The sequence below is a fragment of the Bidens hawaiensis genome, unplaced genomic scaffold (assembly GCF_021521415.1).
Source record: "Bidens hawaiensis isolate Kalapana, Puna unplaced genomic scaffold, B.hawaiensis_p1.1 tig00016943_1, whole genome shotgun sequence".
NCBI lineage: Eukaryota > Viridiplantae > Streptophyta > Magnoliopsida > Asterales > Asteraceae > Bidens > Bidens hawaiensis.
In genome coordinates, this window is record NW_027492567.1 from 251,806 (window position 1) to 395,984 (window position 144,179).

General features: G+C 36.7%; 5 protein-coding genes, 1 long non-coding RNA gene and 4 pseudogenes across 6 annotated transcripts; 5 read left to right on the forward strand and 5 right to left on the reverse strand.

Moving 5' to 3' along the window:
- Positions 1–9,102: 9,102 nt before the first annotated feature.
- Positions 9,103–11,467, reverse strand: LOC143552530 (uncharacterized). Its single transcript, XR_013138672.1, has 6 exons — positions 11,329–11,467; positions 10,486–11,234; positions 10,335–10,391; positions 10,160–10,227; positions 9,828–9,950; positions 9,103–9,756 (listed from the first exon to the last, which is right to left on the reverse strand). It is a non-coding gene; the product is annotated as an uncharacterized LOC143552530 (long non-coding RNA).
- A 44,785-nt stretch (positions 11,468–56,252) lies between these two features.
- LOC143552538 (protein ACTIVITY OF BC1 COMPLEX KINASE 8, chloroplastic-like) lies at positions 56,253–71,591 on the forward strand. The gene is made up of 14 exons (XM_077042728.1): positions 56,253–56,802; positions 57,137–57,272; positions 68,553–68,719; positions 69,197–69,317; positions 69,407–69,507; positions 69,575–69,673; positions 69,773–69,883; positions 69,972–70,051; positions 70,282–70,351; positions 70,450–70,523; positions 70,851–70,920; positions 71,038–71,126; positions 71,208–71,332; positions 71,497–71,591. Exons 1-14 carry the CDS (start codon positions 56,356–56,358, stop codon positions 71,589–71,591), a joined length of 1,785 nt encoding a protein of 594 aa, XP_076898843.1. The 5' UTR covers positions 56,253–56,355.
- A 5,791-nt stretch (positions 71,592–77,382) lies between these two features.
- Positions 77,383–80,176, forward strand: LOC143552539 (protein CPR-5-like). The gene is made up of 5 exons (XM_077042729.1): positions 77,383–77,583; positions 78,360–78,416; positions 78,704–78,739; positions 78,828–79,520; positions 79,616–80,176. The coding sequence occupies exons 1-5, from the start codon at positions 77,383–77,385 to the stop codon at positions 80,138–80,140; spliced, it is 1,512 nt and encodes a 503-aa protein (XP_076898844.1). The 3' UTR covers positions 80,141–80,176.
- Positions 80,177–80,618: 442 nt separating this feature from the next.
- On the reverse strand, positions 80,619–81,427 carry LOC143552531 (nuclear transcription factor Y subunit B-1 pseudogene; annotated as a pseudogene).
- A 10,651-nt stretch (positions 81,428–92,078) lies between these two features.
- Positions 92,079–96,588, forward strand: LOC143552540 (protein CPR-5-like). Its single transcript, XM_077042730.1, has 5 exons — positions 92,079–92,279; positions 94,773–94,829; positions 95,116–95,151; positions 95,240–95,932; positions 96,028–96,588. The coding sequence occupies exons 1-5, from the start codon at positions 92,079–92,081 to the stop codon at positions 96,550–96,552; spliced, it is 1,512 nt and encodes a 503-aa protein (XP_076898845.1). The 3' UTR covers positions 96,553–96,588.
- Positions 96,589–97,039: 451 nt separating this feature from the next.
- On the reverse strand, positions 97,040–97,848 carry LOC143552532 (nuclear transcription factor Y subunit B-1 pseudogene; annotated as a pseudogene).
- A 10,649-nt stretch (positions 97,849–108,497) lies between these two features.
- LOC143552541 (protein CPR-5-like) lies at positions 108,498–113,038 on the forward strand. The gene is made up of 5 exons (XM_077042731.1): positions 108,498–108,698; positions 111,223–111,279; positions 111,566–111,601; positions 111,690–112,382; positions 112,478–113,038. Exons 1-5 carry the CDS (start codon positions 108,498–108,500, stop codon positions 113,000–113,002), a joined length of 1,512 nt encoding a protein of 503 aa, XP_076898846.1. The 3' UTR covers positions 113,003–113,038.
- A 476-nt stretch (positions 113,039–113,514) lies between these two features.
- On the reverse strand, positions 113,515–114,298 carry LOC143552533 (nuclear transcription factor Y subunit B-1 pseudogene; annotated as a pseudogene).
- Positions 114,299–124,935: 10,637 nt separating this feature from the next.
- LOC143552542 (protein CPR-5-like) lies at positions 124,936–127,732 on the forward strand. The gene is made up of 5 exons (XM_077042732.1): positions 124,936–125,136; positions 125,913–125,969; positions 126,257–126,292; positions 126,381–127,073; positions 127,169–127,732. Exons 1-5 carry the CDS (start codon positions 124,936–124,938, stop codon positions 127,691–127,693), a joined length of 1,512 nt encoding a protein of 503 aa, XP_076898847.1. The 3' UTR covers positions 127,694–127,732.
- Positions 127,733–128,221: 489 nt separating this feature from the next.
- On the reverse strand, positions 128,222–128,983 carry LOC143552534 (nuclear transcription factor Y subunit B-1 pseudogene; annotated as a pseudogene).
- Between the last annotated feature and the right edge of the window lie 15,196 nt (positions 128,984–144,179).

Consider the following 144,179-nt stretch of genomic DNA (forward strand, 5'->3'; position numbering starts at 1 on the left):
AGGCAAATAGCAGATTTCTCTAATAATAATAATAATAAGTTGTTGTTGTTGTTATTATTATTATTATTATTATTATAGTAAAGTAGGTTTGCGTGTGCATGTGTGCTTGTTTGTATAACAATAAAGGATTGTATGTATTCAATTACTCTATTCTAATAAAAACGGGATGGTTGTGGTTTTTAGTTAATCATTCACACACTTACATTAAGTTTTAAGACGAAATAACAAACTAATAAAAGTATAGGGTTAAATGTAAATTATTTGAGGCTTTGTTTTAGGCAATGCATGTTACAAATAATTGATGTTTGTTAACTTCAACTTATCTCTACTCAAACCAAGTGATAAACAACCATAACTAAGTGGTGCTTTCTTATTTAAATAAATTATATTCTATAAAAAAAATGTAAGACGCCCTTAACCAAATATTGAAAAGCTCCAATTCACTTCTTTATAAATACATGTGTGTTAAGATCATTCTATATCATTTGTAGTTGTTCTTCTCTTGTATTACTCTTCTTCTTCTTCACTTCATTAAGAATTCATTAAGTTAATTATGTACTTTTCTTATACTTTTATCTTTGTTCTTTTTCTTCTCTTTCCTTTTCTTTTTTCTTCTCTTTTGTTTTTCCTTTCTTATTCCTCCTCCTTCTGCTTCAACAAATGATAAACGTCCATCCAATTAAACATGTATTCTTCTTAAATAATTGTTTGTAGTCATATATGTATGCATGGTTTAGATATCAATTAACTAGTCCATTTAATATAAACATATATGTTATGTTTGGAATGTTTATGATTGAATGATGTTTTTTTCTTTTTTGTTTCTTTGTTTTTATGTTTAAGTGTTTACATAAGAGATTATATCCTCCCCGAAGGCTTCTGATCTAATATTAACAAAAATTATTGAAAAACAAAAGGAGTTGTATTGATAAATTTCATAAAGAACCGAAAATTGTGTTGCTTGTAACAAAGACACAACAATGTAGTTTCGAATATTGTTTGTTAAACGTTGCGTTGCTTGTGGAGAAAGACTCATTGTAGTTTCGAATATTGTTTGTTAAAGGTTGTGTTCCTTGTCAAAAAGAGACAATAATGTTGTTTCGAATCTTGTTTTTTAATTGTTGCGTTGTTAGTATAATAACAAATAATTTTGTTTCGTTAAACTTCGCATGAATTGCGCATATATGTAATTACAATATTGTGTTGTAGTAGTATATCCTTGCTTTGTTACTAGCTAGTTTGTAGGTAGCATGCTTTGTTTTCTTACTTACCATGTAAGCCTATAGTTATATTATATTTATTTATTTGAGTGAAAACTAATTTTAGTATTTTCTTCATCTTATTTAGGAAAACAACAATGGGCTCTTCAAGTGACAAAACAAGACGCAATGCCCCCCTAAGGGACACTTATATGAGAACGGGGTGTGCACGTATAAGATGATCAGGGAGATCACAAGAGACGACCATGTGAAGCTCACAATGGTGGCCAATTACGCGGCACATAAGTCTTAGTTATAAAAGGATGTCAGGATTAAAACTTGTCTTCTGAAATAGTAATTAAAATAACTAGTTAATCAAGTTTGATGGTTGTATTAGTAGTAGTAATAATAATTTGTTGTTGTTATTATTATTATTATTATTATCTATATATATCTATATAAATGAAAAGTGATGGGCACAAATGTCATATTATAATTGCATGACAAGGACAAAAAGTACATTTCATAATTCATGGTTTATGAAATTACTCTTTTATCCCTTTGCTTAGGTCATTTCATAATTGCATAACAAGGATAAAAAAGACATTCCATAATTCATATGACAAATTTATTTGTTTCTCTTTAATATATAGTTTTAGATAATTAATCTAATGTTTTTCACATTACCCGCATTAAAAGCAGTTTATAGTTAACTGAAAACCTACTGTAACTAACACTAACGGTACTTGTAGCTTAAATGTTGGACCGCCTTTTGGCCCTGAGACAACCTTTTCATTTAGCTCCTCTATGGCACTATCAAGGTGCTATATATAGAAGCCAAGTTAGAAATTATAATTAACTGAGTGCTAAAGTAAGTTTTGTCACTTACTGATCTTTCAGCAAAATGAACAAATCCAACTAATGAAGAGCCTTTGTTATGCACCACCACTTTTTCTATCTGAAAGACAACATGCAAACAGTCAAAATTTACAATTAATGTAATGAAAAGTTAGATATAATTATATGAACTGCAGTATATGTATTTCTGGCCGTTTCAAAGGAACCAAAAAGTAACTTCAAGTAGCTTTCATCAGTATTGGAGAGTAAGTTTACGACAAATGCTATTTTTATCTGGAAATACAAAAATGAAAGTACAAATATGTGTACAACAAACAATGCATGCTAACAAAATGAAATAAATTAACACCTTAGCAAGTTCGTCTTAATCAACTCTAGCATCTTCCTCAGCCCATTTAACAGAAGGATGCACTGAATCACCGAGAACAAAACCTGGCTTAGAACCAAGCCTAAATGCACATGAATACGTGATGCGGCCTATGATATCACATTAGTCTAAACTGAACTTTGACCGGTCGACAAGATGAAGAGATAAGTAAACAGATAACTTACAGCATGAGATGAAAACTTCACAAAAGCAAAACCACGGTTATTGACCTTTTTGTTAGCAGCAGCTTCATTTGGGGGCTGTGAAAGATCAATGGAAACATCTGGGAAAACCTATACCACCAAAAACAGTTGGTTACATGAAATTATGACCAACAAAAACAAATATAACCAAGAAAATATGTATTTACCTGCCGAATAACCTTATTAAAATCATCAGCACTACACCATGCACACAAAAAAAAATTACCATTTTTTTGTTACAGTTACAGTAAAGTTGTATTTGACACTTTTTGGCTAAAAAATACAAAATAACCAAATAATGCTTCAAACAATGTTTTGCAGTTTGGTTTGTTAAAATCTTTTCAATTTGGTTCAAAAGGTGAACCGTTCAACTTTGTATGTATTTAAATTCATGCTTTAAAGTCATATTAATATAAATAACTCATCAATCATCATTTTATATTCATGAAATGAAACCCACACTCTATGAAACGAACCCAATCCGCCCACGATACCGAAGGTCCCTTCAATCTATTTATAAACATATTAATTACCAGAAACTTTATATATGCTCTTTCAATGAAGAATTTTTAATATCCTTTTGATTTACCATGATTTATTTTTCATTTTCAAAGTCTTTCCGGATAAAATATTTTCACTTTACCAAAGTCCCACCCACTGCTCCAATAGTCCCCGCTATGTGAATTAAGTATACTTAAATCATAATTAATGAAGAATATATCCAGTTAACACCCATTAAACCCTAAAGTCAATGATAATTTCAGTTACCCCGGATATATAAACACACATTTACCCTCATTCTAAGAAATTATAACCACTATTAAACACATATTAATTATAATAATATATTCCTACATACATATTCAAAAAAATGAAACTCACACTCCATGTACTCACAACTTAATATCTATATTGATACACTAGTGGGAGTGCCCGCGCATTGCGGCGGGGACACAATTGGAGTTCGACGGTTCATTATGGTATCGGCATCTGCTGTAGCAAACTTTATATATATTCAGTATCTAGTTGACGCCAAAAATACAAAATTCATAAAACATTAAACAAAAAACTAAATTAAGCACAATTACGTGTTTAAGTTATTTTTTTAACTTAATGAACACACCTGATGTATACAAGGTACTTGTTGCTCGAAATATTTAGACACGAAAGATTGTGTTGATGAATCAGTATACAAAGGTGTTCATCCGGGTCAACCCAACTATGATCCGTATAAAAAGTTGTCATTTTTAACTCATAACTCGAATCTTACCTAGTTAGTCCAACTGATACACTTCTTTAATCTTGTAAAGCCCGTTGTATAACTAATTTATAAAAAGTCATAAATGTCTAAAAATATCCTTCCTTTTCAAGATTGGAAAATCTTTATAACGGTTTTTGAAAGCTGAAAAATGTTGAAAGTTAAAAAATGAAAGTAAGAATCTGTTGTTCATTGTAAATTCCCCTTGGTATAATTCTAAATATGAACGTGAATTCTGGCACAAATAAATCTTGAGATGATCCAAGAAGGCACAGAACGAATACAAAAGAAGGAAAAAATGTATTTAACATTTTATAAATGATTACTTGTTGCCCATTAATGAGGCGGGGAATTACTCGTCGAGAATCATGTCATTAAGAAAATGAGAAAATTTCAGAATCTTGTCCTTGATATTGGTGCTTTGTCTTCCCATTTCCTTGAACATAACCAAACTCATTTTCAAAGTCGTTGTCATCACCATTAACACGCGAGCTGCCTAAAACATTCAATTTCAAGAATTAAACAAATTCATCTTAAATTATTAATAATATCATTTAGCATAAAGTAAGTGGACTGTGAAGGCAACCCAATTAAGTTAACCCATGCAATGGAACTCTTCTATATAGGCCACCAAAGTATGTATGTGGGTTCATTTAAACGTATTATGAAAGAAAAAAAATTATGTTTGAATGACAAAAATGTGCTTAACTGTGAGCCATAACAACCTTGATGAACATAAGCTAACCTTTGTGTCTTTTATATCGACTCTTGCATTGAGGGCAGGCTTGGTTTCCATCTCTTCTTTCGTACTCAGCACGGACAACGAACTGGAAAAGCATAGTCATTACAAGCAACAAATATGTCACCAAGAGACCAGCTGACCAAGTGTGTCACCCCACCACATGTTTGACATATTTGCCCATTTGTATTCTTCAACAGGTTGGGCTGCAAACTCAAAATTCAACAAATATAAGCGTTTTAGACTTGAAATAATATGATTTAATTCACTATAATGGAAGAAGTCGTCATTTATTTAAGCCTAACTGATGCAGTTTCACTCATGATTAATCAAAGATGATAAATGGAACCGAAGTTCCAAGAACAATGTTCTTTATATTAAAACCTAATCAAAAACTGAATAACAAAGAAACCCTAGCACCCTAGTTATACTAAAAGAAAATGAGATAAACATGGAAACGAGATAAACGTAAAATAATAAAAGATAAACTAATAATAAAAAAGATTCTCGATGCTCCTGCATCATACTCCCACTCTTCAAAAAAAACTCGACCTCGAGTTTTGTCTACGAAACAAAGCCACCCGGATCATAAGGAACATCAACTCGATGCTTATTTATCAACACCATTACCCACCCAATTTGTTCGACTTTACGGGTCGTCTCACCCGACTGTAAACTCGTACCACTTGGGTCTATCGGGTTGTCGGTTCTCTCCACCTCCTCCCCGTCTTCGGAAAAGACTCGTCCTCGAGTCTTGAGAACGTCGAAGAAATCATTGACAACCCGAGATAAAAGACAAGCTCCTTTGTTCTTGTTACTAGATAACTTGAAAATCTTTAAAAATAAACTTGAAAACTTCGAAGGCAAGCCACCGGGTTCAAATGGAATATTAACTCCTCTCTTGCACATAATAAAGTCATACTGGGATTCTTGATTAACCAAACTTAAAATATAATCAATATCATAATTAAATTTAGATGCTAGACTTGTATCTTTTGAAATTTGCTTGGAAGTAACAGTAGGTACAACAGTAGGTACCTCACCCATACCAGAAATTGTTTCTTTAATTTCTTTGTCAGCCACCAATGGAATATTCTAAACATGTTTTGAACCTAGGAGCCCATCTACTTTATCCCAATTTAATTCATTACCCTCACAAGCATCTGCTGACTTATTTTTAAACATGGTAATCTTTTCTATTTGAATAAGAGATCCCATAGAATAATTATCAGATTTCATCTCATTATTCAAATCACATGTGACCTCTTGCATGAATGGTGGGCTTTCCAAACAAGTGGGATTACCACTGGTTGTATCTTGGCAACCATGAACCACCAATGTACCACCAGTTTCTATGATTGAGTCATCTCCTCCAGCAAAAGCTACGCCATGATTAGCCACCCTTGCACCAACAGATGCTACCGTATAACCACCGAAATCTCCGCTGAGAATATTTTGCACAAACAAACATTCTTCTTCATCGAAATTAACGCCATCTTCATCGAATATGGGTTTTTCTTCCGATAAACACTCTTGATAGATCGGTTCATCGAACCGGTTTGAATGACAGCTAAACGGCTGCTGCTCTCCGTCGCCACCTTCGTCCCAGACGACGGTGCTCGACTCGGTTTCCGCCTTGCGCATCTCCCGTTGTAACTCAAGATCGCGGACTCGTTGAATCTCTTCAAGATCGCGGACTCGTTGTCGGAGTCGTTTGATCTTAAGATCTCGTGGGTCGGAATAAATTCCACCGCTGCCTCGGTCGGCGACTCTGGGAGTAGGATATTGATCTTCTCCACGAGCACATGAATAGAAACTCCTCCTTTCGTTGCCTCTGTCGGCGAATCTACGAGCAAGAAAATATTCATCTCCATGTCGAGCCATTTGAGAACCAAAAGCTCTTATACCAACTGATGCAGTTTCGGAAGCATTCAATGGCTCGAGAGACTCATGATTAATCAAAGACGATAAATCGAACCGAAGTTCCAAGAACAATGTTCTTTATATTGAAACTTAATCAAAAACTGAATAACAAAGAAACCCTAGCACCCTAGTTATACTAAGAAAATGAGATAAACATGAAAACGAGATAAACGTAAAATAATAAAAGATAAACTAATAATAAAAAAGATTCTCGATGCTCCCGCATCACTAACCTTAGCACATTATCATTGTGGAATAAAAAAACACTCACATTGTTTATGCAGTAAACATCGACTGTAAAACAAGATCTAATTTTGACTTATTTATTCATTTGGTAGTGAAGGATGAAGATGAAAAATTAAAAAGTTATCTCAAAATGTAAAATCTCAACATCAAAGCCAAGACAAATAAGTTAAAACTATAACCAAAGAGTCACACTTATAACTAAACAAAAACACACTAAACAGAACAAAAAGTAATAGTTTTGGATTAAATAAAAGAAACCTAGTGTTAATAGGTCACTTCAGCACACTAATAACCGACCTTGTATGTTATTTCACTTTTTCGTCAATAACCATTTGGATTTTGAGCATTATGAACTTAGTTTTAAGTGGTTTTTGACATACCCCTCCATCAAAATCATGTCTTATTCTCACTAACTCATTTCTAATATGAGATCCAGCCACCAACCCTGTGTTTTCCTAATTGCCTGCATATTTTTGGAGTAAAGAAGATATATAATGCTCAAATTTATATATGTAATAAACAATTTAGCTCAAATCATCTGGTTCGTGTCAGAGCAAGCCAATTTTAGGAAAATGTTGTTTTCTTTGGGTAAGGACGTTCTAGACCAATATAATTGCAGGTTAAAACGGGCCACATAAAAACATAATTAAAGTATATTGTGAAGACTAAATCTTTAGTGTATATATCTAGAACCTTTATAAATTCATGTCATTAATATTTAAATAAATACAAACTAATATAATAGTAATAAATTACCAAATCATGTGCACGAACCAAACAAAAAAAAATAGAGCTTTTATATATTGTTAAAAAGAATGATAGATCTAGACTGCATAATAATAGACTAATTAATCAAGTAATTAGCATATGCCTAAAACACAACACTAATATTGTTAATAGTATCACGAAATAAATCATCAAGTGATAGATATGGACCAGATAACTCGAATTAAAAGATCATCCAAATATTATACTGAAGGAATATTAATTAATCAATTACATAAGCATGTAGAGGATGTATACCTTGTAGAAAATGACAATTATCGGCTTCATTCCCAACAAAATCAACAACTAAACGCCTTCAGTATAACGTCCTTTCACCCAACTGTCACCAACACCAAACGGACCAAACACAAAGTTATCCAGCTTGAAGATTTGGCATAGTCAAACCATATTGCAGTCGGCTTAATCATAAATATGAACCCAATTAATCACATAAACAAAATTGAAAAGTAGAAACAAACCGAAATCCAAGTGTGATACCCAATTCGAGACCAAGAGACAGCCATAATCAATTGAGCAATACAACCATAATAAAGAAAAAAAGTTAATCTACCAAACCTGGCAAAAATATTCAATTGATCTTTGCAAGCGCTTCCATTGCAGAGGTTTTAAACCATCGTTAATGTGACGAAGTAGAATTAGGGTTGGAGGAATAACGGACGCTTTAATTGTTGAAACCGATGGGCTGTTAATGAAAGAGAGGAACCGGAGAGTTAACGGGCATTGAATATAACAGTAAACCTAAACCAAAACAAATGGTTGGAATTCGGCGACGCAGTAATAAAGGATTAATGGAGAATATCAATTGATGATGAAACCGAAAACTATCATTGATTCAACACTAAATTGAAGGGGGGCGGTTGGGATGCTCCGGCTAGGTTTGCGTTTTATCCGTCGACCTTTCTCAATTAATATCAGGCGGAAGGTGGAAGGTTGCCTATCTCCATTATAATGTGGAAGGTGAGCGGAGACACAATGAGGATTTGATCCGTATAATGAAGTGTAGACTGTTTAACATAAAATTCGTTACAATTTACAAGCGTGCGCCACTCTTTTCGAGTGGTTATAATATTACAATAAACGATCCAACAATCTACTACTAACATGTCTTGACAACATCAGTGTAACACAAAACAAATGTTGTGTTACTTTCATTTACATATCATTCACCAATAAATCTGGAGGTCGAATGTTCGAAAGATGCCCAAAACATATATTTTCTCTCCAAACACCCTCATGCATACTTAACCTGATCAATTTTAATTTGCAAATAACCATAATTAAATCTTGATTAATTTCCTCAAATTTGAATATTTTAGTATGAAATCTAGAAATTGCAGCATATTAATGAATCATTAGAACAAGATAATTAAAATCACAAGCTTGCCTTTTTCTTATATAATAATGTATATACTATTTTTAGAGCTCTTGCAGGCTTGCAGCAGTAGCACCTATGCACGTTAAAATACCGAAAAGATGAAACTTTGGTCTACCTAATAATAATTTTGTACCAAATGCCCATAACAATCATGTGACTTTCAAAAGTCAACTATAATTTCTTGAAATGTTACTTACTTAACAATCTGGTTTGGCAAGTTTGGGCTCAAACCAAAATATTAATTGAAATAAAAGTACTTTTTAATACCGTTCAGTTTGGTTTCGCTTTCATTTTTTCGGTGTTTAATTTCATTTTGGCTTTGGTTCAGTTTTGTTTTGGTTTTAGTTTTACAGTTTTGGTTACTGTTCGATTTTAGTTCTTCTGGTTTTTAGTTTCGGTTGGGTTCGATTTTTTTAGTTATTTTTTTTTTCTGTTCCGGGTTTCAGTTTATACATGTTAAAATTAACAATACTATTAACAAACAAACATAAACGAACAGAACACGTTCATTTTCTCAACAAGCAAACTCAAACAAGAAAACGTTGTGTGTTGAACTGTTCACGTTCGATGGTTTGTTTGCTAAAAATTAAACCAACAAACACAAGCATGCTCTGTTCGTGTTAGCTCTGATTGTTTACCAGCCTAAACATACATTAGTAATAACAAAAAAGTAACGAGTCCTAAATAATGAGTGAAACATACTTTAGATCTCTTGAAAAGGGCATCATAGAAATCATGTTCGGCTTCTGATTGTTCACATTCAATAATTTGGATGTCAATTGGTGGCAGAACAAAAATTGGCCTGAATCACAAAAAAGAATTGGTACAAAATCATTGAACAGCTTAATGAAGTTTGCAATCTTGTATACACACCTTCCTTCTTTATCTTTTGTGTCTTTTGTTCTTCTCAACATGAGTGGTCTTAAGATGGCTTTTACAAGCTTTAGCCCTCGTTTATCACCATTCTCATAAGGTCTCTGAATTAGTTTGTTCCACCTAATAATCAAAAGTTCAAAAAATTACATAACAAAGATAATAAAAATATTCAAGATTTCTAATCAACATATGCACTTAAGCACAAGAATAGCACTTTTATTAGTTTTTTTTCCTGTTTTAGTCTACCATATAAAGTTGTAAAAACTAAAAGGTCGAAAACTTTACACATAATAATATACTTTATAGTGACAAAAATTCAAAGTACTGACCATGCCCAGTTACACCATGGCTCAACATGCAAGAAACACAAAATACTATACAAATCTTCCAAATTGTTCTGCAAAAATAAAATTCATATTAATGTTAATGAAATGAATTTAAAATATACATGTACATACATTCTTAAATAAATACACAACAACAAAAAATATAAGTTTAAGTTACTTGATTGTATGGGCTTCATCTAACACCACTCTATACCAATCCACTTTTTGAAAAATGCTGTTTTCGCCAAAGTGAATAATAATTTACATAAATAATTAGAAACAAAAAGTGATTTCCGAAAAACTATTTGATAAGTAAGACGGTGGCTTACACTTTTATAAGAAGCAGATAGAACACCATAAGTTGTTAATACAACAGTAGGTTCAGATATCACTTTTGGATCAGGGCTTCTATCCCCTCCATAGTGAACAAAACAGTTATACTGTTTGGTTCAGAATGGGTTTCAAGTTCATCCTACAATTAAGAAAAAATACAAGTTACAAGTGAAAATTTATAAAGAATAAAAAAGTTAAAAAAAGGTTTTAATCCTTGTGGTAGTATGGTTAGACCCAAATAACCTTTTTAGTCCATTAGTTTAAAAATGATTTTTTCAGTTCAGTAGTTTCATTTAGGTGTCAATTTAAGTCTAGCCAACTAACCCCATTTAAGTTTGTTAAACTTTTTATTAAACCACCAAATTACTTTTGGGCTTGCCGACAATGGTTTTGCTGAAAACTGAATACTTTTTAATAAAAAGGTAAAGAAAAAAAAGTTAAAAAAAGTCGTACGAGGTTAGTGGGCTGGACTTTAAATTAAACAAAAATGAAACTATTGGATTAAAACCATAATTAACTCAAATATATAAATATAAAAACAAATAACCAACCTTTTCCATTGGCTCAGCAAAGCCATAGGACACACAATTAAGGTTCCACCTTGTGGTCTTCTAGTTTCACAATGTTTTAACCTTTTTACTGACTCGTTTTCATCTTCAGTTTCACTGGTTCCTTTGTGTGGTCTTGCAAGGATTAAAGAGATGGTCATTACAGTTTTACCGAGTCCCATTGCATCTGCTAATATCTGCACAGTTCAACAGTTTAACACAGAAAATTAGTTATAACATATTTGATGCATAAAATATGATAACGCAATTTTATAAAAGATAGAAACTTACTACTCCTCTAGCCATTTGTGTTGCTTTTGGGAATTTGGTGGTTGCCTCACCAGAAAAAATATTGACATAAATTGCAATTGCCCTTCTGTTTATGTTCACAAAGGATAAAATGTTTATCAAAACATAAATTTTTTTTTAGTTTTTTTATCTTTAAAATGATTAAAATCAATTGCATACTCATCACATATACGACATGCTGCCCAACAAGGGTGAAGCCTTTCTTGTTCCTTTTCAACATCTATGCCTTTTTCTGATTCTGTCATCCAATAAAGAGCTGCAATTAACATAAATTTTGTTTAGAACATAAATACTTGTTTAGTTGCACTTGAAAAAAAAGTGCTGTCTTTATGCATTTCATCCACACAAACCTGCAATTCAAACCATAGTACAAAATAAGTTGAAAACAGTTAATAAGTTTAACAAAAACTCGTTAAACTGAAACAAAGACTATGTGAACACCGCTAACCAAATTATGTTTTTCAGTAAGAGTAGGCAGGTCAATATGAACTCACGAGGAATGGAGACTAACCAAGGACCCGACTAAAGTTGCAGAGTTCTTTATCTTGCAATCAACATCATTCCCAACCACTTTATCAATCTGCTCAAATCCAGTCATAAACAAATCATTTATGATTTCAAATTCTGATTTTGCATGTGTTTGCTTAAAATGGGATGTAGAGGTGTGAAAAACATATATTTTTCTAACTGCTATACACTTCAAAAGGAGTGAAAACAAAGAAATATCATACCTCGTGAAGAGGTAGGTTCCCGCAAAGCCCAGTTGGACCCGCAAGACACACCTTGAAAAGGTACGTCTGCGCAAAGACCAACTGGTTCCGCAGGACCCACCATGCTCAGAGATGAAGACCTTACACGCAGTAAGCCAGCTGTTCCCGCAGGAAAGCCTCCCTTGGTACAGTACCCTGCCTGTTCCCGCAGCTATGGGTACAAGCCAAGAAGGAAGGCTATCCGCACTAACAGTAAGGCTACACGCAAAAGGCACTAACTCTTATACTTCAGTAATGTCACCTGAAGAAGGAATGAGCAGGGTGGGAATATTCCCGCCCAAAAGAGCTAGTCCGTACACTTCTGGAAGATCTTTTGTACTATACCTGCCAAGGTATGGACAAAATAGACAAGATCTGACCAAAGCAGCCCATGAATCAATCACAGGGTGACAGCTCACCGACAACAGTACGAGGAGGAGCACGCTCCAGTACAAAATGTCACTATCAGCCGCTGTCTACCCACTAACTCCCATCGTGGCACGTACATAGCCCGTAGTTGGTGGAAAAGGAATATTATACAGCTGGCCGTACCTGCTTGGAAACCTACATTCGGCTATAAATACTCCAACACCTTGGAACGGTATGATCATCTCATATTATCTTATCTTCTCTCTAGCTATTTCTCTCAATATACACTTATATTCAGAGCAATCTAGTCTGATTCTCATGCCGGAGGGTGGTCACAAGGAGGAACCCCCCCCCCTTCTCAGTGACGAGCTCACGATGTCTGTTTTGCAGGTCAAGAAGAATAACCATCTTTGCCGGACCTAACCCTCGTGGGAAATATCTACTTAACCCTAAGATTATCCGTAATCTGCCGGGGTCATTTAGTGTTTATTCATTGGCGCCATCCGTGCATTAAGCTAAAACTAATTCTCTCTTAGTTTTTTCAAACTTCTGGGAAGATGGTTAATGTTACTCCGATGCCAAAGCCACCGGGTAACCAAGAAGCTCCGGTGACCACAACCCCAGCCACTGGGAGGAACACCGGCGAATACACGAATGTTACGAACACTACCCCGGTTACCCAAGCCGGGGCAAGTGCAGTAAACAATCCTCTCCTGGGATTCATTGATACCCAGGTGGGAAGACAACAGACGAGACTTCCCCAACAAACACTTGAACAAGTTAAAGCTTGGGCGGAAGCACGTCAGAAAGAATTCCAAGCTGAGTTGGACGAACGTTTACGTTCACTCCAACAGGCCAATGACGAATTCGGAAGTACTCGACAACAGCTCAACATGATCAATGAGTGCGATTATGATGATTGGGAAGAATCTGACAGTGACGCAAACCCTCGTCATAAGGCGAAAGGGAAGCGTAAAGAAGCAGACTTCCACCAGAGAAGAAATTTTGGAGAAACTTTCAAACCAAAAAACGCGGGTGGAAACCCACGGGACTTCTCCAAAACTTTCAGACCAACTGTTGCAAATGCGGGAACATCCAAATTTGCAAGAGACATTGCGGAAGCAATCGCTCCAAAGAGTGCCAAACAGATGTCCAACATAGGCACTTATGATGGCGTATCTGACCCGGACGATCACTTGAACAGATTTATAGCGGGGGCAACCGTCAGCAATTGGACGGAACCCACATGGTGCTACATGTTCCAGATGACGCTCGTCGGGGCAGCCAGAGCGTGGTTTGATCGTCTACCGGTCCACCACATCTATGATTGGGCAGACTTCCAGCACAAGTTCAGCCAGCACTTCAGTCAACAAAGAAAATATACTGAAGAGCAGTGGACGATCCTCAACTGCGTCAGAGAGGAAGATGAATCTTTGCTAGACTTCATCACTCGCTTCAACTCAAAGAAGCTAAGTCTGGGCACCATCAGTGAAGATCTTGTTCGCGCCGCTTTCATCCAGGGCGCTGAGTACCCAGAGCTTATCCGCACGTTGACGGGTAAAGATGGCATGCCATCCACGTGGGATGCCATCATGACGGCAGCTAAACGCTTTGCCGAGACAGAGAAGCAACTGGGTAGAAATCTTCCCCAGAGCACAAATCTCTACACGCAGAGGACCAGAGAAAATAACGTCCGTACCGCCCGACAAAATAAGAAGAGGAAGCTTGGTATTGGGCAGTCAAGGATAAACTTTGACACCTCATCCAGCTCTCGCCCTCTCTTAGGCGGAAGGGACAACACGCACTCATCAAACAGGAATCCCAGATGGACGCCACTCACCAAAAGCGTCACCGAGATATTTGCCACCGAGAAACTCCCATGGCCAAAGGCTCCAATAATCCGACAGCGTCATAACGCTGATCAGAGCAAATCCTGTGACTTCCACGGGACCAAAGGCCACACCACAGAGGAGTGTACGTCTTTGAAGGATATTGTCGAAACATTCGTCAAAGATGGAAAACTTACACACCTCGTGGCGTCGATTAAGAACGGAGGGAGAAATGACAATCGGTACAAGGGCAACGGACGAAAGCCCGTCGACATCAGCATCCACATGGTTCATGGCAACGTCAGAGGAAGAAAATGACGAATGACAGAGCCAAGTGCGTGGAAGGAAGCTGAAGTGCGCTTCCCGCGTGTACCAGGAGGGCCCAACAAAGAAGGCCCCATAGTGATCAAAAGCCAGCTGGGGCACTACATCACTTCCCGCACTCTTGCTGATAACGACGCTTCGTCAACGGTCATGTATAGGCAATTCTTCGACAAGCTAGACGACGAAGACAAAGAACGCCTAGAAACGGTCTACGCCTCAATGGAAGGGTTTGACGGCAGCACAAACACCCCCTTGGGGATCCTATCCTTCCCCGTCACTCTCACAGACGGGAAGTACTCCCGCACAGAAGACGTGGACTTCGTCGTAATGAGGAAGCCACACCACACGTACGACATTCTCTTCGGGAGAGATGGGATGGCAAGGTTCAATGCTGTGGTGTCGTCGGTCCATGGTATGATGGGATGGCCAACAGCTGAGGGCGTTGCTATGATCACGGGCATTCCCCAGGTATGCATCGCATCTGTCTCATCCAAACCTAAACCAAAGATGGCTAAACCAACAACCTCTGAGCCAGAAGAATGGGCCTTCAATGGCAAATACCCTGACCAGGCTGTTACTATTGGCCCAACGATCACTCATCCCACACGCACCCTGCTCAAACGCTTGTTGCAAAAAAATGCTGACATCTTCGCGTGGACACCAGCCGACATGACTGGTGTACCCCGAAGTAGGGCTGAGCATAAGCTCAAGTGTGACCCGGCGTTTACGCCAGTCATACAAAAGCGTCGCGTGATGGGGACTGAGCAGGCTAATGCGTGTAGAACCCAAGTTAAGGAACTCCTTGACGCAGGCATCGTACGCGTTAGTAAATATCAAACATGGGTTGCAAATCCCGTCATGGTACCGAAATCCAACAAACAATGGCGTGTGTGCATAGACTTCAAAGACCTAAACAAAGCATGCCCCAAGGATTGTTACCCGTTACCCGAAATTGACCTTAAGGTAGATTCGTTGGCACCATTTCGCCTTAAATGCTTCCTTGATGCGTGTAAAGGATACCATCAAATCCACATGGCCGTTGACGATCAAGACAAAACCGCATTTCGGACGCCCGATGGCACATTTTGTTATCAAATGATGCCATTCGGACTTAAGAATGTAGGGTCCACATACCAACGCCTGATGGACAAAGAGTTCCATGCCCAAATCGGGAGGAACTTGGAAGTTTACATGGATGACTTGGTCATCAAAAGCCTTGAGCCAGAAGCGATGTTGAAAGACATCGAAGAAACTTTCAACACGCTCAGACGGATAAACATGAAGCTCAACCCGATCAAGTGTTCTTTTGGGATGGAAGAAGGGAAGTTCTTAGGAGTCATCGTTACCAAAGATGGCTTCAGAGCAAACCCTGAAAAGGTCGAAGCCATTATCAAAATGGAATCACCTACTACCATCAAACAAGCTTAGACACTGAATGGACGACTAGTCGCACTTAACCGCTTTTTGGTAAACCATGCGGATAGGTCGTTCCCATTCGTGTCAACATTGAGAAATTGCTTAAAGAAAACGCACTTCCGCTGGACACCAGAAGCGGAAGCAGCTTTTCAAGAGATTCGGTCACGCTTGATCGAACTCCCAACACTCACAGCACCAGAAGTGGGGGAGGAATTAATCCTTTACCTCTCCGCCACAGACAGAGCAACCGGGGCAGTCCTACTAGTAGAACGAAAAGGCATCCAGATGCCCATTTACTATGTTAGCCGCGTCTTAACAGATGTAGAAACCCGGTACTCTACCCTGTAAAAATTAGTCTTAGCGCTTGTACAGGCTTCACGCAGGCTAAGACGGTATTTCCAAGGCCACCCAATCACCATTCTCACAAACTTCAAACTTGCAAACGTTCTAGGCAAACCCGAGTTGTCAGGGCGCCTAGCCAAATGGGCAATTGAATGGGGAGAATACGCGATAAAGTACAAGCCAAAACCAGCCATAAAAGGCCAGGTTTTGGCCGACTTTATTGCAGAAGTCCCTGCTTCGCGGGAAAAAGAGTGCCAGGAAGAGGCTCAACCCTCTCCAGCACAGGACATTGATGATGTCTGGCGACTCTATACTGATGGAGCAGCTAACAACGAGGGTTCAGGCGCAGGGTTGAAACTAACTAACCCAGCAGGCCAAGAGTACACTTACGCTATTCGGCTGGATTTCCCAAGTACGAATAACGAAGCGGAGTATGAAGCATTCTTGGCCGGATTAAGAATTGCGCGTAAAATGGGGGTGAAAAACTTGGAAGCCCACGTGGATTCCATGTTAATAGCCAACCAGATAAACGGGACGTACACAGCCGTGAACGACACAATGGCCCTGTACCCCGCACAAGCAAAAACCCTTATGCGCGATTTCAACGATTGCAAAGTTATGCACATCAAGCGAAGCGAAAATAAATCTGCGGATGCGTTAAGCAAGCTCGCATCGTTAGCCTTCACCCACTTGGGAAAGGACATCCGCGTTGAACTTCTTGGAGCACCATCAGTCCCGCACAAGGAAATTTGTGTCATCCAAACCGGCATGGAAACATGGATGACACCAATCATAAATTACCTTGCAGCGGGTATACTACCAGAGTCGAAGACACAAGCAAGAAAGATACGCTGTAAATCACTGAACTATCAACTTGTTGATGACATACTTTACAGGCGTAACTTTCTTGGCCCACTCCTCAGATGCGTGGACGACCAAGATGCCGACTACCTCCTAAGGGAAGTACACGAAGGTATCTGTGGAGTACACGCAGGTCCACGCGCAGTTGTAGCTAAGCTGAACAACGCGGGATACTTTTGGCCGGGGATGCACACGGATGCGCTGGCCTACATCAGAAAATGTAGATCCTGCCAGCTTTACGCACCCAACACGCATCGCCCGAAGAACGAACTTGTTCCAGTCACATCTTCATGGCCATTCCAGAAGTGGGCAATCGATGTGACAGGCCCATTTCCAATAGCAGCAGGGAACGTTCAGTTCCTAGTGGTAGCCATCGACTACTTCACCAAGTGGATAGAAGCAAAACCCTTAGCCCAAACAACCGCAAAACATATCAAAAAATTTATTTGGGAATTTATTATTTGTCGTTTTGGACTTCCACAGAATTTGGTGAGCGATAACGGCACCAACTTTGCTGACCAGAAGCTACAAAAGTGGTTGAAAGAGCTTCAAATCACCCACACCTTCACCTCAGTGGCACACCCGCAGGGTAATGGTGAGGTGGAAAGAGCAAACAAGATCATCGTCGACGGTATAAGGAAAAGACTCTTGGATCATAGATCCGGCTTGGTGGACGAAGTTCCACATGTCCTTTGGGCAAACAGAACGTTGAAAAAAGCAAGCACGGGCGAAACCCCGTTCAGCCTCACCTATGTCACTGAAGCCATGGTTCCAGTCGAGATCGGTCTACCCTCACCAAGAGTCATAACTCAACCAGAAGACAATGATGCGGAAAGACGGTTAGACCTTATGCTAACCGAAGAACGCAGAGACTTAGCCGCAGCGCGTGAAGAGAACTATAAGCGACAAATGCAAAAGTACTACAACACGCGGGTAAAACTCTGCAACTTCAATGTCGGAGACTACATACTGCGTAACAACGAGGCTTCGAACCAAGAGCGCCCAGGAAAGCTGGCCCCGGTCTGGGAAGGGCCATACATTATTAAAGAAGTTTTGGGAAAGGGCGCATACCGGCTCGAAAGGCTCGATGGCACCCCCATCCCAAGAACATGGAATGGAGCTCAATTACGCAAATGTTACATGTAGATCAATTCCAAACTTGTAAAGAAAAGGCCTGGAGTCACTTCTAATGGAAATGATTCTCCTTTTATCACATTGTGTTGATAGCCTTACCTTTATACTTATGAACTGACCACACTGATATGCCGGTATTCACCGCATAAATAAAAGTGGGAGGAAGTAAGTCGTTGCGTGTGGAAAGCGGCACAACCCGCATAAACACAAACTAGTAAATATTTCTAAGGGGAAGATGAGGAAAACCTTCACGCAGGTCAGATATAGGTAAAGTTTCGTCATCCTACTAAGTGAAAGTGACGGTTCTACCCGCACAATCATGATAGAGGAAACAGAACAGCAACCTATTATCCAACACGCGTCGAAAGGATAACTTATTCAAAACACTTAGAAAATTGCTAAGTTAAACTAAAATATGCATGAGCAATTCATATAATGTTTACAAGGCAAGGCGTTAACAAAATATTTATATTTACAATAACAATTCAAACATTACAAGAATGGCTAGGTATCTACCCGCCTACAAAAATACAAATCTATCCTAACGGTTGGAAGGGATCTCAAGGTTCAAGCTTCAGGACCACTCCATCCAAACCCACTCGAACCCGCACCATCAGTTGTCTGCGGCGGTTCGAGGAAAGCCTTGAGAACAGCTAGCCCGTCATCAGCAGCCGCAATTTCGTTCACCTTCTCCACAACCGGATGCGGAAAGGCATCATACTGGTTCACAGCTTGGTCGTAGGCAGCCTCAGTGTCTACATCGTGTAAAGGAAAGTTGGAAGGCGGGATGCCCTTCTCTGCAAATCCTAGACCAAGCAGGAAACCAGCCTTCTCCCCATCCTCATGAGAAGCGTTGAGGGTTGCACTCATGGCATCGTCATAAGATGTGTTCGCAAAAATCCGATGCACAACCTACAAAAAAAATATATATATATAAAACAATTTTTCTAAGTATAAAGAAAAGCGTAAAGAAATTATGGAGCTACGCGTACCTGCGGCAACGCTTCTCGTAGAAGCCACTCCTTAGTGATCAGAGCTTCTTGGAGGGTAGCTTGAGCTTGATCGCGGGCACGTTCGGCTTCATTTTTGTTGAGGTTGGCAAGCAACACATCCTTACCAGCAGCCTCTTCAACGCCCCTAAGCTTGCGCTCAGTGCGATCAAGCATACCCTTCTGATCCAAGAGCTCTTGGAGCTTCTTGGCATCTTCCAAAGCCAAAGCATCATGAGCCTGCTGAAGCTTCTCTAGTTTGGCTTTGAGCTCTTCGTTCTCAGTGCGCAGAGGCTCAGCAACGGCTTCAGCTTTGGTGGCCCTCTCGGTCGCATTACGCGCGGTTTCCTTGGCCAACCTAAGCTGTTCGTTAACAGCTTGGGTAGCCTTGGAACGGGCCTCATGCCTGGCCTGAATCTCGACCTCGAGGTCCTTGAAGGCCTTCTCCTTCTCCACAGCGGTGGCAGCGAGCCTCTTGTTCTCCTCCCGCAATGCTCGCGCCTGAGCCACTTCCAGGCTACGCGCCGTCTTTAACTTGTCGTTTTCACGACAAAGTAGCTCGACGCGCGGCTGCATCCGGGAAAGGAGGATTCGGAGCTCATTGGACAGCCTACCCTCCTGGTAGCTGGCCATTGCCTCCCCCAACGCACCGCTTGGGGCGGCGTGGCGCGCCCAGTCGACGCAGTCCACAGCCGTTCGGAGGGTCGTTCCCCGACGAATATTCCACCGTGGAGCGTACACCTCATTGGAATCCGAAACTGCAAAAACAAAAAACAGTTAGGAAAAAAATGACAAAAATGGATAATAGGTCAAAATAACCCCACGCACCTGTAGGGTCGATAACAGGCCGGTAGCCGCCGAACCCATCACCCGAACCTAAGGGATATCCATCCAAGAGGTCAAGGAGATGGGAAGGAGGCAAAGATTGGCTAGAGGTCCCAACCCCAAACATACCTGAAGAACCGGCCATGGACGAGGTAGTCGCTGACACCGGAGGAGGCATGGTAGAAGTCACAGTGGTAGAGACCATCGAAGGTGAACTCATTGGAGATGAACTCACAACCGTGGTCGCCGCTGCGGATGAGCTCGCGGAAAAAGTCACCGCCGGCCCAGTGAAGGATGTGGTAAAGATGGCACTGACGGCCGGCGGAGACGAAGTCATAACTGGAACAGTTGACTCAACAGTATGAGCAACTGAACCAACACCGGAAACAGGCGCAGCCGCCTGGGTCATCGCCTCGGATAGATTGACCAAACCTATCGTCGTGGGTCCTGAACTGCTTCTTCCCGCACCACTCTGGAAAGCGGATACATCCACTCCTGTGTGAAGACAACAAAAAATATTAAAAACAATGGCGAAAAGAAATGCGGGGAAGGTAAAAAATTATACTTACGGGTTTTCTTAATCTTGAAAGACCTGACGGGCGGAGACGAACCCGATGGAACTGGCCTCTTCACGCCAGTCACCGTCGCAACGCTTGGTTGCTCGGAGGTGACAGCCGTCTCAACCTCCGAGACAATGGTCTCGCCACCACCAAGGTCCCCCGCCGCCTCCTCACTCTCAGTCTCGGAATCAGACTGATTCCCCAGGTCGACGACGGAAGCAACCTTCGCCTTGCCCTTCCCGCCAGCAGCCTTCTTCTTCCTCGCAAAGAAGGGCCCATCTGCGGATTCCTCATCAGGAGATGACAAAATCAGAGGAATTCCGGCAGAAGTTTGAGCATGAAGAGGACGAGGGTTGAAGAACTTATTACCTGGCCGAGTGGCGCTTAGGATCTCATGACCTGCCGGATAGACTTCTACGAACCTATCCGCAGTTTGCTCCAAGATGGGCAACTCGTTCTCGTCAAGATCACGAGTACCCAACGGTGCGGGACCACCAGTCTCCCGCGGATACAGGAGCGATTGTAAGTCGTTCCCTTCTGAAATAAGAAAAGATAACAGTTAGTTGAAAAACCCTAAATCAACACAAAAAATGGAGCATACCGTAAGGAATAGAGCTCAAACCGTATTCAAGGACGATGGGTATTTGCGGCGTCCCAGACCCGGCATCCTTCCACACGCGGCTCATCCCGAGCATCACCATCCCAGACTCCGCGAAGCGATAAACCGAAGTCTGGATCTGGGAGATCATGGCGAACCATTCCGCCTCCTGGTAATTGGAGGCGTGAAGGTTAGGAAGCGCCCTCCCGTTCTTGAACGTCATCGCGATGGGGACGACGCGAGCGGAAATGAAGAAAAACTCCCGCTTCCAAGACCGAAGACTGCGCTCGGTAGCGCAGATCTTCAACCCCTTGATCCGAGTGACTAGGGTATACCAACCATGGATGCACCTCCAGGAGTAGAAGTTCATCAGGCGGTCGACGCGGGGCTCGATGCCCAGAATATGGCACACCCATTCAAAATGGCGAACCTTAGCAATCGCCATTTGGTGCACCTCCGTCAAGTGTACACCGTGTTTCTCCAAAACACGGTATACGGACTTCGTTAATGGGAATCGGAGATTCCCATATATAAAGAATGAGGCGTAGACCCCTATCTTGCCCTTAGGGGCATCGTACACCGTCTGGTGGGGCTCCGGAAACTCAGGCTCATAAGGCTCGAGCATGAACTTCTTGATGATATAGTGGTATAAATCGATAGAAAGAGTACACTGGCACTCGCCAGCAGTACTCTTATCGTCCTTATCAGACGTGGACGTCGGGTTCTCAAAGTATACATCGGACTCCTCGACAGTAACCTCGGGATCATGTGTAGAAGACGACATTTTTTAGATGTTAAAGAGAGCGATTTCAGGAGAATGCTCGATGGAAAAGTTAGAGTATTCGCCGGAAATCGCTTAGAAGAAGAAGAGTGAAGTGAAAGTATGGAATGGGATACACCCTCTCCCCCTTATATACTCATCGCAATGAATGCGATGAATTTAATGCGGAGGGGAGAGAAAGCGCAGGTGCAATGAAACGGCGACACGTGGATAAAGCAAGCTGGAAACAGCTGTCAAAAGGACGCGTGCCATAAAACTCGCGCCCACGCGCTTGAAAACTCGCGCCCACGCGCCTGAAAAAGCGTCCAGATTGACCACATACTGTCACGTCGTCATAACTTCCTGCACGTCCTGAAACCGTCAGGAGACGCCAACGTCACTTCAACCGTTTGGGCTGTCCTTATCCTTTCACCAACTCTTCGAATTTCAAAAAGATTCAAAAAGATTCAAAAATAAGAGGGAATATACCCCCTTACCTTGGGAAGCAAAAAACCGTAAGACAAGCGCGAGTACAGTGTCAAGGCGAAACCCTTCACATACTTAGCACTTGCAGGGAATTGAAGCCAAGAAGGATCATATGGGCCATGCTTGCAGAAAGGGAAATAACACCTCCGCATGGCGGGAACGTTGAGAACTAGATTGTTTGAAGCTTCAAGGTTGAATTGGTGGTTTAACATAACTGATCACTATGTCCAAAACTACCAAAACCTCGTGAAGAATCTGTACAAGTGAAACTTAACGCTCCCGACTTGCAAAGAGGTTAAACACCTACCCGCATCATAACAAAAGATCAGGCAGAAAAGTCGGGAATTTCTGCAAGTGACATTAGGAAAACTGCGGGAAGAATCCCCGCGGAAAACCTTAGAAAACAAAAACCCCTCTTTAAAACCCCTTGCTTAAAGTCCAAAAGTTCACCTCATTAACAATTCATGAGAGGAACAATGGACTGGGGGGACTTGAAGAGGTAGGTCCCCGCAAAGCCCAGTTGGACCCGCAAGACACACCTTGAAGAGGTACGTCTGCGCAAAGACCAACTGGTTCCGCAGGACCCACCATGCTCAGAGATGAAGACCTTACACGCAGTAAGCCAGCTGTTCCCGCAGGAAAGCCTCCCTTGGTACAGTACCCTGCCTGTTCCCGCAGCTATGGGTACAAGCCAAGAAGGAAGGCTACCCGCACTAACAGTAAGGCTACACGCAAAAGGCACTAACTCTTATACTTCAGTAATGTCACCTGAAGAAGGAATGAGCAGGGCGGGAATATTCCCGCCCAAAAGAGCTAGTCCGTACGTTTCTGGAAGATCTTTTGTACTATACCTGCCAAGGTATGGACAAAATAGACAAGATCTGACCAAAGCAGCCCATGAATCAATCACAGGGTGACAGCTCACCGACAACAGTACGAGGAGGAGCACGCTCCAGTACAAAATGTCACTATCAGCCGCTGCCTACCCACCAACTCCCATCGTGGCACGTACATAGCCCTTAGTTGGTGGAAAAGGAATATTATACAGCTGGTCGTACCTACTTGGAAACCTACCTTCGGCTATAAATACTCCAACACCTTGGAACGGTATGATCATCTCATATTATCTTATCTTCTCTCTAGCTATTTCTCTCAATATAAGCTTATATTCAGAGCAATCTAGTCTGATTCTCACGCCGGAGGGTTGTCACAAGGAGGAAACCCCCCCCCCCTCAGTGACGAGCTCACGGTGTCTGTTTTGCAGGTCAAGAAGAATAACCATCTTTGCCGGACCTAACCCTCGTGGGAAACATCTACTTAACCCTAAGATTATCCGTAATCTGCCGGGGTCATTTAGTGTTTCTTCACCTCCCGTCAAACCGACGGGGTATCACTTCCGGTGAACAAGCATTGACCAACAAAAAAATGGTGTCACCCTTCTTCACAACCTGTAAAAACAACATAAATAGTTTCATAAGCATATAAAGCACACTAACGGGTCAGAATTAAACATGAAAACATATATGTTTATGGATCGTATAGAGACCAGATTGCAAAATCTGAAGAAATTTTGTTGGTTTGATGGATCGGATGAGCAGTTACTTGAGTTAAAAGCAATATAGATGATGATAAATTATGGAATTTAGATTATCTTGGATGAAAACACTGGCCATGGTATTCAATCTATGCTGAGAACTACCCCTCAAAAATCGATCCACAGCTTTAATTTAGCACTAACGGTGAGACCAGGTGTAGTGGTCACGTTGTTGGCCACGTTATGTTGAAAACGCGGGGGTACGCGGCCATTTGCGGGTCATACATTTGCGGGACGGGTACGGTTGGCGTCGGGGCGGTAGATTGGTTCGGTTGTGGATTTTGGTTGGCTTGACGGACGTATTGACCGAAACCGAGAATATTTTGGTTGTTGTTTGGAAACATGATGGTAGAAATATTAGTGTAAAAGATATAAATATTTGTGTAAATTGGTAGATTGGAAGGAATGTGTTAAAAAATATGAGTTTGGTTTGTTTATACAGTATAAATATAATTAATTAATTTTTTTTTAAAAACCCCCAACGGCTCCAAGACCAACGGTATTTTTTTTGGATCTGCGTGCCATTCTCGCGTTGTATCTAAAACGCACAAAAAAAAATTCAACATAACGCAGGGGGGGCGGTGTACCCCCCGCGTTTTCAACATAACGTGGCCAACAACGTAACCACTACACCTGGTCTTATAAGGGAGGATCAAAACTGACATTGACGATCCAGTTGTGATTTGTGAAACGTAACATGAAGCAGGTGGTTGATTCAATTGATTAGGTATTATGATGATTGCACCATAACTATTCAATTCAATTGATTACATATTGATTGCAATTGAAGTTTGTAATTATCATATAATAAACGATGGTGGGTTGCAATAAATGGAGACCGGAGTGAATTGATGATGGTCTGAAACTGAAGTTTGAAATCGCCGCCGGTGAACACCGTAATAAATATTACGGGTCTCAGGGGAGAGAGTAAGGAATGTGGAAGGTTTCCTGTATCTATTATAATGTAATATAGAATAGATATAGATATAGATATGCATTCAATGACAACTTCATATTCACCAACACCCCTACATAGTCCCACTCCTCATAACCAAACTTCTCACTCTGTGCTGAAAACATTGCATCTACAATTCGATGTCGATTACAGAAATCGCTTGTGCTGCATTTCAAGAAGAGAACAGGTACATGACAGAAACACAATTCTCTCTTCTACAATGACTTACTTCTATATATCATGTTACTATAAAATATAAATACATCACAACGTTTCAGGAAAGGGATGTTGCGGGTTCCGGACCAGGAAACAAAACAAGAAACTAATCCCTCAGAAAATGGTAAGTATAAATCTCCAATACCCACATTCATGTTAGATATATATGCACACCATTTTGATTCACATATTTAACAAGGTACCAATGAAAAAAAAATGCGACACCAGCAAAGCACTATGAGAAAAGGAAATTATCTCATGCCCCCCGGTCAACACAAACACGGGTTCTACTCCAACAAAGGCTTCAACAACAAAACGTGTAAAACAACAAATCACGGGTACACTCATAACCTATTTCACTACTCATATGATTTAACTATAAATTATACCGATGGTTTTTATTAAAAAATAACATTGTTGGTTCTCAGCAGCACCGACACCCAACAACAACATACCTAACAAAGAAGACAATAACATTGCATGCATTGACCCACCACCCACACCTTGTACCCGTCATACCGATATGCCAAACTACCAACACTGACTCGGATGATGCATGGTGGGTCGCTAATCTGGATGCCGCCATCGAGGCTTGTAAACCTTATGACATTAACTGATCCTCTTTAGAGATGCTTATGGAATTACTAATAATTACTATCTACTTTTCCATTACAATTGTAATAATAATCATAATATAAATTCTAACGTATAATAAGTCATTATATTTTGTTAAGGGTAACATGTTGAAGAATTGTTAAACCTAATATAGAACGAACACAAATTTACTACCTAATAAGCTTTTTACAACTATCGAATTTGTATTTATATAGCAAACAAAACCCGTTGACGGCCGTCACAATAATATCATCTACCTTGTAATTACATTTACCCCTAAAATTCGGATAAGGTATTACTTTTGTTACACTACAATAACATTCAATGGTTCACAAAATGAAATCTATAATAACAAGAGGCAAGTTATATTACCAATCTTGCAATCTAAAGAGTTTTTGTCACTTAAACTCAATTATTTATATCATATATCATAATAATTGCGAAGAGCATTCTAACAAATACATATGTAATAAGATGAACATTGATCACTACATCATAGACACTGTAATGGGACTTCTAGCAATATGCATCCCATCACTCCAAGCGAGATACCTGAATGAATACACACCTTTCTGCACCATTGAACTTCCTTCAACCGTTAACTCAAAATCCTTCGTCTCACCAACATGTTTAATATGCAAAACCGGAGGAGAAACCTTAACTGTAATCCCCATTGGTGACCCTACACTAGGAAAGTAAATACTCCCTTTACCGCTATTTTATCATGCGTTGTTGCATTACTTAATACTAACCTTCTCGATTTGTCGTGAACCCAATGGTGAGTTCGATGGATTGATTGTGTTGTTGAAACGATGGGTCTAACATTCCTATGTGGTTAATACGATTTTGTATGCTTAGGTCATTGAACCTTGGCGGACGTCCTGGTCGACGAAGTTGTGGCGATGCCGTAACGATGAGATCGACGTCATGAACTTTTTGTGTTGTTTGATCATTACTGCAATGACGTCGGCGCCCTCGTGGTGCATTGCCACCTAAGTTTTCTGTCACAATCTAAGAGTCACATTCACTATACTTGGTTTCTTAACTATCATTCAACTTCAAACATGAATTATTAAAAAAACTGTTTGAATTATTTGTGGTCTAAGTTACAAATGAAAGCAGCATATGTCACAAGATGGCTAAGAAACAGCCAAATTTGATTGCATCATATCTTTAATATTATCTTAAAAGCCCATTTTAAGATGCGTATCAACTGTAACTTATCAATTGAATGTTATTAACTGGCTCCCGGCACACATCATTGTGTAATCAAAGGTTGTAATCAATCTCCATGTTCCAATCCATTCAATGTTATTATTGAACACTCATTCAATAATATTAACTATCATGACGAGCCGTTACAATGTTTCTCCTATATTAACTATGACCAAAGTTTGCAGTCATAGCTTCCAACACCACAAAAGCAGGTATCTTTTTCATTTACGCATACTCTTTTTATCCTTTAAATATGTTACTTGTATAGTTATACTACTTCATACATGTTATCCTCACTTGCTCACTACTTATTTCTACAAGTTACTAACTTACCATTACTGATAAATCTTGCATTCCATATCACATGCTAGTTTAAAAATAGAATGATACGAATATTGGTGACTTGGTTCCATTTATCAACTGTAGGTGCCACACTCTACTTAAGCAGACCCAAAGAAATGAAAATATTAGATCACCATCTTTGCAAATTTAGTGGCAATGGAATGACCAATGATTTGTCTGATATGTGTTAATAATATTCATTGTTGTTTTATATTCTATTATTTCACACAACTTTTTTTTAACATACAACACCTTCTAATGTAGATACAAAACTCCATGGAAAGCATGCATAAAAAGTGCAAAAACATGTACCAAATCTACGGACGGACCCCATCCGACTTCGATTGAAGATGCCCATACAGATATATCTGTATACTGGTGTACAACATATTAATAAGGCTCCAACCTAAGTGTGTAGCCCAGTGTAAGACCGTATGCAAACAATGGTGCTCATTACTTTCAAAAGAGAAATTTACTACAACATATTGTCGCTACTTTCAAAGAAGCTACAACCAAAAAATTATAGTGCTCATGCCATGGCACACCACAATCTACTACCTTACGTCAGCATGCCCAGATCCAATGTCAAATATTGTCGTACCACTGTCAGGCGAGTTGATCCTCTTGAAGTCAGCATTCTTACAACTCTTAATGGCCCCATATGTTTATGTTGTCTCAATACTAATAACTTAGTCATCTGGAACTCTCTAACAAGCACATATAAAACTCTACCTACCACAACCACTAGAGGCATTTTCAACACACGATCTGACACTGTTGGATTGTACTTACAACATTCAAATGAATATGCCCTCCGACATGTAAAAACTGACCGTGAGAACACAAAATTATATAAGTACTCGCCAAAATCAGGGGCTGGAAAAAAGTTGGGACCGTAAACGAATACTAGCTGGGAACAAAGGACCATCAATGGAAAACCAAATTATTCAACAACGGAGTTTTGTACTGTTTTGTGGAACCCACAGATTTAACGCGGCATGTTCTATTGTTGGCTTTGATACTCACGCAAAGAAACTCGGTAACACAACCTTCCCAAAACTTCCAATAAAACCCTCGGATGTTCATTTGGTTGTCGTTCACAACGACCTCCACATATTTGTTACTCACGGTTTACCAAATTAGACCGTAGATCTATGGAAGATGATGTTTCATACATGGACAAAAGTATGGGTATTTCCCCCAGTCATTCCTATACTAATAGGGATGACCATAACATACATCACCACAACTGGCAAGTTTATGGCCGTATCAGATGATGGATTTACTAATGAGATTGATACAACTAAGGATGGCGAAGACTCGTACTATTCTTTGCGATACTATAAAGGAAAACAAGCCATTATTTATACAGAGACTGATGTGCTAAAAACAGTCAATTAAATATTAACTAAATTAAACAAGTAATAAAAACTAGACCTAAGACTCAACTACACAAAACATCGGCAAGTGAACCGATTTGTACTAAAGCTAAGTAAGTCCGGATATCGAACCCACATGACTATATAAATTACGTAAATTAACTAATTAGATTCGACTTACGAGACGACTATTTATTATTAATGTTTTAAGGGGGTTTTTAAACTAATATTAAACTAAGAAATTAAATAAACAAGTAAACTAGAAACAAGCAATAAATCACAAGATCGAAACCAATAAGAGAAGGAATCTACCTAGGTAAGAATCCCATGCATCAACAATCAACAAGAAATGGAAAACTAACATGATATGGAAACTGATTTCTAAACATATTCATCTAACAAACCCTAGAGGACCCTTGACACAATCAAACGAAATCCTAAAAAATAATTATTAGATTATTAAGCAAACAGTTGGATTGATTTCCTCAAAGTCATCAATTAGGGTTAATTAATAGTATAATAGGCAAGCAATCTCACGAAACACTAATCCCTAGATAACTTGATAATCTAAACACGACATCATGAACAAGGATCAACACAATAACCAAGCAAGAATACTGTCACCAATCTAACCTAGAATGCAATTGACCAAGACACATGAACAACTCCTCACCTCACAGCTATTGGAATTTAACAGAACATTCAAAATCCTAATCAACGATCAACAAGCTTCTATGATCTAATAGGCCTATTCAATCACAATAATCAAAACACCAAGTAATTGATTAAACATGAACCCTAATATCTAAATAACATAATCAATAGAAAACAAGATCCATGTTAAGCAATAGTTAATAATCAACTAAGATAATAAACACTAATAGGCATCATGAAATTAAAAATCAAGTCTTTACTATTAATATAACGAAACCATAATCAAAACAATAGTCCAAAGCAAGAATCAAGCGTCAAACATGTTTATCAAACCTAGGTAGACATGAAGTCTAGCCTAGAATCATTATTAAAAACAATCCCAAAAAGTATTAAAAACAAAGAAGAAAGACATGATAGAAACAATGAACAAGGAATGAAAGTTAGAGCGATAAAACCCTTGGTGATTGATCCTTGAACACCTCCTTGAAAGACTTCTTGATCCTCTTTGATTCCTAGCTTCAAAACACCTTCAAACCCTTGGTTTCTCTCTCAAAATAGGCTGGAACAACTTGTCTCCCCGTTTAGGTTTATAATAATATGTATTTATAATGCGAGCTGGGCCTTAACTTGTGAAAAATACTGAACAGAAGCCCTAGGCGCTGCGTGACCAGGCTTGGCCTCCTTGGCCGCGCGGCGCGACGTGTACCAGGGAGAGGCAACGAATTTTCTTCTATTTTATTGATAGAACTTGTCAAATCTTGATTAATTCTTCTTCTTGAACTCCAAGCAATGATGAGAAACATCTAGAACTTGTTTACCTTACTTCTCTAAGCCATAAATCTATAAAGAACATAACAAAACATTAGTGATGTAATCATGTAACCATTGACGAGCAAAAACTAACATAGACTTCACATGAAATGATAGAAAGAATTAGAGTTTAACATGCAAGACACCAAAAGATTTAAAACACGATAAATATCTAATAAACTTGACTCAAAACCTCAATTAATAAAAGATAAACAAAACACGAACTAAACCGAACTCAAAACATTAAATATACACAACTTTACAAGGGATTCGATATATATAAATAGATGTATATCAAATATCCCCACACTTAATCTTTTTTCGTCCCTGAAAAAGTCTGAAAAAGTCTGATGTAGTTGGATCAGAATCGGATAATACAGTCTTAAAAACATATAGGTTAATTTTTAAAGCTTAGAAGAACGCAAAAACCGTGATCACCGATATTGTTGTACACTTAAACCCATGCATTAATCTTTACCGGGACAAATAAGATCCGACAATAATATTACTCAGTGGTTTACACAATTAAGACCCGCTTATTTTCAGCTTTTACTGGACTAGACCACCCCAACTTGACTTAAACCTCAAAATTAGCAAATTTAAAACTTTTGTTGCTCTATTTTTTTTATGAATAGTTAAGACGATCAAGGGTATTGTTTATCCACCTAAGCTTAAGCATCAAAGTCTACCAAGCCGCCATTAGATATGATTAAGGTACAATTAATTAATAGCTAGTGTTCCCCACAACATGACATACCCCCGTTATCAAGCAATACACCGAACCATCACCATAGGTGAGTATGCAAAATTTCATCTGTAGGGCTTACATGTGGCGTCTCCCTTGTGGTCCGTTTCTTAATGGTAATGAGACGCGAGCAAGGGACCCCACATGGCTAATAGCGTGGATAATCAAGTCTGTAGTGTATTTGTACTTTTGTGATCATGTTTAAAGACTTATGTGGCAGGAATCTGTGGGTTTGCTCTTTTCTTAGCTTTATTTTAAATATTCACAACCCCATTTGGAATTATGAATAGTCATGAATAGACTACATACAGACCCATAGTCTCCGGACCCGGGGCATCCCATCAATACAAGATTTAAGGTTATAAAACCATACGCCAATGATGTGTAAAACACAAAAACTAGCAGCTTAAAATTTATATCACAGGCTACACGGCATACTCTAACGTTAAACCTACCCAAACATCATATGATAACGTATTCAAAATTTTTTTTTAAACTTTTATAATATTTCCACTTTTCATACCAAGAATTGAGGCTTGAGTATGGCCCGACCTTTCATTACTTATCTTCCACAGACAAAACGCTTTACCCACAAGTGATTTCCGTTTTAACCATTTAATCAAATTGCCCTTTCATTTTCAAGGCTGAACCTACCGATACATCCCAAGTTAAGTGCGCTTTCTTTCATTTATCTCATATTATTAGTAGTTTGAAAAACCAATTTCCGATAAGTACCATCATATCCCACTTTCACACAAAAAATCGTATTCAATGGACATTTTTAAAACATTTTTCAATTTTTTTAACATAAACTCAATTTAAACTACGACTCAAATATCTTATCCCCACACTTAAATTTGCATTGTCCTCAATGCAAGGATAAGGACGACTTAAAATAAAAATAAAATTAAAAATAAAGTCAGACTACAAAAAACTAAAAATCTAAAAATTAAAAAAAAACAAAAGAAAAATAAAAAGTTAACAAGCTAGATAAATGGAAAAGACTTAGCTGGTAATTTGTGCATGAAACATAGCCAAAGTCTTTTTCCATGAATGCCTTCCAACTACGAACGTGCTCAGCAAATGGTAACTCCTTCTCTAACACACGAACGTAAGCGGCCAAACAAAACAAATATATCTACAAATGTATCTTATCATACTGATAGATATTATGCAATTAAAGTACTTCAATCACCCAAAAATATATAAAACATGAATAATGAGCAGCAAATCAATAAATATAAAGTATACAGCTTCACTGCTACTCCATCCCCACACTTATCTTTTTCAATATACCCTTCCTTGGGGATCGTCTCTCTAGCTCGTTCAATCTCTCTTTTACCTAGCAAAACTCAAAAATGCAAAAACAAAGACAAACTACAAAAATTTCGTTATCGACTCGATTAATTATACAAGACTAAGAAAACTAGACTTTAAAACATGACTCAAAATACAAAACTAAACATAAAGAATCACACTTGAATGATAGCACTAGGAATAACAAGAAATATTAAATAAAAAAAATATGGACTGTGCATAGAAGGCCGCACAGCGCGGCCGGTTTTCTCTATGGCGTCGCGTAGCGCGGCGCCTCTGCTCCCATCCATCTCGTCTCCGCGTCGCGCGGAGTGTAACACACACCCCCGTCGCGCGGCGCGACGGGGCCTTTTAACAGAAAGTTTATAAGTATTTTGCCTCTTTTTGCCTTAAAAAATTTCAAGAAAATTACCAAGTCTTTTGATTTTCATTTTAACCTGATTTTTAACGTGCAAAAATTACCTGGCTTCTCTTGAATTCTCGTAAATTCCTCTATCCATGATGGTGATGATTCCTTGAGACGACTCGACGACGCAAACAAAAACTACAAAGACTAGTGTTAGTGACTCAAAAAAAATAAAAATAAAATAAAGGAAAATCTACAAACTCTACACTTCAGTTTTCACTCAAGAGCCCATGTTACGCGAATCACGTAGCGGACCGAGTGGAGCTTCCTCCACCTCGGTAGAACTCTAATTCCCTCAAAGATATCGAATCATGATCCGACCATTCATCAATATTGGTCTTCTTCTTTCTAACTCCACGAACCTTCTCAAACTTTCGCTTACCACCACCTCTTTCTCCAACACACTTCACCATTTCTTGAGAACTCGAAACCTCTCGCTCCTTCCCCACACTAAATCTCACCGAACGGGAATGGTCAAGATGTGGACCCATGCTCGAGATAATGATTCTATTGAGTAAACTGGATGACATGGATCGATAAGACCGTCTTGACCACTCGAATGTCTCATGGACTTAGCCAAATAAGTAGCACTATCATCACCGGCTCGAAGAGTGATCTTACCTTCAAACACGTCAAATTACCGCCCTAGCAGTACGTAAGAATGGACGACCCAAAATGATAGGAACTTTCTCGCCGGCCTCCATATCTAAAACAACAAAATCTACGAGAAAAACCAAATTATCTACATTAACGAGCAAATTCTCCACGACACCCCTCGGATATTAACGGAACGATCGGCTAAAGACAACGTCATACGAGTAGGGGTGAGCTCTCCTAGGCCTAGTTTTCATATAAAGAATATGGCATGAGGTTTATGCTAGCTCTAAGATCGGCCAATGCTTGACACGTCGTGTCACTTCCTTAAAGGCATGGAATGGTAAAAACGCCGGGGTCGGGTAATTTCTCCGGTACTGATGTGCGTAAAGTGGTATATAAAATTTTAGCAAATAATGACCAAGCACAACGAGTAATAAAAACCTAGAATACCCTAAACCAAACCACTAGCAACATGCAAGTGAACCTATCGGGTGTAGAATAATTATGGGAAGACCGGGAATATCGAACCCTAGAGACACTTATTAAATTAACGAAACTATACAAGCTAATTTAAAGTAATAATTAAGAAAATATAGATTTTTGGATTTTTATTTATTTTATTTTAAAAAACTAATAATTAATTAAACTGATTACTTAATTAAATTAAAGTAAACTAAAAAATTAAATTACCGAATAAGATTTTAGCAAATTCAAATGAGAGCAAGAGTTACCTAGGCAAGGAATCCGAATTGTGACGACTTGGCTTTTATCGGTTACGAGAAAATGCTATGGGAACCGGGAATCTAAAGATATGAAGCTCTAGGAAACTTAATGGATCCTTAATCACTCTCAAGGTGTCACCTAAAAAGAAATCTTAGAGATCATGTAAAAACACCGGCTTATTAGTTCACCTGTCAGTTCACCAACCATGATTAATTACCCTAGAAAACAGCTAACCCGTCGGTTTCACTATCTCAATGCACCTAAGTACACAGGGTGGTTTATGAACAGTCTAAAGGACACGAGTAGACAATGAAATTAAGGCAAAAATAGGCAAACCTCCTGTCAGATAATTTAACCTAAAACCCTAACAACGCATATAAACCCGACAACTTATCACCCGTCGGATATTTAAGCTAGTAAGAATATAAACTTCTAATAATATACCAAAAATCAGTTTCTATGGTAAATGAGCTCAATAAACCATAAACAAGTTGCAAACACACAGTAAACAACCCTAACATGCAACCTATAATCGAAAGACAATCAATCAAGTAACAAGTGAAACATTCATTCAAGCACAAATCAAAAGTAAATACGCACGTGACACATCCAATAAAACTAATCAAAACTTTTAATTAATCAAATTCCCAAAAACAAAACCCGAAAAAACGATAAGTCCAAAGCAATCAACAAAACATCATCACAAGCCTAGATAACTAAAAAGGTTTAGCCAATAATCATGTTCAAAACAAAACAATAAAATAAATAAATATACAAGAGTCATCACCAAATTTTGCTTTTTGCTTGCTGCGTCAGATGATGTCTCTCGTCCTCCAAAGCCACCTCAAACAAATTACTAGTAATAATAATTATATGGGACTAATAATATTCTGCCAAATCTGCTGTCCATCCAAACGAAAACAATAATAGTAATTCTGCTGTTGTCCGTATCTTTCACCAAACCCACATGTATTATATAATAATGATAATAATATTGCACCCTAGAAATAATAAGGATAATGCATATATGGCGGCTGATGATGTCTACAACTTGTAGAGCATGTAGGGTTCAAAAGCAATCATCACTTTATATAATTATTCTTGTCGGTTAGGAATCTTCATATGGGTTTTTTTTTAATATTTTTCAATGGTCTCTTGTATTTTTACTAGGCCATTTAACGACCGAGTAAAATTTATAACTTAAGGATGCCCTTTAAATAATCTTCACTCATGTAGCCATTCACTTTATTTGACAACTAAATCTCGTGGCAATCAACGAAAACATTCAAACTCAATTATTGCAATTCAAAATATTGAATGTAATCTTATTATTATTAGACGATTTTTTTATACTAATGAACATAGAAATAGTTTAAATTTTATAACATTATTATTGGTCTCAAGTTTAGTAAAACAAATACTCGAGTTTAGCTCATTGTCTCTCGAAAACTTTAAACATTAAATATGAGCCAAATATGAGAAATATTCGATAAAAAAACATGGCTCAAAAGTAACTAAAAGTATAGGAAATATGCATAATAATATGTGTATAATTTAGCTAATATCAGGTACTTTATTAAGAACTACCGCAGAACACTCTCCCTTTAGAGGAACAGTCGAAAGCTCCTCCAACTTATCCTTTCTTTTAAGAAGATCTTTCAAAAACTTGGCGTACTTAGGCATATGTTGGAGGACTTCGATGAACGGGAGGTTAATATTCAATTGGCTAAATATATTGACAAAATGGTCGTAATCTTTCGTATACTTTTGATGCTTTAGATGGGCGGGATACGGGACATAGGCAAGGTCAATGATGTGTGGTGATGGCCGGACTTCAACCAGCTTCTTTTCCATCTCTTTCTCCTCATCCACCAACTCGTCTTTCCCATCTTTCTCAACTTCCCTACTAACTTTCTCCGGACCAAAAACCTTACCACTACGAGTGGAGATGGCTTTCAATTGAGCAGCCGGATTAGTTTTAGGAATACCCGAAAACTGACCTGGGGTCTCTCTTCTAAACAACGAGCAATATCACCAACAGTCCTTTGAATATCAAGAATAGCAAATTGTTGATTTTTGAAGAGTAAGTCATGTTCGGCGAACTTTTTCTGTGTTTCTTGATCTCTCTCCAGGATTTGCTACATCATATCTTCCAATCGACCTATTCCACCACTCGAATCCTGCACATTATTTTGAACATTAGTACCATTGGCATTATTATCATTAAAATACTTACATTGTCCTGGAGTAAAAGAATTTTGAAAACCGGGTGGTGCGCCTGACGGACGCCAATTAAAATTATTCTTATTTGGGTTCTTGTAGGTGTTCCAACTCTGATTGTTGTTGTTATAGTTGTTGGGAAACCTACTCTGACCATCAACAAAATCGACCTGCTGATTCATCACTGGGCACTCCAACGTACCATGTCCACCTCTACAAAGCTCACACCTTTCCACATTGGCCTTCAGCTCCTTAACTTCTCTAGTTAGTGATTCCAAAGAAGCAACCACACTAGTATCCAGATTAACCTGGTGTACACCTCGAGCAGATGAGGATGTAATGCTGACGGGAGTGGAATTCCCGCGTTATGGCCTTTTGGCGAGGTCCGATTGAGCGAAGCTTTCAAACATCTCGTTACATTCAGTGACATTCTTCCTTGCCATAAAGTTACCTCCAGCGGCAGTGTCAAAACGAACTTGGGTTTCATATGTCAGCCCGTTTGACGATTGCGTTGTTAGCTTTACTTGGACTTGATTGTTTTTATCACATCAAGTTTTTGGCGCTGTTGCCTGGGACTCTTGGTGATTGCGTTGTTAGATTTACTTGGACTTATTTGCTACATACGTGCTATTTATTTTATTTTCGTTTGAGTCCTGTGAGTCTAATTAAATTTTAGTTTATTTTTGTTTTAGTTTTTATTTTTAGTCTAATCACTTGGTCCGTTGCGTTTTCAGATTTATGCCACATCTTCCTTCGCAAGGACTACCACTGGAGGATCTAGAATTTTCTCCGTTAAAGACTTAGGCTAGTTCGTCAGCAGAGAAACCACCGTCGGAAGCTACTTCTACATCAAAATCGTCACCACCCAGTTCACCACCAGAAAGTCCGAGAAGCCAACCAGAAGTTCAAATGGCCGACGATAGAACAGTTGCTTCTCAAGCCTTCGATGGCTTAACCGGAATCCAGTTATGCATTGTTGTTCCCCAGATCGACAATCCCAACTCGTGGCAGATTTCGTCATACGTCATGAACAACATCGTTCAAACTAATCAGTTTCATGGGCGTGATGACGAAGATACACCCGCACACATTAACCGTCTCTACCGCGTATTGAAAACTTTTAATTTACAAGGTGCTACTGAAGATGCTATTTTCTTACATCTTTTTCTATTTTCACTTGCAGGTAAAGCAGCTATTTGGCTCGACACTCAGCCGCCTGACACATTCACCACTTGGGAAGCACTACGTTATGCTTTTATCAAGAGATATTTTACACCGGCTAAAGCGGCTATTCTTCGTGATCAGATTCACTCGTTTCACATGGAGCCAGACGAACAATATTGCCATGCTTGGGAGCGTTTTTAGAATTTGCTTGCCCATTATTCACAGAATGGTCTTACACCATGGGTTCTCTTAGTTTCTCTCTCAAAATCGGCTGGAACAACTTGTCTCCCCGTTTAGGTTTATAATAATATGTATTTATAATGCGAGCTGGGCCTTAACTTGTGAAAAATACTGAACAGAAGCCCTAGGCGCCGCGCGACCAGGCTTGGCCTCCCTGCCGCGCGGCGCGGCATGTACCAGGGAGAGGCAACGAATTTTCTTCTATTTTATTGATAGAACTTGTCAAATCTTGATTAATTCTTCTTCTTGAACTCCAAGCAATGATGAGAAACTTCTAGAACTTGTTTACCTTACTTCTCTAAGCCATAAATCTATAAAGAACATAACAAAACATTAGTGATGTAATCATGTAACCATTGACGAGCAAAAACGAACATAGACTTCACATGAAATGATAGAAAGAATTAAAGTTTAACATGCAAGACACTAAAAGATTTAAAACACGATAAATATCTAATAAACTTGACTCAAAACCTAAATTAATAAAAGATAAACGGAACATGAACTAAACCGAACTCAAAACATTAAATATACACAACTTTACAAGGGATTCGAGATGTATAAATAGATGTATATCAGAGACTCTAGCAACTCCAAAATTGTCCTTATTTTTTTAGTTCGTTTTGGTTTTATATGTTTTACTTGGTTTAATGAAGCATGCAATTCGATTGTCGTTTCTTGATCCTATTGTTGACCCTTTTGGTCAAACTAACCATTTGGATAACCCATGGTCATTAACTTTGACTTATGTTGGGTATGCTAAGATGGCGTTAAAGTCACTGATTATTATGTTTTTGATTGAAAATATGTTGAGCAACATGTGAATGATAAAGGAGTTAACTTTAAAGAATTTTGCATGAACCCACAACAAATACTTCATAGGGCTACAAAATATTCGTTGACCCTTAGGTTTAAAAACTAAAACTACTTTAGATAATTATAAATATGCATGTGCTTTAAGTTTGAAGGTAATCAACAAAAAAAAAACAACCCAACAGATTTATTTTAATATTAAAAATATGTATGTTTATAAGTTTATTATTGGATATCATACTATCCACTCCATTATCCATTTATTGTCATAAAAGCCTACAATTAATTGAATGTTATTAAAAACCCATTAAAGCTTATTAACTGCTATGACGAGTCGTTACAATGTTTCTCCTATAATAACTATCATCAACGCTTCCAATCATAGGTTCCAACACCACGAAAGCATGTATGTTTTAATTCCATCCGCTTTTCTTTACGCATACTATTTTTATCATGTAACTATATATGTTACTTTTATAGTTCTACTACTTCATACTTCATGACATATTAATTATTGTTGATATTTTTACATTATGAATTTTTGTTATGAGAAACTCATAAGCCAATTGATGTGTCATGTCACCTAATATGGAATTTACATGTTACATCCTTATTATTAACTTGATGATTATAAGTTAATTATTCTTTTAGGTGATAATCTTGGTTTTTTTCAAAAAAATTGACTCATGTATTTCATTCAATTATGCAACACAAAGTTTGTTTTAACAAATATTATTTATTGTTTGACTAATTTGCATGACCTTTCTTTACCCAATTTCACTCATATAACTTGTAGCATACCACTCCAAAAATAACAAATTGGTTTCTTATCCTACTTAGATATGTCGGTTCAAGGCTCCACAAAAGCCTCCCACCTCGTGTTTACGATGTATCAAGACGCAGTTGTTCTTGAGATACTCACATATACAGTTGCTTTGTTCAAGGACCATTTGAATGACTACAAAGTCATGCACGTGATCCGAAAATCAAATGCCTTCGAAGCCCATGTATACTCCCGTTTAATAGCATCTTGGACGGAAATACCATTCCCAGCAAAAGCAGAGTACCTAGACCGCAAATTTTGTTGGTCCATCGGGACTCAATGTGGTATGACCATGTCCTACACGACTACCCAACCCTTGATACAAGGTAAAAATGTCGTCATTGCATTCGATGCCTTCTCTGGGCATGTGACAGGGCTATGGTTAACCAGTCCAAGCAAATGGTGTTCTCGAAACCAACATGCTTACTTTTCAAGATGATCTTTACATGATTGTTACAAATGGCCTACAGAATCGGACGCTCCATCTATGGATCCTAAGACAAGACCATGGGATCAATCTCTTCACCCCTCCTCCCATCCCTCCTATACCAGAGCGTTTATGGTGCTCAATCACACACTACATGACAAATGGGAAGTGGTTTGTCATGAGTAACTCACAAGAACTTTATGAAATCGATACTAATATGAGACCCCTTCAATATTTCCACATCGTCAACTCACTTGATGGTGGTATAGGTGCCGTATACTTGGAAACCGTTGTTGCACCGGCTATATGATGTCACTTTCTTCTCATGTTTAATGTACGCCGGGTGGTTTATGTTAAGACTGAAAACAAAATATGCACGAATTGTTTGGTAAGTTATTTTGCATTATTTGCACGTTATATAATATTTTTCTATCATTGGACTTCTGACCTCATGTATATTGTTTTGGACGGCTTTTCAACCTCATATTAGTTCTAACATTGTTAAACATGAATGGATTAATGGCACAACATTATATGAGATTGTGGTCGTCACCAACCCGTTAGGACGCATTCAATCATGTACGTTCCTTAATAATCACTAAACCCATAAAACCTACTTCATTAACAAATATTTCACAAAACACGATACATCCGATATATATATATATATATATATATATATATATATATATTTATATATAAGCATATATCAATATTTTAGTGCGCACCCCCACATAAAATAATCCAACAAACCATATGCACATGCGGCAACACGTTCTCACTGATAACCCATTACGCAACACACCAGACACTGCAAACCAATACGAGGGGATAATTTGTGCGAACCCGCAGCAACGCGCGAGAAACTTGCTAGTTATTATATAATAGTAAAGTAGGTAGGCATGTGCATGTGTGCTTGTTTGTATAATAATAAAGGATTGTATGTATTCAATTACTTTATTCTAATGAAAATGGGATGGTTGTGGTTTTTATTTAATCATTCACACACTAGCATTAAGTATTAAGACGAAATAGCAAACTAATAAAAGTATAGGGTTAAATGTAAATTAATTGAGGCTTTGCTTTAGGCAATACATGTTACAAATAATTGATGTTTGCTAACTTTAACTTATTTCTACTCAAACCAAGTGATGAATAACCATAACCAAGTGGTGCTTTCTTATTTAAATAAATTATATTCTATAAAAAAATGTAAGATGCCCTCAACCAAATATTGAAAAGCTCCAATTCACTTTTTTATAAATACATGTGTGTTAAGACCATTCTATATCATTAGTCTTCTTGTACTTGTTCTTCACTTGTAATACTCTTCTTCTTCATTTCATCAAGCATTCATTAAGTTAACTATGTATTTTTCTTATACTTTTAGCTTTGTTCTTTTTCTTCTCTTTCTTCTCTCTTTCTTTTTCTTCTTTCTTCTTTCTTTCTTTTTCTTCTCTTTTTTTCCTTTCTTCTTTCTTCCTTCTTTTTTTTGTTCTTCTTCAACAAATGATAAGCGTCCATCCAATTAAACATGTATTTTTCTTAAATAATTGTTTGTAGTCATATATGTATGCATGGTTAAGTTTTCACTTAACTAGTCCATTTGAAATAAACATATACGTTATGTTTGGAATGTTTATGATTGAATGATGATTTTTCTTTTTTGTTTCTTTGTTTTCATGTTTAAGTTTTTACATAAGAGATTATATCCTCCCCAAAGGCTTCTGATCTAATATTAACAACAATTATTTAAAAACAAAAGGAGTTGTATTGATGAATTTCATAAAGAACCGAAAATTGTGTTGCTTGTAACAAAGACACAACAATGTAGTTTCGAATATTGTTTGTTAAACGTTGTGTTGCTTGTGGAGAAAGACTCATTGCAGTTTCGAATATTATTTGTTAAAGGTTGTGTTGCTTGTGAAAAAGAGACAATAATGTTGTTTCGAATCTTGTTTTAAATGGTTGCGTTGTTAGTATAATAACAAATAATTTTGTTTCATTAAACTTCGCATGAATTGTGCATATATGTAATTACAATATTGTGTTATAGTAGTATATTCTTCCTTTGTTACAAGCTAGTTTGTAGGTAGCATGCTTTGTTTTCTTACTTACCATGTAAGCCTATAGTTATCTATATCTATACTATATTATAATACATATAGGCAACCATTTATCTTCCTATACTCTTTCTCATGAGACGCCTTAAAATTAATTGCCAATAAATGTTCCGGCGTAATCTCAATTCCTCCGGCGATATATTGATCGCAGTTTCGCCTATATTAATTGCAACTGCTTATGTGACACCATTTAAACATTCCAGATAATTACTCAAGCCGTCGGTTACAATCATTCAATTGAAGACATGATACATGATTTACCACCCCTTTTAACCATTTAAGTTTCTCCATCTCAATCATACCGATTAAAAATTAGGTTTCATCGTTTGTAGATCTGTTCCCATTCAGATTCAAACAGAATCCCCAAGTATGATTATTATTTTGATTGATTAATGCTTCGACTTTGGAACCTTCCCGTTTCCTCCAGATCAACTATTCCCTTTTACATTCAAGCTTTAGTTATGATTATTTATTAAATGAGATGAGACTACGTTGTGTTCAAGGTTCTAAAATTTTAAGCAAGGGTCAAGTCTTCAGGTATCTGTTTCTCAAACTTTTTTATTATTTTCAATCCAATTATGATTTAGAACAATTTTCATGTTGTTCAATTGGTAGTTACTATATTTCAATTGTATGTATTGAATTACTTTATTCTAATGTAACAGTATGTATAATTGTTACTATACATACTAAACAACAATTATTATATTATATTTTTGAATCTTTAATTTTACCTTTTATTTCTACTGATGAAACATAGATATTACATCAATATAGCAGGTAGGCGGGCAACAAGCTGCGCCGCCACCCCTTTCTGAATTGCAAACCCTAACCTGCTAAAGACATACCCCTGCCCCTTTGGAGTCGACACATTGCTATGCACAATCTTTTGGACCCTGGTTAGAAAACGGATAGCTTCCGGTGCCAAGGAGCCAAATGTATCAAAAGCCAGAGGGACAAAAACATGTTGGTTCTCTTCGCAGGCTTTAGCATGTTTCTCCACCTTCTTCGTTTCAGCCCTTTTTATTGCTTGCCCAGCTACAAACCCATTATCCCTCAAACCAGCTAAGGGAGATACCCCTGTGAGGTCAACACAAGCGTGTTTTCCCCCGGCCCAACCAAAGACGAGCAAATCTGCCGGTCGTAGAGTGGATCTCCCTTCCGTGGGGTCTGTAAGGAAGTTTACGGGGGCTTCCTTTTTAGCTGATATCCCAGCTCGCCTTAAGATGTCCCAAAGAACGTCCCGCACCCAATCATGTCGGTATTTGAACCCAGGCATCTCCTTGCAATGAACCGCATGCTCTCCGAATTTATCCAGGCAGGCCTTACGGCAGATCGGACATGTTTCGTTAACTCAATTGTATGATAATATGAAGTATATGATTTGATAATTTATACAGTACATGGCAGAACACAATTGTATCTCAGGAAAAAGTTTATTCAAAAGGACCCCAAAGCATGTCCAGTAATACTTTTATAAACTGATGTAAATTTTATGACGGTTAAGAAAAAACATGGAAATTGATCAGGTATTGTCCAGTGGCGGATCTAGAAAATTTTCTCGCAGGGTCGGGAATATTTATGGTCGGTACTAATACAACTGTCGGGTCGAATCGGGTCGGGTCATATATAAAAAAAGGATTACCAAACAAAATATTAGATAACCAATATATTAAAGTTGTTCTTTACGAGTTTTCGTTTTTTGAAATCTAACCATTACATCATCTACTTTAACATTGATAAGAAAGTCTTTCTCAATGTAACAAATACAATTGTCGCTTAAATTTTCATCACCCATTCGATTACACAAATCGGACTTCACATACTTCATCACCGAAAAGAATCATTCAACGGTTGCTGTTGCGACGGGTAATACGAGAGCTAACTTTAATAAACGATACACCAATGCAAAGGAATGGTGTTTCTTTGTTTGAACCATCAATTGAACAAGACTTGCTAAACCATTTAAGTTTTTAAATCGTTTATCTCCTTACAAATTATCGATGTATGTCACGAGTTCAACTGGGAGTCTTCTTTTATCACTTTCATCAAAATCAAATGAGTACAACTCGACTAATCGTAATATTTTTGGAATAGAAAATGCCCGAAAATTATCACAAGGAGTCAAACAACTCAAAGAAAAAAGTAAGTCGGATGTTGGACTAAAAATTGAGTAGGGTTTGAGTTGGGTTTTGGGCTTAAAAATTGGATTGGATATTGGACTTATTGATAATAAAGTCTAGTTTAATAGGAAAAATTGTTTATATAACGTTTATATAATTATATTTATAAAACTTTCATTGTATTTTTTATTACGGTTAGTCTCAAAATCTCATGGGGTCGTCTTGAAATTATACATGGTTCGGCTTCAAAATTTCACAGGGGTCGGGGTCAAAATTTCACAGGGGTCGGTTGGGAATTTTCCGGTATATAACACTAAAAACAAATTTCACAGGGGACGGGAGACACCCCTCACTTACATGTGAGTCCGCCTCTGGTCTTGTCTGTATATGTATGTGTATGTTTTGGCATGTTTTGGCATATATGATGTATTGCCAGTATTTGTTAAATAATATTATTATTGCCAAGTGGATATTGTTGTGTATGTGTGATGATATTTGATTTATCACAAGTCTCCGCATTATAACCTTGGAAGAGCAAACACTCCAATCTCATTGTGGTGACATAAGTTTACAGTTTTGGTTCATATCATAGGTGCGAAATGCGGGTCATAATATGATAAAATATATTTCTGAAGTATGTTGATTTCCTTTTTGACACGCGTAAATCAAGAATAATTTTTCTTAAAAAAGTGATGAGATTTACAAGACACTACATTCCTTATGACTAAGAAGTTCTTACGACTATGATTCTAAGTGAGATTTGCCTAAGGTGTTACAGAGTTGCTATATCACGAGAGGATTGACGTTGCAAATTTTCGTTGTCACTCCGCACTGCAGCGCACGGGCACTCCCACTAGTATTATATTTATTTATTTGAGTGAAAACTAATTTTTGTATTTTCTTAATCTTATTTAGAAAAACAATAATGAGCTCTTCAAGTGACATAAACAAGACGCAATGCCCCCAAGGAACACGTTATATTAGAACATGGTGTGTAAGTATAAGATGATCAGGGAGATCATGAGAGACGGCCGTGTGAAGCTCACAATGGTGGCAATTACGCGGCACATAAGTTTTAGTTAAAAAATGATGGCAGGATATGGCCCACCTTCTAAAAGAGTAATTAAAATAAATAGTTAATCATATTTGATGGTTGTATTAGTAGTAGTAATAATAATAATAAGTTGTTATTATTATTATTATTATAGTAAAGTAGGTAGGCGTGTGCATGTGTGCTTGTTCGTATAATAATAAAGAACTGTATGTATTCAATTACTTTATTCTAATGAAAATGGGATGGTTGTGGTTTTAGTTAATCATTCACACACTAGCATTAAGTTTTAAGACGAAATAACAAACTAATGAAAGTATATGGTTAAATGTAAATTATTTGGGGCTATTTTTAGGCAATGCATGTTACAAATAATTGATGTTTGCTAACTTCAACTTATTTCTACTCAAACTAAGTGATGAATAACCATAACCAAGTGGTGCTTTCTTATTTAAATAAATTATATTCTATAAAAAAATGTAAGATGCCCTTAACCAAATATTTAAAAGCTCCAATTCACTTCTTTATAAATTTATAAATACATGTGTGTTAAGACCATTCTATATCATTAGTCTTCTTGTACTTGTTCTTCACTTGTATTACTCTTCTTCTTCTTCACTTCATCAAGTATTCATTAAGTTAACTATGTATTTTTTTATACTTTTAGCTTTATTCTTTTTCTTCTCTCTTTCTTTTTCTTGTTTCTTCTTTCTTTCTTTTTCTTCTCTTTTTTTTCCTTTCTTATTTCTTCCTTCTTCTTCTTCTTCCTCAACAAATGATAAGCGTCCATCTAATTAAACCTGTATTTTTCTTAAATAATTGTTTGTAGTCATATATGTATGCATGGTTTAGTTATCACTTAACTAGTCCATTTGAAATAAACATATACATTATGTTTGGAATGTTTATGATTGAATGATGGTATTTCTTTTTTGTTTCTTTGTTTTCATTTTTAAGTTTTTACATAAGAGATTATATCCTCCCTAAAAACAAAAGGAGTTGTATTGCTGAATTTCATAAAGAACCGATAATTGTGTTGCTTGTAACAAAGACACAACAATGTAATTTCGAATATTGTTTGTTAAACGTTTCTTTGCTTGTGGAGAAAGACCGATTCTAGTTTCGAATATTGTTTGTTAAAGGTTGTGTTCCTTGTCAAAAAGAGACAATAATGTTGTTTCGAATCTTGTTTGTTAATGGTTGCATATAATAACAAATAATTTTGTTTCGTTAAACTTCACATGAATTGCGCATATATGTAATTAAAATATTGTGTTATAGTAGTATATCCTTGCTTTGTTACTAGCTAGTTTGTAGGTAGCATGCTTTGTTTTCTTACTTACCATGTAAGCCTGTAGTTATGTTATTTTTATTTATTTGAGTGACAACTAATTTTTGTATTTTCTTCATCTTATCTAGAAAAACAACAATGAGCTCTTCAAGTGACATAAACAAGACGCAATGCCCCCCTAAGTACACGTTATATGAGAACGGGGCGTGTAAGTATAAGATGATCAGGGAGATCACAAGAGACGGCCGTGTGAAACTCACAATGGTGCCCAATTACACGGCACATAAGTTTTAGTTAAAAAAGGATGACAAGATTAAAGCCCGTCTTCTGAAATAGTAATTAAAATAACTAGTTAATCAAGTTCTATGGTTGTATTAGTAGTATTAATAATAATAAGTTGTTGTTATTATTATTATTATTATTATTATTATTATTATAGTAAAGTAGGTAGGCGTGTTCATGTGTGCTTTTTTGTATAATAATAAAGGATTGTATGTATTTAATTACTTTATTCTAATAAAAATGGGATGGTTATGGTTTTTAGTTAATCATTCATACACTAGCATTAAGTTTTAAGATGAAATAACAAACTAATAAAAGTGTAAGGTTAAATGTAAATTTTTTGAGGCTTTGTTTTAGGCAATGCATTTTACAAATAATTGATGTTTGCTAACTTCAACTTATATCCACTCAAACCAAGTGATGAATAACCATAACCAAGTGGTGCTTTCTTATTTAAATAAATTATATTCTATAAAAAAATGTAAGATGCTCTTAACCAAATATTGAAAACCTCCAATTCACTTCTTTATAAATACATGTGTGATAAGACCATTCTATATCATTAGTCTTCTTGCACTTGTTCTTCACTTGTATTAATCTTCTTCTTCTTCACTTCATCAAGCATTCATTAAGTTAACTATGTACTTTTCTTATACTTTTAGGGTATGTTTGGTTGGAAGTAATGAAATAAAGAGGGAATGGAATGCGAGAAAGAATGGAATGAACAAGGGAATGAATGGATCATTACTATTCATTTGTCTTGTTTGGTAACCTATGAGAATGAAATGAATAATTACTTTAAGTTGTTTGGAATAAAAAAAATTGTATGCATTAAATAGAAATAATAAAAATAATCCTCTTCCAATATATATATTTTTACTAAAAAATTAATTAAAAAAAAACTAAAATGGCGATGGTGGTGGTGGTAGCTCCGACGACAAAAATGGTGGTGGTGGCGGCTAGGCGGAGTGGTTGTGGTGGTGGGGGTGGGGGTGGTAGCATTGGTAGTGATGGCGGGGTGGCAGCGACGGAGGTGGTGATCAGGCAGCAACAGTGGTGGTGGCGGTTATGGTCAGGTGGCGGTAGCAGCGCTGGTGGTAAGGCGGTGGTGGTGGCGAAGGCGTTGTCTACGGTGACGGTGGCGGTTAGGTGGTGGTGGTGGCGATGGTAGTGGTGGTGGTTGTTGTTAGGTGCTGGTGTTGTTGAGAAAGTAGGGTGAGGGAGGAATGGAATGAAAAAAGAAGGGGGTTGGGAAGGAATGGTTTTGATGGAATGTGATTCCATGTGAATGGATGATTCCATTCCATTTAGCAACCAAACACTACTTTCTCCATTCCCACGTAATGAATCATTCAATTCTCCCTTTCATTCATGCATACCAAACGCTACCTTAGCTTTGTTCTTTTCTTATCTTTCTTCTCTCTTTCTTTTTCTTCTTTCTTCTTTCTTTCTTTTTCTTCTCTTTTTTTCCTTTCTTCTTTCTTTCTTCCTCCTTTTTCTTCTTCTTCAACAAGTTATAAGTGTCCATCCAATTAAACATGTATTTTTCTTAAATAATTGTTTGTATATTTGTATGCATGTTTAAGTTATCACCTAACTAGTCCATTTGAAATAAACATATACTTTATGTTTGGAATGTTTATGATTGAATGATGATTTTTCTTTTTTGTTTCTTTGTTTTCATGTTTAAGTTTTTACATAAGAGATTATATCCTCCCGAAGGCTTCTGATCTAATACTAACAACAATTATTGAAAAACAAAAGGAGTTGTATTGATGAATTTCATAAAGAACAGATGTAACAACCCCAATTTTAGGCCATTTTTTTGTTGTACACCAATACATAAACAACACCATAGAAAAACTAAACACGATCTAGGATTCATCAAGTGTTACGAATACATGGGCTTGACAAACCTCTAAAATACTTGTTCAGAGTCAAAGTACCAAAACACATCAAACAAAAGTTAAAAACTCAACTAAAACAAAATTGTGAGGTTCTATAGAAAAACAAAATTTTTGGGTGGATACATGCTTCTATATGTTTTTAAAACTATTGGTGTATTATTAATCAAGACCAATTTAGCTACCATAAATGTAATATTAAAAAAAATTATATATAACGATTATAATGTTAACTAACGACCTAAAAGTCTACATATATATATATAATTGTTTCTTTTACATAAATGTGACTCTAGATTCAATTATATATTTTAATAGATGTATATCTATTTAATAATGGAACATGTAAGGGATTAAAATATATACCTCAAAAAGACTTTGAATAATAAATAACAAAGAATATGATCATGAGTCCAGACAAAAAAAAATATTTGCATGAAAGCACAATGGGTTATGACCTCTGATAGAATAAACATAAAATCCTACTTATTAATTAGACTTTGAAGACCACAAACAAAGACTTTACCCTATAAAGTAAAAGACAAATAATAAAGGGGAAAAACAAATGTCTGCACATGCATTGAGCATAGTCATCTGCTCCAATTAAGCCTCTCTCTAACACCGCCACGTTTTACCACTCCAACCTCCCCAAGACAAACTCTCACCATATCACCCTTTGATTTTCAAGTTTAAAAGCAGGCATTATTCCTTAATCTTAACACACCACAAAAAATTCTCTCTTATTATTCTGCACTAACCAAAGTATGGTGCAAGAAGTTTAAGCATTCATCTAACCCATGCTATTTATTTTTCTTCTCTCAATGTGAGTAATCCTTTTAAACCCAAATTTGGTTTAATCTTCGGGTTTTCAAAGAGTCAAGAATATACAAATTTTAGAAAGATTATTAAACCTCTGTTTGTTTTTAAAACTCTTGTTTTACATCTATTGTCTTCTTCTTCTTCTTGAAATAATTGTGAGGTTCCTTTTGTGAAGAAAAGAACTGTGGCCCAGCTTTCAAAATATTCTATTTACCCTTATTAAATTCGCAGGTCTACAAAAGACATTTTATAGTTTTAATATAATGAATCTCTGAATATTTTAAAGAGTTTTTTTTGTTCTTTATGTAAATTATTCTTTTCAAAATATCCGTACACATAAGTAAAGTATCAAACTTTTGTTAACTATAAAAATAATCTATTTTAGTTGACATTTTTGTTTAATATATGGTTTCTTATTCATGCACAAAATATTATTTTGTGAACTTCAAATATGCACCGAGCCATTATTATTATATCTAATATTTTCACATAGTATGAGTGTATATTATTTTTGAATATTATATACTTTTGCTAAATGTAATATACCTACACCACAAATTAGTCCAGTGTCAAGTAAATCGATAATAATATGCATACTAGAATCTAAAATACTTGAGCAATATTGATCGTAGGCGAGTCACGAGTTAGAGATCCAAAGAAAACAATTACCTACCAAGAAGGTGAGTTTTCATGATAAATCCCCCTTTTAAATTATTTATTTTTGGGGTGGATACATGCTATAAATGTTTATCAAGTTTGAATATTTTTTAAAGTGTATCTTGTTTAAAGTAAACACATTCTAATCATTAAGTTTCTTAACTCGGGGCATATATACGTATAGTCATGGTACCGTTACTATATTTAAATGGCATTCTTGCGTGGAATGCGGTGTAGAAGGAGGTGTATATTCATGGATGTTGTGAACTAAAAGTATATATGTTAGCAAATATTCTTGCGGGAATAAGAATTGATTTATCGGCATGTTTTGTTTGTACTTTATAAGATGATACACTTAAACTGATTATTAATTTCTACTCTCAATGAACTCACCAACTTTATGTTGACACAAATCTTTTTGAGCATGTGTTTCAGGGAATTAGAAATCAAGAGGAAATAAGAAGCTAACTAAAGGAGTATTGTGTATAAATAAATGTTGCATGGAGTCACAATGTTGATTAAAATCTTATGCTTGTATTAAAAAGTTTCTTTTTTTTAAAAACAGTCATGTATCAAAGAATGTTTGTAAGATAAATAAATTATCGTTTCCGCTGTTTGGTTGATATCAATCAGCCACGTTTTTAGCCCCCGTCTGGGCGGGGCGTGACAATAAACAATCCCCGACTTTGTAGCACAATCATTAACTCCTTTAAGAGCCACGAGATATATGGGTAGTACTATCTGGGGAAGACCCCCTCACTCAGTGGGCCTAATTAATGGGACGACCACCCACTGAATGATAAATGTTTATCTTGTGACATATATTCGCGCATTTTTGTATCTTATGTTGGCAGACATAAGTAAATTTGACCCATAACAATAAGGGGTATGGGTAAGGGGTATATTTAATTTAGATGTTCACGGGTCGTGGATACAGGTTTGATTGTGAACTTGTTTAATGTGCACCATACTATTTAGATAATTTTTATATATATGTTTATACAAATTTAACTCATGAACTCACCAACTTTTTAGTTGACTCAATTATTTTAACCATATGTTCAGGTACTTTTTATTCAAATTTGGAGATTTAGAGTCTTGGACAAGAGCTCGATTGGAGATAAAAGATCCTTTTAGAAGACTTATGTCAAACAGTAGAGCTTAACCCGAAGAAGTCATGATGGATAATAGAACATTTTCACTGAGTTAGATGGTAGTTGAATTCTATCTTTGTAATTGTATTAGACATTTGATTGTACCTTTGACCTAGTGTCTTAATATAAATTTGTTACCTTATTTTCCGTTATGTTTTGGTTGGTATTTAATCATCAAGTCCAGCCCCCTAGTCGGGGTGTGACAAGTGAGTTTCTAGCCCCATTTTCTTGTTATGTTTTCGAGGCTGTGTGTATACTCGATGTGAGTAGTTAATACACTTACCTTAAGTGGTAAGTGTATGATATGTGAATGTGTTATGAATGATGTATGTATGATATGTGAATGTGTTATTAATGATCTAGGAATGATTTAGGAAATACATAAATATGAAAGTAATGATATGAATGTATGATGGTATGGTTGCATGGAAGGAATGGTACCGGACCCTAATAATATCTGAGGATGGAGGGTACCGGACCTTAACAATATCCTAGGTATGTAGGGCGAAATGCTCTTTACAATGTAAGGATAGTTATGAATGTACTGTGTATGTTAAAGAAATAAAGTATAAAAGAATAAAAGTATGTATATATCTGGAAGAATGATGAACAGGTTAAGTATGTAATACGTACCTTCGGGTACGTATATGTGTATGTAAGGTATGTTATCTGATTAACTAGAACTCACTCAGCGTATCTGACTTTTATTATGCACGCATGTGAATAGATTAAAGCAGCTGGCTTGAGGGAGACACATGGCATGAATTGAAGCGGTTGGCATCAGAAGAGCGACCGTCATGATATTTATTTATGATGTGTTATGTTATGTTTTAAAGACAAGATACGAATGTTTTGTAATGAATGGTTAACTTATTTTATGTCCGCGAAAGTTTTAATTAACTCTGATATTTAGAACTGTGTTTATGAGTAAATCCAACACCAAAGTAGGGCACCCGGACCGGGGCCTTACATTTCAGGAACCTAACCAGAACCGACAACAGGGAAATTACCGCCAAGGCGGTTATCAGCAGGGTTCGTATAATCAAAATAATAGTCGGGGTTATAACAGAGATGGTTACCGGGGTAATATTTCATCAGGTGGCCATAATCAGGACCAACAAAAAGGGTCCTCTCGTATATCATGACGAGTCGGTGCACTCAAAGTTGGATGTGTTGCTGAAAATTGTGACAGATAACCAGGAAGAAACTTAGAAACAATTCGAGTTACGGGATAAATCGTCAAAGGCAATGTCAAAGCAGATTGGTTAGCTCGCAACAGATTTGGCAAAGTTGCAAAAGAGTGCGGGTCAACTCTCGGGTGATACTACAGTCAACCCGAACCACTACAGCTCGAGTTCGAAAAAACACGTTAACCGGTAAGTATTTTAAGAAATGGAAAAAAAATATGATAATAAAGTTGGGTGTTCACCACCATTGGTTGAGGGGGTGGTGGAAAAAATTGATGAAACCATCATCAGTGATGACGAGCCAAAACCGGTTAATTTAACTAAACCTAATAAAAGTGAAAATAACATTAACAAACCGGTTCCGAGAGATAACACCAACAATCCTAAGGACAAGGGGAAGGTGAAAATCGTCCCCTATCCTGATGCATTGTTGGCGCCATCTAAGGCGAAGATGGCAACTAAACGGGGCCCACAAAAAGTAAAGATGTGGGAAACTTTTAAATATGTTAAAATTAATATCCCCCTATTAGATGACATAAAACAAATCCCTGCCTATGCTAGGTACTTGAAAGAGTTGTGCACACAAAAGAGGAATCATAAAATTCCTAAACATATTTATTTGACTGATAATGTGAGTGCAATTTTATCAGGTGCTCCCACCTAAGTTACAAAATCCGGGAGCGCCTATTATACCCATTCAAGTGGGTGATTTTAAAATGACACGGGCACTTCTAGATCTTGGAGCTAGTATTAGTATCCTCCTGGAAAGTCTTTACGATCAGTATGATTTCGGTCCGCTTCGGGCAACCACCACCACAGTTGTCCTAGCCGATCAGACATCGAAACTTTCCCGAGGGATATTGATAGATGTGATTGTCAAGATGGAAGAATTTTACTTTCTAGTTGACTTTTTGGCCCTCGATTATGTTTCGGGTGAGAGGACCAAACAGCCTACGGTTATACTCGGTAGGCCATTTTTGGCCATCGCAAATGCCAACATTAATCGCAGAAGTGGTACAGTCGACATGGCATTAGGTAACTATAAGCTTAGATTGAATGTTTTCACAAATGTAAATAATTCTCCGGTCGATGACGAATGCTTTATGGCCGATGTTATTGACAAGTGCATTCAGTTATACAACTCTGTCGTGAACACGGATGGCACAACGGAGATGTGTTTTATGTTTGATAGGGTACAGGTGGAAACTGACAAGCAACTGGAAGAGGAAGAAAGGAAGCTGTAAGTTGCAGCTGTGAGAGGGGAGCGACCACCGTGGTCGGTTCAGGTGGAACCACTACCCGAGAAGATTGATATAGGGTTAAAACCATCACTGCATGAAGCACCAAAAGTGGAACTCTAGAAACTCCCGAAACATTTAAAATATGTTTTTCGCGGTAAGAATAAGACTTTACCTATATTATTGCTTCTAATTTGTCTGTTGAACAGGAAAGTGCTCTACTAGAGGTATTGATGGCATACAAGGAGGCTATCGGGTGGACCATTTCAGACTTAAAATGGATTAGTCCCTCGATTGTCATGCATAAATCCTTACCAACCCGGAAATCAAGCCAGCACATGATTCTCAGAGGAGGTTGAACCCCAACATGCGGGAGGTAGTGAAGAAGGAGGTGCTGAAGTGGATCGATGTTGGTATTATTTTTGCCATTTCAGACAATACGTGGGTGAGCCCGACTCAGACAGTACCAAATAAAGCGGGCATACAAGTCGTCAATGATGACTCATGTAACGAGGTAGCCACCCGGCTGGTAACCGGGTGGCGTATTTGCATTGATTATCGAAAACTGAACGCAACTAAATCGAAAGATCACTTCCCACTTCCGTTAATCGATAAGATTGTTGAGAAGCTATTATGTCAGAAATTTTATTGCTTTTTAGACGGTTATTCAGGTTATAACCAGATAGCTATTCATCCCGAAGATCAGGAAAATACCACGTTTACTTGCCCGTATGGCACGTTTGCATTTAGGTGAATGTCATTCGGGCTATGTGACGCCCCCGCCACCTTTTAAAGGTGTATGATGATTATTTTTTCAGATATGGTGGGGGAGTCTTTTGAAATCTTCATGGATGATTTCTCGATTTTTGGCACATAATCATGTTTAAATCAACTTGAATGAGTATTGAAAATATGTGTTGAAACGAACTTGGTTCTTAGCTGGGAGAAGAGCCATTTTATGGTTCAACGGGGGATTGTCTTGGGCCATGTTGTGTCGAGTAGTGGGATAGAGATGGACCAGGCTAAAGTTCAAGTTATTTTCCACTCTACCTCATCCCACGAATGTCGAAGGCATCAGATCATTTTCGGGGCATGTCGGGTTTTATAGACGGTTCATTAAGGGTTTTAGTGATATCTCCAAACTCTTATGTAATTTATTGTTAAAGGATGCCCCATTTGATTCTAATTACGAATGTGCTAAGGCCTTTGACATTTTGAAACAGAAATTGGTTGAATCCCTAATTGCAATCACCAGAATGGAATTTATCTTTCGACATAACGTGTGAATGTGTGATGCAAGTGATTATACGGTTGGGGTTGTTTTGGGTCAACGGGTTGAAAAGAAACCCGTTGCTATATACTACACGAGTAAAACCCTCTCGGATACTCAATTAAATTATACCACAACTGAGAAGGAGTTACTAGTGGTAGTATATGCTCTAGATAAATTCCGGTCTTATATTTGGGGTAGTAAAGTCATTATATATTCTGACCACTCTATTGTCAGGTACCTCATGGACAAGAAGCACGCGAAACCACGATTGATCAGATTGGTTTTGCTGCTTCATGAGTTGACAAGAAAGGGAGTGAAATGTTGTTGCGGATCACTTGTCCCGAATCATGGTGGAGAATGGAGACAAGGACGGACCCATTAACGAGTCCTTTCCAGATGAACAGATTTTGGCGATTTCCCAAAATCCTTGGTTTGCACATATTGTTAAGTTTAAAGTTTCAGGTGACATGCCGGAGCATTGGCCAAGGAGGAAGAAGAAGTACTTGATGTCACAAGCTAAACAATACATTTGGGATGACCCGAATTTGTTCAAGATTGGTGCAGATCAGATGATTAGACGATGCATACCCGAGGAGGATGTCAGATCAGTGTTGGAACACGCGCATTCGTCCACGTGTGGGGGTCACTTAATAGCCAGAAAACAACTAGAAAAGTTTTGACAAGTGGCTTTTATTGGCCATCATTGTTTAAGGATGCTCACGAGTTCGCGACACAATGTTTAAAGTGTCAACAACTCGGGAGCATTTCTAAGAGGGATAGGATGCCCTTGAACCCAATCCTTGTAGTTGATATTTTTACGTGGTTCGGTCAAGGCGACCTACATCCACGAGCTGCAACTATGGTATTTATATTAAGCACAATACACATATTACAAGGTATATATAGGTAGCAATTATGTTTAATAAAGTAAAGATCAAGAAAACTCTAAATGGACCATCCTTCATAATTAAACGAGGCGTCCCCTTTTGTCTTGTAATCATCAACCAATGAACTCAACTCAAAAACTTTCACTAATCCTAACACATAACACATGTCATATAATGTGTTAGACTGACACATAAACGCGTGACATCACACAATAAATACATTATACATACCATCCGACCCCTTTTTATACGAAATATCGTAAAATAACAATTAACAAATAATAATAAAAAATAACAAATGAGTGTACACTGTACAGTGTATGGACTTGAGGCTGACATTGGTTTGACTTTTCAACGCTAACAAAATAACAACTAACTGAAATTCCAAACCAATCAACTCATCATCCGCGTGTGTTGTCCTTCACCACATCTTCATTTCATTCATTCACCACTTTTCTTATTCTTAGGGTTTAATTCAGCAATCAATTCAATTTCACAGTGTAATTAATCAATTCAATTACTCATGGCAGCAGCAGCATCATGTTGCTCCGCCTCAGATTCACTCGACCTCAATTTCCTCCGCCCAAATTCCAATTCCAACAGACTTCGTTTCTCACTTTCCAGACGCAATGCGCTCCGTAAATCGAATACAAAAGTTGCAGTTAGAGGTCGAATTCGAGCGGTTACGAGAGAAGAAGTGATTATTGTGGATAAGGAGGATGGGAAGGTTGATGTTGCTGGCAATGGGAATGGTAGTTATAATACTTATGTTAATGGGAAGAAGTTGAACGGGAGCTTTGGCGGTGAGAATGGGAGTTTGATTAAGTATGTTAATGGAAATGCTAATGGTGGAGTGAGAATTGGGGGAAATGTTGTGGAGAAGAATAAGAATAAGAATAAGAAGAAGACGATTGAGGAGATCGGTCAGGAAGAGGTGTGGTTTAAGCGCAGTGGAAAGGGCAAGGTTGAGGTAGGTATATGTTTTTAAACAGTTTCCTGTTGATTGTTTAGAGTTCCAGAGAGTTTAATTTAAGGTTTAATCGAGTGACATGTCAATGAGTATGGAAGAATGTGAATGATAGTAAGCATACAGATACATAGATGTGCAGCGTGGAATAGTGGATTGATTGTTAGAGGTTAGAATGGTGGTTATGAGGTGATGATGTTATTTGAATGTGGTTGTACTGTTATTTTAGGAATGTAGTTTGTCAAAGTTGAATGATAGTTAAACTCTATTTATTAACCTCTTTTTAGTGTATTATTGTACTTGCTCCTGATAGAGACTTTATGTTTTTGTTTTGTAGGTATCTGTTGCTCCTGGTGGGAGGTGGAACAGATTCAAAACTTATTCAACAGTTCAAAGGACTTGTGAAATATGGGGTTTTGTTCTGACATTTCTTTTTAAAGTCTGGCTCATCAATCAGAAGTTTGCATATCGAGGTTAGTTACTAACTCAGTTGTATGGTGGTCTTATCTGTTCATCTTTTATGGCCTAAGATGATGATGATGATCTGTGTTAGTGTCTTACTGTGTTTCTCCCTTTAAGTTAAATGAAATTTGTTTGGCTTTAGAGGCTGATAAATTATGATCTATATGCTTAGGTAAAACATTGAAAGACATATAGTATTTGACAATATAGCTGTCCAATTTTCATGTTGGGTCTCTTTCCTTGTTTCCTAGAAGGCATTCTTAGGCACAAATGTAATTTCAAGCCATGTTATAGAAATAAACCATAAGCCAAAACATAGAGGGTGCATTAATCTAGGAAACACACGCTTGTAGATTAATAATTTCTCCTAAACATGTGCCTTGCATCTTGGAGACATTCATCATGACTAAATTTCTCTTAAATTTGTGCCTTGCATCTTTTTTGGATATACCCCCGCTCATCATGGGTATCTGACTTTCTGTGTTATGATCCTAGCAGGCTAGCACAGGTCGCTTCTATACATCTCGTCATGTCAGATTTCATGAAACCAGTTTTTTAATTTCTTCACTTGTCACTATCAATGTGTCTTCTACAATTGTCTTTCCTTATGTGTCTATTCTTCCTCTGTTTGTGCTTCCTACCTCAAATCCCATACTTGCTACATCATTCTCTTCTGAGACCCTTCCAACTCCACAGCCAACACTGCCACCATCCTCCATGACTTCACTCCTCTAACACCACCACCACCTCCTCATCACATGATCTGTACTGGTGACAATACATGTAGGCCCAAACGGCTCCCTCTTCACATATGATTTCATCTTCCTTATGACCCATCACGGAACCACACACTTTTACCCAAGCATAGAAGTCAAAGAATGGTGTGATGCCATGCACTCTGAGGTTGCTGCTCTACAATCTGCTTGTACATGAATTTTAGCTTTCTGCGCTAACATTGCCGGATGTAAGTGGTTTGCCACAATAAACAACACACCAAGGGGTCCATCGGTCGTGAGTTGTTACAAAGTCCAACTGATTGCCAAGGGCTTTCACCAAACCGGGGGAATTAATTATACTGAAACCTTTAGTTCAGTCGTAAAACCGACAATTCTTCTGGTTCTCTCGATTGCCCAACGAATGGCGATCTCTCAAAAACTGTTTATATGGCTCTACCCCCAGGTTTCGCTGAGTCTTACTTATCCAGCAATGTATTTTTACTTAAAAGGGCTATCTATGGTCTCAAACAAGCCCAACGAGCATGGTTATCTAAATTATCTTCAACTCTTCAAGAATTTAGCTTTTCTCAATGCATATCAGGCACATCTTTATTTGTTTGTTGTCATGTATCTGTGAGATGCTATGTTCTTGTCTATGTTGATTATATTATTATCACTGCAAGCTGTTCCAACTTTGTCGCAGGTCTGGTTAGTCATCTTTACTTACGATTTGCTCTCAAAGACTTGGGTTTTCTAAGTTCTTTTTTGGGAATTGAGGCCACCTTCATAGATGACACTCTTCACTTATCACAATGCAAATATCTGCTTGACCTACTACAACATACTGGTCTAAGTCAATGCAAACCGTTGTCTAATCCAGTGGCTTCGGGTCGCCAGCTCTCATGACACTCGTGTATTCTTCTTGATGACCCCTTGTTTCATTGTAGTATCGTCGACGGTCTTCAATATATCGTCTTGACTAGTCATGAAATAGCCTATGCTGTGAGTACTGAATACACAGTAAAGCCTCACAATTTTCACAAATTCCTACCAACCATCATTGGATAGCAGTTTAGCATATTCTCCGTTATCTTAAGTGTACTATCACACATGGATTGTGCATTCACTGGTCTCCCAGTTATTCTATTCAGCATATGTCGATGCTGACTGGATGCCCTGACGACCGCCAATCTACCACCGGCTACTGCATGTTCACCAAATCTTATCGGCTGCTGCTCCAAGAAGCAACATATTGTTACTCCGTCTACTGGAATGACGGAATATCGTGCCCTTACTCACATTTCTGCTGAGCTTTGATGGATAATGTCTCTCATGTCTGTGCTACGCTTTTCGACTGTTGCTCTGCCCACTCTCTGGTGTGACAACCCTGGTGCTACCTACTCAACAATCAACCTCTATGATATGGTTCTCACTCGCACTCTTCATGTTAACTTGTTAAGCATGTCTCTACTGTTGCTCAACTTGTTGATCTCATGACCAAAGGTTTGGCATCCGCTTGTTTAACACTCTTCAGTCCAAGGCTCCAAGCTCGCTGTCTTACCACTAGTTTCGCTTCTGGGGGCATGTTAAAGAGAAGTTTCTTATGATGAAACCTTCCATATGACACTCTCGTTTAATTGTGTTGGTTTCCTTATGCATTTTCAGTTTCTTAGTCTCTTGAGATTGTAATGGTCTCTTGATATCACTTTCCTTATTCGATATATGTGTGTGTGTGTGTGTGTCTCATTGTAAGATTTATTCAATACAAATACCTTCTTTTTTTGGTAAGGGGGACGGTACCCCGGAAAAAATATCATAAACTTAAAAAAACAGTACAAACCAAGCGATTAGGGACCCCGGGACAAACCCCAAAGGATGACCTAATCCTCAAAGCAAACAAAGCAAAACCAACAGACTACAAACAACCCTACCCAACTACCAAACTCAAACTAAAACTGCACCCACAACTAGGGCCAAGTCAAAATAATACAAAGAAAACCAAATAGCAACAAGAGGCACAATCCAAACCAAGTCACCAACAAATTCCGGACAACTCCAAAAGCATGCTGCCTTAAAACTTTAAAAGAACATTGAGATCCTTATTATTCAACCCACAATCCAAACCAGAATTAGAACCAGTAGCAATCAAGATCATTGCATCCATCAAAAAGCCAATAACCCATAACACAGAAATAATCACTTAGCATATGCCCAATAATCTGCAACTCAAACAAGCACACCCCTCCAATCAACAACTTATAACAAATCTTACCAGCATCTTCAGTAGATAAAGTCAACCCATATTCAGCAATGACAAGAAATCTCTTAGACCAACAAAAATTCTTACTAATCAGCTACCCGTTCCCATCCCACTTTAGGGCAGCCTCATAATTATACCTTCTGATCCTCAACAACAAAAATAACAAGATCTGAGTACCATAAAACTTCATCATACCATCTAACATAGCCACCACTACAATAATGCATTTCATCAGACCAACCACAAAGATTGTGTTTAACCAAAAACATATCCCACCTTCTTAACCACAATCAATCACAGTTTGAACCCATTGATCACCCCATTTCGAACCATTCTTCCAATTCCATAACCACCAATAAAAAATACACCAACCGAAAAACAGATTACCAACCAACAGCATCCACTCTCTTAATTAAGTATCTAGTGGCCCACATTAACAACAAGAATGATGTTTATGGATTAGACAAAAATTGCAAACCTTGGCAGCCTCAATGGAATTCTTAGAAGCTTTAATATTAAGACCAAGCAATCTGTACCTAACACAATCAATAATAATTTTTTTCAAAACACAAACAGGTCTGACCTCTTGAGTGAAGACTCTATAGTTTCCTTCCTGCCAAATATAATACACAGTAGCGGCAAGGACCAGCCTTTGTATAATACTCCACACATATTTGGATTTAGGAACCAGTTCAGCAAAACATGACACTATCCTAGGTATTCGTGTCATCTCCAAACTTAGCCATGTTCTTCAAATAAGACCACACTTCCAAAGAGTAGGGACATTCAAAAAATAAATGTTATGTTGGTGGCTCTCAAGCCCATCATCACATAAAACACATCCAGGATCACAATTCTCATCGCCCCAGTTCATCATACGGTCATAAGTAAGTAGCCTATACTTGAATGCCATCCAGGTAATAAAGGCATGTCTAGGAATACATTGACTGAACCAAAAATAATCACCCCACTGTTTAACCTCATGCTTAGCACCCATACTTTCATAAACATGCTTAACGGAGAAATAATTGTATTCATCATTTGAGCATTTCCACAAAGATGAGTCCCTTTTGGTGGCATATAAAACAGGGAGATCATTCAAAGTTAGTTCAGGATACTTGAGAAACCAAAAATCATGAAACAACCATATACCATTTTGCACTAGATCAGCCACTTTGCAATCATAAGCAAACCTAGCTGATCTAAAATCCCTTCTAGAAATAATACTGCTTAAAGGTTTTCCCAAGTAAGACTATTCCCTATTTTTTGAACATGTAAACCCCTAATCTTCTCCCTACAATTGAGTAATTGGTTCCATCTCCAAGAACCATCCCTCTTATGGTCAACATCCCATATACTTTTACCTCTCAACTTCACATCCTTCACCCATTTAAATCCAAATTGAGAATCTATGATAAGATCCCAAATCTTGGTCAAAGATGTTATTGTAAAAGGGGGAAAGTGAGTAAATGAGATGCTCAAGATTAGGGCTGTTTATTATTCTATTAGCTTAATTTTAGGGCCGGTTATTATTCTGTTGATGCTTATTTATATCTTGTGCTCTAGTTTTAGGGGAGGTCAATGTTTATGTTTATGAATTTACTTGGTTAAAATCCTTGTAATGGAGATCTAATCCTTCTCGAATCGGATTAATTGGAGAATAGCCCATCTCGAATCGGGCCAACTATCCTTTAATTTCTAAGTTTTGGTCTGTATCAATCTGTCATTTAGGATATTGTCAATATGTTTTGCCAGTAAAGCAACATTCTTAAGTTTTAATGAAGGAATACCCAAACCACCCTGCAACTTAGGTAAACAAAGCTCCTCCCATTTAACTCTTGAAGTGCCCTTACTAGACTCACCTTGATTCCTATTAGTTGTATTTAGTTATAATTAGGGTTTTAGCCCATATAGTTGGCTAAAGCCCATGGGCCTTTTATGGGTTGATAGCTAGGGTTTATTTGTGTATAAATAGATGTAGTTGTTTATGTATTTCTCACACCTTCAAGTAATAAACATTACTTTCACTACAACCATCTTCTTTACATGGTATCAGAGCTACGGCTCTCGATCCAAACCCTAGCCGCGATCTGACCCGAACCTGAGTCTGACCAGCCGTCACCAGTAGCCTTCAGATCTGAAACAAGCTCCTGCCTTGTTGTTCTGTCCTGTCACGAAATCCTTTTTTTTTTCTTTTCGACCTTGAAACTACTGTTCACTGACGAGCACTGTTCACACGGAATCACTGTTCACCGGTACTGTTCATTCCGGAAACACTGTTCACGCCGGAAATTACTGTTCAAGCCGGAAAACACTGTTCGCTGCCGGAAAGTTATTGTTCGCTGCCGGAATTACTGTTCGCTGCCGGAAAGTTACTGTTCGCTGCCGGAATTACTGTTCGCTGCCGGGATTAACTGTTCGCTGCCGGGATTAACTGTTCACGACGAGTAACTGTTTACGCCGGAATCTGTTCCCGCCCTCCACCCGCACTTGTTACTGTTCACAGTCAATTTTCAGTTTCGTGTATCACTATGGGCGAAAATACATACATATATACATTTACTAAAGAGGAGCATGATCTTATTCAACGGTTTCTTACCTCCCAGTTGCCTCATCCTCAAACCAGCTTGGCACATTCAGGTAAACCTTCTAGCCTTGACTTATCATGGGTGATTGATTCTGGAGCCACACATCACATGACTGGGAATCGGGGTATTTTTTCTAGTCTTCAAAATGTTTCCCATGCACCGGTACGTCTTGCCGATGGATCTTCATGTCCCGTTCTCGGCATTGGATCCATCAGTAACTCGGAAAACCTAAAACTGTCTTCTATCCTATTTGTTCCTAAATTTCCTACCAGTCTTTGTTCAGTGAGTCAGATTACCAAACAAAACAACTGTTCTGTGACCTTTTACCCAACTCACTGCGTTTTTCATGAACTAGGAACAAATCGGGTAATTGGTACTGGTTTTGAATCAGGAGGTCTCTATCGTATATCCCCGTTTTCGCATCCTGTAGCAAACTTATGTGATTCCGCTGTCAGGGAGGCTCACTGTCGGTTAGGTCATCCCTCTACAGCGGTTCTGAGGCAAATGCGACCAGATTTACCACTTTCGTCTTTTAATTTTCATTGTGAGTCGTGTCAACTTGGTAAACATACCAGGCGTCCCTATCCCCCTAGGGTGCCCAATCGAGTCAGTTCTTGTTTTGAACTGTTGCATTCTGATGTATGGGGTCCTTGCCCTATCAAATCTACGTTGGGTTTTGAATATTTTATTACCTTTATTGATGACTATTCTCGCACTACTTGGGTTTATTTGTTGAAATCTCGTAGTGAGGTATTTTCCATATTTCGAGAATTTAATGCTTATGTTCAAAACCAATTTAACACCACCATTAAAACTTTACGATCTGATAATGCTAAAGAATATTTTTCCACCGACTTTTCTTCATACTTAAAAACCAACGGCATTATTCATGAATCATCGTGTGCTTATACATCTCAACAAAATGGTGTGTCCGAACGCAAAAATCGTCACATATTGGATGTTGCTCGCACAATCATGATCCAATCACGTGTTCCTCATCGTTTTTGGGGAGATGCCGTTCTCACTGCCACATATCTGATTAACCGCATGCCCTCAACCGTTCATGGTAAAACACCGTTTTCTGTACTATTTCCCAACGATGATCCATTTCCTCTCGCACCTAAAGTATTTGGTTGCGTCGCCTATGTTCATGACCATAGACCAAAAACCATCAAACTTGATCCTCGAGCCATTCGTTGTGTCTTTCTTGGTTACTCACGGGTTCAAAAAGGGTATCGATGCTATAGCCCATCACTTCACCGATACTTTACCAGTGCCGATGTCACTTTTCACGAGTCTCCTTACTTTCCCGAGTGTTCCACTCCTGTTTCTGACCCGTTTCCCGACCTCGATATACCCACATCTCCCTTCATCCCCACCATTCCTGTGTCAATTCCTTTTACCGATCCAATCTCTACTGATTCTGACCCACCGACAGAATCTCCGCAATGGCTTTTCACATATGCTAGGCGGGGTAGGGGTCAAACATCAGCGACTCTTGATTCACACCCTGGCCACGACCCCGAAATACCCTCCGATACTTCGTCTACATCTGAGCAATCCACACCTCTCACTAATACATCCTTACCCGATCCAACAACCTCTGATACTCCCGTTTATGATCCTCCTGGTGCCCCACTTCCCGATATACCTGTTTCCTTTCGCAAGGAACCCCGGAAATGTACTCGTTACCCAATTCAGGACTATGTTGCCTACACCCACCTATCTCCTGAATCTCATGCGTACACCACTACCCTTGATTCCTACCCGATTCCCAATAATGTGACGAGCGCTCTCGCTCACCCAGGATGGAGACAGGCTATGGAAGATGAAATTGGGGCTCTAAAGTCCAATCATACATGGGATCTTGAAACACTTCCTAAAGGGAAGCGTATCGTTGGTTGTCGTTGGGTGTTTACGGTTAAACTACACCCGGATGGCTCCTTACACCGCTTAAAGGCTCGGTTGGTTGCAAAAGGGTATTCTCAGGCATATGGCATTGATTACGATGAAACCTTCTCTCCGGTTGCTAAAATGTCATATGTCCGTATTTGTATCGCTCTTGCTGCCATTAATCATTGGCCGCTCCACCAGCTTGATGTGAAGAACGCCTTTCTTAATGGTGTTCTTGAGGAGGAGGTATATATGGAGCAGCCCCCAGGGTTCGTTGTTGAGGAGGAGGCCTCGAAAGTTTACAGGCTACGTCATTCTCTATATGGTCTTAAACAGTCTCCCAGGGCATGGTTTGGTCGATTCTCTAGTGTTATGGGACAGTTTGGGATGACTCGGAGTGCCTATGATCACTCTGTCTTCTTTAGACACCAGAAAGGAAAGAGGATTATCGTAGTTGTTTATGTGGATGACATTATAATCACAGGTGATGACGAGGTCAGGATTATCGAACTCAAGCAGTTTCTTCAGTCTCAGTTTCAGGTCAGCGACTTAGGTCGATTGAGGTATTTCCTTGGCATAGAAGTATCCCGCTCTCCACAAGGAATACTTCTCTCCCAACGAAAATATGTTCTTGATATGTTAACTGAATGTGGCTTACTGTGTTGTAAACCTGTTGATACCCCAATGCTTCCTACAAAGAAACTCCTCCCAAAGGAAGGAGATCCAATGAAAGATCCTGAGCGATACAGACGGTTGGTCGGTAAACTTAATTATTTAACCGTCACACGACCGGATATCTCCTTTACTGTCAGTGTTCTGAGCCAATTTATGGCTACATCATACACCGGTCACTGGGATGTTGCCCTTCGTGTCTTAAGATATCTTAAGACCTCACCTGGCTTGGGTATATTATACTCCGATCAGGGTCATTGTCGTGTAGGTGCCTTCACGGAAGAAGGAGATGGTCAGATATCAGGGTTCTCAGATGCAGATTGGGCAGGTTGTCCGATTTCTCGACGATCTACCACCGGATATTGTGTGTTTGTTGGAGGAAATCTTGTATCATGGAAGAGTAAGAAGCAACACACGGTTTCCCGGTCGAGTGCCGAATCGGAGTATAGAGCCATGGCAGATGTAACATCAGAGATGACATGGGTTCGTCGTCTTCTCAGAGAGCTCGGGGTTGTTTCTAATGACTTGATGAGGTTATACTGTGATAGTCAGTCAGCCATTCACATAGCCAAGAATCAAGTATTTCATGAGAGGACAAAACATATTGAGGTCGACTGCCACCTTATCAGAGATCGAGTAGTAGGCACACAAACTGATCCTCCTTCCATTCAACCAGTTCATGTGAAGACAAATTTTCAGCTAGCAGACATTCTAACTAAACCGCTCCGGAAAGCTCAGATAGATTTTATTTGTAACAAGTTGGGCATTAACATCTATGCTCCAACTTGAGGAGGAGTGTTAGTTGTATTTAGTTATAATTAGGGTTTTAGCCCATATAGTTGGCTAAAGCCCATGGGCCTTTTATGGGTTGATAGCTAGGGTTTATTTGTGTATAAATAGATGTAGTTGTTTATGTATTTCTCACACCTTCAAGTAATAAACATTACTTTCACTACAACCATCTTCTTTACAATTCCAAAGAAACCCTCTCTAAAGCCTTTCAATATGGATAAAAACAGAAGCCCACACAGAAATATAGCAAAGAACAGGTTTCACCAATTGTAACCTACCAGCATAGGATAAAAAATTATTCTTCCAATCTTGAATTCTGCTTTTGACTTTCCAATCAGAACCTTGCAATCATAGGGATATCCTTAGCGATACTTATATATCTACCCTCCTTTTTAGCCTTATCAGCAAACAGTTTTTTGAATGAAATACTCTTCAACCTTCCCCTTTCAGGAAACAAAAATTTCTTACCAACATTACTCTCATCAGAAGTAGAACCACCAATGCAATTAATAGGGATAGCATTACGAGCAACATTATCTTCTTTAATGACAGGCCCAATGTATAAAGGTTTATAAGCAAAACTCATAGCAGTAAATTCATTCATGCAACCATCAACAGCCATATTCACCTCTCTTTTCTTAGTAATTGATATACCCTTTCACCCTTATCAGTCTTTAGTAAATCAGGATTACACGATCTAGATTGTTGTACACCCTCCTTCCAATACACATCAGGCATAATACCATCTCCCAATAACCTTGTGTTCATAATATCCATGGAACAGTCAGAAATCTTCCTCTCTATACTAAGACATCTTCTAGCTTTAATCCCCCAAAATTCATATCTAATAGTCCTCTTGTTTCGTTTATCCAAAATCTCAAAGAGCCTCAGAGAAACAAAATCATTAAAATTGTGATTGGGGTTCAACTGAGGGAATAAATGAGCACATCTAAAAGCAGATTTTACTATTTTCTTTATCCTACTACCAACATTGCTATCCTTCATACCATCAACTGCAACAACAGAACTTACCAGGTTACCAGTTTTAGCAAAATTAGCAATGGCAGCCAACATAGCATCGTTATGCCCAGAAAACTGTTGAACCACAATAATATCATCCAAAGAGATCCCAAAGTTAGGATCACCATATCCACTACCCTCAACCCCAGCAGATTCATCACCAGATAACAAAATGTCACTATCATGAGCTAAATCGAAGCTACCTGAAGAATTATAAGCATCAACCAACTTACATAACTCATCAATGTCATCAAATTGAAGCCTATTAATCCAATTAGGCCCAAGAGATTGTTGTAGAAACTCAGCTTCAGCCTCCGATAACGAAAATTGTTGCACAGCCGTCTTGGAATTAGATCTGCCCATTGAAAACCCTGGATCAGGGTTCGCAACATCAATAGGTACTTCCAAAGGCGAAGTACCCAATGAACCCCCATCAGACAAGCTTCCAGTCTTAGGATCTACCACCGATTGACCCAAATCACTATGACAAGGCCCTAGCTACATCAGCTATGAAATCAGACGAACTGATGAAAGTACGTGAATGAACAATGCCATAATCTAATGGCTTATCAGGGAAGACAGGAGAATCACCGAAAAGATCACGTTGATTCATAAGGAAATCAACTGATCAAAATCAGTGAACAGTAGCGCGCATTGATAATAGCAGTTGTTACTGTTGCATCTTAACTGTGGATTTCTTAGTATTCATGATAAAGCGGTTTATTAGCTCTTCCATTATCATAATTAAATACATAAATTCAATCCGACCGTTAAAAATGATTAATAAATTAAAAAATATGCAAGCATGAAAAGAAGCAAAAAATTTAAGTGATACTTAAATCTTTTTGTCCATATATAAAGCGCAATAAATATCATTAATAAACTTTTTTTTACACGACATATAAATTCAATCCGACCGTTAAAATTGAGACAATGAATTTAGACAACAAATATGCTTAAAAAAGTCATGATAACAGTATGACCGTTAGATTTTTTCCCTTATAATCTCTCTCTCTCTCTCTCTTATGAAAACGGAAAGAAACCACCTGAACAATGGGATTCGGAAAGAATGCAATGACACTTTGATATCTGAAGATTTTAAAGGGCGCCTTAATCCTGGTACACCAATATGCATGTACTGTTATTGAGGCAGGGCATGTGCTCTTTAATGTCTTCAAGTATTAAAGTTTTCTTGATGTTGTTTTGAGTTCTTCATTATTATATGGCATTGTTATTTCGGGAAGTCGGTCAAAACCTATTTCTATGCTCTTGGCATATGATTTGCAAGTTTTTTATAGTTTCTTTTTTTGTTATTATTAGTTTTTGGCTAAAGTATTTGGCTGTCTGCAGGGGGGATGACAGAGCAAAAGAAAATTCAAAGACGGAAAACTCTAGCCAAGTGGCTGAAAGAGAGTATTTTGAGATTAGGGCCCACATTCATCAAAATTGGGCAGCAGTTCTCAACAAGAGTAGACATTCTTGCCCAAGAATATGTTGATCAATTATCAGAACTTCAGGTATATTATCACATTGATTGTTAAATCTCAGTTGTTATTGATGATTTATGTTAAGTAATTTGATCAACTTTTTTTTCTTAGAGTATGTTTTTTTTTTTTGAACGGCCAACTAAGTAACGCCGGGTACCCCGTACGCGGCCCCCATTGGCTAAAGGTAGCCCGAGCCGGCCATTAGTCCGGATGGACGGAGCCCCTAGCGGTCCACCTGTTGAGGGATTCACCGGATAAAACCCGACCCCCACGCCCACCAAACGGCACGACAGCGAGGAGCCGGTAAAACCGGGTGAGATCAAGACTCGAACCATATCCCTTAGAGTATGTAATTGTAAAGATATGAATTATGAGATAGTTTTACTTCACAAATCCTAAACCACATTGATTGTTGAATCTCACTACTTTCTGCCTACTAATAGTTATATGAATCAACCAAATATAATATTTTTCCATATGAACTAACTCTATGAACTCTGCATACAGGATCAAGTTCCTCCATTTCCATCAGAAACTGCTGTTTCCATCGTTGAAGAAGAACTTGGAGCTCCTGTTAGTGAAATATTTGATTACTTTGATTTTGAGCCAATAGCTGCTGCCAGTCTTGGTAATCACAAGATTATTTAAATGCCATTGAAAAAATGTTAATCAACCAATATATGGTCATAGTCTTGGTTTGACTTATATGTAATGCAGGTCAAGTACATCGAGCAAGATTAAAGGGTCAAGAATTGGTTGTTAAAGTACAAAGACCAGGCCTCAAGGATCTTTTCGACATTGATCTTAAAAATCTAAGGGTTAGTCAGTTCTTAATTTAAATTTATGTTATCAAAATCGTGTTTCAACATTTTTCGTCTTTTTCAGGTGATAGCAGAAAATCTTCAGAAATTTGACCCGAAATCTGATGGTGCAAAAAGGGATTGGGTTGCTATTTATGATGAGTGTGCTAATGTGTTGTACCAGGTGACTCTTTTCTACCCCACATTAATTTTAAAATGGTGACAGTTGTGCTATACTGCTATACATTTTATATTAATGAGTGCTATTTTGTGTATCTTTCAGGAAATTGATTATACAAAAGAAGCTGCAAATGCAGAGTTGGTTGCAAGTAACTTTAAGGATCTAAACTATGTAAAAGTCCCGAATATATATTGGGAATACACAACTCCACAGGTAAATAGTTCTGTACATATATAAATTGATTGTATATATTATTGTAACTTTGTTATTTTTTTAGCTTACTATGTTGATCCAACTGTAGGTTCTTACAATGGAGTATGTCCCGGGAATCAAGATCAATAGGATACAAGCTTTGGATCAATTAGGTGTTGATCGTAAAAAGTAAGTATAAAAGAGTTTTAAATAAAAACTACGTGAGTTTAGTGCTTAGAGCACATTTTTTTATGCATATTTGCTATAGCAAAACTATAAAGTGCCTTGGTTATATTAAGCGCTATGTGTGCCATTATCAATATCATATGTTTAGGTTAACAGGAAACAACAAAAAATAAAAATGAGAACATTTAAACATGATTTGATCATCTAAACATGTTTGGTTGTATGTTCCACAGGCTGGGCAGGTATGCTGTTGAATCATATCTGGAACAGATACTGTCTCATGGTTTCTTCCATGCTGACCCTGTAAGTTTTCTGTATATTCTTCTGGATTTTGATGCCTGGTGGCATACATACAATGCACATGCAGAGTATGGTTAAAACTATCTCCTTGTTTGATTCAGCATCCTGGTAATATAGCTGTTGATGATGTGAATGGTGGAAGGCTTATATTTTATGATTTTGGAATGATGGGGAGGTAAAGATTAACCAATTTTTATATTTTTGAGAAAACGTCATAAACTATTTTCTTTAAAATACTGACCTTTAAGTTTTGCAGCATAAGCCCAAACATAAGGGAAGGTTTGTTGGAAGTTTTTTATGGAGTTTATGAGAAAGATCCAAATAAGGTAGATGGTTCTCTTTGATTTCTTCTCTTTGCTGCATTGATTAATTTTTTGTATGTTTGGTAAGAAATATAAATTAACGGTTACTTCCATATAATAATTTTATGATTTATGATGCAGGTTATTCAAGCAATGGTTCAAACTATTTTCTTTAAAATACTGACCTTTAAGTTTTGCAGCATAAGCCCAAACATAAGGGAAGGTTTGTTGGAAGTTTTTTATGGAGTTTATGAGAAAGATCCAAATAAGGTAGATGGTTCTCTTTGATTTATTCTCTTTGCTGCATTGATTAATTTTTTGTATGTTTGGTAAGAAATATAAATTAACGGTTACTTCCGTATAATAATTTTATGATTTATGATGCAGGTTATTCAAGCAATGGTTCAAATGGGCGTTCTTGTGCCAACTGGAGACATGACAGCTGTCAGAAGAACTGCACAATTCTTCCTTAATAGGTTATCCTCAAAGCCTGTAATATATATATATATTTCGTTTATTTTTTATCACCCATGTCAATATAACCTACATATTTACAGCTTTGAAGAACGCCTTGCAGCACAAAGAAGAGGAAGAGAATTGGCAACTGCAGAACTTGGATTTAAGAAACCGTTGACCAAAGAGGAAAAGTTAGAGAAGAAAAAAGAGTGTTTAGCTGCAATTGGTATTGACTATTTTATCTATCCAATCTCACTTTATGTTATTTTGGCAAATGTCGTATTTATTTGATGGTATAGCAGATTTAAAATGCTTTTTCCATGTACTGTGATTCAGTTATTTCATTTTTTTTGTTTAGTTGCAATTATGTTGAATAGCTATTTATTTCAGGGGAGGATTTACTGGCTATTTCAGCAGATCAGCCGTTTCGATTTCCTGCCACTTTCACCTTTGTTGTTAGAGCTTTTTCAGGTACTGGGTTCTAAACTTTTGTAAATATTATTCAATCTCACTTTATGTTATTTTGGCAAATGTCGTATTTATTTGATGGTATTAGTATAGCAGATTTAAAATGCTTTTTCCATGTACTGTGATATCAGTTATTTCGAATTTTTTGACCAGAAAAGTCAAAGTCAATTCATGATTTTAATTGTTAAGTCATAAGTGAAAGGTCTTGGTTTGAGTTTTAGGGTTTGAAAGGGCTGTTCAGTACCACCTACTGCAAGTTTAAAATACAACTTAGTATTGCATTCCAATGGTTTAAACTTGAAATTCAAAACCCAAAGGCTCAAACCAGACTGAGATTCAGTTGTAAAACCATATTCAAATTCCAAATTCCAATCGCGATGGTGAGAATATAGGTTGTGTTAAGAAGCAAGAAAGTCATCATATCAAATCATGTGACGATTGCAGCAGTTAAGGGTTAAAATTACAATCTCACACATGTAGGATTTGAAATTCCATCTTAATTGTTTGTGAAATCAAACATTGTTGTTATTTTGATAGTTACATTATGCTCATGTATCAACTCAATGTGATTCTTTTATGTAGTCTCGGTGTAGAGAAGAGTTCTTCAGCACAGATGCGTGTTGCAAAACTTTTAGGAGCAATGAAATAAGATGAGGGTTCCTTGGATACTTTCGTCTGGCAAATTCTTGGACTTGGTATGTTTTTCTATTTGGACCTTTCAATTAATAATTTTATATTGAAATTTAATTATCAGTTAACCAAGCTCAAAAATTTTTAATATATTAACGAACGTAAAAGAACGAGCTCAAACAAACGTAAACTAACGAACCGAAAAAATCAAAACTGAATGAAAACGAAAATTGAAACTAAACTCAAACGAAGCCAAAACAGAAACCGAACCGAAATAAAAAACGAATAACTGAACATTGAAACCAAACCAAAACTTAATCAAAACAAAAAAGCCGAACAAACTGAAACGGAACCAAAAATAAAAAAACTGAAGCCAAACTAAACAAAACCAAAAAAATCTAACCGATCAAAACAAAAAAAAGGAAGAAAGAAATCAAAGAACAAAAAAACTGAAGTAAACAAAACCAACAACCAAGGTTGGTTCACATACTGGTTTTATAGATAATATTTTGTATTCTTTGCTTTAGTGAGCTTTTCCAAAACATAATTTGTTATTTAGCTACCACAAAAGGTCTAAAATAACCTTCTATGGTTGTTGCCATATTCAGTTGCGGGTCATCATGACAATGTTTGCTGCTTGCCTTTTTTGTTTTGGTTCTAAGCATCTTGTTTTAGTATTTCTTGATGCTACTAATTTCTACTTTGGCTTAATGGTTAAGTTTTGACTAAAGTAAATGGTAAAACATGAAGTAGCCTATCAAACTCAAACAAGGTTTAAAAGAACGCAATCGAACCTCAAGGCAAAATTCAAGTTTTTAAAGACAGCTCTAAATTGCCATGTAGAGTTCTTTTAGCATAATCTGAGTGATATAAATATTTTGACATTTAGAATTCAAATTTTTGTCTTTGCAAAATTTTATTCTGATTGTTTCCTAAATAAACAATTTTGACTAAACGTCCCTACCAAAATGCTTCGACAATTTTGACCAAAATGACCAAGTTTAGGCAATGCTCAAAACATACCCCTAAAAAAATTGTGACCAAAGTGCCCCTGCACTTATTTGACCAATACATATCAAAAGTATCTCTGCACTTCTCTATTAAAATGCAATAAATTTTGTTCATCTTTTACTTTTAAAAGTCAAATTGTCAAAATGCTTTAAACTATGTTCATCTTTGACTCTAAATAGTCAACTATCAAAAATCTGAACGTTTTGTTCGTTTTCGGTCTTACTTGAAAAATGATCTATTGGAGTTGTTTTTATTTAAGATATAGTGCACGATGTATTGTTTTGGTGAGAATGTGTATTGTTTTGAACCTGCATGATGTTTAAACCAGGTAAGTTTTTCAGGTACAAATGATGATGTTTTGGATCAGTTGGAGACTTGGAGTTAAGGTGCACGAGTTCAATTATAAAGGAGTTGAGGTACAATAATTATGTTAGATTTGTATACGTTGTTAAGTTTATGTGATTATTCATTTGTATGAGTAAGTATTGGTTTTTGTTTCAGGTCAGCCTGGGTGCACATGAATGCAGGGTGGTAAGGGGTCCGGTGGAATAAGGATGTTGCTTAAAATACTACCGGTTCTTTTGACTCTTTTGATTATAATCCTTTAGTCAAACATGAAAGGTTTTTGCTGTTTTTGCTAAAAGGTTACTGTTAACTATAGAAATAGGAAAGCTTCCTACAAAATGCTAGTGGGAGAGAATGTGATTGGTGGTTTTATTTTTTTTGTTAAATATAAAAATAATAATGAGGTAACGCTTTGACGGAGCTTCATTTACTACACCTCTTTTAGCCAAAAACCCACATGGCGCAAAACGCCCCCATAGAGGCTCCATTCACTACTCATGGTCCAACAGGAACTGGTACATCGTTGTGGAATGTTTTCCCTGCTGCATCGCGCGGGTTTTTTACTATTATATATATATAGAGCAAGGTTATAAACACACCACACCTAAAATAAAGTGTAGCAAGTGTGTTTTCATCATTAGATCTAATAAAACACACCGCACAATAAACACACCACACCTAAAATAAAACACACCGCACAATAAACACACTTTTTGATATCCACCGTTAGATCAACATATCTATTGCACCAGATTACTTCTTGCACTTCTTAGACACACTTCAATTCTTATTTAACTCCACTATATATATATATACACACACACACACTAAATAGCAAAGGACAGTTATCTCACGAAACCTTATTGTAGATAATTTTTAATAATTTTTTAATCGAAGTTAGTTGTTAGTTGGGAACCATGTGCTACTTTACTTTATCAAAAATGGTATTGGGGAAGTCCTGAACCACCACCAACATCCGAGCCTCCACGCCACAATGGCACAACCACCACCCACACATCGCCTACCCGCCACCGTTTATCGTCATTACCTCACGCCACCACATGTATGTTCTCTTTTATAAGTAATGAATAGTTAATATTTTGTTTACCCAAAATATATTTGACTTTATTCGTTGAAATTAGCTTGAATTCACCTGCGTTCAAAGCTTGCAATTAACTGGTGGTTAACCAAATAAACCAAGCCACCTTTTCAATAATTGAAGTAACCAAATTGCTAATAACAAAAATAAATCATGTATGAGAATCTATAAATCAAACATCAGTTATTGATTTAGTTTTAATCCATCACTGAACTCAGTTGACCAATGCTCGTCCTTTGACGTTAATGATTTAGCTGAATGACATCGTGTTATACCAAAATACTCCTAGTGAAAACTGAAGACCGACATGCAAGCGCCCATAACGACATCTCATTTCCCACAAATGTATATATCAGTTATATAAATTTTAATACAAACAACTTGCGATAAACATGAATCTATGTTAAGGGCTAATATGTATCACTGAGCATGGCCTTATATTTTATTATAGACATGTATTGTGGATCATATATTATTCTAGTTTACTAATGGGCCACTTTTTTTTGTTACCAACCTTCGATTACTAATACAAATTTGTCTTGTTTTCAATTTTACTTTATATACATAACCAAATTTGGTTAAAGAATTTTGTGGATCAGTATACTTATACCTATACCTATCGTTTTAATTGTAAGTCTTTTAAAATTTTCTTTCTTTATCTTGCTGTATGTGATTATTTTCTCTATAATACATACAAGTGTTTATATAATATTCTTGCAGTTCTCTATATAAAACTAGTTTTGGTCATGTTTATTTTGCATCTCCATTAAAAGTAACAAAACCTTTTTAATTGCTTTCCAAAGTCAAATTTCTTGGATTCAACTTAGTCAAATTTCTTGAATTCAACTTGTAAATTCAGTAAGCAGTGTTATATAGAGCTTGCAAACGTATGATACTAAAGCTATTTTTGTCACAGCCCCCGACCCCTATACCCTGGGATGGGAAGCCGTGAACATTGATTGGTGGCATCGGTGTTTATTAAATTATTTTGCAGCGGAAAATTTCTTCAGAACCGTAGTTAGGAAAAATGATCAGAGTTATAAAAACACCATGATTATTATATTGATAAACCGGGAATTTAATCCCTTTTAATACAAACATAAGTTTTATAGGGTTAACCCTAATTTACAAAACACGTTTCTTTATTCTTGTGACAAGCCACTTATTTAAGCTGGAAGCCCGCATGCATCATTCCTTTGTCTCTAACAAGTCACCTGAAACATGTTTAAAATATTTGATCAGCAAGAAATACTGGTGAGTACATTCATTTGTAAATGACACATTTTACAGTTACAACATTAAGATGTTTTTACAACTGCCTGCTTACAAATTACCGAAAGGTATTTGTCACTCGACCGTATCTATGACTGTGGTCATATTACTTATTGGCTAACACTTGTCCAATAAATAGCGTGTAATAGCCCAGTAGGCAAGCCTTGTATACAAAACCCCACAATACCAGTAGTAACCATCCCGTAAGTCTACAGAGACTTAATCACTGTAATGTATTTAAAATATTTTTAAAAATATATTTGAAACATTTAGACCATCTGTCATGAGTTTTATAGGTTTTGAAATTATCATGACAATGTCGGAAAAATAGTGGTCTCACGCAAATGTGAGTTGTACAAAAACTCGAATTTCTCACCTTGCAAGTTTATATATTAAAGAACACCTCCTGGTATTAAGCATCTAGGATAAACACAATGCGTATTTCTAGATTAGTATAAAACGAATAATCATAACGATAATCACGAGATTAGAAACTTTACACAATGGCACAAATGTCTTACCTTAACAGGCAGAGCTTTTGGATTCGTGTATGTTTATTTCGATCGGATAGGATATCGCTACGATAACTTGGGTATTATACTTTATAAAATACTTATGTGTGTGTGTTTTCAGAGAGAAGAGAATTTTGAGCGAAGAAATGAAGTCCCGATGCCTTTCTATTTATAGCAGATTTTGGACCCCATCGCGGTATGTGATGGCTATAAATAGAAAGCCGTCGCATACCGCGAAGCATCTATAGCTTCGCTGAGTCAGCCCTAGGCCTGCTACGTGGCACGCCACGTGGCAGGCTACGTGTCTCGCCTGCGTAACCTCCACGTCGCGGTACGCGATGGGAAATCTGAACCCGTCGCGTATCGCGATGGAAGAATATTTTTTTTTAATTTTATTTTTCTTAATTCCCAACAAAAATACTAACGTGCGAAGTGTAAAGTGCGCCATCAAAGCGCTACATTGCACCCATCGTAATTCGCCCGAGCCCGTGCGTGTGCTTCGCACCCTCCGCTAGGATCACTGGGTGTGATATGTCTTATAAGAACATTTACATAGAAATTTCCTTTCTTAAGAGTTTACAAACCTATTTATACTATCCAGCTCAGGCTACCTTTAGTCAATAGAGGCAGCGTACGGAATACCCGCGTTACTTAGTTGGCCTCTCCATGAAAAAAAAACAATAAACAACCCTAATCCAGATAATACACTTGGAATGATTTAGCATATTGAGTTTGAATCTTGAGTGGATTGACTGATGATCTAGTTATCCAAAATCTAAAACCTCCTCGTACCCAATAACCGAAACCACTTCCAACTAAAAACCCCACCAACTACGGAACCCATTTGTCCGTTATTATTAATCTCTACTCCATATAATAAAAACTGCCGCAGCAATAGCATAACTTTCAAGCTTCCCACCACCACCACCACCCCTACCCATGGAAAGACTCCACCAGCAACCGCCAGTTCACGATGACGTCATCTCCACCACCGTATTGAATTCAAGACCAAAGGGTATTCGTGTATCCACCAGCCGTAGAAACCCTAGGGTGGCTTTTAATTCCAAACGACGGAATGGCGGTGACGCCGACGCGCTTGCTCTTCCTCTTGGAATGTCAATTGCTGCTTTTGTTGCTCAGGTTATTATTTATTGACTTACTGTTAATTGTTATACTTTTTGGTTGTATTTGATCCAACTGTTGGTAACCCAGAAACCCTAAAGATTGCTTTTTTATTGTGTGGGGTAACATTCTTTGAGGGGGTTTTATTGTTTATGTTAAAAAGTTTGAATCTTGGTTGAAAAAGATTACGAATTGTTATTGTTTATATGTTTGTTTGTTTACAGTTGGATTAAAAGATTGGTAATTTGATGAAATTTCTAATGAGTTGCTTTAGTTAATAGGTAATGTTTGTAGGTGTACATTTACCATTCGGGTATGGTTTGGTTGTTGGGTTGGTCTGGTTCCACTTCTAGCTTTTCCCAAGCTTAATCTTGGCTGCAAGATGCAAAGAACCCGTTACAAGGTGACCCGAACTCCCTCAGTCAAGACTTTGAGCCCTATCTGTGGGATATGTCTACATGACTACATGTAACTTAAGGCGTAAAGATGGCAAAGTTATATAGTTACTTGATTTTGAGAAGCATTTGTAGTATAGAAGTTAGGTTGCTAAAATACCTTGCCAACACTTAACGTATGATCTACCTTTGCATGTTAATAGTTTACTGTTTTCTTTAATAAGCATTGCCCTTGATTTATTTTTAATAATGGTTGTAAAGATTTGTTCTTTTAAGTGCAGCGCCAGTAGCGGTAATTATTAAAACCGCATTGCATCAATCTTGTGCACTTTTTCTGTGTCTTTTAATGCCAGTACTGTTTTGTTTATCACTAAGCATGTCACAACTCTAATGTTTCAGGTGTTGGAGAAGAAAGATGCAACTGGAGAAAGGTTGTCTGCAGATCGTCTCTCTGAGGTATTTGTAATATCATATTCTCCGAATGTATTTAGAATCAGAAAGTTTCATTTGGTGCATTTGTATCTTCTTGTGCTGCTCATGTGGACAGCTTTGGCTGGAACATCCTGCTGAGAACTTTCAGCTATGGATTATATAATTATGTGCGGTTGGTACGTTTAGAGGTGTGACAACTAATTGCGTGGTTTAATGATCGCATTGTTTCTGTATATTAATGACTTAATATATTCTAGATGTGGTAAGTTTATCCAGTTTAAGTGTTGATTCGTGTTATTTTTACCTCACAGATATGCGCTTTGGCGGTTAAAGAATCATTGTCCAATGTAAGTATTTCCGCGTTTACCACTGTAAATAAATTATCAGTTATTAATGTACTTCTTGTAACAACTTATTCTCCTGTTATTGTTACAGGTTTTTGGGGACAAATTCGACTGCTTTGTAAGTAACTTTGAAAGATCATTTCAAAGCACTTTGATGACACTCAGAGTAATCAGCGAATCATCAGGAAACCGAGAAAGATATTATTCGCACGGGGAAAGCAGTTCAAATGATTTTCATTTCAATATGAAAGAGCACACATCCACAAGCAACCTTCAAGAACAAACACCCGTTATTACTTTAGATGAAGACAATAATGTACATAGAAACCCTATTTACAACGACCTTGCAGTTGCTTACGGCCCAATAAACGGTCGAAATAATCAACAGCTGGCGTCTGTTCCTCCGAGTCGACTGCATTCCCAGTCGTCTGCACTTGCCACTTTTGAAAGATCTGTAAGCGAGCAAGTTCGTGCTAATGATCTTAAGGCAATAGAACTTGGCCTTGATATGCAAAAGTTGAGACTAAAAGAAGCAAAGATTGCTGTTGACTGTGATTCAAATGTTTTGGAGAGGATTAAGTTGTCAATGGGAATCTCAAAAGCAAATTTTAGAGCCGAAAAGTTTAAAACAGAGCTGCAAGATACGAGACATGCTCAGTTGCTTAAAAAGTGTGTTGACTGTCTTGTTGCGGGTTTGTTGATTATGGTAGCGTGCCTTGCTTATGGAACTTATATTCATTCCCATCAGAGACTCGTTGAAGCTAACGAATCGTGTATGATCAAGGTATGGATAATGTTGTTTATCTTATTCTAATGATTCTGAATTAACTTTTAAAACATGTGTCCAAACACTAACTAATCGTCCTCTTCGTTTTCCAGGAATCAAGTTCATGGTGGATCCCAAAACCAATGGCATCTTTTAGTTCAGGGTTCCAAGTCCTCCGATGTCAAGCTCAAGTTATAAGCCGAATGTTTTTTGGAATATTAATGATTATTGCAATCGCATTTCTACTCATTCAACGCTCGGGAACCACAAATCAAACAATGCCAGTTACATTCTTAGTTTTACTACTCGGTGTCGGCTGCGGTTTTGCAGGAAAATTTTGCATAGACACGTTGGGAGGAAGCGGGGCTCATTGGCTGTTTTTCTGGGAAATTATTTGCTTGCTGCATTTGTTTGCAAACATTTGTACCTCAGCGTTGTTCGGTATTCTACATGGGCCTGTTACAGTGGTTGACCAGTCAACGAGGCGGGTGGTGTTCCCGTACCGGTTCAGGCGAGTGGTGTTTTACGCCGCCTTGTTGGTGTACCTCCCGTTGCTATGCGGGTTGATCCCGTTTGCTGGAGTTGGAGAGTGGCTTGAACATTTTGCATCACTGGTAGTTGGTCGTGTATCCGAATGAATGTTCTTTTTATGTTTTGCAGTTGGTTTTTGTAACTTTGTGTTTGTAGTTATTTGAGTCAGAATAGACCAGCTGTTAATTATTATTAGATGTGTTTTAATGAGTGTTTTGTCTTGCCTTTGTAATCTCTGATCTGTTTGTTTTACTCTGTTGGTTCTGATATGTTTATTGTTGTGACTTGTGACATAAATAACTTTATTTATATGTATGAAGTTTGAAACATATTGAAAATAAACTTGATGAATGAAAAAACTTGTTAAACTTTGATTTATTATTATTATTATTATTATTATTTTTGTATTATTTGTTGTTTCCATCTTTGGTCTAAATTCCTTTTTTCTTAAATTATAACAACTATATTAGTGTTGATACAAGTTACAACGTATCGTAAACCAAATAAACCATTGCGAATCACCTAAAATCACACACTTAGACATACCTTAATGTTAATTTAAATGATCAGTTCCAAGTATATAATTATTACAAATACGAATATCGCAAAACTCATTCCGGTTTATGTAGTTACTACATAAATTGTTGAGCATGGGTCGCCACGACTGTGTTAGCATCATGCAGCTTAACCATATTAATCAACTCATCATGATACCCCACGACACGTTCACGATACATGTCATCAGAAACTTCAAAGACCGGTTGTTTTAGTGTCCAGTTAGACACCTCACAACCGATCTCAGTAACACCAGTGACAACATCACTGGGCGTGTTAGAAGTACCAACGTATTGGTTCAAGTAACTTTTCAAACTACCAACGTAGTTCTGAAAGCCTAAGGTTGTCATGGCCCACAAGAGATCCTCGCCATTGATCGTCTTTCGCTTCTCTTTTTGGCATTTATCCGAGGCTTCACCGGTTATAAAACTAATGAACTCGGACACACATTCTTGGACGGTCTCTTTTGCTTCTTTTGACATTTTGGCATTCGCGGGGAGTGACTTTTTCATGATGCGCCCAACGTTGGCTATCGGGAGAAGCCGCTCTTGGTCTTTAGACGAGCTTTCGGAGGACGGGCTACCTGCCGGGCTCATTGGGATTCTTTTTCCGGTCATGGTGTTTGTTTTGGAGTCTTAAGGGTGATAGATTATGGGCTTTTATGGTGCAAAGAGTTGGTTAACAAACATTATTAAAAAAAGTGCAAAGACGGTTTGATTTAGACAAAAATTATATAAATAAATTTTATGAGAAGAAGCGTTAGTATATTTTGGAGCCGACTATTTTGCATTATTATATTTTAACTCGTAATATTATATTTTAAATATGCTTATTTTAGCCTTTATGAGTTACTAGATCAATTAGTTTTGTACTAGTTATAAACTTATCAGCAAAATGTTTATGATTTTTTAAACTAATTAATTATGAATAACCTGAAATTATCAAACCCTTGACCAACTAAATAATGATTATCAGACCGTCCGCGTCGCTAGTAGCAAGAGATTTAACATTCACAACCGCTCTCTCCTCTCAAGTCCTCTCTTCTCTTCATGTCGGACTTGTTTAACTTTCTTTTAGCATCGGACTAAGGGCGATTGCGATAGAGTTGATCTTAATTGTAACTTTAAGCAATAAGAGTGCATCTAAATATTATATATCATGACATTTGATTGATTGTGAAGTTGACGTATAAAGATAAAGTGCAGAGTTGTACATTTTTGTTTCTTAGATAAGAATCCAACGTATATATGTTGAATGGTGATGTTAGAAAAGGATCAAATATTGTATAATCATTTTTTAAAAAGTAGGTTAAAACATATGTTAGAAATCTTTATGAATCATCTAAAACAAATTAATATTACGACAAATAAATAGTTTAAAGCAATATTACTGAAAGTTCATATGCAATTTAGTTACTAAATATATTCAAAGTTGTACGATTTACAAAATTAAATATCATAATATGCATTTTAAAATTAAGATTACTAATTTATAACATCCATATTAAAAAATTAAGGGGCATTTACATATTTCCCCTTCCTTAACATCCTTAATTACATATTTCCTCAATACTAAAAAAATAATTACATATTTCCCCTTCCTAACACATATAAAAAGGGGAAATATGTAATTGATTTTTGGGGTTGGGGATATATGTAATTAAGGGTATTTAGCAAGGGGAAATATATAAAAATTCCAAAAATTAATATGGAAAAGTTGAAGCCTGTAGATTCTTTCATATTGTAAGTAGAAGTATTTAATTTATTAAAATGTTTGACGTTATTATACCACTAGTAGGACATTACAAAAAAACAAAAGTTATTTAATTACTCGATCGATATTATTCATATCAGCCCACAGTATTCATCAAATATGCTTCCAACGGAACATTATATATGGTATCAGACTATGACTATCAGATGACAAAATTGTTGCAGGATAAATGTGGCTTTTTAAAGTTTTTATATATAGTAGATTAGCAACAATAACAAATATATATCAACTCTTTTTTCATTAGTGTTATTAATTGAATCATGTAATCTGTTGTTATTGAATCATCACTTCACTATATGTTTACAATCTCGGTACTAACAATCGAACACAAAGATAATTATTATAAAATGTAAAGCTAACTTTACATGTTCACGTCATGACAAATAGAAACAAGTATCAAAGTGAATCACTACAATAGATGTTCATAGTAGTGTACGTATTAAAATATCATAGGAGTTAGGATTTATAAGATATCATTCTGCTTTAGTATATTCTAAATAATTAACCTTTCAGCTCCTTCTAATACTTCTATCATACCGTTAAATAGTTCTCTAACATATGTACTATACTGCTTAAAAGTAAATTTATCTATATCTATATCTATATCTATACTATATATAATACATCAAACAAGGGCAAATTAAGACATCTATTTTTAAGTAATTTACAACACGTAAAACATAAGGTACATGTGTTAGTAAGGGTAAACTTGTCTTTTAAACACAATTCATTCAACTTACAAGTTTGGTCCCTAATCTATAACCATATTATGTTTTTAATTTAAGTTGTAAACTAACTTCTCACCCATGATTTTTAAACGACTATAGCCTTTTCAAACGTTAATATTTTTATAAAAAAATTATACCATAAAAACGAGCATTTTATTCTCTTTAATTTGGATATGATATTGTTATAATTTTTCATTTTAAATAAATTAATATGTTACGTAGGGGTGTTCAGTGTCGGTTTTGATGATTTTTAAGTTAAACTTGTGAGTTCAACCGTTAATACTGATTTTTTTGTCGTCCAAAACCAAACTCAACCATTGAAAGTTGAAACCAAATCGTTACTAACGGCCTGGTTCCAGTTTGGTTTCACAGTTTAAACTTTAATAGTAAATTTAGTTTAAAATAATTATTAATTTAAATGTACCATCAATTTTAACTAAACACCAACATAATATGATACTTGAGAGGATCATAAATAAAAAATAATAATTTTAGCCACATAAATGGTAAATATTAATGGAAGATCTATGACGTGAAATCATAACAACAAAGACCACAAATGAATCATACTGCAATTAGGTTAATTTAAAGTTGTATAGCCAAGTTATTTGTAATAAAAAGATTATGTTCAGTTAAATTTTAACTATATCAAATATATATTATAAAACATATCTAATAATTAATAATAAAAAACATTAAAATGCATTCAACATTTACAGTCTGGTCTGGTTTCTTATGGCCGGTTGCCAGTATAAACTGCGAACCAATGACCGGTTTAAACGATTTTAAGGTTTTAACCGAACCATAAACACTTATATTTTTTACGTGATTAACAGGTTCAAACACCTGCTACATCGCGCGGTCACTTGTCTAGTCTTCAATAATAAAACAAATAAGCACATATCTTGAACGGGTGAAGAACATTCTTGTATATCTTTTTCTTTCAATTATCGTTAATAATAAAACAAATATCCACGCACTAATTTAATTAAAAGTTATTCTAAGGTGTTCCATTCTTGTATATCTTTTTCTTTCATTTATGTATAGACATTCTTTTTATAAACAATATTAATTTAAAAACTATGAGAAATGCATAAATCAATTATACATAGTACTTCAAGTATAATAATACACAAGGTGTTGACATAATTGTCTACCACGCCATCTTTCTCCCCCATGATAAATATCTACTAATGTAATAAAATAAAAGTATTTTTAGACAGGTGTAATTCTCACAACAGCCTTCTCTTTATTTTCACTTCCTATTATTGTGACATCTGACTACATCACAGGGAGAAACGTAGATTTAGGAACACAACAGTTTCAAACCAATGAGATTAAGAAAGTGTTTTTTTTTTCTTAAAAGAAGGAACCATCTACAAATCAGCAGTTTCCACAGGCATCAACACACCATTTGAAGATGAAAAACGCACAAGATTAGGGAAGAAATTTTCAATCGAATCACACCTCATCTATCGGCAAGGTGTTAATAAATTTCAGTTATCTATTTCTAAATTTCGATCGTTTCACAAGGTTTTGTTTGATCGATTTTAGCAACTTTCCCAGTGAAATCGAGGCCATGTGCAGCTAACTAAGCAGCCTCTTTTCTATAGAGAAACAAATCTCTAGCATAGAAAGCACACTTTATGGCAGGCAACGTCATACTTTACAGGCTGCTACACATAATATTGTGACAATATCTCTTGACAGGTAAACAGGGGCATGTATATAATTAGAGGGACCGTAAGTGGTGCGTTGCCTTTTGAGCTATGGTTTATACTCTTGCCACATAAGTATATAAAACACTTATGTCACTTAATTACATAAAAAAACTTACTGTAATTCGATCTTTATATTCTTTAATGACATCAGTATGATAAAATGCATAAAACAGGATGATGTTGATAGAAGAGTTCTAAAAGGAATGGATTGTTCAGCAGCCCACAGATATTAACTACAAAACCAAAATTCATGGATGTAAAATTTCCATCACCTTTGCTTTCAACATCTATTATGTTGGTAGAGCTCGATTGTTATTCAAGATTCAAGAGCATGTGATTAGAATATAAGGAATATTTTATCTCAACAAGTCTACGAAACCTTCCAATTTAGAGATCTGTGTTGAACTGTTGTATGTTTTTTGTGGGTCATTGAAGCTCCCTGAGCCCACGGTTCCATTAGCGTTTGGATACTTGGGGTGTGGTTTGGTTCACACATTCGACTTTCACATCTGTAGATACGTATACTCTATAAGATAAGGGCGTGGTTTGACCATGGTCAGGTTTCTTTGACTTGACACGTGTAATGTACCTTGGTGTAAAACTAACAGTAATATCTGTATGTTAATAAAATTTATATTTGATTATTTTTTCCATTCAATTGCATTAGTTTTTTTTTTGTATGGGTTATAATAATTGGACCGCTAATGGAGCTTGCTTTCATTAGTGTTTGTCAATGCCATTATGCTGGAGCGTAATTCAATAGTCTCCCGAGTTTTTGATCAGCGATCACCATGTGTGGATTTAGGTTGGGAAAGTGTTCTGTTTTAAAAAGTTCAGTTAGATCAAATGTAACTTCAGGTTGAATATGCGTTTTGGTGCCTTGTGTCATATCCCGAGTTTGAGGCAGTGGTTGCTTTTTAATACGGGTGAAATGGCTCGAGCTAAATTACAGAAAATAATTATTTTTACCTTTTGTGGTTTTTAACAAATATTTTATTTTCCTAGTTAACCTACTTTTATTCGTGGCTAGTGGGCTCCATAAAAAGCGGACGCAACTGTTAATTTCGTTAATTGTCGCTCATAAATCTCATAGTTTTCCCTTAGCCACAGCTATTGTTTAATTAGCGAGTTGTGTATGGTCACAAATTGATTATACGATTGTCTGGTTGAAACTGAATCATATTAATTTTGAACATAAGAATTTTTATTAGGCAAAATCTAAAATGTTGCATCAAGTGGTACCATCAGATACTAGTTTCAAATTAAAATTTTGTTAAGGGGTCACCTAAATTAAATCGGTTTTTCAGTTTTGAGATAAAGGTTTTGCTACTGTTTAACGGGTCAGTTTTGTAGCCAGCATAGAAGGCCCAACAGTCCCTATCGCCTATTGGTACCATGCAACCTGCACCAAGTGCCCAAAGAATTTGCTGATTTGAATTGTTAAGTCATAAGTGAAAGGTCTTGGTTTGAAAGGGCTGTTCAGTACCACCTACTGTAGCATTTTGCAAGTTTAAAATACAACTTAGTATGGTTTAAACTTGAAATTCAAAACCCAAAGGCTCAAACCAGACTGAGATTCAGTTGTAAAACCATATTCAAATTCCACATTCCAATCGCGATGGTGAGAAGTTTAATTTTGTTTGTATAGTAATTCAACCGGGGTAAGATCTCATTGGCTTTCGGGTAATCTCTGGTACTTTTAGATATATAATTAAATCAGAAAAAAATAAGTATTTGATAGGTAACTTCTGTTTGCTTGTTGTTTTAATGTTAAACTGTTCATTAAACTTATCATGTCAAATCCATATATTTTAACCGGAATATAAAGTTTGAAGATTTTTACCTTTGACGTCTAAAGTCAAACAAGGAATTGTGACCTTAATATGATAAAATTGTTGTTTTTCATAGAGAATCGATATTGGATTATGTGTACTTGTAACTTGATAGATATTTTCACTGTTGCATTGTCATAGGATTAGATTAGTTTACTTATCTTTTTTGATAGTTACATTATGCTCATGTATCAACTCAATGTGATTCTTTTATGTAGTCTCGGTGTAGAGAAGAGTTCTTCAGCACAGATGCGTGTTGCAAAACTTTTAGGAGCAATGAAATAAGATGAGGGTTCCTTGGATACTTTCGTCTGGCAAATTGTTGGACTTGGTATGTTTTTCTATTTGGACCTTTCAATTAATAATTTTATATTGAAATTTAATTATCAGTTAACCAAGCTCAAAAATTTTTAATATATTAACGAACGTAAAAGAACGAGCTCAAACAAACGTAAACTAACGAACCGAAAAAATCAAAACTGAATGAAAACGAAAATTGAAACTAAACTCAAACGAAGCCAAAACAGAAACCGAACCGAAATAAAAAACGAATAACTGAACATTGAAACCAAACCAAAACTTAATCAAAACAAAAAAGCCGAACAAACTGAAACGGAACCAAAAATAAAAAAACTGAAGCCAAACTAAACAAAACCAAAAAAATCTAACCGATCAAAACAAAAAAAAGGAAGAAAGAAATCAAAGAACAAAAAAACTGAAGTAAACAAAACCAACAACCAAGGTTGGTTCACATACTGGTTTTATAGATAATATTTTGTATTCTTTGCTTTAGTGAGCTTTTCCAAAACATAATTTGTTATTTAGCTACCACAAAAGGTCTAAAATAACCTTCTATGGTTGTTGCCATATTCAGTTGCGGGTCATCATGACAATGTTTGCTGCTTGCCTTTTTTGTTTTGGTTCTAAGCATCTTGTTTTAGTATTTCTTGATGCTACTAATTTCTACTTTGGCTTAATGGTTAAGTTTTGACTAAAGTAAATGGTAAAACATGAAGTAGCCTATCAAACTCAAACAAGGTTTAAAAGAACGCAATCGAACCTCAAGGCAAAATTCAAGTTTTTAAAGACAGCTCTAAATTGCCATGTAGAGTTCTTTTAGCATAATCTGAGTGATATAAATATTTTGACATGTAGAATTCAAATTTTTGTCTTTGCAAAATTTTATTCTGATTGTTTCCTAAATAAACAATTTTGACTAAACGTCCCTACCAAAATGCTTCGACAATTTTGACCAAAATGACCAAGTTTAGGCAATGCTCAAAACATACCCCTAAAAAAATTGTGACCAAAGTGCCCCTGCACTTATTTGACCAATACATATCAAAAGTATCTCTGCACTTCTCTATTAAAATGCAATAAATTTTGTTCATCTTTTACTTTTAAAAGTCAAATTGTCAAAATGCTTTAAACTATGTTCATCTTTGACTCTAAATAGTCAACTATCAAAAATCCATAGTTCATGCTTGTTGTTTTATTAAAACCTGAACGTTTTGTTCGTTTTCGGTCTTACTTGAAAAATGATCTATTGGAGTTGTTTTTATTTAAGATATAGTGCACGATGTATTGTTTTGGTGAGAGTGTGTATTGTTTTGAACCTGCATGATGTTTAAACCAGGTAAGTTTTTCAGGTACAAATGATGATGTTTTGGATCAGTTGGAGACTTGGAGTTAAGGTGCACGAGTTCAATTATAAAGGAGTTGAGGTACAATAATTATGTTAGATTTGTATACGTTGTTAAGTTTATGTGATTATTCATTTGTATGAGTAAGTATTGGTTTTTGTTTCAGGTCAGCCTGGGTGCACATGAATGCAGGGTGGTAAGGGGTCCGGTGGAATAAGGATGTTGCTTAAAATACTACCGGTTCTTTTGACTCTTTTGATTATAATCCTTTAGTCAAACATGAAAGGTTTTTGCTGTTTTTGCTAAAAGGTTACTGTTAACTATAGAAATAGGAAAGCTTCCTACAAAATGCTAGTGGGAGAGAATGTGATTGGTGGTTTTATTTTTTTTGTTAAATATAAAAATAATAATGAGGTAACGTTTTGACGGAGCTTCATTTACTACACCTCTTTTAGCCAAAAACCCACATGGCGCAAAACGCCCCCATAGAGGCTCCATTCACTACTCATGGTCCAACAGGAACTGGTACATCGTTGTGGAATGTTTTCCCTGCTGCATCGCGCGGGTTTTTTACTATTATATATATATAGAGCAAGGTTATAAACACACCACACCTAAAATAAAGTGTAGAAAGTGTGTTTTCACCATTAGATCTAATAAAACACACCGCACAATAAACACACTTTTTGATATCCACCGTTAGATCAACATATCTATTGCACCAGATTACTTCTTGCACTTCTTAGACACACTTCAATTCTTATTTAACTCCACTATATATATATATACACACACACACTAAATAGCAAAGGACAGTTATCTCACGAAACCTTATTGTAGATAATTTTTAATAATTTTTTAATCGAAGTTAGTTGTTAGTTAGGAACCATGTGCTACTTTACTTTATCAAAAATGGTATTGGGGAAGTCCTGAACCATCACCAACATCCGACCCTCCACGCCACAATGGCACAACCACCACCCACACATCGCCTACCCGCCACCGTTTATCGTCATTACCTCACGCCACCACAAGTATGTTCTCTTTTATAAGTAATGAATAGTTAATATTTTGTTTACCCAAAATATATTTGACTTTATTCGTTGAAATTAGCTTGAATTCACCTGCGTTCAAAGCTTGCAATTAACTGGCGGTTAACCAAATAAACCAAGCCACCTTTTCAATAATTGAAGTAACCAAATTGCTAATAACAAAAATAAATCATGTATGAGAATCTATAAATCAAACATCAGTTATTGATTTAGTTTTAATCCATCACTGAACTCAGTTGACCAATGCTCGTCCTTTGACGTTAATGGTTTAGCTGAATGACATCGTTGTATACCAAAATACTCCTAGTGAAAACTGAAGACCGACATGCAAGCGCCCATAACGACATCTCATTTCCCACAAATGTATATATCAGTTATATAAATTTTAATACAAACAACTTGCGATAAACATGAATCTATGTTAAGGGCTAATATGTATCACTGAGCATGGCCTTATATTTTATTATAGACATGTATTGTGGATCATATATTATTCTAGTTTACTAATGGGCCACTTTTTTTTGTTACCAACCTTCGATTACTAATACAAATTTGTCTTGTTTTCAATTTTACTTTATATACGTAACCAAATTTGGTTAAAGAATTTTGTGGATCACTATACTTATACCTATACCTATCGTTTTAATTGTAAGTCTTTTGAAATTTTCTTTCTTTATCTTGCTGTATGTGATTATTTTCTCTATAATACATACAAGTGTTTATATAATATTCTTGCCGTTCTCTATATAAAACTAGTTTTTGTCATGTTTATTTTGCATCTCCATTAAAAGTAACAAAACCTCTTTAATTGCTTTCCAAAGTCAAATTTCTTGGATTCAACTTAGTCAAATTTCTTGGATTCAACTTGTAAATTCAGTAAGCAGTGTTATATAGAGCTTGCAAACGTATGATACTAAAGCTATTTTTGTCACAGCCCCCGACCCCTATACCCTGGGATGGGAAGCCGTGAACATTGATTGGTGGCATCGGTGTTTATTAAATTATTTTGCAGCGGAAAATTTCATCAGAACCGTAGTTAGGAAAAATGATCAGAGTTATAAAAACACCATGATTATTATATTGATAAACCGGGAATTTAATCCCTTTTAATACAAACATAAGTTTTATAGGGTTAACCCTAATTTACAAAACACGTTTCTTTATTCTTGTGACAAGCCACTTATTTAAGCTGGAAGCCCGCAGGCATCATTCCTTTGTCTCTAACAAGTCACCTGAAACATGTTTAAAATATTTGATCAGCAAGAAATACTGGTGAGTACATTCATTTGTAAATGACACATTTTACAGTTACAACATTAAGATGTTTTTACAACTGCCTGCTTACAAATTACCGAAAGGTACTTGTCACTCGACCGTATCTATGACTGTGGTCATATTACTTATTGGCTAACACTTGTCCAATAAATAGCGTGTAATAGCCCAGTAGGCAAGCCTTGTATACAAAACCCCACAATACCAGTAGTAACCATCCCGTAAGTCTACAGAGACTTAATCACTGTAATGTATTTAAAATATTTTTAAAAATATATTTGAAACATTTAGACCATCTGTCATGAGTTTTATAGGTTTTGAAATTATCATGACAATGTCGGAAAAATAGTGGTCTCACGCAAATGTGAGTTGTACAAAAACTCGAATTTCTCACCTTGCAAGTTTATATATTAAAGAACACCTCCTGGTATTAAGCATCTAGGATAAACACAATGCGTATTTCTAGATTAGTATAAAACGAATAATCATAACGATAATCACGAGATTAGAAACTTTACACAATGGCACAAATGTCTTACCTTAACAGGCAGAGCTTTTGGATTCGTGTATGTTTATTTCGATCGGATAGGATATCGCTACGATAACTTGGGTATTATACTTTATAAAATACTTATGTGTGTGTGTTTTCAGAGAGAAGAGAATTTTGAGCGAAGAAATGAAGTCCCGATGCCTTTCTATTTATAGCAGATTTTGGACCCCATCGCGGTATGTGATGGCTATAAATAGAAAGCCGTCGCATACCGCGAAGCATCTATAGCTTCGCTGAGTCAGCCCTAGGCCTGCTACGTGGCACGCCACGTGGCAGGCTACGTGTCTCGCCTGCGTAACCTCCACGTCGCGGTACGCGATGGGAAATCTGAACCCGTCGCGTATCGCGATGGAAGAATATTTTTTTTTAATTTTATTTTTCTTAATTCCCAACAAAAATACTAACGTGCGAAGTGTAAAGTGCGCCATCAAAGCGCTACATTGCACCCATCGTAATTCGCCCGAGCCCGTGCGTGTGCTTCGCACCCTCCGCTAGGATCACTGGGTGTGATATGTCTTATAAGAACATTTACATAGAAATTTCCTTTCTTAAGAGTTTACAAACCTATTTATACTATCCAGCTCAGGCTACCTTTAGTCAATAGAGGCAGCGTACGGAATACCCGCGTTACTTAGTTGGCCTCTCCATGAAAAAAAAACAATAAACAACCCTAATCCAGATAATACACTTGGAATGATTTAGCATATTGAGTTTGAATCTTGAGTGGATTGACTGATGATCTAGTTATCCAAAATCTAAAACCTCCTCGTACCCAATAACCGAAACCACTTCCAACTAAAAACCCCACCAACTACGGAACCCATTTGTCCGTTATTATTAATCTCTACTCCATATAATAAAAACTGCCGCAGCAATAGCATAACTTTCAAGCTTCCCACCACCACCACCACCCCTACCCATGGAAAGACTCCACCAGCAACCGCCAGTTCACGATGACGTCATCTCCACCACCGTATTGAATTCAAGACCAAAGGGTATTCGTGTATCCACCAGCCGTAGAAACCCTAGGGTGGCTTTTAATTCCAAACGACGGAATGGCGGTGACGCCGACGCGCTTGCTCTTCCTCTTGGAATGTCAATTGCTGCTTTTGTTGCTCAGGTTATTATTTATTGACTTACTGTTAATTGTTATACTTTTTGGTTGTATTTGATCCAACTGTTGGTAACCCAGAAACCCTAAAGATTGCTTTTTTATTGTGTGGGGTAACATTCTTTGAGGGGGTTTTATTGTTTATGTTAAAAAGTTTGAATCTTGGTTGAAAAAGATTACGAATTGTTATTGTTTATATGTTTGTTTGTTTACAGTTGGATTAAAAGATTGGTAATTTGATGAAATTTCTAATGAGTTGCTTTAGTTAATAGGTAATGTTTGTAGGTGTACATTTACCATTCGGGTATGGTTTGGTTGTCGGGTTGGTCTGGTTCCACTTCTAGCTTTTCCCAAGCTTAATCTTGGCTGCAAGATTTCAATCTGTAACACCCCGACCAAAGGCGGATTATACATCGGGGCGCCACATATTGTTTCATTACTCGTGACACTATTGGGTGTCAATATTTAGTAAATACATTCATTCGCGCATGCGCGACGTAAAAGTAAGATAACATAAATCATCATAAATCAATATATTATAAATCAAAATATTTGAACAGCAATAACTTGTCTTGATACATTTTAATCTAGGTCCAAAAGTAAAAAACGTCCTATGTGTCCACAAGCTCCAAAACAGCTACTGCAAACCTGAACATGTGTTAAAATAAACGTCAAACACTTGCGTGTTGGTGAGAAATCAAGTTTAATAGTTGGTACATAGATAACAATAAATCTGCGCGCAACATGTGTATGTCTGGTGTTTAACAAGGGTGCAATCAGATTGTGATCAAGCCTAAATAGATCATAGCTCATAGTTCATAGTTCAATCCGTGCTCCCAATTGAGCACAAAAACGAGAAAACATCTGTGCAAGTGTAAACAAAGAAAACCGTAAACGATAGGTCTCCCGTGTTCATCTAATGGATCCATGAAAACTTCGGAATAGGCCGAACAAAGCGGTTAATGATACACACATACAAATAAACAGCCAAGTAAACGTCCTCAACACATGGGATACTGCGCGACTAAAGTTCATAAACAAGTTTAAGACTCTAAGTTTGTAAGAACACATGAACATCCCAAAACATTAAAGATAAAAAGGGATTAGGTACGAGATTACTCACTTGATAAACGATGCGGTGTAAGATAAAGCAAGAACCAACTTTAAACAAGCACAAGTTAACCTATAATTAAAGATTATTGTTTTAATGATTTGTTTTTTTTTTAAGTCTTGATTATAAGTTAGCATAAGTAAATTATTATATATAATATATATATTTTACCGGAAAAGCAGGGCAGAACAGGGAGGAAGACGGAGGCAGAGAGGGAGGCGGCAGAGAGAGCAAGGAGCAAGAGAGAATAAGAGAGATTAAGTGTTTGTGTGTGTAGTGTTAAGAAAAATAATACTATTATTTATAGGAAAACCCTAGGAGACATAAATACAGAAAAAGGGGAAAAGATCTTAACAGGATCAAGCAAAAGATATCAAAAGCATAAGAAAACAAAAGCAAAAGATATGGAAAGATATGGCAGCTGCAGGGGGCAAGAGAAAGCTGTCAGGGAACAGTAAAAAGCATGGGCGGGTGTCAGAAAAGGTACTGGTCAAGCATGGCAAAAGCAGATCTCAAAAGATAATGTCAGTCACTTTATCTGCCAACCAATGGGGTTGGCGCGCGTGCTGCGCCGAAAGTAACTTTTCAGACAAAGCAGATTAGGTCAACAGCTCAAAAGATAAGACAACACAAAAGCAACGGCTAGATTCAACAGAAGAAAACTCAAAGGGTTAAGCGTGAGAAGACATCGAGCGCGAAGGCAAAAGTGCGCGAGCGCGAAGGCAGACAGAACCAATCTTAACGCGTCGCGGGAAGAATTATATTTCTAAGCGTGCCGCGGGAAGAATCACATTTCTTAGCGCGCCGCGGGAGGAACTAAGATTCCTAGCGCGCCGCGGGAAGAATTATAATTCTTCGCGCGTCGAGGGATGAACTACGATCCTTAGCGCGCTGCGAGAAGGAACTACAAATCCTTAGCGCGTCGCGGGAAGAACTACCGTTCTTAGCGCGCTGCGAGAAGAATTACAATTCTTAGCGCGCTGCAAGAACCCGTTACAAGGTGACCCGAACTCCCTCAGTCAAGACTTTGAGCCCTATCTGTGGGATATGTCTACATGACTACATGTAACTTAAGGCGTAAAGATGGCAAAGTTATATAGTTACTTGATTTTGAGAAGCATTTGTAGTATAGAAGTTAGGTTGCTAAAATACCTTGCCAACACTTAACGTATGATCTACCTTTGCATGTTAATAGTTTACTGTTTTCTTTAATAAGCATTGCCCTTGATTTATTTTTAATAATGGTTGTAAAGATTTGTTCTTTTAAGTGCAGCGCCAGTAGCGGTAATTATTAAAACCGCATTGCATCAATCTTGTGCACTTTTTCTGTGTCTTTTAATGCCAGTACTGTTTTGTTTATCACTAAGCATGTCACAACTCTAATGTTTCAGGTGTTGGAGAAGAAAGATGCAACTGGAGAAAGGTTGTCTGCAGATCGTCTCTCTGAGGTATTTGTAATATCATATTCTCCGAATGTATTTAGAATCAGAAAGTTTCATTTGGTGCATTTGTATCTTCTTGTGCTGCTCATGTGGACAGCTTTGGCTGGAACATCCTGCTGAGAACTTTCAGCTATGGATTTATAATTATGTGCGGTTGGTACGTTTAGAGGTGTGACAACTAATTGCGTGGTTTAATGATCGCATTGTTTCTGTATATTAATGACTTAATATATTCTAGATGTGGTAAGTTTATCCAGTTTAAGTGTTGATTCGTGTTATTTTTACCTCACAGATATGCGCTTTGGCGGTTAAAGAATCATTGTCCAATGTAAGTATTTCCGCGTTTACCACTGTAAATAAATTATCAGTTATTAATGTACTTCTTGTAACAACTTATTCTCCTGTTATTGTTACAGGTTTTTGGGGACAAATTCGACTGCTTTGTAAGTAACTTTGAAAGATCATTTCAAAGCACTTTGATGACACTCAGAGTAATCAGCGAATCATCAGGAAACCGAGAAAGATATTATTCGCACGGGGAAAGCAGTTCAAATGATTTTCATTTCAATATGAAAGAGCACACATCCACAAGCAACCTTCAAGAACAAACACCCGTTATTACTTTAGATGAAGACAATAATGTACATAGAAACCCTATTTACAACGACCTTGCAGTTGCTTACGGCCCAATAAACGGTCGAAATAATCAACAGCTGGCGTCTGTTCCTCCGAGTCGACTGCATTCCCAGTCGTCTGCACTTGCCACTTTTGAAAGATCTGTAAGCGAGCAAGTTCGTGCTAATGATCTTAAGGCAATAGAACTTGGCCTTGATATGCAAAAGTTGAGACTAAAAGAAGCAAAGATTGCTGTTGACTGTGATTCAAATGTTTTGGAGAGGATTAAGTTGTCAATGGGAATCTCAAAAGCAAATTTTAGAGCCGAAAAGTTTAAAACAGAGCTGCAAGATACGAGACATGCTCAGTTGCTTAAAAAGTGTGTTGACTGTCTTGTTGCGGGTTTGTTGATTATGGTAGCGTGCCTTGCTTATGGAACTTATATTCATTCCCATCAGAGACTCGTTGAAGCTAACGAATCGTGTATGATCAAGGTATGGATAATGTTGTTTATCTTATTCTAATGATTCTGAATTAACTTTTAAAACATGTGTCCAAACACTAACTAATCGTCCTCTTCGTTTTCCAGGAATCAAGTTCATGGTGGATCCCAAAACCAATGGCATCTTTTAGTTCAGGGTTCCAAGTCCTCCGATGTCAAGCTCAAGTTATAAGCCGAATGTTTTTTGGAATATTAATGATTATTGCAATCGCATTTCTACTCATTCAACGCTCGGGAACCACAAATCAAACAATGCCAGTTACATTCTTAGTTTTACTACTCGGTGTCGGCTGCGGTTTTGCAGGAAAATTTTGCATAGACACGTTGGGAGGAAGCGGGGCTCATTGGCTGTTTTTCTGGGAAATTATTTGCTTGCTGCATTTGTTTGCAAACATTTGTACCTCAGCGTTGTTCGGTATTCTACATGGGCCTGTTACAGTGGTTGACCAGTCAACGAGGCGGGTGGTGTTCCCGTACCGGTTCAGGCGAGTGGTGTTTTACGCCGCCTTGTTGGTGTACCTCCCGTTGCTATGCGGGTTGATCCCGTTTGCTGGAGTTGGAGAGTGGCTTGAACATTTTGCATCACTGGTAGTTGGTCGTGTATCCGAATGAATGTTCTTTTTATGTTTTGCAGTTGGTTTTTGTAACTTTGTGTTTGTAGTTATTTGAGTCAGAATAGACCAGCTGTTAATTATTATTAGATGTGTTTTAATGAGTGTTTTGTCTTGCCTTTGTAATCTCTGATCTGTTTGTTTTACTCTGTTGGTTCTGATATGTTTATTGTTGTGACTTGTGACATAAATAACTTTATTTATATGTATGAAGTTTGAAACATATTGAAAATAAACTTGATGAATGAAAAAACTTGTTAAACTTTGATTTATTATTATTATTATTATTATTATTATTATTATTTTTGTATTATTTGTTGTTTCCATCTTTGGTCTAAATTCCTTTTTTCTTAAATTATAACAACTATATTAGTGTTGATACAAGTTACAACGTATCGTAAACTAAATAAACCATTGCGAATCACCTAAAATCACACACTTAGACATACCTTAATGTTAATTTAAATGATCAGTTCCAAGTATATAATTATTACAAATACGAATATCGCAAAACTCATTCCGGTTTATGTAGTTACTACATAAATTGTTGAGCATGGGTCGCCACGACTGTGTTAGCATCATGCAGCTTAACCATATTAATCAACTCATCATGATACCCCACGACACGTTCACGATACATGTCATCAGAAACTTCAAAGACCGGTTGTTTTAGTGTCCAGTTAGACACCTCACAACCGATCTCAGTAACACCAGTGACAACATCACTGGGCGTGTTAGAAGTACCAACGTATTGGTTCAAGTAACTTTTCAAACTACCAACGTAGTTCTGAAAGCCTAAGGTTGTCATGGCCCACAAGAGATCCTCGCCATTGATCGTCTTTCGCTTCTCTTTTTGGCATTTATCCGAGGCTTCACCGGTTATAAAACTAATGAACTCGGACACACATTCTTGGACGGTCTCTTTTGCTTCTTTTGACATTTTGGCATTCGCGGGGAGTGACTTTTTCATGATGCGCCCAACGTTGGCTATCGGGAGAAGCCGCTCTTGGTCTTTAGACGAGCTTTCGGAGGACGGGCTACCTGCCGGGCTCATTGGGATTCTTTTTCCGGTCATGGTGTTTGTTTTGGAGTCTTAAGGGTGATAGATTATGGGCTTTTATGGTGCAAAGAGTTGGTTAACAAACATTATTAAAAAAAGTGCAAAGACGGTTTGATTTAGACAAAAATTATATAAATAAATTTTATGAGAAGAAGCGTTAGTATATTTTGGAGCCGACTATTTTGCATTATTATATTTTAACTCGTAATATTATATTTTAAATATGCTTATTTTAGCCTTTATGAGTTACTAGATCAATTAGTTTTGTACTAGTTATAAACTTATCAGCAAAATGTTTATGATTTTTTAAACTAATTAATTATGAATAACCTGAAATTATCAAACCCTTGACCAACTAAATAATGATTATCAGACCGTCCGCGTCGCTAGTAGCAAGAGATTTAACATTCACAACCGCTCTCTCCTCTCAAGTCCTCTCTTCTCTTCATGTCGGACTTGTTTAACTTTCTTTTAGCATCGGACTAAGGGCGATTGCGATAGAGTTGATCTTAATTGTAACTTTAAGCAATAAGAGTGCATCTAAATATTATATATCATGACATTTGATTGATTGTGAAGTTGACGTATAAAGATAAAGTGCAGAGTTGTACATTTTTGTTTCTTAGATAAGAATCCAACGTATATATGTTGAATGGTGATGTTAGAAAAGGATCAAATATTGTATAATCATTTTTTAAAAAGTAGGTTAAAACATATGTTAGAAATCTTTATGAATCATCTAAAACAAATTAATATTACGACAAATAAATAGTTTAAAGCAATATTACTGAAAGTTCATATGCAATTTAGTTACTAAATATATTCAAAGTTGTACGATTTACAAAATTAAATATCATAATATGCATTTTAAAATTAAGATTACTAATTTATAACATCCATATTAAAAAATTAAGGGGCATTTACATATTTCCCCTTCCTTAACATCCTTAATTACATATTTCCTCAATACTAAAAAAATAATTACATATTTCCCCTTCCTAACACATATAAAAAGGGGAAATATGTAATTGATTTTTGGGGTTGGGGATATATGTAATTAAGGGTATTTAGCAAGGGGAAATATATAAAAATTCCAAAAATTAATATGGAAAAGTTGAAGCCTGTAGATTCTTTCATATTGTAAGTAGAAGTATTTAATTTATTAAAATGTTTGACGTTATTATACCACTAGTAGGACATTACAAAAAAACAAAAGTTATTTAATTACTCGATCGATATTATTCATATCAGCCCACAGTATTCATCAAATATGCTTCCAACGGAACATTATATATGGTATCAGACTATGACTATCAGATGACAAAATTGTTGCAGGATAAATGTGGCTTTTTAAAGTTTTTATATATAGTAGATTAGCAACAATAACAAATATATATCAACTCTTTTTTCATTAGTGTTATTAATTGAATCATGTAATCTGTTGTTATTGAATCATCACTTCACTATATGTTTACAATCTCGGTACTAACAATCGAACACAAAGATAATTATTATAAAATGTAAAGCTAACTTTACATGTTCACGTCATGACAAATAGAAACAAGTATCAAAGTGAATCACTACAATAGATGTTCATAGTAGTGTACGTATTAAAATATCATAGGAGTTAGGATTTATAAGATATCATTCTGCTTTAGTATATTCTAAATAATTAACCTTTCAGCTCCTTCTAATACTTCTATCATACCGTTAAATAGTTCTCTAACATATGTACTATACTGCTTAAAAGTAAATTTATCTATATCTATATCTATATCTATACTATATATAATACATCAAACAAGGGCAAATTAAGACATCTATTTTTAAGTAATTTACAACACGTAAAACATAAGGTACATGTGTTAGTAAGGGTAAACTTGTCTTTTAAACACAATTCATTCAACTTACAAGTTTGGTCCCTAATCTATAACCATATTATGTTTTTAATTTAAGTTGTAAACTAACTTCTCACCCATGATTTTTAAACGACTATAGCCTTTTCAAACGTTAATATTTTTATAAAAAAATTATACCATAAAAACGAGCATTTTATTCTCTTTAATTTGGATATGATATTGTTATAATTTTTCATTTTAAATAAATTAATATGTTACGTAGGGGTGTTCAGTGTCGGTTTTGATGATTTTTAAGTTAAACTTGTGAGTTCAACCGTTAATACTGATTTTTTTGTCGTCCAAAACCAAACTCAACCATTGAAAGTTGAAACCAAATCGTTACTAACGGCCTGGTTCCAGTTTGGTTTCACAGTTTAAACTTTAATAGTAAATTTAGTTTAAAATAATTATTAATTTAAATGTACCATCAATTTTAACTAAACACCAACATAATATGATACTTGAGAGGATCATAAATAAAAAATAATAATTTTAGCCACATAAATGGTAAATATTAATGGAAGATCTATGACGTGAAATCATAACAACAAAGACCACAAATGAATCATACTGCAATTAGGTTAATTTAAAGTTGTATAGCCAAGTTATTTGTAATAAAAAGATTATGTTCAGTTAAATTTTAACTATATCAAATATATATTATAAAACATATCTAATAATTAATAATAAAAAACATTAAAATGCATTCAACATTTACAGTCTGGTCTGGTTTCTTATGGCCGGTTGCCAGTATAAACTGCGAACCAATGACCGGTTTAAACGATTTTAAGGTTTTAACCGAACCATAAACACTTATATTTTTTACGTGATTAACAGGTTCAAACACCTGCTACATCGCGCGGTCACTTGTCTAGTCTTCAATAATAAAACAAATAAGCACATATCTTGAACGGGTGAAGAACATTCTTGTATATCTTTTTCTTTCAATTATCGTTAATAATAAAACAAATATCCACGCACTAATTTAATTAAAAGTTATTCTAAGGTGTTCCATTCTTGTATATCTTTTTCTTTCATTTATGTATAGACATTCTTTTTATAAACAATATTAATTTAAAAACTATGAGAAATGCATAAATCAATTATACATAGTACTTCAAGTATAATAATACACAAGGTGTTGACATAATTGTCTACCACGCCATCTTTCTCCCCCATGATAAATATCTACTAATGTAATAAAATAAAAGTATTTTTAGACAGGTGTAATTCTCACAACAGCCTTCTCTTTATTTTCACTTCCTATTATTGTGACATCTGACTACATCACAGGGAGAAACGTAGATTTAGGAACACAACAGTTTCAAACCAATGAGATTAAGAAAGTGTTTTTTTTTTCTTAAAAGAAGGAACCATCTACAAATCAGCAGTTTCCACAGGCATCAACACACCATTTGAAGATGAAAAACGCACAAGATTAGGGAAGAAATTTTCAATCGAATCACACCTCATCTATCGGCAAGGTGTTAATAAATTTCAGTTATCTATTTCTAAATTTCGATCGTTTCACAAGGTTTTGTTTGATCGATTTTAGCAACTTTCCCAGTGAAATCGAGGCCATGTGCAGCTAACTAAGCAGCCTCTTTTCTATAGAGAAACAAATCTCTAGCATAGAAAGCACACTTTATGGCAGGCAACGTCATACTTTACAGGCTGCTACACATAATATTGTGACAATATCTCTTGACAGGTAAACAGGGGCATGTATATAATTAGAGGGACCGTAAGTGGTGCGTTGCCTTTTGAGCTATGGTTTATACTCTTGCCACATAAGTATATAAAACACTTATGTCACTTAATTACATAAAAAAACTTACTGTAATTCGATCTTTATATTCTTTAATGACATCAGTATGATAAAATGCATAAAACAGGATGATGTTGATAGAAGAGTTCTAAAAGGAATGGATTGTTCAGCAGCCCACAGATATTAACTACAAAACCAAAATTCATGGATGTAAAATTTCCATCACCTTTGCTTTCAACATCTATTATGTTGGTAGAGCTCGATTGTTATTCAAGATTCAAGAGCATGTGATTAGAATATAAGGAATATTTTATCTCAACAAGTCTACGAAACCTTCCAATTTAGAGATCTGTGTTGAACTGTTGTATGTTTTTTGTGGGTCATTGAAGCTCCCTGAGCCCACGGTTCCATTAGCGTTTGGATACTTGGGGTGTGGTTTGGTTCACACATTCGACTTTCACATCTGTAGATACGTATACTCTATAAGATAAGGGCGTGGTTTGACCATGGTCAGGTTTCTTTGACTTGACACGTGTAATGTACCTTGGTGTAAAACTAACAGTAATATCTGTATGTTAATAAAATTTATATTTGATTATTTTTTCCATTCAATTGCATTAGTTTTTTTTTTGTATGGGTTATAATAATTGGACCGCTAATGGAGCTTGCTTTCATTAGTGTTTGTCAATGCCATTATGCTGGAGCGTAATTCAATAGTCTCCCGAGTTTTTGATCAGCGATCACCATGTGTGGATTTAGGTTGGGAAAGTGTTCTGTTTTAAAAAGTTCAGTTAGATCAAATGTAACTTCAGGTTGAATATGCGTTTTGGTGCCTTGTGTCATATCCCGAGTTTGAGGCAGTGGTTGCTTTTTAATACGGGTGAAATGGCTCGAGCTAAATTACAGAAAATAATTATTTTTACCTTTTGTGGTTTTTAACAAATATTTTATTTTCCTAGTTAACCTACTTTTATTCGTGGCTAGTGGGCTCCATAAAAAGCGGACGCAACTGTTAATTTCGTTAATTGTCGCTCATAAATCTCATAGTTTTCCCTTAGCCACAGCTATTGTTTAATTAGCGAGTTGTGTATGGTCACAAATTGATTATACGATTGTCTGGTTGAAACTGAATCATATTAATTTTGAACATAAGAATTTTTATTAGGCAAAATCTAAAATGTTGCATCAAGTGGTACCATCAGATACTAGTTTCAAATTAAAATTTTGTTAAGGGGTCACCTAAATTAAATCGGTTTTTCAGTTTTGAGATAAAGGTTTTGCTACTGTTTAACGGGTCAGTTTTGTAGCCAGCATAGAAGGCCCAACAGTCCCTATCGCCTATTGGTACCATGCAACCTGCACCAAGTGCCCAAAGAATTTGCTGATTTGAATTGTTAAGTCATAAGTGAAAGGTCTTGGTTTGAAAGGGCTGTTCAGTACCACCTACTGTAGCATTTTGCAAGTTTAAAATACAACTTAGTATGGTTTAAACTTGAAATTCAAAACCCAAAGGCTCAAACCAGACTGAGATTCAGTTGTAAAACCATATTCAAATTCCACATTCCAATCGCGATGGTGAGAAGTTTAATTTTGTTTGTATAGTAATTCAACCGGGGTAAGATCTCATTGGCTTTCGGGTAATCTCTGGTACTTTTAGATATATAATTAAATCAGAAAAAAATAAGTATTTGATAGGTAACTTCTGTTTGCTTGTTGTTTTAATGTTAAACTGTTCATTAAACTTATCATGTCAAATCCATATATTTTAACCGGAATATAAAGTTTGAAGATTTTTACCTTTGACGTCTAAAGTCAAACAAGGAATTGTGACCTTAATATGATAAAATTGTTGTTTTTCATAGAGAATCGATATTGGATTATGTGTACTTGTAACTTGATAGATATTTTCACTGTTGCATTGTCATAGGATTAGATTAGTTTACTTATCTTTTTTGATAGTTACATTATGCTCATGTATCAACTCAATGTGATTCTTTTATGTAGTCTCGGTGTAGAGAAGAGTTCTTCAGCACAGATGCGTGTTGCAAAACTTTTAGGAGCAATGAAATAAGATGAGGGTTCCTTGGATACTTTCGTCTGGCAAATTGTTGGACTTGGTATGTTTTTCTATTTGGACCTTTCAATTAATAATTTTATATTGAAATTTAATTATCAGTTAACCAAGCTCAAAAATTTTTAATATATTAACGAACGTAAAAGAACGAGCTCAAACAAACGTAAACTAACGAACCGAAAAAATCAAAACTGAATGAAAACGAAAATTGAAACTAAACTCAAACGAAGCCAAAACAGAAACCGAACCGAAATAAAAAACGAATAACTGAACATTGAAACCAAACCAAAACTTAATCAAAACAAAAAAGCCGAACAAACTGAAACGGAACCAAAAATAAAAAAACTGAAGCCAAACTAAACAAAACCAAAAAAATCTAACCGATCAAAACAAAAAAAAGGAAGAAAGAAATCAAAGAACAAAAAAACTGAAGTAAACAAAACCAACAACCAAGGTTGGTTCACATACTGGTTTTATAGATAATATTTTGTATTCTTTGCTTTAGTGAGCTTTTCCAAAACATAATTTGTTATTTAGCTACCACAAAAGGTCTAAAATAACCTTCTATGGTTGTTGCCATATTCAGTTGCGGGTCATCATGACAATGTTTGCTGCTTGCCTTTTTTGTTTTGGTTCTAAGCATCTTGTTTTAGTATTTCTTGATGCTACTAATTTCTACTTTGGCTTAATGGTTAAGTTTTGACTAAAGTAAATGGTAAAACATGAAGTAGCCTATCAAACTCAAACAAGGTTTAAAAGAACGCAATCGAACCTCAAGGCAAAATTCAAGTTTTTAAAGACAGCTCTAAATTGCCATGTAGAGTTCTTTTAGCATAATCTGAGTGATATAAATATTTTGACATGTAGAATTCAAATTTTTGTCTTTGCAAAATTTTATTTTGATTGTTTCCTAAATAAACAATTTTGACTAAACGTCCCTACCAAAATGCTTCGACAATTTTGACCAAAATGACCAAGTTTAGGCAATGCTCAAAACATACCCCTAAAAAAATTGTGACCAAAGTGCCCCTGCACTTATTTGACCAATACATATCAAAAGTATCTCTGCACTTCTCTATTAAAATGCAATAAATTTTGTTCATCTTTTACTTTTAAAAGTCAAATTGTCAAAATGCTTTAAACTATGTTCATCTTTGACTCTAAATAGTCAACTATCAAAAATCCATAGTTCATGCTTGTTGTTTTATTAAAACCTGAACGTTTTGTTCGTTTTCGGTCTTACTTGAAAAATGATCTATTGGAGTTGTTTTTATTTAAGATATAGTGCACGATGTATTGTTTTGGTGAGAGTGTGTATTGTTTTGAACCTGCATGATGTTTAAACCAGGTAAGTTTTTCAGGTACAAATGATGATGTTTTGGATCAGTTGGAGACTTGGAGTTAAGGTGCACGAGTTCAATTATAAAGGAGTTGAGGTACAATAATTATGTTAGATTTGTATACGTTGTTAAGTTTATGTGATTATTCATTTGTATGAGTAAGTATTGGTTTTTGTTTCAGGTCAGCCTGGGTGCACATGAATGCAGGGTGGTAAGGGGTCCGGTGGAATAAGGATGTTGCTTAAAATACTACCGGTTCTTTTGACTCTTTTGATTATAATCCTTTAGTCAAACATGAAAGGTTTTTGCTGTTTTTGCTAAAAGGTTACTGTTAACTATAGAAATAGGAAAGCTTCCTACAAAATGCTAGTGGGAGAGAATGTGATTGGTGGTTTTATTTTTTTTGTTAAATATAAAAATAATAATGAGGTAACGTTTTGACGGAGCTTCATTTACTACACCTCTTTTAGCCAAAAACCCACATGGCGCAAAACGCCCCCATAGAGGCTCCATTCACTACTCATGGTCCAACAGGAACTGGTACATCGTTGTGGAATGTTTTCCCTGCTGCATCGCGCGGGTTTTTTACTATTATATATATATAGAGCAAGGTTATAAACACACCACACCTAAAATAAAGTGTAGAAAGTGTGTTTTCACCATTAGATCTAATAAAACACACCGCACAATAAACACACTTTTTGATATCCACCGTTAGATCAACATATCTATTGCACCAGATTACTTCTTGCACTTCTTAGACACACTTCAATTCTTATTTAACTCCACTATATATATATATACACACACACACTAAATAGCAAAGGACAGTTATCTCACGAAACCTTATTGTAGATAATTTTTAATAATTTTTTAATCGAAGTTAGTTGTTAGTTAGGAACCATGTGCTACTTTACTTTATCAAAAATGGTATTGGGGAAGTCCTGAACCATCACCAACATCCGACCCTCCACGCCACAATGGCACAACCACCACCCACACATCGCCTACCCGCCACCGTTTATCGTCATTACCTCACGCCACCACAAGTATGTTCTCTTTTATAAGTAATGAATAGTTAATATTTTGTTTACCCAAAATATATTTGACTTTATTCGTTGAAATTAGCTTGAATTCACCTGCGTTCAAAGCTTGCAATTAACTGGCGGTTAACCAAATAAACCAAGCCACCTTTTCAATAATTGAAGTAACCAAATTGCTAATAACAAAAATAAATCATGTATGAGAATCTATAAATCAAACATCAGTTATTGATTTAGTTTTAATCCATCACTGAACTCAGTTGACCAATGCTCGTCCTTTGACGTTAATGGTTTAGCTGAATGACATCGTTGTATACCAAAATACTCCTAGTGAAAACTGAAGACCGACATGCAAGCGCCCATAACGACATCTCATTTCCCACAAATGTATATATCAGTTATATAAATTTTAATACAAACAACTTGCGATAAACATGAATCTATGTTAAGGGCTAATATGTATCACTGAGCATGGCCTTATATTTTATTATAGACATGTATTGTGGATCATATATTATTCTAGTTTACTAATGGGCCACTTTTTTTTGTTACCAACCTTCGATTACTAATACAAATTTGTCTTGTTTTCAATTTTACTTTATATACGTAACCAAATTTGGTTAAAGAATTTTGTGGATCACTATACTTATACCTATACCTATCGTTTTAATTGTAAGTCTTTTGAAATTTTCTTTCTTTATCTTGCTGTATGTGATTATTTTCTCTATAATACATACAAGTGTTTATATAATATTCTTGCCGTTCTCTATATAAAACTAGTTTTTGTCATGTTTATTTTGCATCTCCATTAAAAGTAACAAAACCTCTTTAATTGCTTTCCAAAGTCAAATTTCTTGGATTCAACTTAGTCAAATTTCTTGGATTCAACTTGTAAATTCAGTAAGCAGTGTTATATAGAGCTTGCAAACGTATGATACTAAAGCTATTTTTGTCACAGCCCCCGACCCCTATACCCTGGGATGGGAAGCCGTGAACATTGATTGGTGGCATCGGTGTTTATTAAATTATTTTGCAGCGGAAAATTTCATCAGAACCGTAGTTAGGAAAAATGATCAGAGTTATAAAAACACCATGATTATTATATTGATAAACCGGGAATTTAATCCCTTTTAATACAAACATAAGTTTTATAGGGTTAACCCTAATTTACAAAACACGTTTCTTTATTCTTGTGACAAGCCACTTATTTAAGCTGGAAGCCCGCAGGCATCATTCCTTTGTCTCTAACAAGTCACCTGAAACATGTTTAAAATATTTGATCAGCAAGAAATACTGGTGAGTACATTCATTTGTAAATGACACATTTTACAGTTACAACATTAAGATGTTTTTACAACTGCCTGCTTACAAATTACCGAAAGGTACTTGTCACTCGACCGTATCTATGACTGTGGTCATATTACTTATTGGCTAACACTTGTCCAATAAATAGCGTGTAATAGCCCAGTAGGCAAGCCTTGTATACAAAACCCCACAATACCAGTAGTAACCATCCCGTAAGTCTACAGAGACTTAATCACTGTAATGTATTTAAAATATTTTTAAAAATATATTTGAAACATTTAGACCATCTGTCATGAGTTTTATAGGTTTTGAAATTATCATGACAATGTCGGAAAAATAGTGGTCTCACGCAAATGTGAGTTGTACAAAAACTCGAATTTCTCACCTTGCAAGTTTATATATTAAAGAACACCTCCTGGTATTAAGCATCTAGGATAAACACAATGCGTATTTCTAGATTAGTATAAAACGAATAATCATAACGATAATCACGAGATTAGAAACTTTACACAATGGCACAAATGTCTTACCTTAACAGGCAGAGCTTTTGGATTCGTGTATGTTTATTTCGATCGGATAGGATATCGCTACGATAACTTGGGTATTATACTTTATAAAATACTTATGTGTGTGTGTTTTCAGAGAGAAGAGAATTTTGAGCGAAGAAATGAAGTCCCGATGCCTTTCTATTTATAGCAGATTTTGGACCCCATCGCGGTATGTGATGGCTATAAATAGAAAGCCGTCGCATACCGCGAAGCATCTATAGCTTCGCTGAGTCAGCCCTAGGCCTGCTACGTGGCACGCCACGTGGCAGGCTACGTGTCTCGCCTGCGTAACCTCCACGTCGCGGTACGCGATGGGAAATCTGAACCCGTCGCGTATCGCGATGGAAGAATATTTTTTTTTAATTTTATTTTTCTTAATTCCCAACAAAAATACTAACGTGCGAAGTGTAAAGTGCGCCATCAAAGCGCTACATTGCACCCATCGCAATTCGCCCGAGCCGGTGCGTGTGCTTCGCACCCTCCGCTAGGATCACTGGGTGTGATATGTCTTATAAGAACATTTACATAGAAATTTCCTTTCTTAAGAGTTTACAAACCTATTTATACTATCCAGCTCAGGCTACCTTTAGTCAACAGATGCCGCGTACGGAATACCCGCGTTACTTAGTTGGCCTTTCCATGAAAAAAAAAACAATAAACAACCCTAATCCAGATAATACACTTGGAATGATTTAGCATATTGAGTTTGAATCTTGAGTGGATTGACTGATGATCTAGTTATCCAAAATCTAAAACCTCCTCGTACCCAATAACCGAAACCACTTCCAACTAAAAACCCCACCAACTACGGAACCCATTTGTCCGTTATTATTAATCTCTACTCCATATAATAAAAACTGCCGCAGCAATAGCATAACTTTCAAGCTTCCCACCACCACCACCCCTACCCATGGAAAGACTCCACCAGCAACCGCCAGTTCACGATGACGTCATCTCCACCACCGTATTGAATTCAAGACCAAAGGGTATTCGTGTATCCACCAGCCGTAGAAACCCTAGGGTGGCTTTTAATTCCAAACGACGGAATGGCGGTGACGCCGACGCGCTTGCTCTTCCTCTTGGAATGTCAATTGCTGCTTTTGTTGCTCAGGTTATTATTTATTGACTTACTGTTAATTGTTATACTTTTTGGTTGTATTTGATCCAACTGTTGGTAACCCAGAAACCCTAAAGATTGCTTTTTTATTGTGTGGGGTAACATTCTTTGAGGGGGTTTTATTGTTTATGTTAAAAAGTTTGAATCTTGGTTGAAAAAGATTACGAATTGTTATTGTTTATATGTTTGTTTGTTTACAGTTGGATTAAAAGATTGGTCATTTGATGAAATTTCTAATGAGTTGCTTTAGTTAATAGGTAATGTTTGTAGGTGTACATTTACCATTCGGGTATGGTTTGGTTGTCGGGTTGGTCTGGTTCCACTTCTAGCTTTTCCCAAGCTTAATCTTGGCTGCAAGATTTCAATCTGTAACACCCCGACCAAAGGCGGATTATACATCGGGGCGCCACATATTGTTTCATTACTCGTGACACTATTGGGTGTCAATATTTAGTAAATACATTCATTCGCGCATGCGCGACGTAAAAGTAAGATAACATAAATCATCATAAATCAATATATTATAAATCAAAATATTTGAACAGCAATAACTTGTCTTGATACATTTTAATCTAGGTCCAAAAGTAAAAAACGTCCTATGTGTCCACAAGCTCCAAAACAGCTACTGCAAACCTGAACATGTGTTAAAATAAACGTCAAACACTTGCGTGTTGGTGAGAAATCAAGTTTAATAGTTGGTACATAGATAACAATAAATCTGCGCGCAACATGTGTATGTCTGGTGTTTAACAAGGGTGCAATCAGATTGTGATCAAGCCTAAATAGATCATAGCTCATAGTTCATAGTTCAATCCGTGCTCCCAATTGAGCACAAAAACGAGAAAACATCTGTGCAAGTGTAAACAAAGAAAACCGTAAACGATAGGTCTCCCGTGTTCATCTAATGGATCCATGAAAACTTCGGAATAGGCCGAACAAAGCGGTTAATGATACACACATACAAATAAACAGCCAAGTAAACGTCCTCAACACATGGGATACTGCGCGACTAAAGTTCATAAACAAGTTTAAGACTCTAAGTTTGTAAGAACACATGAACATCCCAAAACATTAAAGATAAAAAGGGATTAGGTACGAGATTACTCACTTGATAAACGATGCGGTGTAAGATAAAGCAAGAACCAACTTTAAACAAGCACAAGTTAACCTATAATTAAAGATTATTGTTTTAATGATTTGTTTTTTTTTTAAGTCTTGATTATAAGTTAGCATAAGTAAATTATTATATATAATATATATATTTTACCGGAAAAGCAGGGCAGAACAGGGAGGAAGACGGAGGCAGAGAGGGAGGCGGCAGAGAGAGCAAGGAGCAAGAGAGAATAAGAGAGATTAAGTGTTTGTGTGTGTAGTGTTAAGAAAAATAATACTATTATTTATAGGAAAACCCTAGGAGACATAAATACAGAAAAAGGGGAAAAGATCTTAACAGGATCAAGCAAAAGATATCAAAAGCATAAGAAAACAAAAGCAAAAGATATGGAAAGATATGGCAGCTGCAGGGGGCAAGAGAAAGCTGTCAGGGAACAGTAAAAAGCATGGGCGGGTGTCAGAAAAGGTACTGGTCAAGCATGGCAAAAGCAGATCTCAAAAGATAATGTCAGTCACTTTATCTGCCAACCAATGGGGTTGGCGCGCGTGCTGCGCCGAAAGTAACTTTTCAGACAAAGCAGATTAGGTCAACAGCTCAAAAGATAAGACAACACAAAAGCAACGGCTAGATTCAACAGAAGAAAACTCAAAGGGTTAAGCGTGAGAAGACATCGAGCGCGAAGGCAAAAGTGCGCGAGCGCGAAGGCAGACAGAACCAATCTTAACGCGTCGCGGGAAGAATTATATTTCTAAGCGTGCCGCGGGAAGAATCACATTTCTTAGCGCGCCGCGGGAGGAACTAAGATTCCTAGCGCGCCGCGGGAAGAATTATAATTCTTCGCGCGTCGAGGGATGAACTACGATCCTTAGCGCGCTGCGAGAAGGAACTACAAATCCTTAGCGCGCTGCGAGAAGGAACTACAAATCCTTAGCGCGTCGCGGGAAGAACTACCGTTCTTAGCGCGCTGCGAGAAGAATTACAATTCTTAGCGCGCTGCAAGAACCCGTTACAAGGTGACCCGAACTCCCTCAGTCAAGACTTTGAGCCCTATCTGTGGGATATGTCTACATGACTACATGTAACTTAAGGCGTAAAGATGGCAAAGTTATATAGTTACTTGATTTTGAGAAGCATTTGTAGTATAGAAGTTAGGTTGCTAAAATACCTTGCCAACACTTAACGTATGATCTACCTTTGCATGTTAATAGTTTACTGTTTTCTTTAATAAGCATTGCCCTTGATTTATTTTTAATAATGGTTGTAAAGATTTGTTCTTTTAAGTGCAGCGCCAGTAGCGGTAATTATTAAAACCGCATTGCATCAATCTTGTGCACTTTTTCTGTGTCTTTTAATGCCAGTACTGTTTTGTTTATCACTAAGCATGTCACAACTCTAATGTTTCAGGTGTTGGAGAAGAAAGATGCAACTGGAGAAAGGTTGTCTGCAGATCGTCTCTCTGAGGTATTTGTAATATCATATTCTCCGAATGTATTTAGAATCAGAAAGTTTCATTTGGTGCATTTGTATCTTCTTGTGCTGCTCATGTGGACAGCTTTGGCTGGAACATCCTGCTGAGAACTTTCAGCTATGGATTTATAATTATGTGCGGTTGGTACGTTTAGAGGTGTGACAACTAATTGCGTGGTTTAATGATCGCATTGTTTCTGTATATTAATGACTTAATATATTCTAGATGTGGTAAGTTTATCCAGTTTAAGTGTTGATTCGTGTTATTTTTACCTCACAGATATGCGCTTTGGCGGTTAAAGAATCATTGTCCAATGTAAGTATTTCCGCGTTTACCACTGTAAATAAATTATCAGTTATTAATGTACTTCTTGTAACAACTTATTCTCCTGTTATTGTTACAGGTTTTTGGGGACAAATTCGACTGCTTTGTAAGTAACTTTGAAAGATCATTTCAAAGCACTTTGATGACACTCAGAGTAATCAGCGAATCATCAGGAAACCGAGAAAGATATTATTCGCACGGGGAAAGCAGTTCAAATGATTTTCATTTCAATATGAAAGAGCACACATCCACAAGCAACCTTCAAGAACAAACACCCGTTATTACTTTAGATGAAGACAATAATGTACATAGAAACCCTATTTACAACGACCTTGCAGTTGCTTACGGCCCAATAAACGGTCGAAATAATCAACAGCTGGCGTCTGTTCCTCCGAGTCGACTGCATTCCCAGTCGTCTGCACTTGCCACTTTTGAAAGATCTGTAAGCGAGCAAGTTCGTGCTAATGATCTTAAGGCAATAGAACTTGGCCTTGATATGCAAAAGTTGAGACTAAAAGAAGCAAAGATTGCTGTTGACTGTGATTCAAATGTTTTGGAGAGGATTAAGTTGTCAATGGGAATCTCAAAAGCAAATTTTAGAGCCGAAAAGTTTAAAACAGAGCTGCAAGATACGAGACATGCTCAGTTGCTTAAAAAGTGTGTTGACTGTCTTGTTGCGGGTTTGTTGATTATGGTAGCGTGCCTTGCTTATGGAACTTATATTCATTCCCATCAGAGACTCGTTGAAGCTAACGAATCGTGTATGATCAAGGTATGGATAATGTTGTTTATCTTATTCTAATGATTCTGAATTAACTTTTAAAACATGTGTCCAAACACTAACTAATCGTCCTCTTCGTTTTCCAGGAATCAAGTTCATGGTGGATCCCAAAACCAATGGCATCTTTTAGTTCAGGGTTCCAAGTCCTCCGATGTCAAGCTCAAGTTATAAGCCGAATGTTTTTTGGAATATTAATGATTATTGCAATCGCATTTCTACTCATTCAACGCTCGGGAACCACAAATCAAACAATGCCAGTTACATTCTTAGTTTTACTACTCGGTGTCGGCTGCGGTTTTGCAGGAAAATTTTGCATAGACACGTTGGGAGGAAGCGGGGCTCATTGGCTGTTTTTCTGGGAAATTATTTGCTTGCTGCATTTGTTTGCAAACATTTGTACCTCAGCGTTGTTCGGTATTCTACATGGGCCTGTTACAGTGGTTGACCAGTCAACGAGGCGGGTGGTGTTCCCGTACCGGTTCAGGCGAGTGGTGTTTTACGCCGCCTTGTTGGTGTACCTCCCGTTGCTATGCGGGTTGATCCCGTTTGCTGGAGTTGGAGAGTGGCTTGAACATTTTGCATCACTGGTAGTTGGTCGTGTATCCGAATGAATGTTCTTTTTATGTTTTGCAGTTGGTTTTTGTAACTTTGTGTTTGTAGTTATTTGAGTCAGAATAGACCAGCTGTTAATTATTATTAGATGTGTTTTAATGAGTGTTTTGTCTTGCCTTTGTAATCTCTGATCTGTTTGTTTTACTCTGTTGGTTCTGATATGTTTATTGTTGTGACTTGTGACATAAATAACTTTATTTATATGTATGAAGTTTGAAACATATTGAAAATAAACTTGATGAATGAAAAAACTTGTTAAACTTTGATTTATTATTATTATTATTATTATTATTATTATTATTTTTGTATTATTTGTTGTTTCCATCTTTGGTCTAAATTCCTTTTTTCTTAAATTATAACAACTATATTAGTGTTGATACAAGTTACAACGTATCGTAAACTAAATAAACCATTGCGAATCACCTAAAATCACACACTTAGACATACCTTAATGTTAATTTAAATGATCAGTTCCAAGTATATAATTATTACAAATACGAATATCGCAAAACTCATTCCGGTTTATGTAGTTACTACATAAATTGTTGAGCATGGGTCGCCACGACTGTGTTAGCATCATGCAGCTTAACCATATTAATCAACTCATCATGATACCCCACGACACGTTCACGATACATGTCATCAGAAACTTCAAAGACCGGTTGTTTTAGTGTCCAGTTAGACACCTCACAACCGATCTAAGTAACACCAGTGACAACATCACTGGGCGTGTTAGAAGTACCAACGTATTGGTTCAAGTAACTTTTCAAACTACCAACGTAGTTCTGAAAGCCTAAGGTTGTCATGGCCCACAAGAGATCCTCGCCATTGATCGTCTTTCGCTTCTCTTTTTGGCATTTATCCGAGGCTTCACCGGTTATAAAACTAATGAACTCGGACACACATTCTTGGACAGTCTCTTTTGCTTCTTTTGACATTTTGGCATTCGCGGGGAGTGACTTTTTCATGATGCGCCCAACGTTGGCTATCGGGAGAAGCCGCTCTTGGTCTTTAGACGAGCTTTCGGAGGACGGGCTACCTGCCGGGCTCATTGGGATTCTTTTTCCGGTCATGGTGTTTGTTTTGGAGTCTTAAGGGTGATAGATTATGGGCTTTTATGGTGCAAAGAGTTGGTTAACAAACATTATTAAAAAAAGTGCAAAGACGGTTTGATTTAGACAAAAATTATATAAATAAATTTTATGAGAAGAAGCGTTAGTATATTTTGGAGCCGACTATTTTGCATTATTATATTTTAACTCGTAATATTATATTTTAAATATGCTTATTTTAGCCTTTATGAGTTACTAGATCAATTAGTTTTGTACTAGTTATAAACTTATCAGCAAAATGTTTATGATTTTTTAAACTAATTAATTATGAATAACCTGAAATTATCAAACCCTTGACCAACTAAATAATGATTATCAGACCGTCCGCGTCGCTAGTAGCAAGAGATTTAACATTCACAACCGCTCTCTCCTCTCAAGTCCTCTCTTCTCTTCATGTCGGACTTGTTTAACTTTCTTTTAGCATCGGACTAAGGGCGATTGCGATAGAGTTGATCTTAATTGTAACTTTAAGCAATAAGAGTGCATCTAAATATTATATATCATGACATTTGATTGATTGTGAAGTTGACGTATAAAGATAAAGTGCAGAGTTGTACATTTTTGTTTCTTAGATAAGAATCCAACGTATATATGTTGAATGGTGATGTTAGAAAAGGATCAAATATTGTATAATCATTTTTTAAAAAGTAGGTTAAAACATATGTTAGAAATCTTTATGAATCATCTAAAACAAATTAATATTACGACAAATAAATAGTTTAAAGCAATATTACTGAAAGTTCATATGCAATTTAGTTACTAAATATATTCAAAGTTGTACGATTTACAAAATTAAATATCATAATATGCATTTTAAAATTAAGATTACTAATTTATAACATCCATATTAAAAAATTAAGGGACATTTACATATTTCCCCTTCCTTAACATCCTTAATTACATATTTCCTCAATACTAAAAAAATAATTACATATTTCCCCTTCTTAACACATATAAAAAGGGGAAATATGTAATTGATTTTTGGGGTTGGGGATATATGTAATTAAGGGTATTTAGCAAGGGGAAATATATAAAAATTCCAAAAATTAATATGGAAAAGTTGAAGCCTGTAGATTCTTTCATATTGTAAGTAGAAGTATTTAATTTATTAAAATGTTTGACGTTATTATACCACTAGTAGGACATTACAAAAAAACAAAAGTTATTTAATTACTCGATCGATATTATTCATATCAGCCCACAGTATTCATCAAATATGCTTCCAACGGAACATTATATATGGTATCAGACTATGACTATCAGATGACAAAATTGTTGCAGGATAAATGTGGCTTTTTAAAGTTTTTATATATAGTAGATTAGCAACAATAACAAATATATATCAACTCTTTTTTCATTAGTGTTATTAATTGAATCATGTAATCTGTTGTTATTGAATCATCACTTCACTATATGTTTACAATCTCGGTACTAACAATCGAACACAAAGATAATTATTATAAAATGTAAAGCTAACTTTACATGTTCACGTCATGACAAATAGAAACAAGTATCAAAGTGAATCACTACAATAGATGTTCATAGTAGTGTACGTATTAAAATATCATAGGAGTTAGGATTTATAAGATATCATTCTGCTTTAGTATATTCTAAATAATTAACCTTTCAGCTCCTTCTAATACTTCTATCATACCGTTAAATAGTTCTCTAACATATGTACTATACTGCTTAAAAGTAAATTTATCTATATCTATACTATATATAATACATCAAACAAGGGCAAATTAAGACATCTATTTTTAAGTAATTTACAACACGTAAAACATAAGGTACATGTGTTAGTAAGGGTAAACTTGTCTTTTAAACACAATTCATTCAACTTACAAGTTTGGTCCCTAATCTATAACCATATTATGTTTTTAATTTAAGTTGTAAACTAACTTCTCACCCATGATTTTTAAACGACTATAGCCTTTTCAAACGTTAATATTTTTATAAAAAAATTATACCATAAAAACGAGCATTTTATTCTCTTTAATTTGGATATGATATTGTTATAATTTTTCATTTTAAATAAATTAATATGTTACGTAGGGGTGTTCAGTGTCGGTTTTGATGATTTTTAAGTTAAACTTGTGAGTTCAACCGTTAATACTGATTTTTTTGTCGTCCAAAACCAAACTCAACCATTGAAAGTTGAAACCAAATCGTTACTAACGGCCTGGTTCCAGTTTGGTTTCACAGTTTAAACTTTAATAGTAAATTTAGTTTAAAATAATTATTAATTTAAATGTACCATCAATTTTAACTAAACACCAACATAATATGATACTTGAGAGGATCATAAATAAAAAATAATAATTTTAGCCACATAAATGGTAAATATTAATGGAAGATCTATGACGTGAAATCATAACAACAAAGATCACAAATGAATCATACTGCAATTAGGTTAATTTAAAGTTGCATAGCCAAGTTATTTGTAATAAAAAGATTATGTTCAGTTAAATTTTAACTATATCTAATATATATTATAAAACATATCTAATAATTAATAATAAAAAACATTAAAATGCATTCAACATTTACAGTCTGGCCTGGTTTCTTATGGCCGGTTGCCAGTATAAACTGCGAACCAATGACCGGTTTAAACGATTTTAAGGTTTTAACCGAACCATAAACACTTACATTTTTTACGTGATTAACAGGTTCAAACACCTGCTACATCGCGCGGTCACTTGTCTAGTCTTCAATAATAAAACAAATAAGCACATATCTTGAACGGGTGAAGAACATTCTTGTATATCTTTTTCTTTCAATTATCGTTAATAATAAAACAAATATCCACGCACTAATTTAATTAAAAGTTATTCTAAGGTGTTCCATTCTTGTATATCTTTTTCTTTCATTTATGTATAGACATTCTTTTTATAAACAATATTAATTTAAAAACTATGAGAAATGCATAAATCAATTATACATAGTACTTCAAGTATAATAATACACAAGGTGTTGACATAATTGTCTACCACGCCATCTTTCTCCCACATGATAAATATCTACTAATGTAATAAAATAAAAGTATTTTTAGACAGGTGTAATTCTCACAACAGCCTTCTCTTTATTTTCACTTCCTATTATTGTGACATCTGACTACATCACAGGGAGAAACGTAGATTTAGGAACACAACAGTTTCAAACCAATGAGATTAAGAAAGTGTTTTTTTTTTCTTAAAAGAAGGAACCATCTACAAATCAGCAGTTTCCACAGGCATCAACACACCATTTGAAGATGAAAAACGCACAAGATTAGGGAAGAAATTTTCAATCGAATCACACCTCATCTATCGGCAAGGTGTTAATAAATTTCAGTTATCTATTTCTAAATTTCGATCGTTTCACAAGGTTTTGTTTGATCGATTTTAGCAACTTTCCCAGTGAAATCGAGGCCATGTGCAGCTAACTAAGCAGCCTCTTTTCTATAGAGAAACAAATCTCTAGCATAGAAAGCACACTTTATGGCAGGCAACGTCATACTTTACAGGCTGCTACACATAATATTGTGACAATATCTCTTGACAGGTAAACAGGGGCATGTATATAATTAGAGGGACCGTAAGTGGTGCGTTGCCTTTTGAGCTATGGTTTATACTCTTGCCACATAAGTATATAAAACACTTATGTCACTTAATTACATAAAAAAACTTACTGTAATTCGATCTTTATATTCTTTAATGACATCAGTATGATAAAATGCATAAAACAGGATGATGTTGATAGAAGAGTTCTAAAAGGAATGGATTGTTCAGCAGCCCACAGATATTAACTACAAAACCAAAATTCATGGATGTAAAATTTCCATCACCTTTGCTTTCAACATCTATTATGTTGGTAGAGCTCGATTGTTATTCAAGATTCAAGAGCATGTGATTAGAATATAAGGAATATTTTATCTCAACAAGTCTACGAAACCTTCCAATTTAGAGATCTGTGTTGAACTGTTGTATGTTTTTTGTGGGTCATTGAAGCTCCCTGAGCCCACGGTTCCATTAGCGTTTGGATACTTGGGGTGTGGTTTGGTTCACACATTCGACTTTCACATCTGTAGATACGTATACTCTATAAGATAAGGGCGTGGTTTGACCATGGTCAGGTTTCTTTGACTTGACACGTGTAATGTACCTTGGTGTAAAACTAACAGTAATATCTGTATGTTAATAAAATTTATATTTGATTATTTTTTCCATTCAATTGCATTAGTTTTTTTTTTGTATGGGTTATAATAATTGGACCGCTAATGGAGCTTGCTTTCATTAGTGTTTGTCAATGCCATTATGCTGGAGCGTAATTCAATAGTCTCCCGAGTTTTTGATCAGCGATCACCATGTGTGGATTTAGGTTGGGAAAGTGTTCTGTTTTAAAAAGTTCAGTTAGATCAAATGTAACTTCAGGTTGAATATGCGTTTTGGTGCCTTGTGTCATATCCCGAGTTTGAGGCAGTGGTTGCTTTTTAATACGGGTGAAATGGCTCGAGCTAAATTACAGAAAATAATTATTTTTACCTTTTGTGGTTTTTAACAAATATTTTATTTTCCTAGTTAACCTACTTTTATTCGTGGCTAGTGGGCTCCATAAAAAGCGGACGCAACTGTTAATTTCGTTAATTGTCGCTCATAAATCTCATAGTTTTCCCTTAGCCACAGCTATTGTTTAATTAGCGAGTTGTGTATGGTCACAAATTGATTATACGATTGTCTGGTTGAAACTGAATCATATTAATTTTGAACATAAGAATTTTTATTAGGCAAAATCTAAAATGTTGCATCAAGTGGTACCATCAGATACTAGTTTCAAATTAAAATTTTGTTAAGGGGTCACCTAAATTAAATCGGTTTTTCAGTTTTGAGATAAAGGTTTTGCTACTGTTTAACGGGTCAGTTTTGTAGCCAGCATAGAAGGCCCAACAGTCCCTATCGCCTATTGGTACCATGCAACCTGCACCAAGTGCCCAAAGAATTTGCTGATTTGAATTGTTAAGTCATAAGTGAAAGGTCTTGGTTTGAAAGGGCTGTTCAGTACCACCTACTGTAGCATTTTGCAAGTTTAAAATACAACTTAGTATGGTTTAAACTTGAAATTCAAAACCCAAAGGCTCAAACCAGACTGAGATTCAGTTGTAAAACCATATTCAAATTCCACATTCCAATCGCGATGGTGAGAAGTTTAATTTTGTTTGTATAGTAATTCAACCGGGGTAAGATCTCATTGGCTTTCGGGTAATCTCTGGTACTTTTAGATATATAATTAAATCAGAAAAAAATAAGTATTTGATAGGTAACTTCTGTTTGCTTGTTGTTTTAATGTTAAACTGTTCATTAAACTTATCATGTCAAATCCATATATTTTAACCGGAATATAAAGTTTGAAGATTTTTACCTTTGACGTCTAAAGTCAAACAAGGAATTGTGACCTTAATATGATAAAATTGTTGTTTTTCATAGAGAATCGATATTGGATTATGTGTACTTGTAACTTGATAGATATTTTCACTGTTGCATTGTCATAGGATTAGATTAGTTTACTTATCTTTTTTGATAGTTACATTATGCTCATGTATCAACTCAATGTGATTCTTTTATGTAGTCTCGGTGTAGAGAAGAGTTCTTCAGCACAGATGCGTGTTGCAAAACTTTTAGGAGCAATGAAATAAGATGAGGGTTCCTTGGATACTTTCGTCTGGCAAATTGTTGGACTTGGTATGTTTTTCTATTTGGACCTTTCAATTAATAATTTTATATTGAAATTTAATTATCAGTTAACCAAGCTCAAAAATTTTTAATATATTAACGAACGTAAAAGAACGAGCTCAAACAAACGTAAACTAACGAACCGAAAAAATCAAAACTGAATGAAAACGAAAATTGAAACTAAACTCAAACGAAGCCAAAACAGAAACCGAACCGAAATAAAAAACGAATAACTGAACATTGAAACCAAACCAAAACTTAATCAAAACAAAAAAGCCGAACAAACTGAAACGGAACCAAAAATAAAAAAACTGAAGCCAAACTAAACAAAACCAAAAAAATCTAACCGATCAAAACAAAAAAAAGGAAGAAAGAAATCAAAGAACAAAAAAACTGAAGTAAACAAAACCAACAACCAAGGTTGGTTCACATACTGGTTTTATAGATAATATTTTGTATTCTTTGCTTTAGTGAGCTTTTCCAAAACATAATTTGTTATTTAGCTACCACAAAAGGTCTAAAATAACCTTCTATGGTTGTTGCCATATTCAGTTGCGGGTCATCATGACAATGTTTGCTGCTTGCCTTTTTTGTTTTGGTTCTAAGCATCTTGTTTTAGTATTTCTTGATGCTACTAATTTCTACTTTGGCTTAATGGTTAAGTTTTGACTAAAGTAAATGGTAAAACATGAAGTAGCCTATCAAACTCAAACAAGGTTTAAAAGAACGCAATCGAACCTCAAGGCAAAATTCAAGTTTTTAAAGACAGCTCTAAATTGCCATGTAGAGTTCTTTTAGCATAATCTGAGTGATATAAATATTTTGACATGTAGAATTCAAATTTTTGTCTTTGCAAAATTTTATTTTGATTGTTTCCTAAATAAACAATTTTGACTAAACGTCCCTACCAAAATGCTTCGACAATTTTGACCAAAATGACCAAGTTTAGGCAATGCTCAAAACATACCCCTAAAAAAATTGTGACCAAAGTGCCCCTGCACTTATTTGACCAATACATATCAAAAGTATCTCTGCACTTCTCTATTAAAATGCAATAAATTTTGTTCATCTTTTACTTTTAAAAGTCAAATTGTCAAAATGCTTTAAACTATGTTCATCTTTGACTCTAAATAGTCAACTATCAAAAATCCATAGTTCATGCTTGTTGTTTTATTAAAACCTGAACGTTTTGTTCGTTTTCGGTCTTACTTGAAAAATGATCTATTGGAGTTGTTTTTATTTAAGATATAGTGCACGATGTATTGTTTTGGTGAGAGTGTGTATTGTTTTGAACCTGCATGATGTTTAAACCAGGTAAGTTTTTCAGGTACAAATGATGATGTTTTGGATCAGTTGGAGACTTGGAGTTAAGGTGCACGAGTTCAATTATAAAGGAGTTGAGGTACAATAATTATGTTAGATTTGTATACGTTGTTAAGTTTATGTGATTATTCATTTGTATGAGTAAGTATTGGTTTTTGTTTCAGGTCAGCCTGGGTGCACATGAATGCAGGGTGGTAAGGGGTCCGGTGGAATAAGGATGTTGCTTAAAATACTACCGGTTCTTTTGACTCTTTTGATTATAATCCTTTAGTCAAACATGAAAGGTTTTTGCTGTTTTTGCTAAAAGGTTACTGTTAACTATAGAAATAGGAAAGCTTCCTACAAAATGCTAGTGGGAGAGAATGTGATTGGTGGTTTTATTTTTTTTGTTAAATATAAAAATAATAATGAGGTAACGTTTTGACGGAGCTTCATTTACTACACCTCTTTTAGCCAAAAACCCACATGGCGCAAAACGCCCCCATAGAGGCTCCATTCACTACTCATGGTCCAACAGGAACTGGTACATCGTTGTGGAATGTTTTCCCTGCTGCATCGCGCGGGTTTTTTACTATTATATATATATAGAGCAAGGTTATAAACACACCACACCTAAAATAAAGTGTAGAAAGTGTGTTTTCACCATTAGATCTAATAAAACACACCGCACAATAAACACACTTTTTGATATCCACCGTTAGATCAACATATCTATTGCACCAGATTACTTCTTGCACTTCTTAGACACACTTCAATTCTTATTTAACTCCACTATATATATATATACACACACACACTAAATAGCAAAGGACAGTTATCTCACGAAACCTTATTGTAGATAATTTTTAATAATTTTTTAATCGAAGTTAGTTGTTAGTTAGGAACCATGTGCTACTTTACTTTATCAAAAATGGTATTGGGGAAGTCCTGAACCATCACCAACATCCGACCCTCCACGCCACAATGGCACAACCACCACCCACACATCGCCTACCCGCCACCGTTTATCGTCATTACCTCACGCCACCACAAGTATGTTCTCTTTTATAAGTAATGAATAGTTAATATTTTGTTTACCCAAAATATATTTGACTTTATTCGTTGAAATTAGCTTGAATTCACCTGCGTTCAAAGCTTGCAATTAACTGGCGGTTAACCAAATAAACCAAGCCACCTTTTCAATAATTGAAGTAACCAAATTGCTAATAACAAAAATAAATCATGTATGAGAATCTATAAATCAAACATCAGTTATTGATTTAGTTTTAATCCATCACTGAACTCAGTTGACCAATGCTCGTCCTTTGACGTTAATGGTTTAGCTGAATGACATCGTTGTATACCAAAATACTCCTAGTGAAAACTGAAGACCGACATGCAAGCGCCCATAACGACATCTCATTTCCCACAAATGTATATATCAGTTATATAAATTTTAATACAAACAACTTGCGATAAACATGAATCTATGTTAAGGGCTAATATGTATCACTGAGCATGGCCTTATATTTTATTATAGACATGTATTGTGGATCATATATTATTCTAGTTTACTAATGGGCCACTTTTTTTTGTTACCAACCTTCGATTACTAATACAAATTTGTCTTGTTTTCAATTTTACTTTATATACGTAACCAAATTTGGTTAAAGAATTTTGTGGATCACTATATTTATACCTATACCTATCGTTTTAATTGTAAGTCTTTTGAAATTTTCTTTCTTTATCTTGCTGTATGTGATTATTTTCTCTATAATACATACAAGTGTTTATATAATATTCTTGCCGTTCTCTATATAAAACTAGTTTTTGTCATGTTTATTTTGCATCTCCATTAAAAGTAACAAAACCTCTTTAATTGCTTTCCAAAGTCAAATTTCTTGGATTCAACTTAGTCAAATTTCTTGGATTCAACTTGTAAATTCAGTAAGCAGTGTTATATAGAGCTTGCAAACGTATGATACTAAAGCTATTTTTGTCACAGCCCCCGACCCCTATACCCTGGGATGGGAAGCCGTGAACATTGATTGGTGGCATCGGTGTTTATTAAATTATTTTGCAGCGGAAAATTTCATCAGAACCGTAGTTAGGAAAAATGATCAGAGTTATAAAAACACCATGATTATTATATTGATAAACCGGGAATTTAATCCCTTTTAATACAAACATAAGTTTTATAGGGTTAACCCTAATTTACAAAACACGTTTCTTTATTCTTGTGACAAGCCACTTATTTAAGCTGGAAGCCCGCAGGCATCATTCCTTTGTCTCTAACAAGTCACCTGAAACATGTTTAAAATATTTGATCAGCAAGAAATACTGGTGAGTACATTCATTTGTAAATGACACATTTTACAGTTACAACATTAAGATGTTTTTACAACTGCCTGCTTACAAATTACCGAAAGGTACTTGTCACTCGACCGTATCTATGACTGTGGTCATATTACTTATTGGCTAACACTTGTCCAATAAATAGCGTGTAATAGCCCAGTAGGCAAGCCTTGTATACAAAACCCCACAATACCAGTAGTAACCATCCCGTAAGTCTACAGAGACTTAATCACTGTAATGTATTTAAAATATTTTTAAAAATATATTTGAAACATTTAGACCATCTGTCATGAGTTTTATAGGTTTTGAAATTATCATGACAATGTCGGAAAAATAGTGGTCTCACGCAAATGTGAGTTGTACAAAAACTCGAATTTCTCACCTTGCAAGTTTATATATTAAAGAACACCTCCTGGTATTAAGCATCTAGGATAAACACAATGCGTATTTCTAGATTAGTATAAAACGAATAATCATAACGATAATCACGAGATTAGAAACTTTACACAATGGCACAAATGTCTTACCTTAACAGGCAGAGCTTTTGGATTCGTGTATGTTTATTTCGATCGGATAGGATATCGCTACGATAACTTGGGTATTATACTTTATAAAATACTTATGTGTGTGTGTTTTCAGAGAGAAGAGAATTTTGAGCGAAGAAATGAAGTCCCGATGCCTTTCTATTTATAGCAGATTTTGGACCCCATCGCGGTATGTGATGGCTATAAATAGAAAGCCGTCGCATACCGCGAAGCATCTATAGCTTCGCTGAGTCAGCCCTAGGCCTGCTACGTGGCACGCCACGTGGCAGGCTACGTGTCTCGCCTGCGTAACCTCCACGTCGCGGTACGCGATGGGAAATCTGAACCCGTCGCGTATCGCGATGGAAGAATATTTTTTTTTAATTTTATTTTTCTTAATTCCCAACAAAAATACTAACGTGCGAAGTGTAAAGTGCGCCATCAAAGCGCTACATTGCACCCATCGCAATTCGCCCGAGCCCGTGCGTGTGCTTCGCACCCTCCGCTAGGATCACTGGGTGTGATATGTCTTATAAGAACATTTACATAGAAATTTCCTTTCTTAAGAGTTTACAAACCTATTTATACTATCCAGCTCAGGCTACCTTTAGTCAACAGAGGCCGCGTACGGAATACCCGCGTTACTTAGTTGGCCTCTCCATGAAAAAAAAAACAATAAACAACCCTAATCCAGATAATACACTTGGAATGATTTAGCATATTGAGTTTGAATCTTGAGTGGATTGACTGATGATCTAGTTATCCAAAATCTAAAACCTCCTCGTACCCAATAACCGAAACCACTTCCAACTAAAAACCCCACCAACTACGGAACCCATTTGTCCGTTATTATTAATCTCTACTCCATATAATAAAAACTGCCGCAGCAATAGCATAACTTTCAAGCTTCCCACCACCACCACCCCTACCCATGGAAAGACTCCACCAGCAACCGCCAGTTCACGATGACGTCATCTCCACCACCGTATTGAATTCAAGACCAAAGGGTATTCGTGTATCCACCAGCCGTAGAAACCCTAGGGTGGCTTTTAATTCCAAACGACGGAATGGCGGTGACGCCGACGCGCTTGCTCTTCCTCTTGGAATGTCAATTGCTGCTTTTGTTGCTCAGGTTATTATTTATTGACTTACTGTTAATTGTTATACTTTTTGGTTGTATTTGATCCAACTGTTGGTAACCCAGAAACCCTAAAGATTGCTTTTTTATTGTGTGGGGTAACATTCTTTGAGGGGGTTTTATTGTTTATGTTAAAAAGTTTGAATCTTGGTTGAAAAAGATTACGAATTGTTATTGTTTATATGTTTGTTTGTTTACAGTTGGATTAAAAGATTGGTAATTTGATGAAATTTCTAATGAGTTGCTTTAGTTAATAGGTAATGTTTGTAGGTGTACATTTACCATTCGGGTATGGTTTGGTTGTTGGGTTGGTCTGGTTCCACTTCTAGCTTTTCCCAAGCTTAATCTTGGCTGCAAGATGCAAAGAACCCGTTACAAGGTGACCCGAACTCCCTCAGTCAAGACTTTGAGCCCTATCTGTGGGATATGTCTACATGACTACATGTAACTTAAGGCGTAAAGATGGCAAAGTTATATAGTTACTTGATTTTGAGAAGCATTTGTAGTATAGAAGTTAGGTTGCTAAAATACCTTGCCAACACTTAACGTATGATCTACCTTTGCATGTTAATAGTTTACTGTTTTCTTTAATAAGCATTGCCCTTGATTTATTTTTAATAATGGTTGTAAAGATTTGTTCTTTTAAGTGCAGCGCCAGTAGCGGTAATTATTAAAACCGCATTGCATCAATCTTGTGCACTTTTTCTGTGTCTTTTAATGCCAGTACTGTTTTGTTTATCACTAAGCATGTCACAACTCTAATGTTTCAGGTGTTGGAGAAGAAAGATGCAACTGGAGAAAGGTTGTCTGCAGATCGTCTCTCTGAGGTATTTGTAATATCATATTCTCCGAATGTATTTAGAATCAGAAAGTTTCATTTGGTGCATTTGTATCTTCTTGTGCTGCTCATGTGGACAGCTTTGGCTGGAACATCCTGCTGAGAACTTTCAGCTATGGATTATATAATTATGTGCGGTTGGTACGTTTAGAGGTGTGACAACTAATTGCGTGGTTTAATGATCCCATTGTTTCTGTATATTAATGACTTAATATATTCTAGATGTGGTAAGTTTATCCAGTTTAAGTGTTGATTCGTGTTATTTTTACCTCACAGATATGCGCTTTGGCGGTTAAAGAATCATTGTCCAATGTAAGTATTTCCGCGTTTACCACTGTAAATAAATTATCAGTTATTAATGTACTTCTTGTAACAACTTATTCTCCTGTTATTGTTACAGGTTTTTGGGGACAAATTCGACTGCTTTGTAAGTAACTTTGAAAGATCATTTCAAAGCACTTTGATGACACTCAGAGTAATCAGCGAATCATCAGGAAACCGAGAAAGATATTATTCGCACGGGGAAAGCAGTTCAAATGATTTTCATTTCAATATGAAAGAGCACACATCCACAAGCAACCTTCAAGAACAAACACCCGTTATTACTTTAGATGAAGACAATAATGTACATAGAAACCCTATTTACAACGACCTTGCAGTTGCTTACGGCCCAATAAACGGTCGAAATAATCAACAGCTGGCGTCTGTTCCTCCGAGTCGACTGCATTCCCAGTCGTCTGCACTTGCCACTTTTGAAAGATCTGTAAGCGAGCAAGTTCGTGCTAATGATCTTAAGGCAATAGAACTTGGCCTTGATATGCAAAAGTTGAGACTAAAAGAAGCAAAGATTGCTGTTGACTGTGATTCAAATGTTTTGGAGAGGATTAAGTTGTCAATGGGAATCTCAAAAGCAAATTTTAGAGCCGAAAAGTTTAAAACAGAGCTGCAAGATACGAGACATGCTCAGTTGCTTAAAAAGTGTGTTGACTGTCTTGTTGCGGGTTTGTTGATTATGGTAGCGTGCCTTGCTTATGGAACTTATATTCATTCCCATCAGAGACTCGTTGAAGCTAACGAATCGTGTATGATCAAGGTATGGATAATGTTGTTTATCTTATTCTAATGATTCTGAATTAACTTTTAAAACATGTGTCCAAACACTAACTAATCGTCCTCTTCGTTTTCCAGGAATCAAGTTCATGGTGGATCCCAAAACCAATGGCATCTTTTAGTTCAGGGTTCCAAGTCCTCCGATGTCAAGCTCAAGTTATAAGCCGAATGCTTTTCGGAATATTAATGATTATTGCAATCGCATTTCTTCTCATTCAACGCTCGGGAACCACAAATCAAACAATGCCAGTTACATTCTTAGTTTTACTACTCGGTGTCGGCTGCGGTTTTGCAGGAAAATTTTGCATAGACACGTTGGGAGGAAGCGGGGCTCATTGGCTGTTTTTCTGGGAAATTATTTGCTTGCTGCATTTGTTTGCAAACATTTGTACCTCAGCGTTGTTCGGTATTCTACATGGGCCTGTTACAGTGGTTGACCAGTCAACGAGGCGGGTGGTGTTCCCGTACTGGTTCAGGCGAGTGGTGTTTTACGCCGCCTTGTTGGTGTACCTCCCGTTGCTATGCGGGTTGATCCCGTTTGCTGGAGTTGGAGAGTGGCTTGAACATTTTGCATCACTGGTAGTTGGTCGTGTATCCGAATGAATGTTCTTTTTATGTTTTGCAGTTGGTTTTTGTAACTTTGTGTTTGTAGTTATTTGAGTCAGAATAGACCAGCTGTTAATTATTATTAGATGTGTTTTAATGAGTGTTTTGTCTTGCCTTTGTAATCTCTGATCTGTTTGTTTTACTCTGTTGGTTCTGATATGTTTATTGTTGTGACTTGTGACATAAATAACTTTATTTATATGTATGAAGTTTGAAACATATTGAAAATAAACTTGATGAATGAAAAAACTTGTTAAACTTTGATTTATTATTATTATTATTATTATTATTATTTTTGTATTATTTGTTGTTTCCATCTTTGGTCTAAATTCCTTTTTTCTTAAATTATAACAACTATATTAGTGTTGATACAAGTTACAACGTATCGTAAACCAAATAAACCATTGCGAATCACCTAAAATCACACACTTAGACATACCTTAATGTTAATTTAAATGATCAGTTCCAAGTATATAATTATTACAAATACGAATATCGCAAAACTCATTCCGGTTTATGTAGTTACTACATAAATTGTTGAGCATGGGTCGCCACGACTGTGTTAGCATCATGCAGCTTAACCATATTAATCAACTCGTCATGATACCCCACGACACGTTCACGATACATGTCATCAGAAACTTCAAAGACCGGTTGTTTTAGTGTCCAGTTAGACACCTCACAACCGATCTCAGTAACACCAGTGACAACATCACTGGGCGTGTTAGAAGTACCAACGTATTGGTTCAAGTAACTTTTCAAACTACCAACGTAGTTCTGAAAGCCTAAGGTTGTCATGGCCCACAAGAGATCCTCGCCATTGATCGTCTTTCGCTTCTCTCTTTGGCATTTATCCGAGGCTTCACCGGTTATAAAACTAATGAACTCGGACACACATTCTTGGACGGTCTCTTTTGCTTCTTTTGACATTTTGGCATTCGCGGGGAGTGACTTTTTCATGATGCGCCCAACGTTGGCTATCGGGAGAAGCCGCTCTTGGTCTTTAGACGAGCTTTCGGAGGACGGGCTACCTGCCGGGCTCATTGGGATTCTTTTTCCGGTCATGGTGTTTGTTTTGGAGTCTTAAGGGTGATAGATTATGGGCTTTTATGGTGCAAAGAGTTAGTTAACAAACATTATTAAAAAAAGTGCAAAGACGGTTTGATTTAGACAAAAATTATATAAATAAATTTTATGAGAAGAAGCGTTAGTATATTTTGGAGCCGACTATTTTGCATTATTATATTTTAACTCGCAATATTATATTTTAAATATGCTTATTTTAGCCTTTATGAGTTACTAGATCAATTAGTTTTGTACTAGTTATAAACTTATCAGCAAAATGTTTATGATTTTTTAAACTAATTAATTATGAATAACCTGAAATTATCAAACCCTTGACCAACTAAATAATGATTATTAGACCGTCCGCGTCGCTAGTAGCAAGAGATTTAACATTCACAACCGCTCTCTCCTCTCAAGTCCTCTCTTCTCTTCATGTCGGACTTGTTTAACTTTCTTTTAGCATCGGACTAAGGGCGATTGCGATAGAGTTGATCTTAATTGTAACTTTAAGCAATAAGAGTGCATCTAAATATTATATATCATGACATTTGATTGATTGTGAAGTTGACGTATAAAGATTAAGTGCAGAGTTGTACATTTTTGTTTCTTAGGTAAGAATCCAACGTATATATGTTGAATGGTGATGTTAGAAAAGGATCAAATATTGTATAATCATTTTTTAAAAAGTAGGTTAAAACATATGTTAGAAATCTTTATGAATCATCTAAAACAAATTAATATTACGACAAATAAATAGTTTAAAGCAATATTACTGAAAGTTCATATGCAATTTAGTTACTAAATATATTCAAAGTTGTACGATTTACAAAATTAAATATCATAATATGCATTTTAAAATTAAGATTACTAATTTATAACATCCATATTAAAAAATTAAGGGGCATTTACATATTTCCCCTTCCTTAACATCCTTAATTACATATTTCCTCAATACTAAAAAAATAATTACATATTTCCCCTTCCTAACACATATAAAAAGAGGAAATATGTAATTGATTTTTGGGGTTGGGGATATATGTAATTAAGGGTATTTAGCAAGTGGAAATATATAAAAATTCCAAAAATTAATATGGAAAAGTTGAAGCCTGTAGATTCTTTCATATTGTAAGTAGAAGTATTTAATTTATTAAAATGTTTGACGTTATTATACCACTAGTAGGACATTACAAAAAAACAAAAGTTATTTAATTACTCGATCGATATTATTCATATCAGCCCACAGTATTCATCAAATATGCTTCCAACGGAACATTATATATGGTATCAGACTATGACTATCAGATGACAAAATTGTTGCTGGATAAATGTGGGTTTTTAAAGTTTTTATATATAGTAGATTAGCAACAATAACAAATATATATCAACTCTTTTTTCATTAGTGTTATTAATTGAATCATGTAATCTGTTGTTATTGAATCATCACTTCACTATATGTTTACAATCTCGGTACTAACAATCGAACACAAAGATAATTATTATAAAATGTAAAGCTAACTTTACATGTTCACGTCATGACAAATAGAAACAAGTATCAAAGTGAATCACTACAATAGATGTTCATAGTAGTGTACGTATTAAAATATCATAGGAGTTAGGATTTATAAGATATCATTCTGCTTTAGTATATTCTAAATAATTAACCTTTCAGCTCCTTCTAATACTTCTATCATACCGTTAAATAGTTCTCTAACATATGTACTATACTGCTTAAAAGTAAATTTATCTATATCTATATCTATATCTATATCTATACTATATATAATACATCAAAAAAGGGCAAATTAAGACATCTATTTTTAAGTAATTTACAACACTTAAAACATATGGCTACTCATTTTCTTTTTCATCATCGATTTGTAATTATAGGTTTGAACTTTGTCTCAATGACGATTTGGTTACTCATTGATGATACGGTTTCTTTTGCTCTTTAAGAGTGACGATGGCATGCAAAAACTATGGCGGTGATGTTGAAAGTGATTCCTTATCACAAGGTTCATCTTCATAGCCAATTTTTTCTTCTTAATTATCTTTTGTATAGAATTTATAGGGTGTGGATTAAATTTTAAGATCTGGTGGTTCTAAAGGGCACGGTTTGTTTGTTTGTTTTTGTAATTTTTGTTTTTTTTGTTTTTTAGTGTGAACCGTTTGGGATTGTTCAAAGTAATAATCTAATTAATCTGAAAGATAGCATTTGGTAAAGGTTGGACTTTTCATTTTTCTCAATACTCTCGCTAATGCTTGGCATAATTGATGTTGCTAAATTCCGTGTTTTTACACAACTCCGTGTCTCCGTGTATCATATGAATTTTATATTTGTAATATATATTTGATGGTTTGTTTTTGCTAATGTATGTTAATCATAATTTATGTTTAGTTCATCTTTTTTGTACGTAACCCCGTGTAATACACGGGTTATAACCTAGTATCATTAATTTATGTTTACCAAATTATTGATGTAAATATCCTATAAAATAGGATATAATAAAAATTAATATCTTATTTATTTTAAAAAGATGTATATATTATTTAAATTGAAAAACCAATTTGATAGTCTAAAAAATAAACGGGTCTTGGGTCTCATAAACCATATGTATATTATTAACTTTCATAATTATTATTTATAATTAAAACCCAATTTTATAGTAAAAAAATAAGCGAGTCATGAGTATCTTTTATCATCAAACCATAAGTATATTCTTAACTAACATACAATAAATAAATTTATTTATTGGTACCATGCAACCTGCACCAAGTGCCCAAAGAATTTGCTATATGTGAGCGGACACACATAGTTCAGAAGATGGCTTTTGAACATTGTGGCTCCGATTTTTTATTTTCTTACATCGGTTAGTATCTAAATTCGAATTTTTTGACCAGAAAAGTCAAAGTCAATTCTATAAGTGAAAGGTGTTGGTTTGAGTTTTAGGGTTTGAAAGGGCTGTTCAGTACCACGTACTGTAGCATTTTGCAAGTTTAAAATACAACTTAGTATTGCATTCCAATGGTTTAAACTTGAAATTCAAAACCCAAAGGCTCAAACCAGACTGAGATTCAGTTGTATTCAAATTCCACATTCCAATCGCGATGGTGAGAATCGATATTGGATTATGTGTACTTGTAACTTGATAGATATTTTCACTGTTGCATTGTCATAGGATTAGATTAGTTTACTTATCTTTTTTGATAGTTACATTATGCTCATGTATCAACTCAATGTGATTCTTTTATGTAGTCTCGGTGTAGAGAAGAGTTCTTCAGCACAGATGCGTGTTGCAAAACTTTTAGGAGCAATGAAATAAGATGAGGGTTCCTTGGATACTTTCGTCTGGCAAATTGTTGGACTTGGTATGCTTTTCTATTTGGACCTTTCAATTAATAATTTTATATTGAAATTTAATTATCAGTTAACCAAGCTCAAAAATTTTTAATATATTAACGAACGTAAAAGAACGAGCTCAAACAAACGTAAACTAACGAACCGAAAAAATCAAAACTGAATGAAAACGAAAATTGAAACTAAACTCAAACGAAGCCAAAACAGAAACCGAACCGAAATAAAAAACGAATAACTGAACATTGAAACCAAACCAAAACTTAATCAAAACAAAAAAGCCGAACAAACTGAAACGGAACCAAAAATAAAAAAACTGAAGCCAAACTAAACAAAACCAAAAAAATCTAACCGATCAAAACAAAAAAAAGGAAGAAAGAAATCAAAGAACAAAAAAACTGAAGTAAACAAAACCAACAACCAAGGTTGGTTCACATACTGGTTTTATAAATAATATTTTGAATTCTTTGCTTTAGTGAGCTTTTCCAAAACATAATTTGTTATTTAGCTACCACAAAAGGTCTAAAATAACCTTCTATGGTTGTTGCCATATTCAGTTGCGGGTCATCATGACAATGTTTGCTGCTTGCCTTTTTTGTTTTGGTTCTAAGCATCTTGTTTTAGTATTTCTTGATGCTACTAATTTCTACTTTGGCTTAATGGTTAAGTTTTGACTAAAGTAAATGGTAAAACATGAAGTAGCCTATCAAACTCAAACAAGGTTTAAAAGAACGCAATCGAACCTCAAGGCAAAATTCAAGTTTTTAAAGACAGCTCTAAATTGCCATGTAGAGTTCTTTTAGCATAATCTGAGTGATATAAATATTTTGACATGTAGAATTCAAATTTTTGTCTTTGCAAAATTTTATTTTGATTGTTTCCTAAATAAACAATTTTGACTAAACGTCCCTACCAAAATGCTTCGACAATTTTGACCAAAATGACCAAGTTTAGGCAATGCTCAAAACATACCCCTAAAAAAATTGTGACCAAAGTGCCCCTGCACTTATTTGACCAATACATATCAAAAGTATCTCTGCACTTCTCTATTAAAATGCAATAAATTTTGTTCATCTTTTAATTTTAAAAGTCAAATTGTCAAAATGCTTTAAACTATGTTCATCTTTGACTCTAAATAGTCAACTATCAAAAATCCATAGTTCATGCTTGTTGTTTTATTAAAACCTGAACGTTTTGTTCGTTTTCGGTCTTACTTGAAAAATGATCTATTGGAGTTGTTTTTATTTAAGATATAGTGCACGATGTATTGTTTTGGTGAGAGTGTGTATTGTTTTGAACCTGCATGATGTTTAAACCAGGTAAGTTTTTCAGGTACAAATGATGATGTTTTGGATCAGTTGGAGACTTGGAGTTAAGGTGCACGAGTTCAATTATAAAGGAGTTGAGGTACAATAATTATGTTAGATTTGTATACGTTGTTAAGTTTATGTGATTATTCATTTGTATGAGTAAGTATTGGTTTTTGTTTCAGGTCAGCCTGGGTGCACATGAATGCAGGGTGGTAAGGGGTCCGGTGGAATAAGGATGTTGCTTAAAATACTACCGGTTCTTTTGACTCTTTTGATTATAATCCTTTAGTCAAACATGAAAGGTTTTTGCTGTTTTTGCTAAAAGGTTACTGTTAACTATAGAAATAGGAAAGCTTCCTACAAAATGCTAGTGGGAGAGAATGTGATTGGTGGTTTTATTTTTTTTGTTAAATATAAAAATAATAATGAGGTAACGTTTTGACGGAGCTTCATTTACTACACCTCTTTTAGCCAAAAACCCACATGGCGCAAAACGCCCCCATAGAGGCTCCATTCACTACTCATGGTCCAACAGGAACTGGTACATCGTTGTGGAATGTTTTCCCTGCTGCATCGCGAGTGTTTTTTACTATTATATATATATAGAGCAAGGTTATAAACACACCACACCTAAAATAAAGTGTAGAAAGTGTGTTTTCACCATTAGATCTAATAAAACACACCGCACAATAAACACACCACACCTAAAATAAAACACACCGCACAGTAAACACACTTTTTGATATCCACCGTTAGATCAACATATCTATTCCACCAGATTACTTCTTGCACTTCTTGGACACACTTCAATTCTTATTTAACTCCACTATATATATACACACACACACACTAAATAGCAAAGGACAGTTATCTCACGAAACCTTATTGTAGATAATTTTTAATAATTTTTTAATCGAAGTTAGTTGTTAGTTAGGAACCATGTGCTACTTTACTTTATCAAAAATGGTATTGGGGAAGTCCTGAACCACCACCAACATCCGACCCTCCACGCCACAATGGCACAACCACCACCCACACATCGCCTACCCGCCACCGTTTATCGTCATTACCTCACGCCACCACAAGTATGTTCTCTTTTATAAGTAATGAATAGTTAATATTTTGTTTACCCAAAATATATTTGACTTTATTCGTTGAAATTAGCTTGAATTCACCTGCGTTCAAAGCTTGCAATTAACTGGCGGTTAACCAAATAAACCAAGCCACCTTTTCAATAATTGAAGTAACCAAATTGCTAATAACAAAAATAAATCATGTATGAGAATCTATAAATCAAACATCAGTTATTGATTTAGTTTTAATCCATCACTGAACTCAGTTGACCAATGCTCGTCCTTTGACGTTAATGGTTTAGCTGAATGACATCGTGTTATACCAAAATACTCCTAGTGAAAACTGAAGACCGACATGCAAGCGCCCATAACGACATCTCATTTCCCACAAATGTATATATCAGTTATATAAATTTTAATACAAACAACTTGCGATAAACATGAATCTATGTTAAGGGCTAATATGTATCACTGAGCATGGCCTTATATTTTATTATAGACATGTATTGTGGATCATATATTATTCTAGTTTACTAATGGGCCACTTTTTTTTGTTACCAACCTTCGATTACTAATACAAATTTGTCTTGTTTTCAATTTCCGTTGGTTCAGTTGCTCACCCCGTTGAGCCAACTGTTCCAACTGTGATGACATCACCGCCGGCTGTCAGTGCCATATTTACTGAATCTTTCACTGAGCCGGCGGTGACTATTTCTGCGGGTACTTCCGCAGCGGCGACCACGGTTGTGAGTTCACCTCCGTTGGTTTCTACCGCGGCGGCCTCTATGCCTCCTCCGACGTCGGCAGCTACGGCCGACCCTTCAGGTATGCTCGGGGCTTCTCGCCAACCTCTGCCTCCTTCCCATCTGCCTGACCTCTTGGACGGATTTCCCTTGGGTTCAGGTGATGGGTTTGGCGGCTATCTGCCTGTTGTTGACCATACAGGTGCGTAGGGTTCTTTTGGCCTTTTTTTTTTATATATATCATCTTTTCCTAACTGCTTTTTGTTTTTTGCAGTGTCGGATTCCAATGAAGTGTATGTTCCACGATGGAACATCCGCCGAGGAACAACCCTTCGCACGCCTGTGGAGTGCGTGGATTGGGCTCGTCACGCAGCTCCCAGTGGTGCGTTGGGGGAAGCCATGGCTAACTACCAGGAGGGTAGGCTAACCAATGAGCTTCGGGTTCTCCTGGCCCGGATGCAGCCGCGCGTCGAGCTGCTTTGTCGTGAAAACGACAAGTTAAAAGCAGCTCGTATTCAAGAAGTAGCTCAGGCGCGGGCTGTCCGGGAGGAGAACGTAAGGCTTACCGCAGTGGCTGCGGAAATGGAGAAGGCCTTCAAGGCCCTCGAGGTTGAAGTTCAGGTTCGGCTCGAGGCCCGTTCCAAGGCTGCCCAAGCTGTTAACGAACAGCTTCGGCTGGCTAAGGAAACTGCAAGGAACGCAACTGAGAGGGCCACCAAGGCTGAAGCTGTTGCTGAGCCATTACGCCTCGAGAATGAGGAACTTAAAGCCAAACTAGAGGCGCTCCAACAGGCTCATGATGCCTTGGCGATGGAAGACGCCAAGAAGCTCCAAGAGATCTTGGACCAGAGGGGGGTGCTTGACCATACTGAGCGGAAGCTAAAGGGCGTTGAAGAGGCTGCGGCTAAAGAAGTGTTGCTTGCCAACCTCAACAAAAGTGAAGCCGAACGCGCCCGTAACCAAGCTCAAGCTGCCCTCCAGGAGGCTCTGGTTGCCAAGGAATGGCTTCTTCGAGAAGCGTTGTCTCAGGTAAGCTTCGCTTCATAATGTCTTCGCGCTTTTCTTTGTAAATAGAAAAGGTTTTGATACTTGTATATTTTTTTTGTAGGTTGTGCATGGTCTTCACGGATACGTCTTATGACGATGCTATGAGCGCAGCCCTCAACGCTTCTCATGAGGATGGGGAAAAGGCCGGCTTCCTGCTTGGTCTAGGGTTCGTTGAGAAAGGCATCCCGCCTTCCAACTTCCCTTTATTTGATGTGGATACTGAAGCTGTATACGACCAAGCAGTGAATCAGTATGCCGCCTTCCCGCATCCGGTGATGGAGAAGGTAAACGAAGTTGCCGCTGCTGATGATGGGCTAGCTATCCTTAAAGCTTTCCTTGAACCGCCACGCTCTACTGATGGTGCTGGTCCAAGTGGAAGTGGCCCTGAAGCTTGATCCTGAAGATCCCTTCCCATTGTTAGGATAGGTTTAGCTTGTATAGATTTATATTCTTGTAGGCGGGTAGTTACCCGGCCATTCTTGTAATTGAATATTATGAAATATAAATCTTTGTGCGGGTAAGACCGCTACTTTCACTGGATTACTTGCTTTATAAACGTTATATGACTTGCTCATGCATACTTTAGTTTAAATTAGCAATTTTCCAAGTGTTTAGAATAAGTTAACCTTTGAACATGGTAGATAATAGGTTGAAGTTTTGCTTCCTCTTTCGTGATTGTGCGGGTAGGACCGTCACTTGCACTTAGTAGGATGGCTAAACTTTACCTACATCTGACCTGCGTGGAGGTTTTCCTCATCTTTTTAGAAATTTCTAAGTGTTTAGGATAAGTTAACCTTTGAACGTGGTAGATAATAGGTTGAAGTTTTGCTTCCTCTTTCGTGATTGTGCGGGTAGGACCGTCACTTGCACTTAGTAGGATAGCTAAACTTTACCTACATCTAACTTGCGTGGAGGTTTTCCTCATCCTTCTGTTAGAAATTTTCTAAAGTATTTTGAATAAGTTAACCGTTCGACGTGCGGTTGTCAATAGGTTCGGTTTCCTCTCATGATTTGTGCGGTTAGGACCGGCACTTTCATTTAGTTGGATGACCAAAGTTTACCTATGACTGACCTGCGTGAAGGTTTGCCGTTTTTTGGGTTTATGCGGGTTTTGCCGCCTTCCCCACGCAACGACTTTCCACGTAATTATGCAGTTAAAACCTGCATCAGTGTTGAATAAATTAACCGTTCGACGCGCGGTTGTTAATAGGTTAGTGTTCAGTTTCCTCTACCATGATTCGTGCGGTTAGGACCGGCACTTTCATTTAGTGGGATGACTGAACTTTACCTTTAACTGACCTGCGTGAAGGTTTGCCGTTTTTTGGGTTTATGCGGGTTTTGCCGCCTTCCCCACGCAACGACTTTCCACGTAATTATGCGGTGAAAACCGGCATATCCGTGTTGAATAAATTAACCGTTCGACGCGCGGTTGTTAATAGGTTAGTGTTCAGTTTCCTCTCATGATTCGTGCGGATAGACCGGCACTTTCATTTAGTGGGATGACTGAACTTTACCCTTAACTGACCTGCGTGAAGGTTTGCCGTTTTTTGGGTTTATGCGGGTTTTGCCGCCTTCCCCACGCAACGACTTTCCACGTAATTATGCGGTTAAAACCGGCATCAGTGTTGAATAAATTAACCGTTCGACGCGCGGTTGTTAATAGGTTAGTGTTCAGTTTCCTCTACCATGATTCGTGCGGTTAGGACCGGCACTTTCATTTAGTGGGATGACTGAACTTTACCTTTAACTGACCTGCGTGAAGGTTTGCCGTTTTTTGGGTTTATGCGGGTTTTGCCGCCTTCCCCACGCAACGACTTTCACACTTATGTATGCGGTGAAGACCGGCATATCCGTGTGGAAAGTTCATAAGTATAAATGTAAAATCATCAGCGTCGATGTTCTAAGGAGAATCATTTCCATTAGAAGTGGCTCTGGGCCTTTTCTTTACAAATTTGGGATTGATCTACATGCAATCTGTGTAATTGAGCTCCCTTCCATGTTGGGATGGGAGTGCCATCGAGCCGATATGCACCTGGTTCGGGATCTCGTTGTTTACGCAGTATGTAGTTTCCAACATTGAAGCTGCAATTTTATTCGTGTTTTCCCCAACTGGGGTTCTACACGCATCAGCCTGCTCAGCGTTCATTGCGCCACGAGGTGCGCGAGCGTCCCATCTCTGACAAATGCTTCGACCATGTCCTTTACGTCTGTGCATTCTTCAGTGTTGTGGCCTTTTGTCCTGTGAAAGTCACAGTATTTGCTCCGATCAGCATTGTGACGATGTCAGATTGTTGGAGCCTTTGGCCATGGGAGCTCCTCAGTGGCGAATATCTCGGTGACGCTCTTGGTGAGTGGCGTCCATCTAGAGTTCTGGTTCGACTGTACGTTATCCCTTCCGCCTAACCGATGTTGCAAGCCGGATGAGGTGTCAAAGTTTACCCTTGACTGCCAAATGCCTAGCTTCCTCTTTTTGTTTAGTCGGGCGGTAAGGACGTTGTTTTCCCTTGTTTTCTGGGTGTAGAGGTTTGTGCTCTGGGGGAGATCTCTACCCAGTTGCTTCTCCGTTTCCGCAAAGCGTTTTGCTGCTGTCATGATGGCATCCCATGTGGATGGCATGCCATCTTTACCCGTTAAGGTGCGGATGAGCTCTGGGTCGTTCGCGCCCTGGATGAAAGCAGCGCGAACAAGATCTTCGCTGATATTACCCAGACTTAGCTTCTTTGAGTTGAAGCGAGTGATGAAGTCTGGCAAAGATTCATCTTCCTCTCGAATGCATTTGAGGATTGTCCATTGCTCTTCGGTATACTTTCTTTGTTTGCTGAAGTGTTGGCTAAACTTCTGTTGGAAGTCTGCCCAGTCGTAGATGTGGTTGACCGGTAGACGATCGAACCAACCTCTAGCTGGCCCAACAAGCGTCATTTGGAACATGTAACACCACGTAGGTTCCGTCCAATTACTGACGGTTGCCCCAGCTATGAATCTGTTTAAATGATCGTCTGGATCAGATATACCATCATAAGTGCCGATGTTGGACATCTGTTTGGCACTTTTCGGGGCGATTGCTTCCGCAATGTCCCTTGCAAATTTGGACGTTCCCGCATTTGCCACAGTTGGTCTGAATGTTTTGGAGAAGTCACGTGGGTTCCCACCCGCGTTTTTTGGTTTGAAGGTTTCTCCAAAATTCCTTCTCGTTTGGAAGTCCGTTTCTTTACGCTTCCCTTTCGCCCTATGGCGAGGGTTTGCGTCGGTGTCGGATTCCTCCCGATCATCGTCCGAGGACTCGCATTCACTGCTCGTGTTGAGCTGGTGAGTGCTTCCAAATTCGTCAGCCTGTTGGACGGAACGCAAGCGTTCGTCCAACTCAGCTTGGAATTCCTTCTGACTTGCCTCCGCCCACGCTTTAACTTGTTCAAGTGTTTGGCGGGGGAGTCTCGTCTGTTGTCTTTCCGCCTGGGTATTATTGAATCCCAGGGGATGGTTGTTTACTGCACTTGCCCCAGCTTGGGTAACTGGGGTAGTGTTCGTAAAATTTACTGCACTTGCCCCGGCTTGGGTAACCGGGGTAGTGTTCGTAAAAACTATGTAGTCACCGGTATTCCTCCCAGTAGCTGGGGTTGTGGTTACCGGAGTTTCTTTAACCATCTTTCCAGAAGTTTGAAAAAACTGAAAAGAAATGAAGTTCTAGCTTTTATGCACGGATGGCGCCAATGAAGAAACACTAATCAGCCCCGGGCAGATTACGGATAATCTGGGGGTTAAATAGATGTTTCCCACGAGGGGTTAGATCCGGCAAAGATGGTTCTTCTGATAACCTGCAAAACAGACACCGTGAGCTCGTCACTGAGAAGGGGGGGTTCCTCCTTGTGACCACCCTCCGGCGTGAGAATCAGACTAGATTGCTCTTGAATATAAGTGTATATTAAGAGATTGCTAGAGCAGATATCAGGTATAATATGTAAGATACAAGATAGTATATGATAAGATGAGATGATCATACCATTTGGGGTATTTATAGCCGAAGGTAGGTTTCCAAGAAGGTATAGCCGGCTGAATAGTATTCCTGTTCTACCAACTGTGGCCTACGCACGTGCCATGCTAGTAGTTGGTGGGTAGGCAGCGGCTGACAGTGACCAGGCCTGCTGTGTACTATTCCTTTTCCACCAACTGCCGGCTATGCACGTGGTATGACAGGAGTTGGTGAGTAGGCAGCGGCTAATAGTGACATACAGTACAAGAGCATGCTGCTCGCCATACTGTTGTCAATGAGCTGTCGTATCTTTGGTCAGATCTTTTGCCCATACCTCGTCAGGTACAGTACAAAATATCTTCCCGTATCGTACGGACTGGCTTATTTGGGCGGGAGTATTCCCCCTCCCGCCTTTGTGCGGGATTGTTCCCGGCTTTGCTCATTCCTTCAGGTGACAACTGAATTATTGAGAGCTAAGTGTAACACCCCGACCAAAGGCGGATTATACATCGGGGCGCCACATATTGTTTCATTACTCGTGACACTATTGGGTGTCAATATTTAATAAATATATTCATTCACGCATGCGCAACGTATGCATAAGATATAAATAAACCAACATAAATCAATATATTATAAATCAAAATATTCGAACAGCAATAACTTGTCTTGATACATTTTAATCTAGGTCCAAAAGTAAAAACGTCCTATGTGTCCACAAGCTCCAAAACAGCTACTGCAAACCTGAACATGTGTTAAAATAAACGTCAAACACTTGCGTGTTGGTGAGAAATCAAGTTTAATACAATACATAGATAGCAATAAATCTGCGCGCAACACGTGTATGTCTGGTGTTTAACAAGGGTGCAATCAGATTGTGATCAAGCCTAGATAGATCATAGCTCATAGTTCATAGTTCAATCCGTGCTCCCAATTGAGCACAAAAACGAGAAAACATCTGTGCAAGTGTAAACAAAGAAAACCGTAAACGATAGGTCTCCCGTGTTCATCTAATGGATCCATGAAAACTTCGGAATAGGCCGAACAAAGCGGTTAATGATACACACATACAAATAAACAGCCAAGTAAACGTCCTCAACACATGGGATACTGCGCGACTAAAGTTCATAAACAAGTTTAAGACTCTAAGTTTGTATGAACACATGAACATCCCAAAACATTAAAAATAAAAAGGGATTAGGTACGAGATTACTCACTTGATAAACGATGCGGTGTAAGATAAAGCAAGAACCAACTTTAAACAAGCACAAGTTAACCTATAATTAAAGATTATTGTTTTAATGATTTGTTTTTAAGTCTTGATTATAAGTTAGCATAAGTAAATTATTATATATAATATATATATATTACCGGAAAAGCAGGGCAGAACAGGGAGGAAGACGGAGGCAGAGAGGGAGGCGGCAGAGAGAGTAAGGAGCAAGAGAACAGGAGAGATTAAGTGTTTTGTGTGTGTAGTGTTATGAAAATATTATTATTATTTATAGAGGAACCCTAGGAGACATAAATCCAGAAAAAGGGGAAAAGATCTTTAACAGGATCAAGCAAAGGATATCAAAAGCATAAGAAAACAAAAGCAAAAGATATAGAAAGATATGGCAGCTGCAGGGGGCAAAGGAAAAGCTGTCAGGGAACAGTAAAAAGCATGGGCGGGTCAGATAAAGGTACTGGTCAAGCATGGCAAAAGCAGATCTCAAAAAGATTGTCAGTCACTTTATCTGCCAACCAATGGGGTTGGCGCGCATGCTGCGCCGAAAGTAACTTTTCAGACATAAAGCAGATTAGGTCAACAGCTCAAAAGATAAGACAACACAAAAGCAAACGGCTAGATTCAACAGAACTAAAAGGGTTTAGCGCGAGAAGGCTAAGGCGCGAAGGCAGACACAGAAGGTCAAGAGAGCGCGAGCGCGAAGGCAGACAGAAACAACCTTAACGCGTCGCGGAAAGAACTACATTTCTAAGCGCGTCGCGGGAAGAACTACCGTTCTTAGCGCGCTGCGAGAAGGATTACAATTCTTAGCGCGCTGCGAGAAGAGTTCGTCTCGCGTATCGCTGAAACAGGTGGTCTTCACGCAGGATTCCTTGTAAGGGGTCTGGCGCGTAGAGCTGCGCAGACAACCTTAGGCGGGAAGGAACAAAGGACAAGCAAAGAGTTAGAAGAAAAAGAGGGAAACAAGGCTTAAGGGCGGGACGACGTCAAGAGGGAAAAGAAGGCGGAAAGAGAGAAGGAAGAGGGACGGGACGGCGGAAAGAAAGAGAGAGAAAGAGGCGGGAAGGAAAATACATTATTATTATTAAAAGTAAAATATAAGTATAAATAAATACTAAATCATAAAAGAAAGAGATCGGGTCAGAGAAACGGGTACCTGGGTCGGGTCGGATCGGGGCAGATGTCACACTAAGTGCCTTGTGCGTGTAGCCTTGCTGCGCGGGTGGCCTTCCCTGATGGCTTGTATCCGCAGCTGCGGGAACAGGCGGAGTACTTCACCATTGGGAGGCATTTCCTGCGGGAACAGCTTGCGTACTGCGCGTAAGGACGTCACGTCTCTGAGCATGGTGGGTCCTGCGGATCCAGTTGGTTTCTGCGCAGACGTCTCTCTTCAAGAAGAGTCCTGCGGGTCCAACTGGGCTCTGCTGGGACCTACCTCTTCATGGTTTAGCTGAATGACATCGTCCTTTGACGTTAATGGTTTAGCTGAATGACATCGTGTTATACCAAAATACTCCTAGTGAAAACTGAAGACCGACATGCAAGCGCCCATAACGACATCTCATTTCCCACAAATGTATATATCAGTTATATAAATTTTAATACAAACAATTTGCGATAAACATGAATCTATGTTAAGGGCTAATATGTATCACTGAGCATGGCCTTATATTTTATTATAGACATGTATTGTGGATCATATATTATTCTAGTTTACTAACGGGCCACTTTTTTTTGTTACCAACCTTCGATTACTAATACAAATTTGTCTTGTTTTCAATTTTACTTTATATACATAACCAAATTTGGTTAAAGAATTTTGTGGATCACTATACTTATACCTATACCTATCGTTTTAATTGTAAGTCTTTTGAAATTTTATTTCTTTATCTTGCTGTATGTGATTATTTTCTCTATAATACATACAAGTGTTTATATAATATTCTTGCAGTTCTCTATATAAAACTAGTTTTTGTCATGTTTATTTTGCATCTCCATTAAAAGTAACAAAACCTTTTTAATTGCTTTCCAAAGTCAAATTTCTTGGATTCAACTTGTAAATTCAGTAAGCAGTGTTATATAGAGCTTGCAAACGTATGATACTAAAGCTATTTTTGTCACAACCCCCGACCCCTATACCCTGGGATGGGAAGCCGTGAACATTGATTGGTGGCATCGGTGTTTATTAAATTATTTTGCAGCGGAAAATTTCATCAGAACCGTAGTTAGGAAAAATGATCAGAGTTATAAAAACACCATGATTATTATATTGATAAACCGGATCTCACAATCGTAATCGCTGATGAGTTCGTTCCATCGGCGTTGTCTCATGTTAAGTTCCTTCTGATCAAAGATATGCTGAAGGCTTTTATGGTCAGTGTAGAGGATACACTTAGTACCATAAAGGTAGTGTCTCCAGATCTTCAGGGCAAAAACAACTGCACCAAGTTCGAGGTCGTGAGTCGTATAATTCTTTTCATGAACCTTAAGTTGCCTTGATGCGTAAGCGATAACCTTGCCTCGTTGCATAAGAACACAACCGAGACCTTGGTTGGAGGCATCGCAGTACACGACAAAATCATCATTACCCTCAGGTAGCGCAAGAACAGGAGCTTCACACAACAAATGCTTGAGCGTTAGAAAGGCTTCTTCTTGCTTCGAGCCCCAAATATACGGTTTACCTTTGTGCGTTAAAGCT

Coding starts and splice junctions, on each gene's coding strand:
- LOC143552538 (XM_077042728.1), top strand. CDS start 56,356: ATGGCAGCAGCAGCATCATGTTGCTCCGCCTCAGATTCACTCGACCTC. Junction 69,674..69,772: donor GTGCTAATGTGTTGTACCAG/GTGACTCTTTTC, acceptor TGTATCTTTCAG/GAAATTGATTATACAAAAGA. Junction 70,052..70,281: donor TTAGGTGTTGATCGTAAAAA/GTAAGTATAAAA, acceptor TATGTTCCACAG/GCTGGGCAGGTATGCTGTTG.
- LOC143552539 (XM_077042729.1), top strand. CDS start 77,383: ATGGAAAGACTCCACCAGCAACCGCCAGTTCACGATGACGTCATCTCC. Junction 77,584..78,359: donor TTGCTGCTTTTGTTGCTCAG/GTTATTATTTAT, acceptor CTAATGTTTCAG/GTGTTGGAGAAGAAAGATGC. Junction 78,740..78,827: donor TTAAAGAATCATTGTCCAAT/GTAAGTATTTCC, acceptor TTATTGTTACAG/GTTTTTGGGGACAAATTCGA.
- LOC143552540 (XM_077042730.1), top strand. CDS start 92,079: ATGGAAAGACTCCACCAGCAACCGCCAGTTCACGATGACGTCATCTCC. Junction 94,830..95,115: donor CTGCAGATCGTCTCTCTGAG/GTATTTGTAATA, acceptor TTTACCTCACAG/ATATGCGCTTTGGCGGTTAA. Junction 95,933..96,027: donor ACGAATCGTGTATGATCAAG/GTATGGATAATG, acceptor TTCGTTTTCCAG/GAATCAAGTTCATGGTGGAT.
- LOC143552541 (XM_077042731.1), top strand. CDS start 108,498: ATGGAAAGACTCCACCAGCAACCGCCAGTTCACGATGACGTCATCTCC. Junction 108,699..111,222: donor TTGCTGCTTTTGTTGCTCAG/GTTATTATTTAT, acceptor CTAATGTTTCAG/GTGTTGGAGAAGAAAGATGC. Junction 112,383..112,477: donor ACGAATCGTGTATGATCAAG/GTATGGATAATG, acceptor TTCGTTTTCCAG/GAATCAAGTTCATGGTGGAT.
- LOC143552542 (XM_077042732.1), top strand. CDS start 124,936: ATGGAAAGACTCCACCAGCAACCGCCAGTTCACGATGACGTCATCTCC. Junction 125,137..125,912: donor TTGCTGCTTTTGTTGCTCAG/GTTATTATTTAT, acceptor CTAATGTTTCAG/GTGTTGGAGAAGAAAGATGC. Junction 125,970..126,256: donor CTGCAGATCGTCTCTCTGAG/GTATTTGTAATA, acceptor TTTACCTCACAG/ATATGCGCTTTGGCGGTTAA.